The sequence below is a fragment of the Clavelina lepadiformis genome, chromosome 5 (genome assembly GCF_947623445.1).
Source record: "Clavelina lepadiformis chromosome 5, kaClaLepa1.1, whole genome shotgun sequence".
Classification (NCBI taxonomy): Eukaryota; Metazoa; Chordata; class Ascidiacea; order Aplousobranchia; family Clavelinidae; genus Clavelina; species Clavelina lepadiformis.
The window spans coordinates 1,763,656-1,875,901 of record NC_135244.1 but is presented as its reverse complement, the minus strand read 5'-3'; the positions used below and the strand labels follow the sequence as shown (position 1 = coordinate 1,875,901).

At 37.7% G+C, this 112,246-nt stretch overlaps 16 protein-coding genes and 2 long non-coding RNA genes across 24 annotated transcripts; 11 read left to right on the top strand and 7 right to left on the bottom strand.

Annotated features, from left to right (window-relative positions):
• The first annotated feature begins 1,446 nt into the window (after positions 1–1,446).
• On the top strand, positions 1,447–4,599 carry LOC143460853 (vesicular integral-membrane protein VIP36-like). Its single transcript, XM_076958508.1, has 7 exons — positions 1,447–1,661; positions 2,256–2,371; positions 2,496–2,687; positions 2,801–2,962; positions 3,130–3,244; positions 3,419–3,535; positions 3,862–4,599. The coding sequence occupies exons 1-7, from the start codon at positions 1,532–1,534 to the stop codon at positions 4,026–4,028; spliced, it is 999 nt and encodes a 332-aa protein (XP_076814623.1). The 5' UTR covers positions 1,447–1,531; the 3' UTR covers positions 4,029–4,599.
• Positions 4,600–4,888: 289 nt separating this feature from the next.
• Positions 4,889–8,512, top strand: LOC143460740 (uncharacterized). Of its 4 annotated transcripts, none has more exons than XR_013117950.1 (9): positions 4,889–5,027; positions 5,345–5,475; positions 6,177–6,295; positions 6,387–6,537; positions 6,668–6,820; positions 6,961–7,083; positions 7,176–7,329; positions 7,920–8,102; positions 8,373–8,512. XR_013117950.1 is itself a non-coding variant. In XM_076958353.1 (9 exons), the coding sequence occupies exons 1-8, from the start codon at positions 4,976–4,978 to the stop codon at positions 8,045–8,047; spliced, it is 1,011 nt and encodes a 336-aa protein (XP_076814468.1). In that variant the 5' UTR covers positions 4,889–4,975; the 3' UTR covers positions 8,048–8,067; positions 8,373–8,510. The 4 variants fall into 4 exon arrangements, 3 of the variants coding, with proteins under 3 accessions (XP_076814468.1, XP_076814469.1, XP_076814467.1); XM_076958353.1 differs by having other exon boundaries at positions 7,920–8,067; positions 8,373–8,510; XM_076958354.1 differs by lacking the exon at positions 8,373–8,512 and having other exon boundaries at positions 6,683–6,820; positions 7,920–8,281.
• On the top strand, positions 8,449–9,689 carry LOC143460741 (uncharacterized). The gene is made up of 2 exons (XR_013117951.1): positions 8,449–8,632; positions 8,829–9,689. It is a non-coding gene; the product is annotated as an uncharacterized LOC143460741 (long non-coding RNA).
• A 2,819-nt stretch (positions 9,690–12,508) lies between these two features.
• LOC143461033 (uncharacterized) lies at positions 12,509–15,435 on the bottom strand. Its single transcript, XM_076958774.1, has 7 exons — positions 15,311–15,435; positions 14,120–14,607; positions 13,573–13,871; positions 13,400–13,496; positions 13,237–13,333; positions 12,898–13,029; positions 12,509–12,792 (listed from the first exon to the last, which is right to left on the bottom strand). Exons 2-7 carry the CDS (start codon positions 14,385–14,387, stop codon positions 12,600–12,602), a joined length of 1,086 nt encoding a protein of 361 aa, XP_076814889.1. The 5' UTR covers positions 14,388–14,607; positions 15,311–15,435; the 3' UTR covers positions 12,509–12,599.
• A 4,442-nt stretch (positions 15,436–19,877) lies between these two features.
• On the bottom strand, positions 19,878–29,006 carry LOC143459693 (uncharacterized). Its single transcript, XM_076956931.1, has 7 exons — positions 28,803–29,006; positions 28,580–28,669; positions 27,861–28,364; positions 27,523–27,672; positions 27,194–27,349; positions 22,364–26,939; positions 19,878–20,095 (listed from the first exon to the last, which is right to left on the bottom strand). Exons 2-6 carry the CDS (start codon positions 28,653–28,655, stop codon positions 24,382–24,384), a joined length of 3,444 nt encoding a protein of 1,147 aa, XP_076813046.1. The 5' UTR covers positions 28,656–28,669; positions 28,803–29,006; the 3' UTR covers positions 19,878–20,095; positions 22,364–24,381.
• LOC143459694 (P-selectin-like) lies at positions 22,022–23,824 on the top strand. Its single transcript, XM_076956932.1, has 6 exons — positions 22,022–22,175; positions 22,391–22,561; positions 22,659–22,844; positions 23,046–23,237; positions 23,444–23,621; positions 23,705–23,824. The coding sequence occupies exons 1-6, from the start codon at positions 22,097–22,099 to the stop codon at positions 23,727–23,729; spliced, it is 831 nt and encodes a 276-aa protein (XP_076813047.1). The 5' UTR covers positions 22,022–22,096; the 3' UTR covers positions 23,730–23,824.
• Positions 29,007–33,646: 4,640 nt separating the features above from the next.
• LOC143459888 (synaptic vesicular amine transporter-like) lies at positions 33,647–38,293 on the top strand. Its single transcript, XM_076957201.1, has 9 exons — positions 33,647–33,930; positions 34,382–34,717; positions 34,845–35,021; positions 35,136–35,272; positions 35,381–35,537; positions 36,328–36,475; positions 36,725–36,891; positions 37,145–37,281; positions 37,703–38,293. Exons 1-9 carry the CDS (start codon positions 33,822–33,824, stop codon positions 37,793–37,795), a joined length of 1,461 nt encoding a protein of 486 aa, XP_076813316.1. The 5' UTR covers positions 33,647–33,821; the 3' UTR covers positions 37,796–38,293.
• Positions 38,294–38,835: 542 nt separating this feature from the next.
• Positions 38,836–40,539, top strand: LOC143459435 (uncharacterized). Its single transcript, XM_076956598.1, has 2 exons — positions 38,836–39,012; positions 39,241–40,539. Exons 1-2 carry the CDS (start codon positions 38,946–38,948, stop codon positions 40,386–40,388), a joined length of 1,215 nt encoding a protein of 404 aa, XP_076812713.1. The 5' UTR covers positions 38,836–38,945; the 3' UTR covers positions 40,389–40,539.
• On the bottom strand, positions 40,468–46,080 carry LOC143459433 (uncharacterized). Of its 4 annotated transcripts, none has more exons than XM_076956594.1 (3): positions 44,592–46,080; positions 43,452–43,556; positions 40,468–42,567 (listed from the first exon to the last, which is right to left on the bottom strand). In XM_076956594.1, exons 1-3 carry the CDS (start codon positions 44,668–44,670, stop codon positions 40,802–40,804), a joined length of 1,950 nt encoding a protein of 649 aa, XP_076812709.1. In that variant the 5' UTR covers positions 44,671–46,080; the 3' UTR covers positions 40,468–40,801. The 4 variants fall into 4 exon arrangements, with proteins under 4 accessions (XP_076812709.1, XP_076812711.1, XP_076812712.1 ...); XM_076956596.1 differs by lacking the exon at positions 44,592–46,080 and adding an exon at positions 43,644–43,953; XM_076956597.1 differs by lacking the exon at positions 44,592–46,080 and adding an exon at positions 43,805–43,932.
• Positions 46,081–49,684: 3,604 nt separating this feature from the next.
• On the top strand, positions 49,685–53,072 carry LOC143460033 (riboflavin-binding protein-like). The gene is made up of 8 exons (XM_076957387.1): positions 49,685–49,881; positions 50,076–50,239; positions 50,912–51,050; positions 51,212–51,334; positions 51,451–51,616; positions 51,993–52,103; positions 52,249–52,302; positions 52,391–53,072. The coding sequence occupies exons 1-8, from the start codon at positions 49,750–49,752 to the stop codon at positions 52,465–52,467; spliced, it is 966 nt and encodes a 321-aa protein (XP_076813502.1). The 5' UTR covers positions 49,685–49,749; the 3' UTR covers positions 52,468–53,072.
• A 251-nt stretch (positions 53,073–53,323) lies between these two features.
• On the bottom strand, positions 53,324–57,565 carry LOC143460034 (ADP-ribosylation factor-like protein 5A). Its single transcript, XM_076957388.1, has 6 exons — positions 56,721–57,565; positions 56,342–56,402; positions 55,852–55,999; positions 55,215–55,298; positions 54,935–55,086; positions 53,324–54,653 (listed from the first exon to the last, which is right to left on the bottom strand). Exons 1-6 carry the CDS (start codon positions 56,764–56,766, stop codon positions 54,608–54,610), a joined length of 537 nt encoding a protein of 178 aa, XP_076813503.1. The 5' UTR covers positions 56,767–57,565; the 3' UTR covers positions 53,324–54,607.
• A 2,595-nt stretch (positions 57,566–60,160) lies between these two features.
• LOC143459009 (SWI/SNF-related matrix-associated actin-dependent regulator of chromatin subfamily A member 4-like) lies at positions 60,161–75,419 on the bottom strand. Its single transcript, XM_076955950.1, has 36 exons — positions 75,195–75,419; positions 73,080–73,315; positions 72,775–72,879; positions 72,420–72,489; positions 71,977–72,112; positions 71,465–71,607; positions 71,145–71,239; positions 70,873–71,009; positions 70,500–70,612; positions 70,149–70,252; positions 69,747–69,899; positions 69,499–69,603; positions 69,263–69,433; positions 68,932–69,057; positions 68,700–68,747; positions 68,245–68,316; positions 67,892–68,023; positions 67,554–67,717; positions 67,106–67,283; positions 66,851–66,979; positions 66,604–66,717; positions 66,414–66,527; positions 66,013–66,112; positions 65,707–65,848; positions 65,126–65,268; positions 64,661–64,848; positions 64,100–64,209; positions 63,562–63,679; positions 62,950–63,096; positions 62,450–62,599; positions 61,971–62,070; positions 61,769–61,889; positions 61,413–61,620; positions 61,144–61,339; positions 60,761–60,885; positions 60,161–60,454 (listed from the first exon to the last, which is right to left on the bottom strand). Exons 1-36 carry the CDS (start codon positions 75,343–75,345, stop codon positions 60,431–60,433), a joined length of 4,668 nt encoding a protein of 1,555 aa, XP_076812065.1. The 5' UTR covers positions 75,346–75,419; the 3' UTR covers positions 60,161–60,430.
• Positions 75,420–78,247: 2,828 nt separating this feature from the next.
• LOC143458782 (sulfotransferase 1C2-like) lies at positions 78,248–78,974 on the bottom strand. Its single transcript, XM_076955643.1, has 4 exons — positions 78,884–78,974; positions 78,679–78,794; positions 78,452–78,554; positions 78,248–78,357 (listed from the first exon to the last, which is right to left on the bottom strand). The coding sequence occupies exons 1-4, from the start codon at positions 78,972–78,974 to the stop codon at positions 78,248–78,250; spliced, it is 420 nt and encodes a 139-aa protein (XP_076811758.1).
• Positions 78,975–83,077: 4,103 nt separating this feature from the next.
• On the top strand, positions 83,078–85,926 carry LOC143459010 (cytosolic sulfotransferase 3-like). The gene is made up of 7 exons (XM_076955951.1): positions 83,078–83,625; positions 83,920–84,033; positions 84,098–84,207; positions 84,861–84,993; positions 85,074–85,189; positions 85,305–85,452; positions 85,630–85,926. Exons 1-7 carry the CDS (start codon positions 83,556–83,558, stop codon positions 85,737–85,739), a joined length of 801 nt encoding a protein of 266 aa, XP_076812066.1. The 5' UTR covers positions 83,078–83,555; the 3' UTR covers positions 85,740–85,926.
• Positions 85,927–88,008: 2,082 nt separating this feature from the next.
• Positions 88,009–90,779, bottom strand: LOC143459713 (cytosolic sulfotransferase 3-like). Its single transcript, XM_076956961.1, has 8 exons — positions 90,606–90,779; positions 90,234–90,522; positions 89,645–89,758; positions 89,452–89,561; positions 89,171–89,303; positions 88,672–88,787; positions 88,394–88,538; positions 88,009–88,212 (listed from the first exon to the last, which is right to left on the bottom strand). Exons 2-8 carry the CDS (start codon positions 90,499–90,501, stop codon positions 88,100–88,102), a joined length of 999 nt encoding a protein of 332 aa, XP_076813076.1. The 5' UTR covers positions 90,502–90,522; positions 90,606–90,779; the 3' UTR covers positions 88,009–88,099.
• A 5,957-nt stretch (positions 90,780–96,736) lies between these two features.
• On the top strand, positions 96,737–99,110 carry LOC143459812 (ficolin-1-like). The gene is made up of 6 exons (XM_076957095.1): positions 96,737–97,166; positions 97,238–97,386; positions 97,467–97,563; positions 97,860–97,956; positions 98,163–98,300; positions 98,481–99,110. The coding sequence occupies exons 1-6, from the start codon at positions 97,049–97,051 to the stop codon at positions 98,665–98,667; spliced, it is 786 nt and encodes a 261-aa protein (XP_076813210.1). The 5' UTR covers positions 96,737–97,048; the 3' UTR covers positions 98,668–99,110.
• Positions 99,111–100,762: 1,652 nt separating this feature from the next.
• On the top strand, positions 100,763–101,825 carry LOC143460412 (uncharacterized). The gene is made up of 3 exons (XR_013117876.1): positions 100,763–100,847; positions 101,029–101,103; positions 101,292–101,825. It is a non-coding gene; the product is annotated as an uncharacterized LOC143460412 (long non-coding RNA).
• A 6,852-nt stretch (positions 101,826–108,677) lies between these two features.
• Positions 108,678–111,109, top strand: LOC143458640 (uncharacterized). The gene is made up of 2 exons (XM_076955470.1): positions 108,678–108,928; positions 109,985–111,109. Exons 1-2 carry the CDS (start codon positions 108,761–108,763, stop codon positions 110,864–110,866), a joined length of 1,050 nt encoding a protein of 349 aa, XP_076811585.1. The 5' UTR covers positions 108,678–108,760; the 3' UTR covers positions 110,867–111,109.
• The last annotated feature ends 1,137 nt before the right edge of the window (positions 111,110–112,246 follow it).

The window sequence follows — 112,246 nt, the reverse complement described above, 5'->3', positions numbered from 1 at the left end:
CATTTGTATATGTTTTATGACACAATGGTTAGCATTTTATTTTTCGTTCCCCCGCAGTCAATGACGAAAAATAAACAAGATAATATTTGTACCGTCATGCTTCATTGCATTCTATGACAGTCGTGGCAAAAAGGTGTAGGCCGGCAAAATCGGTCGCGCTGTTGCTTCGAGACTTTTCTGACAGATCAAGGTTTTCTGTAGACAAATGAGTTAGCAGGCTTTAGGACCGCTCAACTTACACTAGATACAGTACGTTGGTCAAAAGCGAAATCATTTCTGGGATACGAAACGTATTATTTAGGCCTGCTGAAACAAAAAATTTCAGTCTTCAACACAATGCAAATGAGCCTAGCGTATGCACACTTTTTCACTTCGGCTGAAAGCAAGGTTGCGCAACGAATTCCAATGCAATAACCTAGTAAAGACCAAGAGCCAGCAAAATTAACATAGCAAAGTAGGACCTATCCAAGTAACTGCAATTGCAAACATATGATACATGGGTTGTAAGACCAACAATGGTTTATTTTGATTTGTATTGTTTCCAAGCTTTTTGTTTAGTTAGATTATGAAACCAATCTCATTTATAACATACGATACTGGAAAGCATGGCAATTTTTAATGAGATTTTGGTGGATCTGGATAACCAAAACTAGGGTGATCTGGTGCGGATGGTTAAAATTGGGGTGCACCAGGTGCATATTACAGTCTGGTAGGCAAAACGCAGAGCCTGTGATCTCCCTCTCGAGATGTAAATGTGGAACGTTCGGGTGCAGCAAGCGCAGTCTTTGAAAATCTCGAGGGTGCGGTTTCCCTGCTTTCACCAACTGAAAAGTAGGGCAGTTTTCGACGACAAATCATGCGTATAAAAGATGCAAATTTTGGCGTGATGACGTTCACAGAAGCATCAATTCTTTGCTTACTTATTATAGAATGGCGTTCAAACGACCAGCCTTTTCATGTTTGTTCATTATAAAATGGCATGAAAATAAAAACATTCGGCGTGCATGTTGGTGAATCTCATGCGTGCAACTGCCACACTTTCCATTATGAATGCTTTTCAGTCTCCACAATGTGTAACAAGACAACTGTTCACAGTGAATTGGGATAATATTGTTCAGATCGATTTGTTAGCCTAAACATCTTATATATCTAGTCTCTACTACCCACATATAAATTTGATGATTTGCATTGAAAAGAAATTTAAATGATTGACCAAAAAATGATTTTTATAAACAAAATTTTATGATTAAACTGGTTGATAGGCCTATATAGACTTTGTTCAAATTTATACGTATTGATGATATGAGATTCTTTGATTAGAAAGTTTGAAAAACTGTGCTCAAATTATGCATATAGCCTACATACCAGTACATATTAACAAGTTGCCCAGTCTAAATAACTAATCTAAAATAATCAAGACTATTGTGTTTTTAGTATTAAAATATTTAATTATTTTCTAGATATGATCTTTTTATAGCAGTAGCACTTTTTTAAATAAGACAGATTTGTCTTCAAATTTCTAACATACAGGATGGGAAAAGCAGCATATTACTTTGTGATTTCTGTTCTTGCAAGAGCGATTTTTTGTCAAGAAAGCTCACAAGTGCCCCCTGAAGGAGGATTTTTGAAGCGAGAATACAGTCTGAGCAAGCCGTATTCAGGTATGTTTGTGTATGCCGATTGTGAAGAAGCAGTTTGTAATTTTATGTGTATAAATATGAAAAGTTTTCTTGAAAAAATTAAAATACTCATTAATAGAAACAGAACCTTTTTTGCTTTTCACTCTTCTGTTAAAAACAACAGGTTTTGGGTTTTTTGTCTTGAAGTTTTTCCAATGATGTAAATGCAACATTATTCAACTCCATTATTTGTGATGATAAAATTATAATAGTTTTATAAAGATTTTAGACACACTGCAGTTTTATGCAAAAAACGCAAAAATGAAAAAAATTCAGCTGAGGTGATAGTAAGCATTATGATTCTAGGTTGATTCAACCCACAGACAATTCAACTAAGAACAGATTAAACTCAGGATGACCGACATCTGTAGGTTGAATAGTTCCTGATTAAATTGTCCTGAGTTTAATCGTAAGTTGGTTGGATTGTGTTGGGCTTGCTCATCATGGATTGAATCATCTGTGAGTTAAATTAAACCACAAACAAGAATTGTCTAAACTGCTCTATTCCCATGCAAAAATTGTATACCATATATATAAAATAAGTTAATCTTATCACTGTATATACTTTTACTATAGGGAATGGAATGACAATCCCATTTTGGGATTTTCGCGACAACGCTATGATTACAAACAACTTTATTAGTTTAACTACCAATCATCAAGGTCAGCTGGGTTCGGTATGGAGCAAAATTGTAAGTTTCTTCAATGTTCTCATCATATTGTTTCAAACTATAACATAGTTATCAATTCAAATTATCATGTATGCATAACAGTATGAAATTTGATAATAATAATGAAACCATGTTACTTTGCCAGCCTTGCCATTTGAGGGATTGGGAAATTCATATGCAATTCAAAATTTTTGGTGGCGGCCGCACTCTAGCTGCGGATGGCTTAGCAATTTGGTACACGTATTCTCGGCTGACACCAGGACCAGTGTTTGGGAGCCGCGATGAATTTGAAGGTCTCGGAATATTCTTGGACACTTACAAAAATGGAGACCAACCCGTACGTGACTTCACATTGCAACATTTTTCCGTAGACATATAAATTTATTGTTCTTAATCACCAGTTAACCTTGAAAACGATTATTATTTGATGTGATGATCATCTTTTCTCAGGTAACATTTCCACAAATCTCTGCCATGGTTGGTAATGGGTCAACGAAGTACGACCATATGAGTGATGGACAACTAAACTCTATTGGCTCGTGTTTGGGTTCTTTTCGAAATAAGGATTATGATACAACAATTGCCATTCGATATGTGAGACAAAGACTAACAGTAAGCGACTTTTTAATGCTTTACCATAAATTACTATTATTTTAGAACTTAGACTGTTTAATAACCATTTTCAATGTTTCGATGTTGTCACATCGATTGTATCCAAAATCACGATTGCAAGTTTAACTTTTTTGCTTAACAGGACAGTTTATGTGATAATTTTCCAGATAAAAGTGGATATAGATGGACAAGACACTTGGAGAGAATGCATAGACGTACCAGGGGTGCAGCTGCCGACTGGATATTTTTTTGGCGTATCTGCCGCTACAGGGGATTTAGCAGGTAAGACAGATGTACTGATGCACACCTTATAGTGAAATGTCAAACGCTGTTGCGCATATTTCTCATGCCCCGCAACGACATACGAACCGACCGTGACTTGGGACCAAATGTTCGACTAAATATTGCATTGAACTTGATGCAAAACTAAAACTAAACATGTCTCGATATCTCCAGATAATCATCATTTGATTGGGTTCAAATTCTATGAGTTGGATATTACAAGGACCGCAGAGGAAGAGGCTGAAGATTGGTCGACGATCAAACCGGGTGTCTTCGGAAAGCCGCCAATAGGCAAGTTGTTAATTTACTGTATGGTGTAATTACTGTGCAAACGTACAACTGGCATGGCTGTGTTTTATTTGGGTCATATGGTGAGTGAAGGTGTGGTTTGAGCATTATCTGTAATTTGTGGTAGTCATGTGTCTGTTGGGTAATTATGTAGCTGCAACATTGTGTTAGGCCTGCACTTAATAGAAATCAGTTCTGCATACAGTGCATTGTAAGGCATTTATGCATTTAATAATACTGGAAATGTTTGTCAAATATCTTCAAGTATGTGGTTTTTTTTCCTTGAAGAAGCAGAAATTAATTATCATTTAATGTTTTATGTTTTGCAGACAATCGTGATGATTCCGGTACAGGGGATTACCGCAACACATCCATCTCTGGGTTTAAACTCTTTCTTATAATTGTTTGCGCATTACTCGGCGTCGGTGTCTGCATCGTTGTTGGGGTCGTTGTGTTTCAAAAGCGCCAAGAAAAAAACCGAAAACGCTTCTACTGACTTCGCAACAAGCGGCGTTTCAGAATGCCAACATATAAACTTATTTTCGTACAACTTCGAACAATAGGATGTTCGAATTTTTTATGTGGTTCTTGACATATGCTTAAAGTGTTGCTTCAATACGATGGACTTTTTTCAAATTTTCGAGACGAAGCAACACAATTTAAATTTGAGAAAGTGAGATTATGCAACAAGCGACATTGAATGGAAGGAACCCAGGAAACACTTTCTTGCAGGTCTTTGAAGCAAAAAACGAATGATGAAATTTATAATCACTTTTTCTTCGACAAATGAACTCAGAATGAATTCCCTAAGCCTTTGTGGACAAATCTAACTGAATCTGTGCAATATCAGCTTCCACAGCAAGGCCTGCTATTTAACTCGTTGCTTTTGCCCTTGTACTTAAAACTCTTGTCATTGTGGCAAGACCACTTGTTACGTTTCTGGCTATAAAAGATTGTAGTTTACGTGTATTTGATTTTAGTATTTTCATGTTCATTTACACGAGTGCCTTGAAATGCAGTTTGCCGAAGACTAAAGTCGGTTTAAATAAATTTCTAATAATATGGTCCCCAGGTTTGTCTACCGCTCGCCTTTGATTAGCGGCTAAAATTCGGAAGTTCATTTACCGCCAGTGGTCGCCGGTAAGTCATCATACCTTATTACTGTGTAGTTTCAATTCAGCCAAGTTTCGAAAACACGACAAGTTCCGCTTTTCGTTACAGTTTACCCTGAGCAAGCTACAACAAAACACATTTTATGAAAGGAAGATTAAATGGCAGTTGTGATTTATTTTGCGGTATAATTTATGGAAAATGTTGTTGAACTGAAAAAGGCCGATGTTAATCGTGTGATTATGAATATGAGTATTAGGATAGAAATGTACTTTTGCTAATACTGTAGTTTTCTTTAATGAATTTATATTGCTGCCATCGAGAGCTTGAAAAATGGACAAACACACGACTAAAGATCATGCAAGTGGCGAAGAAATAGTTCAAAGTATGAACAACTGGTGAATAGTTTTAGTATGGTGTTTAATTAAGGTCGGCGAGACCGAGTAATCAAACAAAGCAGTAGAAAATAGTAGTTTGACGTACAAGGACATCGAGCGATTACATTGTAAAAAACAAATGTGACGTCTCTAATACAGGCGATGTGTCTGGCTGATATGTTTGAACTCTGTTAGCTGTGTCAGTGTTAATGCTTTCTCGAACGAAATTGTGTCAAAACTTAAACCAATCCCAGAGAACGGTTGCTTTCCGCTGAAGCAAAAGCAATACACTAAACGACAGTAATATTTTTTTTGTATTTTGCAGACAATCCCCAGCAGTCAACTATTACGGAATATTTGGACAAGCTCGAGTCGTATTTAAATCAACTGATAGATACGTCCAGTCTAAATCCAGACCTGAAGCCTATATTAAAAACATTTGTCCAGCTCACAAACGTGAGTAAGACGTTTCGCCCATCGTGAAATGTTGCATTAAAATACGTATAAGACGGGGCAATCGCTTATTATTATAAACTTAGGCTGCTTAGTTAGTTTTCAGCGCCACAGAAGCTATTAATTAGCACTGTAATTACAAACGATACAATGTAAACGCAACAGTTTTGCAGCATCTTGCACGGTTGACTGGTCACAGATTGAGCAATGGCAATCTGCTGATGGCTGGGCACAATCTGCTGACCACTGAGCACCCGGAGTGTTGTCTGGTGTAGAAATGTATCTTGTGGTTGTGCACTTCTGCACTAGACCGAACTTTTTCTATATATGTGTATTAACTTTGTACAGAGACCACGTTTACTTTATAAAAACCTTTGAAAATCTACAAATTTCATAAATTAAAAAACAAACAATCGTAATAAAATAAATAACCTAACCAGGATAGATGAGCACGTGCTTAGCATGCGAGTTGCCAACTTGCTAGCATAAAATATAGGATAGTCTAATATGAGATTGGGTTTTCATAATTAATAAACTAATAGAAATAGGAGGGGGAAATGTTACATTTGCTGGCAGTTTTGCCCGATATTAACAACTGCTATTGTTTCTATGACATTTTACAATCATTTTTAAATACAAAAAGCTTACATTGACTTAATTTCATTGTGGCTCAGACTCATTCAAACTGCTGCCTTTTCTTTTAGCTCGAATCTGAAGAGTCTTTGAGTGTTTCGAATCTAATCGCAGATGCTGGAGGCGTGAAAACACTTTATGGATATCTGGAAGTTCTTGGCTATAAAGATGGAAACTATCCAACAGAAGAGTAAATAATTTCATGTGATAGATTAAATACAAAAATGATTAAAGATTTCTATTTGTTAGAAGTTCTTCCCTTTTTATTGTATTATATACAGCTGTGAGATTTTTGAAGCAGTGAGAGATGTTTTATGGGGAGGAACTGACAAAAGTGAAACGTTTTGTGATGAATGCAGAAAATGTGGCGTGCTTGATTTTCTTGTTAAAGATTTAAAATACTTTAAAGATTCATTTAACCAAGATAGGAATGTAAGTAAACGCGCTGTAAGTTTATTTACGTAAACCATATTTTAACTAACTTTTGTGGTTTTAATTTGAGTAGCCAGTATGCTGTGCAGATGACTGAATTATGTTTTTGTGTTTTACAAACAATTATTAGTTGACTTCAATACAGAGCAATGGATTTATCGTTTTTCAAGCCATGGTCATTCTATACAACTGCGCCAAATTTCAAGACAACCTGAACTATCTGATTCATCTTGACATTGTTGAACTACTCAAGCATTATTCCCGCAATGCGACCAATGTTAAGGTTGCTTGAAACTAACACTTAAACGTTTTTAAAATATACTTAGTTATTTACTAATTCAATCAGAAAAGACCAAGTGTTCTCTGCAATTTGCATTATAGCATTTCCACATCAATAATTACCCAATATGTTTATGGTCGTAGATACGCAACTGGTCTTGCCTGGATGTGATAAGCTCTGTGTTGTTGGCCTCAATCGTAAACGAGGAAGAGCAACAAAGTGATTTTATGGTTGTTGACGATCACATTTTGAAGCATCTTGTCGAAGTAAGTTTTATCGTATTTCCATCCATTTTTCATGAGATCTACGTTGTAGCATTAAAATGAAATTTATAATTATGTTAATTGTTCTGTCATAGAACTTGCAACTCTCAGTGGATGCAGAAAAACACAGGTGGAATGGAATGAATACAAAAGAAATGTTGACTAATCTTTTACTATTAACTAAATCTGCACACACAATCCACACAATCTGCAAAGAAGGCTACAGAAATATCGCTGTTTTGGGAAAAGGTGGGATGTATTTCTTTCAAAGCTGACAAAAAGCTTTTTTCGCAAGCTGCCGTAAATCAATGTGCCTTTGTTCTCCTTGAAGCTCTATGGAAATTTTCGTTGTAGCTATGCAACCGTAACCGCCCATCACTGACGTGTGTCGACGTCTCCGTAGAATGATCATGTCGACGATCGACTGAACTTCAATGAAAGCTAGGCCACAGGAAAATACGAGTGACGCGATCAGACGTAGTATGGCTAAGGTCGACCTCGTGCGTTGTAAACTTACACACAAAGACTAGTATGATGAGTTGTAGTGAATATTGAGCAGTTGTTGGGAAATGTACGACTTTATACTTTATAATGATTACGGTTTTTGAAACTTTAAAGTACGTTATTCGTCGGTTGCGAATGTTTAAAGTAACGAAAAACGGCTTTGTCGAAACCTTTATCGCTTCCTGTACTGACGTAGCACGTGAGGACTAGCAATGGCGATTGAGATTTAGCAACAAGATTACAGTAAAAGCTTGTGAAAGTTTCTTGGTGCGTTGCAATTAATTAAGCCTTTTGCAATTTTGGCTTGAAGTTCGAATCTGGAATTTCTGTCTTAGGTTCGACGTTGTCACTGATTACGTTAAGAGGAAAATGTTCACAAAGCAACTGTATCATGTCTGCTACCTCAATCCAAACACATCCAACGATCCCGTTCTTGTGTGGGAGCTCAAAGATGACGTCATGACTGACGACAGCAAGCTTCAGGTCGGAGAAGCCTTTAAAGAAAACTTCAAATTTTTGTAAGATAAGAAATAAGTATCGGCAGATTTCATCTGAAATTATATGTTGTTTATGATGATTTCATATTGAAAAGCTTTTGCACGTCCCCAGGTATTCTTAAACCAATGAACATACTGTAAGTTAAGAGTTACTCCTGGTTAGTTGATGGTCCTAGCTTTCAGAACGCCAAATCAGTTTTCCATTAAAGCTGATGCTCTTCCAACTGAGAATGATTTTATTTAAACACGTTTTCAACCCTTTGCTTTGATTAGTTTTTTTTGTAATTTAAGCTGGAAAGATGGCGATGACACTGTTACGATAAGCATCAGAAGCTCGAATGCTTTAATCGAGCCGGCGTCAAAGGAAATGAGCATCAGTCAGCTCTTTGAGCAAGGCACAAGGTGTATGTCCCTCTTCCGCGTGAGAAACCGTCGCGAGGACTTGGGTTTGGAAGAGGCAGACTTTACTTACGAAATAAAGTTCAAAGACTCGATGGAAATTATCAAATCGAATAACTTTTTCTTCCCGTCACCTCCAGAACAACCACAAAGTAAATGCTCTTAGTAAAGGATGTTTTTCTTTGCAATCTTGTTCGCTAATTACGCATGTAGTCGGGGTCGTTATACAATCACCACAACATTGTGTTGTTACTGTTTTAAACAAAGATCTAAGTGATAATTATGAGTAAACGAATTACCATGGCTTATTTTCCTTTTAGATTTGCCGTGTTTTTGTTTGTTTTTCAGGTCCCGTCTATAATATCAACAACAGCCAAGTACAGATCGATTAATGAGATTTGCTTAACATCTTCTGGATAAACCAAACAAAGTTTTTATATATGACTCTTCATTTCAAAATGAATTGTTTTTTATCTCCAATGTTCAAATGATTAGTTTTTATTTTTAGTGGTCTAACAAGTGTTTGCGTTGAATTAAATTAGTTTTATTGTAAAATACATTGTATTATTTTGCACTCAATGTTCTCGTATGTGTTTTGATTGTAGATGCATACTTTGAAGAAACATCATTTGTTAAAATGTGGGTACGTTAACCACATTGTTGTTACCTGTTTTGCGGTAACCTACTAATAACCTGATAGTTGATAGCATATTTAGTGTATAACGTATGCATATGTTGGACAGAGATTTGTTCATTTTTTTAATTTTGCCTGAACAAAAATTGAGTAGCCATGTTTTGTTACAATCTTTGTTTCCTGCGCTATTCATTAATTGTTGGTCATGAATTGTGTTCCTCGGATGACTGCGATATTGTTCTTTAGTTTTGTGATATAATTAAGCAATCTGTTTCTTCAGTAATGTTTTTTCTTCACCAATTTACTTTTAAAAGCAGAGTGGTAAACAATTTGGGATACTTGCTGAATTAATCTTCCTTTAACTTTGGACAAATCGTTTGGAAAATCAAGGTGATACGTTGGTAGTTTTAACAAGTATTATTATGAGCTGTTGCAGGCATAAAGATGTTGGCATGTTATGGTGTTCAATGAACTCACAACAACAGAATTTTTGTTACCATTTTCACAAACAAATTACCAGCTACCGTTTTAAAAAAAGGCTTTTCGTAATAAAATTTCTTACTTTGCTCAATGAACTGGTGTAATCCGATCTTCCTTTTATCTTAAACAAATCGTTTTGAAAATCTCAACACAACATAGAAAACAGAGGTTGGAAAAATCATTCAAGTATTTTTGGAAACGGTTACGCGGTCGAAGATATCAGCAAATTCTCTTGAAAATCACTGCTTTGCCGAATGACTACGACCTGGGGTAATAAAAAACTTTATGAACTTGTCAGTCGATTTTAACTTCACAATTTAGTCAAAATTAACAGTGGTTTATATTTAATCACCAACGTTAAAATATGATATTAACAAGTAGGCTTATAATATTTTAATATCTTTCAAGAAGCTTTCATGTTAAGTATCAACACGTTTAATGCTCGGTTTAGCTCACCGAAGGTATTCCATAACTTGACAACATTCTCTTGCAAAACAACTTCACATTTTAAATAGCCTAATAAAAAAAGTTTACTCAAGCAAAAATAGCTTTGGACGTTATAATTATAACTCTTTCAAACATTTTATAAAGATAGCAATTGTCACGTTCCAAAGATCATTTTTCAGCCAAGATTAAATCTGTTGAAGCATGTTGCTGTCGGATTATGTCTATTCGTTCCTCCTCGCAATCTTTTTTTTCGATATTCTCCTGAGAAGAAGTGAGTTTTAGTCATTTAGTAAGAAATCTTATGTTATGGTATAAGACGTAAGCCTAATAATGACACTGTGATAATTATTGATTCCGACATAGAACATAATTTTACGCTTAGGCCTACCGATAAAAATGTGACAAAGCAGTGAGCACAATTGCGCAATTGCAAGCAACATTAAGTATATACAGAAGGTAGAAATAACACAATCCGAAATTTATGCCGGATTAAGAACTTCTAAATTTTTATTGCATAAATCGCAGTACAGCCCCAGCTATAAGCTATTGCCTATATTGGTGCCCAGCTGATTTTTAAAATCAATAAATTTATAGTGTTACTCCATGATCTGTGAATTTCTAATCATCATGCAGGGTGCACCGGGTTCCCCACGCTGCCCACGATTGGTACGACAAGATAGATTTGGAAATTTTGTTAAACTTGCAAACTTTGCTAAAAAATAGACAAAGTTAAATTTTTTCCATATGTCCTTTGCATTTTTACAATTTATCTGAATCCATGAATTTATCAAGTGGCGGCCATTTGTGAAAATAATTTGACAAAGAAGGTTGCCGAGTTTCGAAAAAATTGCAAAAAAGTGTGCGACGTACGGACAAGTTCGGTTTACAATTTAACAAAGTTTGCAGGTTTAACTAAAACGCGTAATTTTAGCATAAGCAGGAATTTTTTTTAAGCCTAATTTCAAATTTTTTCGTAAATCATAGTTTTTTTGCAATTTGAACCAGGTCAAACAATATTATGCATGTAGTATCTACAGTAGGACGTATACGCAATTTTATTATGAATAAACACAGAACTGGAAGCTCTATGTATTTACTGATTGCGACATTGTAAGCGACTACAGCAATACCACAATAAATTGCCGATAAGCAAATATAATCAGCTTTTAATTAGGCTACTGTGTTTTTTTTCTCCACAAGTGAAGAAGCTGTTAGCATCTTCCAAGGAATTCATAACGAATATAAAACCTATGACCTTGTAAACGTGCAAGTATAAACATATAACAGACACTATAAATAGCAAATAAAAGCTATAAAGTTATATATTTGTTTTATATTATTTATATATATAAACTACAAAAGAGTGTATAATAAAAATGAACGCAACCAACGGTTGTGAAACAGGGGAAGACCCGTGCGATGAACGACCATGCGATGACAACGCTCATTGCACGAGTTTGGGGTCTGGCAGGTACATTTGCCCGTACAAGATCATTCTTCAGTCGTTCCAAGGATTGTGGATGCAACATAAGAACAAGCAATAGCAACACAAGGGGATGTGAAAGAAGGTGGAACCATTATTGCTGCTTCAACTGGATAAGGTAGCAGCCAGCAAGTATTTAGGCTACCTATATAGCAGCTTTTATTCAGTGTAGATTAACTGTATTTATAATACTGTAGTTTGCAACATTACTAGAACATCACTGCATTGAAAATGGTTTATTTACGTATTTAAGAATAAAAATGTTTTAGAATTACTGTGTTTATCAAACTAAGATCAACCATTTTGTCAAAGAATATGCAAGGAGCCATTTAAATGGGACAACGCCGACTACAGACCCAAGAAAGATATTTATGAGCAATATGACAGAATCTGAACTATACAAAACTAAGTTTGAACAGCTGTCAAGGACTGAGTTTACTTATCAAATTGTTTCAGAAAAGTTTTAAGAGTGTGTTCAAACCTCTCCCAGCATAGTTGATATCTTTTCCCAATAACAGAATATCGCCTGTGTAAAATTTTTGAAGTTTCGTCATTTTTTTAAGTAGTTCACCCAATTACTTGAGTGGTTATGACATGATTAAATTTGTTTTACGTCATAAATTACACCGAAGTTGGAATAGGTTTCTGCTTTTATCAATAACAGCACTTCTACCTGTTTAGAGTGAAAAGATGTTACCAAATTCCCGAAAAATTTCTCAAAGCAATTGTTATCAGTTACTTCTCAGTATATGTTGTCCCTAGCAACACTGCGATAATTTCTTTAAGTCTACATGACGAACACGCAACGCTGGTTATGACGTCATTTATACTCTGGTACAGCGACGTGTTCTGCTTTTCGTCGACGCGCAACTTAAAACTTTAAACCTTATTTGATCTGTAAGATGTCTTTTTCGATTTCTGTTCAAGTAAGAACCTAAACACTGGATAAAATTAACTGCCATTAAACAAATCACATCGACAAAGTGATGCTGAGAAGTGGTTTATGTATCAGAATGTTTTCAGTTAAAGACAACCCATGCAGTCATAAAAGTTATCAGATGAGCTTTGGCTGGAATCAATCGCAACGAACTTTCATTGTAGTTGCTTGGAGTGCGTGACGTGGACCTTTCCAATCTTGCCACACGATGTTGTGGTAGCTGCCCTCAGAACGCCCCCACGCGGCGTTCAATGCGCAGTGGTAACAACTACCATGGAACCACCAACCGCCCTGACCACGCCCCTTGAGCGTTGCGCAATTTGCACCAGAGCTAAGATATATGAAAAAGCATATTAATAAGTTTTATTATAAATGAGTCCAAACAGAATATTTGACTGTGGTCATGGCAAAACTTGAAAAGCTTAAATTGACATACTAAGGGTCGTTGTCTCGATCGAAAGTCGAGAAAACGTGGTAGTCGTGATGCCTCAAATCGTCATCTGCAGACCCGCTGTAACCACTGACTCGAATACGAAATAAATCGTCTTCGTTAGCAACAGAAAATGACCTGAAACCAAATTGTCAACCAATGAGTAAAATTCAACCGACATTTTGGCGGTGCGTCAAAGAGCCATTGAAACTCACAAAGAGCTTTCTTAATTCACAACGTTTCATACCGTTGATATCATGAAAAGCATTTAAATTGTTTCCATTTCAATATCAGTTTAAACTGCTGGTTGCCTCCTCAGCTGAAAGAGACGCATGAAGCAAGTACCTGTATTCGGCGTAGGCCTGGTTGCCCTCAAAATCCTTGAGATCTACTCTCAGTCTGCAGCCTTCTACCTCGGTCAGTTGATGGATTTTTCGCAGACCTGATAATTATGTGATTGAATACTATTTGTAAATAAGTCTTTAATGCAATCGTTACCTTCACTAACCGAGCCAGAACTCGCCACTCTTGTTTCCAAACCCATTGACGTAAGCATCCCAGCCGACTTGGAAGTCGACGCTTCCGTCAAATCGTCGCTGAAATACCTGAACAAAACATTTACCAGAGAAATATTCAGTGAAAAACTTTTAATTAAGTGAAAACTTGTCAAGTCTAGAATACCGTCCATCCGTCCTCGCAGTAAACTTCATCCCCGTTTGACAATCTTTGCTTGCCGTTGCTTGATGACGTAGTACATGACGCATTTGGCAAAGGAGTGGTTGTTAATGGAACGCTGGTAGTTGGCAAAGGAGTGGTTGTTAATGGAACGCTGGTAGTTGGCAAAGGAGTGGTGGTTAATGGAACGTTGGTAGTTGGCAAAGGAGTGGTGGTTAATGGAACGCTGTTAGTTGGCACAGAAGTGGTGGTTGATGGAACGCTGCTAGTTGGCGCAAGTGTATTGTTTAGCATTTTCTGCAGTTCTGTTGAAACAGGAAATGAAATAAACTATAAGTATTTTTCCTTCTACTGCTAGTTAATTGTTTCTGCAAGTAAATATCTTGGCAAGCAACAGCATAAACTATGTCATGCTGTTTATGTTTCCAAAGTAAACGTTTACAAGCATACATAGAATACGTGCACTGCTATATAAAAACCATGGTAGCGATAAAATCATCGTTAAATGATTTCTATTTATAATTTTCAATCAAGTTTGATTTGTTCAACTCACCTTCGAGTTTCCTCATGATGTCGCCACCTAGCGATCCCAAATCGCACGATTTTCCCTTCCGCCCGACTCTACCAGGATCTCCTTTAGATCCTTTCATCCCTGCTCTTCCTGCTTTACCTGGTAATCCGACCTCACCTTTCTCCCCCTTCTCACTCCTCGACGTCATTCCATCGTCATCACACACTGTCATCATCACCTGACGACACTCTTGTGAATACGTCACTATGACGTAACAAGTAAACGATAAGAAAAGAAAAGCTAATTTCATGATAAATGCCTCAGATAAAGATGCTGAATTTCTGACGATTATTCGTTGTATAAAATTGCTTTAAAACTTGCTCGTTGAAAGTTTCTTTGGTTCCAAATCAAATTTGCTAATTCTGCTGCTTCCAAGTCAAGACTCAAGAGGTTTCTGCAAAATGCTGCTTGTGGAATTTTCCATTCGTTTTGCTGCGGTCTCAAGGGAAAATTTTGCTTAAGCCGCCAGCCTGTGGATGAAAATGAGTCATAAATCGCAAGCAAGAATCCTTTTATCAAAACGATTGAGTTTCGTGGCTCGAATGTATAAACTTACACTAACATATCTTCAACTGCTGTTGGTGCCAGACATCAGATAACACACAATTATAGAGAAATTTTCCGCAATATAGGCCTACTTTCACTTTTCTAAAAATGTGTTGCCGCCGTCATGTAAAGCTATTTTAACTTTCAAAAAGGAGCTCTTATTAAAACAACACATTACAACAAAGTTACACGTACAGTATAGACTATAAATATAGAATATATATACACAATAAACGAACTGTAGGCAAATTTGGAAAACCTAAGTAAGATAGGTTTTTTGTAAAACAAGAAAGACAACTTAGGTGGAATAATTGACGTCAATTCACATTATAACTACAAAGCGTCGTTTACAAAACTAAGTTTGAACAACTGTCAAGGACTGAATTTACTCGTCAAATTGTTTCAGAAAAGTTTCAAGAGTGTGTTCAAGCCTCTTCCAGTACACTTGATATCTTTTCCCAATAACAGAATATCGCCCGCTGTAAAATTTTTGAAGTTCCGTCATTTGTTTAAGTAGTTCACCCAATTACTTGAGTGGTTATGACGACATGATTAATTTTGTTTTACGTCATAAATTACACCAAAGTTGGAACAGGTTTGTGCTTTTATCAATAATAACACTTCTACCTGTTTAGAGTGAAAAGATGATACAAAATTCCAATAAAATTTCTCAAAGCAATTGTGATCCGTTAGTGGAATTTTCAATTCGCTTTGCTGCGGTCTCGAGGGAAAACCTTGGTCAAGCCGCCAGTCTGTGGATGAAAATGAGTCATAAATCACCAGCAAGAATCCTTTTATCAAAACGATTGAATTTCTTGGCTCAAATGTATAAACTTACACTCACATATCTTCAACTTCTGTTGGTGCCAGGCATCAGATAACACACAATTATAGAGAACTTTTCCTCAATATACTTTGCTAAACAAGTGTTGCTGCCATGTTGTGTGTGTTGTTGTCGTTATATAGTTATACCCACAAAAATGGTCCGATTAAGCGTGATCGACCTGTAATTTGTTTCTGTGTGTTCTCAGCCGTCGTTGCCAATGTATTTGTCACGTTGGCAGTGTCGTAGCAGCCATCTGGATATCCTGGATTTATCCAGGGGCGACAGGTTTTGAAAGGTCGACAAAACTTAAAAATCAAAGCATTATAACATTGAAATCATACAGTATCCGTTACATTTTCCTTACAGTCAAACTTTCGTTTCTTTATTTAGATTTTCTTTTCATTTAATGTTTTTTTTATCTGTAATTGATTTTCTACTCTCAAGTTATATTAGTGTCCTCTCCATAACCTATAAAACACATGTACAGGCTAATAGGTGGGTATAGGGCAGGGGTGGGCAACATACGGCCCGCGGGCCGGATCCGGCCCGCGACGGGATTTTGAGCGGCCCGCAGACAGTTTCCGGTCTTACATGATAATATGGCCTGCGGCCACATTCTGCCGCAATCCCTGTATTGCGTCACTGAATAAGTCCAAGTTTGCCAACCTGAGAAAGATGGCCATAAATCTACTTGTTCTGTTCGGGTCTACATACATTTATGAGCAAACATTTTCGACCATGAACATTAATAAGACAAAGCTGCGTTCCAATCTATTCAGGAATCCGGCCCGCCAAGTACTTCATTTTCTCATATCAGGCCCGCCGACCGAAGAAGTTGCCCGCCCCTGGTATAGGGCCTTTCAAAACTGTCAAGTGAAATGAACCAAGTGGAGGGTCTAAATTTATAAATATGGAGCACAGAATCCTTTTTTGTCAACTTATAAGTTTTTTGTAGCACCAAAGTTCTATCCAAAATAAATATGCTGAATGCATATCTATGACTGCAGGAGTTTTGGACAATGGTGACGGGACTAACGACAACGAATATTTAAAATCAACCTCATCTGGCAGCTGGTAGCATATAATGGAGTTTCTCGAGGATTGCTTCTTTCGGGTTTAAATAGTTTGCTTTATAAGGTACTAGTTGTTCATGTAGACCCATCGTACTTCTGACCTCATTTAAACCTAAGACTTCAAACCAATTCATAAAATTTTGTTAAACCACAATAATTTTGAAAGGCAAGGTTGTTTGGTATTATAAGCCCAAACTTTGTTTAAAACTGTTTATCTTCATTTTAAACATTTGACCCTTTCAAGCTACAAAAATTTTTCATAAACTACCATTTTAACGATGTTAGTTGACATTTATGTGTAGCAGGCAGCCATTACGTATATGTATATGCTATTATATACACAGCTGTACATCCATACATAGCTATGCCAACATTTTTACTTTTTTGCTATTTGATGTTCTTTTGTATACACAAAATGATACGACTTGACCATAAATATTATACAGAAGACAAAACGCTTTGCAGAGGGAAGAGAAATCAACAACAGCCTGGCCGACAAGAGATCCAAGTTGACCACGTTATACGTGCGTATGAGGATTCCCATCAAAATGTCTTTTATTCTATCATCATTATTATGTTTATGTCTATGGTTTAAACCAGGGGTGGGCAAACTACGGCCCGCGGGCCGCATGCGGCCCGCGGTCCCATTTTATGCGGCCCGCCGGCACTTGCAGAAACTCCTACTCATCACTTATTGTTTTAATTAAACAGGTTACATGACAAAATATTACCCTTTACGAGTGTGTTTTTCTCTTCACTTTCAATGCGTAAACACACACACGTCAGTCGCGCATGTATTGCAACATGCTTTTAGCAACTAGCCGTACATTTCTCACGCATTGTTTGATTCAATTGTTTGATCATAAAATTCAAATACGGTAGCGGCTACCGTAGGCCTTTGTGATGAAGATTGCGTAGCTTTAAACGTAACTGAGTGTGAAATGCAAAAATTGTGTTTAATATGAATATGCGTTTATTTACACACCGGGTAAATTTGCCTACTTTGTAATGAGAGTGTGCGGCCCGCCGGCTGCAACATTTTTTCTAATGCGGCCCGCAGTACGAAAAGTTTGCCCACCCCTGGTTTAAACGTTACATGATGACGTTGGCAGCTCTTTATTCGACGTTGTGAGTGTGGTTAGGAAAGTGTGAAGGTTTTTGTCTGACGTGGTGAAAAAAAGTAAACACAAATAAAAGATTTGGATCATGCGGCGGTGGGTAATTTTCATCGACTTTAGGTGTAAAAACTGAAGCTGTTTAAGCTCATCTACCAATTCCAAGTCGGCAGGAACTTCAAAAACAAAAATTAACAAATTACAAAAATGTTTTTTAAACTTTACTTGGCCCAGACTCTAACAGACTTGGCCCAACTAAATATCTGATCATATCACGAACTATTCACGTCATTTCATCACGCCAAGATCAGTAGGCATCGGAACTTATTAACACTAGAAGGACGGGGCGCGTCAATTGACGCATTTTCAACCTAAGTGCATCTATAACTTTTAAGCGGTGCATCGCAAAACCGTGATATTTCCTGACTTTTCCTACATTAGTGTTAGGTAACTAACCCATGAATATGAAGTTTTTATTTTACCGGTAGAGATAATTAACGTGGTCACTACCTAGAAGGACGGGGTGCGTCAATTGACGCATTGTTACTTCACAGTACAAAAACCAGTTCTCGCGATAGAGAGCATTGTTTTCTTTCTGCTGATAATTACAGGTTTATCGAATTAGGTCACAGCTGCTAACACAGAGGTGTGACAAACGTGTCGACAAACTATGCAAGTCGACTTTTCCGCAAAACAGAGTAGTTTCGTCACAAGCGCAGCCTAATTTCGGAATTTTTGAAGTTTATCGAAGTGTAAGTGTAGTAAGAGTTTCTTAGTTAGATAAATTCGTCGGCTTGGTGGTTGCTCGTGGCGTGATAGGAGGGCGCAACTTCCCTGTGAAGAGTTTGTGGGGGAGGTCGTGGGGATGTCCGATGTTTTCCCAAACCATGGCAAGAGACAGGTTTCTGGAGCTCATACGATTCCTTCGCTTCGACCTGAAGACGGAAAGGCGTAGGAATCTATTGCATGATAAATTTGCACTCGCTTCACAACTTTGGAACAGTTTTATATCAAACTGCCAAAAAGTATTCATTCCACAGTGGAAGATAACTGTGGATGAGCAACTATTGCCGTGTAAGGCACGCTGCAAGTTCATCCAATATATGGCCAATAAACCAGACAAGTTTGGTTTAAAGTTCTGGCTGGCAGTTGACGTTGAAAACAAATATTTATTCAACGGTTTTCCTTACGTTGGAAAAGATGACGCAAGGAGCCCCCACGTGAGTGTGCCCACCGATGTTGTACTGAAACTCATGGCTCCGCTTTTTCAAGGAGGTTACAACGTCACTTGCGATAATTTTTTCACCTCACTTGACCTGGCGTTGCGACTTGCGGAAAAGAAGTGCAGCCTCGTAGGGACAATGCGCCACAACAGGAGAGAAGTCCCGGAAGAGTGCAAGAAGAAAAAGGAGTTCCGTGAAACAGAAGTGTTTAGGCACGAGTGCTTGTATTTTCAATGCGATTGCTTTTGTTAATTAAAATGCACAAAGCGGACATGCGATAGAAGTAGTTTTTTCGGAGCAACAGCACAGTTTTCTCAACAAAAAACGTTAGATTTGCGCCGTTTTGACCTTTTGCGTCAATTGACGCACTCCGTCCTTCTAGGTATACGAAAATTGCCGTCCTTCTAGTGTTAATTACACACAAACCAGGGAAATACCCAGGGGAGCCCAAACATACTCTCTTGTTGTCCATTCGCTCTGTTTAAACCTTTCATTTGAAAACTTCTCAATGAATCTGAATGCACAATTAGAACAGAGGTTCGCCAGGAATCAATTTTGAGATTAGCTGTTGTTTCTAATTCATGTAAATGACCTAAAGTTTAAAATTCTGTGACTCAATGTTGTACATGCCGATGACACATATCTTTTCGTGTCAAGTAAAAACTTGAATAACGTACCAGCTCAACCAAATAAAAATCCAAGGAACACAGATCCAACCAACTTTCAGCTAATGGATTATCTTTGAAACAATTTATTAAACAAAATATATAAACTTTTCGAACTTTAGAAAAAGCTCTTGTCATAATTTTATCAAACTAAATATCAAATGATTTGCAGCTCTCCAGTTCAAATGTATCGAGATCAAATGGAATGATCCAAGAAATAAATCTTAGTGAAAATCTATCACGGAACTCACATGTGGACTAATTCCTGTGTGAGCTAAAACTGACCAGGAAAATTAAACTTTATTTGAATAAAGCATCACATGAAATAAATCAAATGAAGCGTGAAATGAACATCACAATCACCATCATGCGCAAAGTTAAACGTTAATTCCTGACTTTGTTGCACTGAGTCTTTTTCAAAGCAAGTTCATCCAGGTATATGCGAGTTCACCGAGAAATCAAATTTTTTCCTTCTCTTCTCCATCTGCAATTAAACAAGACAACAGCAATCTGTGTAAACAAAACAAGAAGCGCTGAAAATGAATAACACGTCCCACAGTATTTCAAAGTAACTTGAAAGGTTGGGTAATCCCCGTCCCCGGAGACACTTGGCAAGTCAAGAAAGGTTTGATTGTAATGAGCAAGGTCAAGTTATTGCCAGATTTCTTTATCTTATTGAAATATTAGAACATTCTTCATAAAAGTCATACTTGCTTTAATTAGAGCCGCAATGCTTAAGCGCGTTAAATGTAAAAAGATTTCAGCGATTTTTGATCTGTTATTACTGGTTTGAGTAAAGTTAAACAAATGCGTTCTCTTTTCAAAGGACTTCGCTCAAAATTAAACATGATTAAGGAGAAAATCAAGTTTTTTGCACGTCACATGCAACGACGTCATAAATCGCCGAGTTATTGAGAACTTTTTATGAAACATTGAAATACGTAGGAACGAAACTCAGCCCGAAAGTGACAAAAAATCCCCGCTCTTAAATTAGCAACAATCGACATCAAGGTCTTGTTTTTCCTTCATGATTGATAATATCACGTCCGCAACTGCTTGTTCATGACAAAATAGAAAGAACGATGTCTGGTCAGAGGTCAAAATACCCCCGGGCACTGCTTGAAAGTTCCTCTGAAATACTGGTGTTGAGAAAGATACTGCCCTTAACACCACAAAGTATATTATAATACAACAATTATATTGTAATATCAAAAGGTAAATCAGGCAAAAGCAATGCAACACACTTTATAAATTATAATTATGTTTTCGAAATGGAAACAAGTTTTCAGCAAAGGTGTTAGGCAAATGTTCATCAAACACGCCAAGATCTTTTTGCGAGCTTACAAGCGTAAATGACACGCGCCTTCCGTAGAGAAAAGAATACTCGCTCATAAAAACATGAAGTGTTTGCCTAACATAGCAACGACGAAGATCGATACTTTAAGTCGTTCTACTGTACACATACATGTTTACGACGGTCATGAGAGGTTGAGGTTTTGCTCAATATGTCGTTTTTGCGACGATAGAATCCAGAGTTGACACAAGCAGAGCCATCTTTTCTTAACTCCAGCTTTTTCGTATGATTTCAAGAAATGCCGCACTTTTTAACCTTTCATAAATCACTGAATTAATTGAGTAAACCCTGGGCAGGTCATAGGCACGAAGAAAACAGACACGTACGTTGCCTGCTAACAGAATGCGTACATTTCACGGTTGGTAGAGCAGGTATGTTGCGAAACAAACTGGGGTCAACGACCTATGTTGTTGAGACTTTCTACAGTGACGCATAGAGTACAATGTATGACGTCAGTACGGTAATTTATGTATTTCCGTGGGATTTAGAATAAACTTAACAACGGAAGATATCTTAGTATTTATTTAGAAAATATTAAAGTGTAAAGTTCAGCAACTGGTACAAAATCTTCTGAGCTTGAGTAAAAGATCAATCAAGAAATACTAAAGTTTAAAAAGAGGTAACAGCTATATAATATATTTGTTTTTCACCTTAAATGAGTTTCTCCTGATCATAAGTTGTTAAATTATACTTTTCACAACTATTGGAGCGCATGATATAAAACAACTACATAACCACGCTATATGATATGATTAAAAACATTGGAAAACGTCATCAGTTGAAATGATTTAAGGTTTTTGTGGACACATTACGTCATATTGTTGTTGACGATCGTCCAACATGACGTCATGTAATATGTCTACTGTCGACAAGCTGTTTACCGCTACTTGATGGTTGCTCAATCTTAATGTTGGGAAATGTCGTCGCTTTGTTACAAAACAATGAGTTTCACTTGAAAGCCGCTGCAAAAATGAAAACGTGACAAACCGGTCCGATGACTAAGCACTTTGTGCAAAACAGATCGCTCAAAAGACATTTTTGGCAAGAAGTTTTTCCGACCGCAATAATCCCCCCAAGCGGCGTGTTTTTCGCCTTTTCCAGTATAAAAGCCGCGATTGTCCCGAAAAATTCGTTTTTGCTCTTCAAAGATTTTCAAAATGTTGAAAATAGTTTTCTTCGGGTTGTTCGTCGTCTCTACGTCTGCGCAATCATTTTTGGATATTTTAACCCGAAATCGTAAGTTTTTAGAACAATAGAAGAAACTGCCGTTACCTTATTTCCTTGATTAGGTCGCCTATGATCACAAGCCGCATAAAATGCTTTCACAAAATAGTTACTGTGGCTTTCACATCAAAATAAATACGATAATTCTATAAAAACTGGTACCTATATAGTAGGCTACAGTTTATGTAAAAATAAATTACTTTTTAAACTTTTTGATTTCTATGTAGAATGCTTTGGTCTGCCTCCAAGACCAATCAACGGCCGCTACAAACTCCTCGGGTCGTCCTACGCGAGAACAGCCTCCTATGAATGCAACGATTGCTTCAAGATGACTCGCGGTTTGCCCTACAACACCTGTTCTAACAGAAGATGGGTCAACCCGGCACCGATTTGTGAACGTGAGTGCTGCGTTGTACGCTCTCTTTGTCTTATATAAGCACGAATGCTGGCTTTATGCGATACCAAATAAAATTATTCTTTTATTTCTCACGTTAGGGGAAGACCCCTGCCAAAACAGGAGACGTCCATGTGATTACACTGCTGAATGCATTAGTTTAGGTTTGGGCAGGTACACTTGCCAATGCAAGTCTGGTTACTCCGGGGATGGCAAGAGATCTTACTTTCGCGATAGCTGCTCTACTTACGTCAGAAGTGGCACCAGCAGGAAAAGTGGCTGCAAAAGTGAGTAAAAATTTATCTCGATTAACTTTTAAAGTGTCGTTGTCAACTACATCCGGATTTAGCTCAAATTCGTTGCCTTGTTATCCAGTATGGACAAACAAAGATTAAAGAATGTAAAATGATTTTTGTCTGTTTCTTTGGTCATTTTGTTTGGTTCTAGTGTCCAACTTACGAGGGCAACAACAATGTGCTTTCTTACAGGGGCATGCAAGCGACCATTTCAATGGAGCAACGCCGACTACACACCGCGCCAAGACAGCTACGAAGAGTTTGAGAGAATTTACTGGACTTGCATTTCTCCTTATAAGCAGCGGAGCACATCCGGCAGCACCGCTCCGGTGTCTCAGTTTTGTTACTTCGGGCATTGGTCAGGAACCTCTCCCACCTGTCTGCGTGAGTAACACGTCTGATTTAGATCGTTGTATTCAGTATTTCGTTGATACCTGTTGGTCGTTATCCGATTCTTAAGTTGGCAACATCTTGCTGTTAATGTCAGTCACTTTGAGACGTGAAATAAGGAATGAATTTTAACTAAGTTTCGATCATCGCTTCACATTTTTTCTCCAAAAAAATGTCAATTAATTTGTTCTTGCTTTTAGTGTCCCTATGTGACGACCCGGTTGCCCCAGGCAACGGTACAATTCGTCCATCAAAGCGACTGACGTGGAATAAAGGCAATGCCGTCACTTACGGTTGCAATGAGGGCTTCGAGTTGGTCGGTAACGCAACTGTGACGTGTGAGGCGGCAAGCTCTTTCGCGAATCCTCCAACATGCGCGTAAGTATTTACTTCAAACTTAACTGTGAGCTTAAAAAACAAGGATCGTAACACGTAGTAAAGCAATAAAAATATTGGAACAGGCCCGTCGCAGAAGGCAGCGGATGAGGGAAGAACAATCAAGATCTGTCAAAACCATGAATAAAATAAACTGTATTTCTGTTTATCGCGTTTGTTGAAATAAAATCTTCGTGCTGGTCTTATTTCCCGAACGATTTTTTTATACGTGACAATGATAATAATGTAAGTTTATTACAAAGCTTCTTCGGAATCTGAACCTGCCAGTTTCGTAAAAATCTCTAACGTTTTAAAATAGAACGCACAACAACAAGCTGTCCGCGGTGTTCAACCAATCAGAAATGAAACGTGAAAGTTGAAAATTACGTCAATAAATGACAATCAACAGAGCGTGTTGTCTCACGTGAGAGGTTTCGCGCTCAAAGTCAAAGTATTTTGCTTTAAAAGCCGTAAAACGCATAAATGGAGTTATCTGCATATGATTTTTTTCTGGCAAGGTGGTTAAAATACTGTAGGTTAATATCTAGGCTATAACGATCACAAGCCAATATGTTGAATATTTGCAAATTATGTAACGTTCTGTTTACAAACAACGTAATCAGTTATAAGACTGAATACTCACGAGTACAATGAACCATGCAACGACTAACGATAATTTAGCAGAAAAAATGCAAGAATGTTTGTGCAGAAAAAAAAGATACAAATTGAGGCAAAGCCAACGTCACAAACGCTACCTTTGCTCTCATTGGCCACCAGGTGTGGTGGCGGTGTGCATCGAGATGTTGTCGGTGGTGACGGACTTGGTGCGTCTGCTTCGCTCCTTCACTCTTCTCGTCAAGGTTTCGAAAAAACTCTCGACGAATGGGGAGTAGAGGATGGGATTCAGCGCGCTATTTATGGGGAGGAGCAAGCCCGCCGTTATGATGTCAGCTTCAGGAGAGACCTTCACCCCACCGAAGTTGAGATAAACCAAGATGCAGATCGGCATCCAGCAGCAGAAATCGGTCACGATGAGACGCGCGATGCGGTTCTGTGTCTTGCGGATCTGGTTCAAAGCCGGGTCTTGGGTGGTCGGTCGCTTAGTTGTCCGTCTCCAGATCGTCGCGTAACCAGCAAGTACAAAGAGGAAAGCCAACAAATCAATTGTGATGATCGTCATAGAAAAACCCGAGTATCTGTCTTTAGCTGTGACGTAGAAGCTCGGCAAGCACACACTCGTGGTGCCGTAGTAGCCGATGTCGCCCGGCGTCGGTAACTGTGACGATTGTTCGGCCAAAACCCGATTTGCATATTCCCACCTATTCCCGGAAGCCGGAACCGTTGAATTAGTGAGGCCTGCCACACGGCAAGCAAAATCGATGACGTATTCATCGGAGACGTGATCAACGTCGGAGAAGAGCGTAGGAAAGAGGACGATCGGTTTGAAGTAGCGCAGAGTGTTCGATAAGATGACGAGCATTAGAGAGACGACCCAAGCGCACACGGCGACAATCTTCCACGCCCTGGTCGAAGCCTGCTGGGCGTGAAACGGTCGGAGGAGAGAGAAGAGACGAAAGGCCGTAAGGATGGCCATCATGAAGACAGAAGTCTGACTTGAAATCAAGCTAAGACTCCCAGCAGCTGCGCAAAGAGCTCCACTCCTCCACGAATAATCGTAAGCTGAGTAAACTCCTGAAAACTCGGCCGTTTTCGAGACGACGATTATGAGGTAGACGCCCATGAGGAAATCGGAGAGTGCGAGATGTAAAATCAACACGTGGTTGCATTTCAAGCCGTGGTTCATTTCATTCTTACGTAATTGAAGCGCTGTCAAAATTATGACGTAAATGTTTCCGCTTAACGTCACAATGGCAACGATCCAAAACCAAACGTAGAGGCCGATGTTGCCAATGAGGTTATAGCGCGAGGAAAAAATTCCTGGACGGAATTCATCAGATCCGTCCCTGCAATCGCGTTTTCCGTCAAGCACGAATTTCTGCGGAATGGAAATTTTTCCGCCCACCTCCGTATCGCAGTAATGTCGAGTTGGACACCTCTCCTCATCCTCGTCGGTGCCGTCGTCGCAATCTCGAACACCGTCGCACACCTGCATAGAATCTATACTGATTTGGTCCTTTGAAGGGCACCGGAATCTCTGCGGACAATTTTCTTCGTCGAACCCGCGGGGACAGTTAGAGTCGTTGATATAAAACCAGGCTTGGTCGACGTACCCATCACAATATCGATCGCCGAGTGAGTAAAAGCTGTGGCAACTGTCGTTACAGAAGGCAGGAGGGTTCGGACATCCCACGCACTCGTCGCTGAAGTCCATGCATTCCGGTCTTCCGTCGCAATGTTTCGCAAAAACTTTTCCGAATTTGGTCTCACACAGGGTCGAAGGCTCGCCTAAAGCGCAGTTGCTCTCGTCGATGTTCCCCACGCACTGACTGACGTCATTGCATATTGCGTCAGAAAGCTGCAATGACGTAATACCGGTGAAACACGCCGATTCATTTTTTCGGCACTGGAGAGTGGAGGAATCGACTTGTGCCAACACAGTGGAACAGATTGTCAGGTCGGTATTCGCGCACAGACACTCGTCCGACAGATCGTAGCAATCAATGACGTCATCACAGACCTGTGACGCGGACACGATGAGACGCTTGTCGAGGCACTGGAAGCAGTGGAAGGAACCATCCTCCCCGAAACAGAGGTCGGATTGGTCCTGGCACTGGGCCACGTCGTCGTAGAGATTCCACTGGGGAAGAACACAGACGTTGGGCGATACGTTCGACGAACATTTAAAGCCGGGGCGGTCGATTCTTTCGTCACTTCCGTCGCCGCATTCCACTTTTCCGTTGCAAAATCTATGACTCAGTAACAAACTTTGATCTTGACATTGGAAAAACTTTGTGCAATTTTGACCCCTGTCTGTAATTTCCTTGCTACCTACACCCGATGACGTACAAAGCACGTCATACGTGACGCAATCCGGGAGATCGCACCCAAACGCGAGGGCCCTGCTGCATGTGGCGATGTTGCAGAAGTCGGGGGAGCAGAAGGCCGCGTCGTCGAATCGAAAGAGCTCGATCCGGACCCCATCACACTGATCGATGTGCAGCGATTTCACGAAATCTTCGTCTTCCTTGTCCGGACAATCAAACATCCCGTCGTTGACGCGATTTATTGGGATGCAGCCAACATTCCTCGTGCAAGAGGGGTCGGTTTCTGTGAAGCAGTTGCAGGTAAAATGATCTTGAGGGCAGACACAGTCCTTCTCATCTGTACCGTCGGTGCACTCCGAGTATTGGTCGCAGGTTTCTGTGAAGAACATTTCGATGCTTATTGTAAATGCGTTGATGCATGACAAAGTCTCAGACCCATTTTTAAGGCCACATTTTTCTTAAGTGGAAGAATCTGATAATCTGGCTACGCCACAATTAAATGTTATTACAAACCGGTCAGTGTGCGTGTCAGTGTCACTGCGCTATTCCTTGATTACTCAAAATTAGTTCAATGTTAAAATATGAATTCAACATTTCACCGATTTGCTTTTCTTACACAACCATAAATACCTGCGCTTTGTGAATAGCAGATTTTCTCGGCGCCCTCTTTTCTGCAGGTGTAGTTTCCGGGTTGATTACAGTCGCATGGTGTCGCTCTTTCTTCAGGGCACGAGCAGTTGAACTCGTCAGAAGAGTCAACGCAATCCAAATTTCCGTCGCACCGATCTGACGTCATCAACAAAAATTTGGTGTAATTACGTTTAATGCATGAATGACGTCGGCTATTGTATTATTTTAAGTGAATATGTCATTAGTAGTAGGATGCAACTTGTCAAACAGGATAAGGACAGGAAAGCCTCAAAAGGCGAGCAAGCAACTAACAAACATGGGGGAATTACCTCGACTGAAATTGTAACAAACTACGCCGACTGTCTCGCAAGTGTAATTGCCGATCTGGTGACAATCGCAATGCGTCAGGTTGTTAGCTGCACAGTCACAATCCCGTTCATCTGTTCCGTCTTCGCAGTTAGCGACTCCATCGCATCGTTCTGTTTCGTGAAACAATGTCGTCATTATAGGTGCAGATAAATAACTATTTGTAGTCGTGTCAATGCGTTTGCGTCCAGGTTATTTTAACGTACTTTTACACACTTTACTTTCCCGAAGTGAAATGCAGTGATTTTTACCTCAATAAAATCAAACGATCCATCTTCCATGGTCGCTAAACAATACTTACCGTAAATCGCATAGCACGGGTTTAGTTTGCAATTATTCCCATCTTCACTGAAACAATCACATCGATTCTCGAAGGGGCCACAAGCGGGAGGACAATCTCTTTCGTCACTTCCGTCTCCGCATATTTCTATTCCGTTGCACCTAAAAGCGGAGTCTATATAACCCCCATTGGTGCAAGTTTCTCCGGTTTGGTTCGGGCACTGGACGTCGTATTCGTCTCGGAGACTCGCGCAATCGGGTTTCCCGTCACAGACCTTGTCCGACCCTATGCACTGGTATAGATGGGGACACGTCCCTCCCGCTTCATCACAACCACACTGGAATTCTCCTGGCTGACAAATGCAGCCCCATTCGTCTGACCCATCTGGACAGTCGTTCTGGCCGTCGCATACCCACGTACGGGAGATACACGCTGGTGGAAGTTCAAATGAGTTTTCTTTCTCGCAATTGCAATTAAATTCATCATCGGGACAGGTCGTCAAGAAGTCGTGGTAATGGCAATAAGCTGAACAAAAACGGTTTTAGGCATGGGCTTCATGGAAAGCTAGTCGTATTAACATGTTTGGAAAAATAGCACAAAAATCATATGTTGATACAGGGTATAAATGTTTTTTCTAAAATTGAATTCGAGCAAGCGATGAAACCAAAAATATCACTTCATAAGCATGTGTTATAACGGCCATTTTAAATACTTAATAAAGTATGCGAAGTTTTGCTTACAGGAATCCAGCTGTCTTTGTGGCCTTTGACTACTAACCAGCATTAACATACACAAGCCTACGACGATACTTTTCATTTCTGCGATTGGTGCTGAAAGAAAATTCTCAACAGTTAAACATTGTTCTGGAAAAATTTTCCTTTCTCCTTTCAATTTTTCCTTTCTTAAGTTTATATGCACGACTTATCATAAACACTTAAAGCAGGTATTTTACGTCAAGTGTACTTTAATTTTGCTCAGCTGTGAAAGATGATCCACGATAACTTTAAGCTCGTTAAAATCTTTTTGTTCTTCTTAATCTTCGACTGTACTCTGAATTAATAACCCAGTTGTAAAAGTTGCAGATGTTTAATTGTCGCCATTGATCAAACCACTAAAACGAAAAGGTGACGTCATTATGGGATTTTACATGCTGTGAAGCGCAACAGCAATTACGTCATTGGCGAAAAAAAAAATCCCGTTTGAGATGGCAATCTGCGAATATGCTGACATCATGCTGACACAGCATCTTTCAGCAAAGGCAATGAACGGAAGTAGAGCGTCAGAGGTGAAAACATTTAAAGTGCAAATTTATACAGTTTGTTTGTAACTAATGTGTTACGCGTGTTTCTCACAACAAATAACCACAACTTAAAGCTCAACTTTGTTCCCGTCAAAACTTATAAGAATGCGGTGAAGCGCTTAACCGCCAAAATGCGTTTTTACGACAATCACGCGCTTTGCTCACAATCACACGCTTTGCTCACCAGTAGAGCTTAGTCCAGCTTGCCGTTTGGTTTCTATTATAATAGTTGGCAAACGCCCACATCATGCGTCGTTTCCGTAATGTTAACGATGAGAAAATTTCCAGCAATTACTATGTCACGAGAAGTATTTTTATATCCGTCACGTTTTATTCGTTTTTATTCGCATCATCACGTTGTTCGCATTTTCACCGTCACGTTTTATACATCGATTTATCCGCGTTGTATTGTCTCTTTGTACATGTTCACGTGCTGCTGTGTTTTACTTGTTCATGGGTCCACATGTTTTTATTCTATCTCTTGTGACGTTACCCCGAGGGCCCAATCAGTACTGTGTTTAGCGTCCCACGCTGATTCTATGATTGCGTGGAATTTGTTTTGGTATGGTGTTTCGCTCGGGTATAGAGTGGTGTTTCAGTAACGTTTGGGTGAGATAACAGAAGGACGTATGTTTTTACCTAAGAGATATGCCATTAAATGTGAATAAAGAAGACAGAGCTAATTGACTAGCCGTTAAGCGGGAAGATTCCTGGTCAAAGAAAGTTTGGTTACAACTATAGTGACGAATGACACGCGATTTTGCAAACCAATTGTAATATCAGATAGCTTTATCATTTTCACTGGCAAACTACAGCATTTTCTCAGTTATGTTAAAATACTGTAGTTGAAGAATAACTTTTTCTTTTCCGAAATAAACTACTTTGCCTGACCACTACAGGTAGGGTCCATACAACAAACAACCATTTACTCAATGCAGGAAAACCCCATATCTTCGGGTTGTCCGAACTTGATCAAATTTATCAAGATCTTGCAGCATTCTGTCGGAACCAGCAAAGTCACCCAAAATTTTGGTTCGAGGTTTAATTGAGTTGAGGTCAAGGAGCATACGCTGGGTGTTTCTAACGCGGTATTTATTAGCTTGCTAGACAATTATTAAGACTTTATCCACACTTTTCAACCTTTGAAGTACTATCTTCATTTCAGCCTAAGTTACACATAACGCCGCTGTTACTGATGCGTAAGACGATAGTTATTGCCTTGAAACGTAAACCTTCCTGTCTGCAGCAAGTACAATGAATGAAGCCACATAACTCTTGCCTCCGCTTATAACGCTCGTTCTCTTTATAACTGTTACTGCTGCCCTGGCCTCAGGCTCCTTGTTTTTAAACTAAATTGGGTTTGGAAAGTTTTGCTTACGCGATGGTCCTCAAGTACCACGTGCTTCTAATAATCGTTATTTTTGTAAAGGCGATATTAAACGCAAATAAATTCTTGCGTCTAAAAATAAAGGTTTCAGGTCTAGGTCCGCATCAGCAGTATGAGAGACATTTCCTGCTCGAGGAGGTTTTGGCAACTTGATCAACGCACAAATATTTTTACCAAAACAATATTTCTATGAGTGAAAATATCTCCTCAACAGTTTATAACAAGTACATGTAAAGCTGCTTCCGTTTGTAAAAGTTTCTTTGCACACAAACGTAAAATACAATATTTAAAACTTTTTAAATGACCGAGAAAATATATTGTTCAATCGTAAAAATCCTTCAGCTAGTAAAATTGAAAAATATTTGCATATACTGCTTAAAATACCGGTGGTAGATTTCATAATTTACCAAAGCATGTACACGGCGTCGTTATTCGACATATTAAGATTATTTGCAAAACGACCTAATTGCGAAAGTCTGTGTAAGCTGCACGATAATTTACTCAGAGCGTCAATTAACAAACTGTAATTTCAAACGTAATTGTCTATCTATGTTGCTGCTTAATTATGAAACATAAACATAACTCTAAGTTGCACTGTGCTTAACATGCACAGTCCTGACTGCGTTGGTATTTTCTTCCACTTCTAACACAGCACCGACTCAGAAGATGCAATTTTTCGTCAATAGATTAAAAGAATAACAATTCACTGCACGCTTATAACGAAAAGCATCACTAAACTCAGTAGTCTCTTTCAGTCAGGGCCGGAAGTTTTGAAAACTTCGTGCGGTTATTTTGCAAACGACGCCATATTCGTCGATTGACTAAGACGCTTTGCAGGTTATTTCGCGCTTTTCACAATAGCAGTGTTTTAGTAAACAAGCATTATCCAATCACAATGCTCTCAGTAATGTGTGCATCATTGCTAGATCTTCGGGCTTGGAACAAATATTTTTAGTTGAATAAATAATTAATTGATAAACGGTTGAACAAGTTCATAAATCCAGCCCTCTTTAAGCCAGAAATTGTCAATCAAGCAATACGTGCTACCAACAGTACTTCTGAAAAATAAATTAAATTGATCATAGAGCAGGTCTGTAGTGATTCATGCGCTTAGGGCGTCTGGCCGACTTTCAACGTTGCCCACGTCTTTTGTAAAATATCTCATCAATAATAAAATTTCGCTGTGGCGATGCCAATAAAACTTCCGTGTCTTTGTAAGTTGTAATTGTAAAACTGAAGGCCTTTGTTTACGTCAGAATATCTTTACAAACTATTTCATGGGATTGAACGCTATCACTTCCTTATCACGAGACAGTGATGATGGCCGAAACCAACTTTGTTATGAAAACCGCAGCCTCAGAAAAGACATTTTAAAACTAATTTGGCTTTAGATCGGAGCAAAGTGTTGGCACAGTGTCGGGATCTTTTTCTCTTCATAATCGCGGTTATAATCTGTGTCTCCAACCTTCATTCTGCAACGCGATGTCATTTGTTTTCTCAATATTTCGCGTTTTACCTCGACAAACAACAACATGGAGGATTTCCTCTTCACACTTGGGTGACGTCACGACTGACGCAAGGGTAAATCTATTGGCAATGTGCATTGAGTTCAAATATTTTTTCAAGAGACGGCGCTTTGCTGAAAAGTGGGAAAATCTTTAATGGTTTGGCTAAAATTGAGGTTTTATGAAATAATCTCAATATTTGTCTATTAGGTACACAGAATGGCTCCTCCCACTGCTTCCAGTGCCTCGACCTTCAGAACACTATGGCGGGTATATACACACGTAATACGCACACGGCATACCTGTGAGTGAGCAAGGTGGCCAACAGACAACAGCAAAGTGCTTGGGGTGTTACATGCAAGGCGACCGTCGAATTGGGAACAAAAATTCAGTACGAAAAATTTGATTTCCCTACCAAAATGAAACAAAAATTGTGATCAAAGTTTTAACTAATTAGCACCAATCGACTTGCTGGGCTAAATTAGATCGTGTAGGCTAAGATAAGTCGAGGTAGCCTTAAGGCAGCTGTATACGTAACCGGATTTTGACGTGCCATACCCAGACATACCCACAATTTTGTTAAAAATTTTGAGAGCATTAGAAAAACGATCGTTTCTTTCCCTTAGCACAAATTACTCACAAGCAATGTGGGTTATCACCAGCAAATATTTCAGTTAGATCTTGTTATCGACCAAGAAGCCAAAGTAGTTATTCTTGCTCTACATGAAATAAGAGATCAGTGGAAATACTAACGTTTGTAACAATTATTGTTGTTCATGTTTTGAACATGTTGTCAACTTGCCATTATATTTGCGTTTGAAAGTTATATAAAATGACAAGTACGGCAGTTTTTGTAAAGCTATATCTGTACGTTTGTGAATATGATGAAATTGTATGAAATTTAATCTCGTGAAAATAGGGAGTTATAACCCTATATGTAGACCTGTCATGAGCTCTTATGACTGAGTTGCAAGCGTTTGTGACTGCTTGAAGTTTTTAACAGGACATTATAAAACTGATGCCAAAAAGCTTCATTTTAAAGAGTTGTGCCTACAGATATCTCGTATTGTTTGTGATTTTTTTCCTTATCTGTCGTTTGATCGGCTATTGTGACGTCATATTATCGTATGAAGTAAAATGAGTGGCGCGAATACCAGATGCTCGGTTATTGATTTTTAATTAAAGTATGTAAAATAGGAAAATAGATATATAGTAGGTAGCGCGGAAGACGGGTGCCATATCCGCCGTTTACAAAACATTCAGCGGAAAGGCTGAAGAATTTTTATATGTATTCGAATTTATTAGAAAAGTTGGACATTTTAGAGATGCTTTTTTGAAACATAAAAATGACCTCAGACTTGCAACTTTCTCGATTTGTTGCAGTCACTTTGTCAATATTCTGTGAAGTATAATCTACTGTATACAGCGTTTAGTGGATTTGAGCAACATTGTTAAAGTTTTCATCACAAACATAGGTGTAGAGGAAACAGTCCCGGTGTTTGTTGAGGTGTTATGTTCTAGTATCTATACAGCTAAGTTCCTTCAGCATTGCACGGAGAACGTTAAATAACACGAGACGGCAAGCATGTGATTTGAATAGCAACGCAAGAACTAGCAGAGATTAAGCTTGTTAATGCTGCAATAACCACCGGGTTTGAGCAAATGCCATACACACTTTGAACACTCAGCTGCATTTATATTTCTATAAGAAGGCGTTAAAAAGGTTACATAGACATCGAAAATGTGGAGATAATTGCGCGGTCTCTTGAAGAACTACAGCACATATCAAAATGGGTTTTGTGAAGGAACGCTTGGAACGCCTCCGTGCGTCCAACGGAATGGCAATGGCGATTGTTTACGCCACACTAATGCTCGATAACATGCTTCTAACTGCGGTTGGTAAGTCTTGGTTGTTAATTAGGGTAATTCCCAACTAAAAAAGTTTTCATCAGTTAAGATTAATTTGTGCAGAACCATTGCACTCTTCATTAGTACAGCTAGGGCTTTAACGGATATGATGTATGACTTAAAATTCTGTCTCATAATACTATCTTCATGATACGGTAATCCAGCTAAACTACTGTATACTAACAGAACGTGTTGGAGTGATTTTTTATAAGTACAGTATAGCCGGTACATACATATTTTAGCTCGCTTCATACATCCAGTGTAAACAGTAACGTTTGAAGATGCCTGACTTTACCACCAAATTCGGGGGTTATCTTTAACTACCCCGATAAGAGCGAAAATGCATGGACAGAGAACACAACAATAAATTGTGTTAGCGTAGCGTTAAATTTTGTATTTCCCTTTGAATCTTTGCTTAAACTTCGAAATTTATTTCTTCCAGTTCCGGTTCTACCCGAATACTTCTTTAGACAACATCTCGCGGAGGCACCTTCCAACATGTCGTCCCTTCGACACGACCCGAACACGACCGAAACTCCCCCTATTCCGTCAACGACGTCATCAACAGCAAACGTTACGATTGAACCAGACAGTGATTGTAACATGAATCAAGAGCTGGCTTTCCTGTCAGACGAGAACTTGTACATCGGGATTCTATTTGCATCGAAGCCGATTGTTCAAATTGTCGCCAATGCCGCGGTCGGTCCTATATCTGACTACATTGGTTTCGATGTCCCAATGTTTACTGGTTACGTCATAATGTGTTTCTCGGCTGTGTGTAAGTACAGTACTAAGGCTGCGTTAAAAACATAAAATAATTTGTTTGTAATTCATTTGTCGCGTAACAATTAGCCTTGTGACTCCGAATAAGCAATTTTTGTTGAAACAATAACCTTCTTCCTCAGTGTTTGCCTTTGGGAAGAACTATTCGATGTTGTTGGTGGCTCGGGCCATCCAGGGAATTGGATCCGCCTGTGCCTCAACCGCAGGGATGGGAATGTTGGCGGATCGTTACAGCGATGAAGAAAAACGCGGAAGAGCTTTAGGGATCGCTCTTGGCGGACTGGCGATGGGAATTTTAAGTATAAGAAAAATTATACTCCTCCTATTCTGCTTCTGCGCAACATCGACATAAAATAAACAAATGATGTAGTTTTTGCTTAGGGTAATACCCAAAACTAGTCCATTGTTTTCAGTTGGTCCTGTTTTCGGAAGCGTGGTATATGAGCTTGCTGGGAAAGAGTGGGTTTTCCTCGTACTGGCCATAATGGCTTTGTTTCTGGCAGTCACCCAGCTCTCCATATATCGACTGAACGTCGAACGACGGCAGCCCGTAAGTTTAAAACATTTTTGATTTTTTATGATAAGTTAAAACTTATTGCGGAATCTTATCAATTATTTCCAAGCCATTTTGTGAGCCATGACGTCAATGTCTTTATAGGGTGAAGAAGGGACTTCCCTTGCTACCTTACTACGTGATCCGTACATAGTGATCTGCGCCTGCGCGATAATGCTGGGTAACATGTGCATTGGAGTGTTGGAGACGGGCCAACCAATCTGGATGATGATCAACATGTGCGCGCCGAAATGGGCGTTGGGTGGGTAGTTTAGGATATAAATAAAGACAGCAGCAAGATACATACAACCATGTCATACCTGCAAGTAGGGACGTGAACGCGTTTGGTCGTGTGCTCATGGGTTTATATTTCAATAGGAACAAGTGCTGTTAATTAGACTGTGTGCACTAAAAAGTGATGTTGCAAGTTATTTTCTTTAAATTTTAGTTTTCTTTTGCTCGGAAAGGAATTAGCAATTTCAACTTTTGCGGCATCAGCCATCAGTATATTATAACTCACCAGGACGACTTCTGTTTTTGTTCAAACAGAATACACGCTGACAAAGTTGTTAAGAATAGAAAAGCGTTTTCTTCTATTATTAACTTATCAAACCTTAATTTTAATGTTAACATTAACCTTAGCAAATCCTTCATGACAGCATTGTATCGATTTTGCGGCTGGATTTTGGCACAACGCCTTGTACTGGTTTCCTATGCATAGACATTCCCGGCGTCATGTGTGATAAAAGCTGTATGAGAAGACTTAATTTTTATCGACCCATCCGAAGAGGTTTCTCCTACTCCAATTGCTTTGATATCTAACAATTATCGAGGCTTTTGTCTCAGTCGTTATCAGGTCACAAGTCAAGTGGCGCCACAACATTCATAACGGCAACGTCACTCATTTTATGCAGCGTTGGATCTTATTTTACTGAAAATAGATTTACGTCATATACGTTTTTGAATCAACGAACAATGAAAGTGTTTTAAGGCAGTTGCAAGCAGATGCGTCCATAGAAATCGATGCTCATTGGAATATCTGTCATCCTTAGGTGTCGCCTTTCTGCCCGAAAGTGTCTCCTACATGCTGATGACCTACGTGGTGGCGCTGTTGTGCCAATCCTACCCTCGTTGGTTGATTTGCGTCATCGGACTTTATTTCATCACAGCTGGATGTGTAGGGCTGCCCTTTGCAACAAAGTTAGTGCTGAAACAAACTGCTAACTAAACATAGGTCACGTGTCCGGGCATTTTTTTGAAAAGTTTCATCCAGTAACGCAACATGCAAGCTTAATTACTAACAATGATTAATTAATTATTATCACCATTAAGTTATTACTTAGTATGATTATTAGTTAATATTAATAAGAACAAGGCCATGAATTAGAGAAAAACTCAAATCTTTAACAGGTCAGAATGTTTTTATGCAAAGATTAATAAACTTCCCAGGTTACCGGAACTAATTGTTCCTGGCTTGGTGATTGGTTCAGCGGTTGGTTTGGTGGACACCAGCATGTTCCCAGTGATGGCGACCTTGGTCGACCAAAGACACAAACCGGTTTATGGGAGCGTATATGCGATCGCGGACGTCGCGTTCTGTGTTGCGTTTATAGTGGGTGAGTTAAACGAAAAGCTACGTTGAAGGGAAAAGTTAGTGCCCTTGCTATTGCAAAGCGAGTTGCAATCACAGAGCAATTCAAATGTTGTGGTGGTTTAAAAAACTAATTAAAAGCAGCGTAATACAATGTGACCTTACTGCAAGTGATTTAAAAAAAAAATAGTCTGGTGCTATATTACCTTTATTTTAGGCGATGCAATTTGCCGATGAAGTAACCGCTTTCTTAAACGCATCTTTTCATCGATATTTAGGTCCACTATGTGCCGGCCTGGTTGTCAGCACAATCGGATTCGAATGGCTGATGTGGATCGTTGCCATGGTGACCTTTCTTTTCACTCCATTGGTTTTCTTTCTCAGGAAGCCGACGTCACAATCTGAGGAAAAAATTGTGAGTATGTTGCGACATCTAGCGGTGGCTAATCAAAACCCATGACGTCTGGGACGGTATAGTGTAATATACAGTACAATCAACTTTGCAAAAGAAACAATTTATAGAAATCGTAAAGCTCACATATCTGCATCCTGTTTTATTGCTTGTTAACAATTTCCTTTGCGAAAGATATAAAAATTTTATCTGCATGTTATGTTATGTTAAGAAGATATCGGGTTTTATCGCCAGCCATGCAACCAGGGTATTTGTTCGTGTCCAACAAAACAAATTGTTTTGTGGAAAAACCCTTTATGTGACAATTTATCAATGATGGAAACTACCGACTATTGATTAAGCTCATCTGCACCCAGTGTTGTTGCATTTTGCTTCGTCAACAACTTGTTTTTGACTTATATTTAGACAATGTTTTTTGTTTCAGCCGATCCTGTATCACGCTAAGAACAGTGATTGTGAAAACGGCGACGACGTCTTCCACGAAGCAAAGAACGGAAGCATGGTCCATAGCGATTAGATGTTCGATGCGAAACAAAGTAAAAAAGCGAAAAATTGATCATGAAATCATAAATATATTTTCTGTCGTATTTTGTTGACTTTTTAGTTGATTGTTGTAATCTGTGCTCACTTAAAACAAGCGACAATGGTTCGATTGTGAAGTAAAACAAGCAGTGCCTCATATAGTCGACAGCACGCTCTCTATCTTATAGGCTACATTTGGCTGTACTTGTTTGATTGCCGTACACTTAACTCGCCTAAGAGAGAGCTTTGGGAGAGATTATTCTCACTAAAATCTGGTCAAGCTAGCAAATTCAAAACAGCCCAACGTATAACAGCGGGATAAAAAATTGTAATTTATCAGTTATAAGTTTTAAAACGAAGGTTGCCAACATGTTTCACCGATACGAAACTAAGTCGTACATTTTGTAGTTGCTTTAAATTGTGCCGTACTGATCCCAATTCTACGGTAGCCTGTAAAGGCCACAACAATTATAATTTGGGTTCCGCAAAAAATTTATGATCACCACAAAAATATTTCACGTTAGCACAAAATATTTATGATCACCACAAAATATATATTTTTCTCAGCAAAATATTTTAGAAATTTACAATATATATTTTGTCTCCCTCTAAAATTATTTTGTGCTTTCAAATTATTTTGTGCCTTGAAAAAATATTGCGACTTCGAAATATTTTGCGAAGTCGAAATATATTTCGCTGTGAAACTTCCACTACCGCAACAAATATAAATTCGCCGCACAATATTTTAGAATCGCCGCACAATATTTTAGAATCGCCGCACAATATTTTAGAATCTCATCGCAACATTTCAAAATGTGTGCTTACCGCATGGTAGGCGTAGTTGATGAGGTCTTCGGGAAAGGAATAAGGTTACCGGTCACAGCCACAAATAGTGAGAGATAGTAAGCTTTTGCAAGCCTTAACAAGCTTAGGTCTAGGCTACATTGTAAGGTCTTTTGCAAGTTCAGTATGCTAACAAACTTTCTAGGGCTTGGCTGTATAGGTTAGGCCTATAGGCTATGTTGTTTTTTTTGTCTCGAAGACCAAAGCTGTTCATAACAGCATAAATTTTAACTGACTTTTTCAGAAATTTGTTTTATAAAATGAAGTGTACCTTCTTAGTGTGAAAACTGATCTTCATTGCAATGAATTGTGTTGAGTGCCATAATGAAATACCTGACATTTTTGTGATATGTTCACACTGTGGTCACGGTGAGTAGCGTACCTTTCAAGTGAAGATATAAATATTTTAATGAAAATTTGGCTGTAGACTAACATATTTTTTGTTTTCTTTTTTACACCAACAAGAAATGTTTTACCTAAATCGACTGTGTGTCTGTGTATTATTATTAATAACGAATTATTATTTAGTAAAAAATATATCATACAACGTGCCAAGTCATGTCTCAAAAGTCCACATGTTGTTTTTATGTTTTGCAGCTACTACTTTGGATCAAGATCAAATAATATCTGAATATTTCCATTCAGGATATGAGTATGGAGAAATTTTACAATTGCTACACAGTCGTCATAACTACGCAATCAGTATGAGAACTTTAAAGAGACGATTGCACAAAATTGGACTGCGAAGAAAATGTGGCTGGAAAAAAGACATCACCGTTTTATTTCAGGCAGAAAAACGTATCGAGGAGTTGTTAGATGGACCCTCTTCTTTTGGTGGATATCGGTCAGTTTGGCACACATTACAAATGGAAGGTTTAAGAGTACCAAGGTTGTATGTAGCTGATGTACTACGTAATATTGATCCGAAAGGGTGCGAGGCTCGAAGAGCTCACCGTTTAAGGCGAAGAGAGTATCACAACCCTGGGCCAAATTATGCATGGCACACAGATGGTTACGACAAGCTGAAACCATTCGGATTTTCTATACATGGTGCAATTGATGGATTTAGTCGAAAAGTGCTGTGGCTTAATGTTACACGATCAAACAAATGTCCACATGTTGTCGCTAATATGTATATTAAAGCTGTCACTCACTTCCAAGGCTGTCCGATTGAAGTAGTATCAGATTTGGGTACAGAAAATGGATTGTTGGCAGCAGCGCAGTGCTTTTTTCGAGATAACATTAACTCGCATCGTTATGTACCATCACCCCGAAATCAGCGGATAGAAAGCTGGTGGTCAATATTCTCCAGGTTTCGTGCCTGTTGGTGGCGCAACTTTTTTAGTGACCTTGAGTTTCGAGGTATTGTGGATTTCTCCCAAACACTCAGCAAAGAATGCTTGTGGTATTGCTTTTCATGTTTAATTCAAAATGACTTAGATTTTTTCAAGGACCACTGGAATACTCACCGAATAAGAAAATCTCGACATAATGTAATTGCAGGACGGCCAGATTTACTATATTCCATGCCAGAAAGATATGGAGGAATTTCTGGCTTATTAAAAAACGTTGCACCACACAACATTAGTTTGGTATTGGCTGAAATATCACAACCAACTGAAACTGAAGACTATCAAGAATATTTTGATTATGCTACATCTGAACTTGGACAAGGAGTGCCATCTTGTTGCACTGAAGCCTTAGATCTGTATAAAATGCTTATGAATGTAGCCAGAGACCGATAAACGGAACTATTTATTTCTGTGTGAGCAAGTAATGTAAAGTTTATTGCCTATCATTTTAAGTCTATCAACATAAATGTCGTGTTTTGTATTACTTTTGTATTGCATTCATCATAAGCACGATTCTATTACACTGAAAAACTATGTATCGAAATTTTAGCAGATACACTTGAAGAAATACAACTGTAGCTCACAGAAACATTACACTTGAAAAGAATACTGAAAATCTCACAGAAATATATCTACTGTACCACAACAAGCATGCAACATAAATACTGCTAAACACACAAAAAATTACTAATTACAGGAAAAACTCAGTTTGGCAAGCTTTGTTTATAAACATTAAACAGTGGTCATTACACATTGAAGGCAAGTGAAATAGGTTCAACAACTAAACTAATGTAAAATATAAAATTTTAATGCAGTCCAAATGCTTGAGCATTACATATTGCCGTTAAAAAGATAGACCTAAAATCGTTTTCTTTCTCCATGTGCTTTGCTGGTAGTGTAACAACCCTGCCGCATGCTCCAACTACAGGGTAGCAAATACTGTGTTTTGGATTATTTTCCAAACAGTAGTGATCGAACTGCACCGAAATTTGAAGGTCGTTCCCAAATATAGGCCTGTGTTTCTGGCCTGTTAGCCAACCCAACACACCTGCAGGTGTCAAGTCAGGAGGAGTACATGAAATTAAATGACAATCATTCTCGTCGTTAGCCAAGATTTCATGTCCAGTTACATTTACCTTATTGTCCTCTAAATGCATTAAAAAATCCACAAAGTTATCCATTATTTTTTCTTCCACAATTCTTTTCGAGGAATTTTCATCAGAGTGATTGGGAATTAACAGACTTGCAACATAATTTGCATCAACAGCACGCTCAGACGATGTGATAAAAAGAGGTTCAAAAAGCAATGGATTCCTTTGTAATGCTTCAAATATTCCAAACAATTCCAATCCAGATAAAAATTCTTTAAGATAACACAACCGCCTGTTAGTGATGCTGACCATGAGTGTGCGAGTTATGTCAGTAGTATGATCAGCAGACACTAAACCAGTGTACCCATGTTCTAGAATAGTGTCACTATAAGATGGATTTGACGGATCATCTGAAATACGTTGTATAAGTTGCTTTTCGGATTCTGTGAAGTGAATGTGAAGATCAAGCTTTCTAATGTCAATAGAGTTTATTGCTGTTAACATTTTGAACACATTGGAGTGAAAACAAAATGGAGCGGGCCCACCTTGCACTAAACTTGCAGCAATTATTTCACCGCATGCTTTAAAATAACCATTCTGCACATAAAGCATGGAATCAACTGGACTACCATCAGGACAAAAATGTTCACGAATTAAGCGAACTACAATGGCGAAGAATTCTTTTGCCATTGCACCTGAATCGATACCATTTTCACCTTGAAATTTAACAACCACTCTTTTATTTGCCGAACCTTTAGTGTTCACCTCCCTTTGCCAAAGGGCAAGGTATCTCGCAACAGGTGCACTTCTTCTCACAATAATGTACAGTTGTTCTGCATCATCAATGTTTTTGTTCAAATCAGACAGGACTTCACTTATGTTTTCATATTTTTTAATTTGAGACTCATTCTTTTGTGAACTGTCACATTCTTTATTAGCAGTCTTTTGAAGTTCATCGATGCTAAAGCAATCAATAAAATTATGTGGGTCACTAAAAAGTGTGGTCAAGGGAAAATCGGGAAGCAAGTCATCTTCCTGATGTTCTGCTGCATCTTCTTTTTCTTCTTTAACAAGATACAGGAAAATTCTACTGTAATCTTTTCCAATGTTTTCTTTGTACTTAATTATGGTAAATGGTTCATCAGTTCCCGGCAATAGATCAATAATACGACCATCTCTGAATGCAAGATAATAACTTGCCCCATCATCATGACTTTTTGGATAAAATTGTAAGTATTTTTTAACTGCTTTTTCCAAAATTGAGTCAACAGATTCTGTTTTGCCAATGTTTAGTAAAATTGTTTGGTTTCTAATAGGCTTTAATTCAAAATCTTTTCCACCTCTTTCCAGCATTCCTATTTGAACTCCTACTTCATTTGGTTTTGACTTTTTTGTTACCCTTTCTTTCCATTGAGATCCCTTCACAGCTTTGTATTGTCCGAATGACATGACATCACTTTTTCGCTTCAAAGAATGTGTATCTGTCAATATAAATTAGTATTTATTACTATCATGCTATCATACGGAACTTTGATTTGTTGCATTTTAGTAATTTGGCTTTATAAAAAAATAAACAAAGAAATTCGGCCTTTTTGCAAGCATAAATGGCGCCTTAAAACACTTGCTTAACAATTTTGTATATTTTGCTGTTCAAAGTTTTTTTTTAATAAACTCTTCAGTTATATGTTGCATCAATTAGCATTATGACCAGATAAACAATTTCTCATTGTCCCAAAAAGATGCTGCATATGTAAGTTATTTCAAATAGAAATAGACAAAACTGCAAAAAAGAAAAAAATTTGCACTGGTAAGCACTGTAACAAAACATATGTAAAGGGCTACATTTTCTTGAAGATGAAGTGCTTTTAACCTCTAACAAATCGTTACAATACCACTATAGCAGTGGTTCCCAAACTATGGTACACGTACCACTTGTGGTACGCCAGCAACTTATCAAGTTTACACCAAACGGATCGCAAATGATCTTTTATTATGGTCGGCAATATTTTAATTCACATAAATTAGGTAGAGTATGAGCAAATTTCATGCTTTATTCCCTACTGAATACTAATTCCTTAAGGTATTGACACATTGGATCATGAAACAAGCGTTTCTTTGTGACGAAATAGAACGTCATTTATTACTAGGTAATAAATCCTTGAAGTTAGTTTTTATAGTCCTGCAATGTAGGTGGTACAAGAACGCTGCATAAACCAAAAAAATGGTACGCGAGTAGATGAAGTTTGGGAACCACTGCACTATAGACTGTCTGTAACTTCCACCCGATTTCGCTATCAACTTATACCCAATTAGAAATCTAATGTAAAATAATTACACACAATTAAATAACTTTAAACTTTCAAACCATTTGATTTGTTGTCCATCAAGTTGTCATGGCAGTTACTTCTGTTTTCCTTTGAACTAGTCTCATCACAGAAGTTCTGTGTCTCAATACTGGAATGAGGTTTCTCTAAAAAAAGCCATAACTGAAACAAAACCAGAAACATGCACAGCAACATTTTTTAGTTCTAAACTTTGCAACAGGGCTAATCAATACCGTATCTTAAACTGGTAGATTGCAAATGTTCTGCGCAAGTAAATCCCACATTCTTCAAAAATTGGTAAGGTGTTTATCTTTAGCGTTTCTCAAATTAACAAAATGTAAATTAAATTAAGTAAATTTCCCCAGCATTTGTTCAAACCTGCCAAAAACCTTACCTGTCAAAAATGTATAATTACATATGTATTAAATTAATTGATATACAAAAATGTCACTAATTTATTAACTTTGAATCATTACCAGATGACTGATGTTAAAATAAAGCATTATGTCACGGGATTATTTTTATGCACCTGTTTTGTAGACACCACATTATACACCGTCTTTTCTTTGCATTGTGTTGTTTTCATGCATGTTCACTGTCTGCCATATTTTACTTGTTTATGTTCTATTACTTGTTCTTGTACACCTGTTTTTATCAAATTTCTTGTGACGTCTGACGTAGTTACCCCAAAGGCCTAATTAGTATCGTGTTTTACATTCCACATTGATTCCTTTATCGCGTGGAATTTGTTTGGTGTAGTGCTGTGCTCGGCTGGGCGACGGTTGTCGGTAGTTACGTTTTGGTTTTAGAGTAAGGTGGATGTTTTTATGAAATAAAATGCCATTAAACGCTAACAAGGCAAAACCGGCTGAGTGACTAGCCGTTAAGGCGGGAAGATTCCTGGCTAAGGAAAATTTTGGTTGCAATTATACCCTTAGTTTCCAATTATCTGAACGAGCCAATTTGACTGGCATCTTTTACTTTAATAGTGACAATCAAACATGCGTTCAGAAACCTTTTTATGGTAATATGATTCACAGCTTACAGTTTAATTGAATCATCCAATCAATCAATAATTCTGTTTATCATAAGTAATATGTTACAAAAAACTTTATACTTATTCCATGTATTGCATAGACCTGTCACATGGTATAATGTATCTAAGATTAAACTGAACTTACCTTGCCCACAAAAGCCGCAAAATAAATGTGTTGAAGAGAGTACTATTTCACAGTTTGTGCAATACATTGTGCAGATCATTAAATATTCTAATGTACTGGAATCTGACAATTTGTCAACAAGTGAAACTGACTATGAGCACTTTTTTATATAAGTAAACTGACGATTATAGTGTAACTATAGTTAAATAATGAACAAACGGGTAACGTCACTAAATACACAAACAAACATCTACTTCATCATAATTATTGTGATGTATCATTGTAATTACTGCTGTGTAGCAGCTGGACTTATCGCTACAATTGCATTGTTTATTTTTCGCCAATAGTTGTGCTGTGCCATAGTTACGATGCTAACTATTACAGTTATAGCACAATAAAACACAATGGTCACTAACATTTAATGAGCAGGAAAAAGTGTCAAACTTTGAGAGCTTAAAACATGCATGATAGCAATAATAGTATTTGTGAAATAACGTGGAAAGTTAACATAGTTCTTCATATTTAGGTCATCTTTAAATAGTTCAAGTCAAAAATACGAAATTAGGGGTTCTTAAACTCTTAGAAATGGTGCCAAAAAACTTGTGTCTCTATCCTATTGCAAAATAAAACAAAACAACAAGTTATGTGCGTGTAACTTTCATCATTGGACTGCAATTTGGAAAACAAACCATTGCCAACCGACAGCAATTGAACTTGGTTGTGAAATAATCAACCCAGTAGCGAAACCATCCAGTGAAAAAAATCCAGCTGTCGTCGTCATAGCTCAAAGAGAATTTTTCGTGCCACCTTAAGAACCTTACGTGCACTCCAATTTCATAACCACTGGACTAAATAGCTTATACTGGCTACAAATTATACGCAAGTACAATCCTGTTTTATAACTAAGGATATAACCACCTGGTGGATCAATGTAAGGGACATGGGGGCCCAATTACAAAAGTAGAAGAGCTCCGAGCTCTGCCAACAGCATCATCATCCACGCTGAAAAATCGTCCGCATGGAGATCCAGTACCAAGGGATGATTCATCCACACGACAGCCAGGCAAATCCTAGCCTCTACAAAGTAAACAGCTTGAATGTAGATACCATGCTGGTGAACCTAGCTGTGATTCTTGGAACTGAGGATGAGGATGTTGGGACCATCTTCCCAACAGAAGATGAGGTATATGCCATCTTAACCTCTGCTGCTGCAGCTTCCTCTGGTGACACAGATCAATCAGTGAAAATGTGTATTGCGGCAGCAATTCCTGAACTCCATGAAGAATACCCTATAGGAACGAATGTGGCTGTGGTGTGGGACGGAGAAAACAATCAACGTCAGTAGTTTTTGGCAAGGGTCTGCCATTTAAACAATGATGGCACTGTACAATGTGACCAATACCAGCGGGTTAACGATAACAACAATACCATGTGGAGGAGACCAAAAAGAGATGGCATTCAGGATGTTATTCCTGTTCAAATCGCCCCTGTCACAGTAGAGACTGAATGGGTGTTCCAAGGTGTGACGACCATTGTGTCGTTACTAAAGTGTATAAATGTTTCTCAAATCTCTAGTGTATTTCATGACATTTTATGTGAATTTCATATACCGGTAACAAGTTATTTGTATATAGTGTTGAAATTGTCATCATTATTCTTGGATGCGACCAGTAATCTCAAGTTGCACCAACAAAAATGAAAAAACTATGAAAAATAATGACCAAAATATAATAGTTTCAATGTTTTAGGGAACTTTCAAGCATACTGGGCTTTTTGTTGCTGTTTTAAAGTAACAGGCTCAATTTTCTTCTTCTTTTGACACCAAAATCAGCCCAAAAGCTTGACTGGAAGTAAATTTATTGCAGATTCGTCAATTTGTATGGCGGCCATCTTGAATTTTTCATATAAAGTCCGGGCTCCATCCGGAATTTGAACAAAATCAAAAAAATTTTTTTGCACGTTCCTAGGTATGTCCATAGGCACCTTTTAAACTCCAGTTCTGTTGTGTTACTTGAAAAAAGTCAAAATCACCCCAGTATAGCCCACTGCTATTTTAAGGATGTTTGCTGATGTCACATTTGCAAGAATATTTAACAAAACATGTTCAAAAAACTTGATAAAAATACTCAATCGTGTCGAAGAGATATAAGAAGAAGCTGGGAAAGGGAAGCTGAGCACACAGCTATTTTGGAGAATTGGTGACAGAAATTACACAACTGCACTTAAAAAAAGTGACAATCATATATTATGTGGGTTTAGTATATATGTGCACAGCCACATGATGCCTTTGTAAAATGAAACCCAACTACTCAAACTATGTCGTCAACTGCAAGGTTGTATACTACACCCTTATTAATTTGGGAAGGCTACAATATTTTTAACTTTTGGTTGAAACGTGTCTATAGCGTTTGGTCCTGTTCCAGGTAACTTTTTATAATGTTCCACCCAGCTTTGGCCTATATACCTAATAGTAATCAAGACAAAAGCCTTCAACATTTTCTTTACAAGTTTGTTAGCATACTGAACTTGCAAAAGACCTTACAATGTAGCCTAGACCTAAGCTTGTTAAGGCTTGCAAAAGCTTACTATCTCTCACTATTTGTGGCTGTGACCGGTAACCTTATTCCTTTCCCGAAGACCTCATCAACTACGCCTACCATGCGGTAAGCACACATTTTGAAATGTTGCGATGAGATTCTAAAATATTGTGCGGCGATTCTAAAATATTGTGCGGCGATTCTAAAATATTGTGCGGCGAATTTATATTTGTTGCGGTAGTGGAAGTTTCACAGCGAAATATATTTCGACTTCGCAAAATATTTCGAAGTCGCAATATTTTTTCAAGGCACAAAATAATTTGAAAGCACAAAATAATTTTAGAGGGAGACAAAATATATATTGTGAATTTCTAAAATATTTTGCTGAGAAAAATATATATTTTGTGGTGATCATAAATATTTTGCGCTAACGTGAAATATTTTTGTGGTGATCATAAATATTTTGCGGAACCCAAATTATAATTGTTGTGGCCTTTACAGGCTACCGTTGTTAAGGTTGTTCCCACACATTTAATGAGCACAGCGCGTGAGGAGAAACTCAGTCTGTTTGCCAATATAGCAAGCGTGTAAGAGATAAACTGGAGACGCTTTTTAAGTACAAGCACGTTGCGTGGGTTCAGGCTATTTACAATGGGGTTAATTTTTAACTTCAGTTGATGGCAAACATGTTTGCCGCCTTTTTTTATACCATCTTTGTATATGATGTCATATTTCAGAAAAGATTCGAGGAACGGGCGTGTCTGGCAAGACCTGAAACTGTAACACAGTTAAGAGAAGATCATCCTACATTTGTGAAACCTACAGTACAAGGCCGTGAAATAGATTGACGGTTTGATTGATAGTAGTGCAGAGTTAGTAGTTACAGTTAGTTAATTTCGTAATAAACAACAGGCATAATGCAATTGGGAAGCATTTTCCAGGACCAGGAAGCAATAATTTTAACAACAAAAACTTTAAGAAAATTAGCCTTATAGATTTACTTGAATCACTATTGGACTAAGTTAATTTTCTGATTTAATGCCATCGCATGTTGTTCATCACAAGGCAAAACAAACGCTTTATAGCTAGCCAACACATTAGCGTCAAATTTTGTTTGCTAATATCCAGTCAAAGTATAGGGCTGGTAAATACATTTTATTGGACGTGTAACATTAGTACTTTGAAGGTTACAATACGTCGTATTAAGTCATATTCAACAATATGATACGGGAACTTTTTCAAAGCTTTTTTGGTAGTATTACCGATGAAGTCTTTCTACTGCTTATAACAAACTTGATTAATGACGGCACGACAGCATTGATTCTTCTTATGCAAGCGATAAGATATCTTTTATTAGCACTGTCTGCTTGGTTCACATTTGAGGTCGAAGCGGGTCTGTTAAAATTCAAACACGTCATCGTGTTCCCCCCCAATCAAGTTTACTGTGTCGTTGCTTAAACCAACATTCAACCGTCGTTGTCCGCGTCGCGCCTTTAGCATATCCGATAAATGATTAACGTAATTAATCAACTCGAAACGATGTCAGAACATCACCAGGCTACAAACGTCGGGTGAAAACACGGTACCTTCGTTGTCTGGTAAGTAATCGTTAGAAAGTGTGGACGTATTGACTAATTTTTTTCGTTTGTTCGAACTGAATGGTGGTTTGGCAAAAAAAAATTTCCGAAAGTGTTAGTTTCATTTGCTCGTTCCTAAAAACCGGGCCGAACATCCTTGTAAAACGTTGTTGAGTCAGATTCAAATAGTCGGCGAACTTTTGTCAACTCTTCCTAATTCAAACTTCGTAAACGCGTCTAAGACTCTGATAACATTTAGCAAAGACGGCGAGAGAACGTGCGGTTCAGGACCAAAACAACGAGGAACTTTGATAATTTTTAGACCCTTTGATGCGCTGAAATCGAAGGTTGCAGGGAAAATTGGTCTACATGTAGACTACGACTAATTAGTGGATTGAAACGGGTGTCAAAACCTTGAAGAGTCAGGATCAAATTCGAACCATTAATGTTTTAAACATTTGTAGACTGAAAAACAGTTTACACTGGAAGCAGTTATGTGCATGTGCTGGGGACACCAACTGTTTTGAAACCAACTGAAAATTTATAGCAATGTTTTGTCATCAATGGGTAAATATCGATAGCTGAGTTAACGATTCTTGGTAAAAACTTTTCATGAACTTAGTAAGCTACAGTTGTTTCTATCTACCGGGCAAGCATTCATCTTTCTCGAGAAAAAGGCCAAATCAAAAGTTCTTCTTATAGCAGCTCGCCACTCCGACAAAAATGACGTAGGCGGAACATTTTAACATGCAGTAACTCTCTCATTTGATTAAGTTTCTGACCTGATTGAAATGACGAGCACTTTACTCTTTCGTGTATGGGGTCACCAGATTAGCAAAAGCTACGAACATGTCATGAAAGTTCCGTTTAAGATTGTACCAACAATTTGGAGCGAAAGTTCATACAATATGCATCTGAGCGAAGTTTTGATGAGAATATTCTTCTACAGAGTGGTTAAAGAATTTTATTTGACTTGAACGGACGAGACCTAAGAACGAAATTAAACTATTGTTTAGTCTCTCATTAGGTGGCATCGATAACTGAAGTATTATATAACTGTAAACAATGGGGAAAAGTTTAAGTTTCTTTGTCGTATTTCTGTCATTTTGTTGGCTGGTGAATACCCAGTCCCGTTTTACGACGCCGACAGCCGATCGGTACACGAGCCCCACCTGCCCTAAAACCAACTACGGCAAGGTAAGCTTACGGAAATAGTTTGCCCGATCCTACAGTTCCATTACATTGTTGATAACTTTACCGTCAAGCTCCAAGCTATACGTGGTGAATAGGCAACTTGGTTTGCTGCTTCATTAGCTGCAATTATGTTTCCACTTGTTCGGCAAGTAGCACGCTGTGTATTACGTAATAAAGCGGTATTGTTTTCCGCGCAGGACGAGCCATCGAAAGAAGAGAATCTTTACGCCTGTAAACAGTACCAATGTCAAAGTTGCTGTGGAGAAAACATTACCATGGAACTAGCCCAGGTCCCCCTACAGCAAATCGGTAACGTCAACATGGATCAATGCTCGGAGAAGCACCACCCCCTCAGTGGAGCGTAAGTCGAGTGTGAAATACGTGACAGCCTTGACAGCTTGTGATAGGATAACGTTAAGTTTATCCATTGAATGATGGGACACTATTAGGCCTATACCAGGGTTGTCCATGGCGCTCTTTTTGTGGAATAAAAGTTTGTAACCGCATCATCCCAGCCTAGCACAGAATTTCCCACCTTATCGATGGGAATTTTTAATCACATCAGGCTTATAGCCTATAAAGATTCATGACCATGATTCAAATCCCATGACGTATGCACACATAATGATTAAACTCTCGAAATATTCCCACTTTTTGATGTTAGAGCTACTTAGTTTCTTTCATGAAACAATAATAATTCTTATTCATGTAAGGCAAAAAGGACAAAGGAATCATAACAACTTTTCCGACCAAAATGTTGTATTATATTTCATTTTATTGGAAGTGGGAGAAATTTCAGGTCCATTGAGACAAATCTTATTCGAATCTCATTCACATGGGCGACCCTGTCTTATAATTATAACTTATATACAGCTATTTTATGCATTTACGAGCAGTTTTCTAGTCTATAAGCTTTGGCCTATATTTTAACTACTGTATTGATGCAGAGCTTTCAAATAAACAATTTAAGCACTTTCAAGAGTTTCACTTTGCAAAAGTGTCCAGAAAATAACAAATTCTTTATAATCATCAGATGTTCAGATGAATGGACTTACATCGAATGCTTTTACCAATGTTCGCCAAACTTGTTCCCATGGATTGGACCCTTAAAAAAATTACACAACATCCCAATCTGCGCTAAATTCTGTGACAACTGGTTCAACCTATGCGCGGTAAATGCCCGATGAACAACTGTTGAAGATACACTTATAGGCCTATATGTTTAACTAGCGCTATTTGTTTGAGTTTACACTTTGTACTGCTTGCTTTTACTCACATACCTTAAAGATTTAATGTAAAGTTTTACAAAAAATTTTGTGGTTTTCATTTGCAGGCCGACTACACCTGCGTTGCAGGTGAGGGAAACTGGTTAACTGGATTAGATAAAGGTTTTAATGAAGACGGGACTGCAAAAAATCCATGCAAAGGAGGTGTGTCTTGCCGAAACTATACTCAGGTATGGATTGCATTGTTAAGCGGAAATGATAAGCATGGATTGATTGTTATGATAACAACCTTAAGATGGTTATGATTGGATTTGAACGAATGTCAAAGTTAATTTTTCAACCTCAGGTCTACGGAAGCGGAGAAAAACTATGCAACACAGTATGGGGCGATCTCTTCAAATACACCACCGACGAAGAACACTGTGTCGACCCATCAGACATAAAACATAATCTGGATTTTGTAAAAAGCCTGAACCCAAGCTACGAAGTCAATGATTGCACCGTGACACCAGGTAAAAGATAGAAAACGCTGTGCGCTTGTACGTTCATAGACATCTTGAATAATAGCCACAGAGAAAATTTAAGATAACACAAATTATTTCTTACTGGCACACAAACAGTTTCACGTTAAAACCAGATAATCTACGAACCTGATAAAATGCATTTCATGTCTATCCACGAAACGTTATGGTGTCATGGCCAAAAATCTGCAGCTGCAGCTTATTTTAAAACTGGTATAATTTTTAACGGCAAATAGATATCTATTTCCAATGCACTTCACCAATAATAATGATGAACGTTAGCACAAGGCATAACGTCCAAAGCACATGATTTCACATAGACATCAAAATATCAGTCATGCATAAACACCACAATTATGTTTTATAGTCTCATACACTGATGCTGGCGTGATCGTTGGAATAGTGTTTGGTGTGTTGGCTGGCCTATTCCTCATCGCAGCAGGGGTTTATTATTTCATGCAAAGGAAAAAAGCCAATGGTAAGTGGGATGATGTGTGAATTCCTGCACCGAAACAAGTCAATTGCGATTAAGTCAACTCAAAGTCAACTATAGGTTAAACGAATCCGATTTAACTCATTCGTTGTTTTTTAGAGTCAAAGTTTCTAACCGTTCTATAATTTAGATCAACCTTCCAAGAAGGATCAACCGAAGACGGAGGAAATGACAACGCTAAGGAGTAAGTCAACCTATAAATCCGTGCTTGTGTAAAGAAAATTTGTCGGCCTGGTTGTTATCCTTGTAAATATTATGTTATTTCTATGTAGCCACCAGCCAACCAACGAGAGAAAACCCGGACACCCCTCCGAACACACGTGACCAAAGTGACGTAGAAGAAGCTTGAATTTTCCCCGCCAAGTTTTCACGAACCGTTGTGATCATTTTAATGCAGTTTTTGTATTGCACAATACTGCATGACTGTAACGCCAAACAGCCTGATAATTCCCGCTTTTTGATTTAGAACCCATTGCAAATGGCGTCAGAATTATAACTTACGGTGCTGATGATATTACAACAGGAATTAACATATGGGCCTACAAGAAAGGCTTTATTCTGGCCATCATTATTGCGCCGGAATAAATCTTACAGAAATCAAGTTTTTGTAAATTATACCCATTTTTCTAACCAAACCGCCTATTTTTACGAATGGTCTGCATGACGTACTAAAGTTTTACCGAATATCTCTGAATCTTAAATCCAGAATTAGAGCTCATATTTTAGTCCGCAGTGGAAAGTTATTGATTTTTTCTCGTGTGTAAGCCTATAGCTGCTGTTTTACGAATTTGTTGCCGTAGGGCGTTGTACATTCACTGCGTTTTGTGTCTTGGCGTCCTTCCCACCGTGATGCGTTAATTCAGTCCGAGGTTTGTACGAATCACTCTTTCAATTTATGAAAATGTTTTGCGTTTGAAAAGTGTGTAACCATTAGAAATATTTTTTGCCAAGCCCTGATTCTTATTTCTTACATCAATGTCTTATAATAATAGCATCAAACTCCAAGTTTGGAAGTCTAGGTGTCAATGTAGTTTAAATAGAGTCACTAGATCCACTAAGACGCGTCACTATGGGTCCCATTGTCGACGGAGACAGCCCAATAAGCCTGTCATCGCCATAATACGAAAAAAAATTATCGATAAAAAGTTTGCCCAACTAAACAAACGAAGAAAAGTTACTGACCAGACACAGCACACATTATGACGTAACTATACACACTTTATGAACTTCTTTAGAGGGTTTGCTGGCAGAGGCGGCGTGGGTGGGAATTTACAAACCGGACAAAATCAAATAATGTAGAGTAAACTGCATCTACGCAAAAGTAAAAGATCTTCTAGACTTAATGACGAGTCATCCATAACACAATATAGGTAACATAGGTATTGCGCAATCAATAACGTACGAAAAGCGGCGAACAAATATGTCGAACCGTATAGTATCACACAATACTGAGACGTGACGCTAGCAAAGCAAACTTCAAGACACACCAGAACTAGTATAATTCGTGTTACTTCGCAGTCTGAATCAAAAGTTGCCACACACATAGGCCAGGGCACACGACATTTCCAACGTGAAACATGATAGATATGTAACACACAGTAGTTATCCAATGTTGAACAATGATTTGCTATTTCTTTAATATTTAAGTGGTATAAAGACACAAACCTCAAGGAAGGAAGATATATTTTGATTTTATGTCAAATTAGTGGCCTGGGTTGGAAGCATCTTAGCATAGATATTCATCAACTTACTTGGGATACCCATGCTATACAACACACAAATAAATTGACAATTGCACACCCTACAGTCCTACACATTTGCAATTCAATTTCTTGATGGGAATGTATCACAGAATACCTGGATGTGGAAGATGTATCATTCGTTTTAATAACAAAAATATGGCTGTTTTCTGGCAAGAATCAAAGGCGTATTTGTTTCTCGGCCAATTAAATCCAACGTTTTGTAGGAAAGTCATTTAAATACATGTTTTTGTTCTAACGCAATAACCAAACGCATGTGAATTGCTGAATATATAAAGTCTAAAACCACAATAAATAAAAATAGTGGAAATCCACGAAAGTTAATTGTTTTTGTTAATTTTTAATTAATGTAATCTTAATCAAAATAGTAATGGACCAGGAATTTCTGATCACTAAAAGTGGATCTGGCAGAAATATTCCTACAACTTAGTTACAAGCGAAAGAACAACGCTCATAACAACATGCAGATGCAAAGAACATGATGTTTATATAGGAGACAACATCAATTCAAATGAAAAAGTGAACAATGACAGTACTTAGCTACAGTTGGTCATATACACCACGCATCAGTAGATTGTGCCCGTATTGCTTTGCACTTGTGACCACTTAACTTCGTTCATTGCAAACAACAGAAGAACTCTTGATGCACTTGAAGCAATTTTTGACGAAGGCAGTGAGAAGCGCTCGTAACTATACCAACATGCCCGGGTGCGACACTGAGGCCATTTGCTATCTTCCAGTCTGAGATATCAACCATTCCAGGCCTTGCTGGAGTCTGATAGCAAAAAAATATTAAAAGTAATGGACAACTTGTTGAAGTAAAAAACAACTGCTTTTTGCTCGTACAAGTTTTCACTATTATGGGTCGTAGGCTATATATATATGTGTGTGTGTTATAATATATACAATACGTTGCCTATTTAATGGAAAAGAATATATGTACTTGATTGCATGACATATACCAGAATTAAATAACAACAAATTTGAGGACGCCTACCCCATTTCTAACTATTCAAATCTGTTTTACCACTGACAAGACTGAGAGTATGCACTCACCCTTCTCCAGTGAGTGCACAGCATGCTTGGATCTGCCATGTGTGATCTTTAAGCGAGGTAAGTTTCAATTGCTCCGATATCTCCGCTGCGGACATTCTGCCTTTCACATCTTGTTTGTTGGCAAATACAAGTAATTTAGCTCTCTTCAGATCCTGCAAAACAGTCTTTCATGTTGAGTGCCGGCGTGCGAAGTAAGAATTACACACTTAGAGTTGCACGCAACTGTAACACTTGCATTATTATGTATAGGAGACATATAAGCTTAAAATACAAGACCTACTTCATGCTGCAGCATTGTGTATAATTCCTCTTTTGAAATGTGAAGTCTTTCTCTGTCTGTGCTATCCACAACAAGAATGACGAACTGAAATAATAAAAACATTTAAGTCAGAAATTTGTCCAAATACCAACAGGTTTTGGGAACGTGCCAAGACTGTTCAACAACAACAACAAAATTGTTTGGATCAAATTTACAAAAATGTCAAGACTCCCGACACAAACCCGAATCTTTTAGTGTTAGTGCCAATTGCATTGCAAAGGTGTATTAGACACCAGCTTAGTGTCACATGAAAGTACAGTATATCATCAACATGTTAGTCTAAAAGGATTGCAACATAACATAATCGCTTAATAATTTGTTTTCTTAAGAAACATACACTCTCATGTTGAAAAATGACTTCTTTTGATGAATCACCTTTAGTGAAAAACAGTTCGTTCCTAATCATATTTTTTCTGTTAAACGATAAATAGATACACCACTTTTTGCCAAATTCAGTTATTTTATAGGTTTAGGCTTAAGAAACGATTGATCATGCTTGTTGCGATTTGAGATTATCTAAATCTCACAATACCATTTAGCAAAATTAATTTAGAATTTTGGTTTGCAGTATGCCATAATATTGGAAACTAAACCGTACATCTGAGTTTGCATAATAAGTGGCCCACGAGGACCGTAACGATTCTTGACCTCCAATATCCCACATTACAAAGCGAGATTTCTTGCAAACAATCTCTTCAACATTGCTGCCAATTGTTGGCGATGTGTGGACGACTTCATCCATTAAACTTGTAAAAGCATTTAAAAATAGAAATGAACTAAAAGCTAAACTATTTGAACATTGTACATGTCTTAAGTGAATAATAGTAGAGAATTATTTAGAATGATAAGTTATTATGAAACTGAGGACAGCTGCCTACATTTATAATGAAAGTAATATGGTAAGCAAATAAAAAATTTAAGTGGTCTTCATACAGATTTATAAAATTTTTACCCAAATACAGGTATTCAGTCTAAGTAGCTTAATTATGATGCAAATGGCTACAAAGCTAAGAAGCAAAACTAAATGCAATGAATGTCCGATTAAATTAATTATTTAACAAAACTTCTCGCCAACAAATGTATCTTACAACTGATATAAAATGGTTGTCTTCCCAGCATTATCAAGTCCGACAATGATCACCTTGTGCTCTGCAACAAAGACAGCAACAAACTGTTGATTTAAGCTTGAAATTATGTAACCCAAAATAAACTAAATATGACGGTTTGGTGACACTTAATCACTTGGACATTTAATCAGGCGACACATAATCACTTACTAACCTAACCCTAACATTTCCCATGTGTAAACTTGCAAATTTCGATACTGTAAATGTGTGATTAACTGTCCAAGTGATAATGTGTCGGTGATTAAGTGTCGCGTGATTAAATGTTGCGTGATTAAGGGTCTGTACACCAAATATGACAGACAAAGAAAAATTTCTGTTTATAAAAAGCGAGTTCACACACCTGCATTGCTGAACAGTCGCATCAGCTTTGAAAACAACACCCCCATAACAAGTATGTAGAGCTGGCAAAGCAGCCGTGACCACCACTTTGCAGTGGTTGGCTCTTGAGTACCAAGCAAACTGGTACAAACTAGGATGGTAATAAGCTACTTTTACCCCAGTGTTTGATCAGCTCTGAAACCCAGCTTTGTTTATAGTTGGTGTATGGTTAACGAATAATAAATCAATCGTTTTCCAATAGATTCATAGCTCTGTAAAAATACCAACAACAAATCAAGTTTAAAAATTGTACAGATTCTTTTTTAAAACAACCAGATTTGATCAAACACATCCTGATTATATCAGTAGTAAGGGGAACGAGTTTAGCTTGGTGGATGCTCCTGACATCGCTACTGAAAAATGGGAGTTTTTGAAGAGAAATCAAGTGCGCAAAGATGCTCAAACTTTGGCGAATTGTGGCACTTAATCCACAATTTTTTGTTTATTCATTATAAATTGATGTTTAAACAATCAGCTTGTTTGTTTACTATAGCCTATGCTAATACGGCTTGAAGATATATAAGTTTGGCATGCATGTTGACAAATCTTCTGCGTGCAGGTACCACACTTTTCACTGTGGCTTGGCATACATTTTCAGCCCGGCTTCTTAAACTATTTTGGTCCGTGACGTTCTTTCCGTTGTGAAAACTTTATTCGAGCGATCCAAGAGTGAATACAGGAATAACCTCTCAATGACAATGAGTATACTATAAGTTATAACCTATAGGATTTTTTGATAAGTCACATCTGATTTGTAATAAATGCACCAGAGTGATTATTCCACAATATGTGTGTCACGCAGTGTGTTGAGATAGACGGTTAGGTTAAGAGAAGCACTAGGCAAAAGTTGGTTTTAGCTAATGAAGGTTCTATTGGAGTTAGATTTAGGTTACTATGTTATAAAATTCAAGTTAGGTTAACAAGGAACTGTGAAAAATTGCTTTAAACGTACCGGTACTTATTTCCAGTGAAATAGTGGCTGCCTAAATGCAATGTAGGCTGTTCTAGGCAGGAAGTAATACACTAAAATACTGTCAATGTCTCAATGATTAGTGAGCATGGGTAACCGGTGATTCAGCGTCACCCGCGCATATACGCTACCAAGTGACTAGCCTATTTCCCTGAAAGTGTAGGTCACCCTGCCCGTTGTTAAAGATATGCGGTTAGACGAATTGGTACCTATAGGCTAAGGCTTTGATGCAAAAAGTCGATTTAATATATTTAAGGTTTAATTGAAGTTAGATTTAGATTAGAAGGTATTTTAAGGTTAGGTTACTTTGTTAAAATACTTAAGTTGGAGTTGGATTAACAACTAACTGTAAAAATAGCTCAGAACCAATCGAACGTACGATTTTTTTCAGATGAAAAAGCGGCAGCCTATAGCAGTATACGCTATGGGTACTGGCCCATAGGCTACATACGCAGACATACAGTAATAGTATGATTTTGAATTTACAACCTCTAGAATGGTGTAGCCTAGAATGCATCTAAAACTAACAAAATTACACTCATAAATAGTGAAGTTGTCAACTATTTTTCTCAGTAACTAAAATTATTGAAAACATAAATGCTTTATTATTATGTCTATGGTTTTAAGTGTTGGTGTTCAGATATAGAAATCCAAAAACAAGATTAGTACTTGTTTTTATTATTATTAGTACGAGTTATTAAAGTAACACTAGTTATTAGTAGGTATTCTATCATCAGTCTATAGTTCAACAAAAGAACAACACAAAATGCAAAGAGAAAGAAGTACTTTAATTTTACATTTTGAAGCCCTTAAGGCTTAGACATTAATTAACGTTTGTTTATAACTTTACATGATTTACCAAACGAAAGTAAATTGCTGTAGATTTTTTCCGAAATTTAAACGGCTTATGCAAAATTTTGACAAATTTTGACTTTGTCGTTTTGCAAGTCATACTGTTGTAGGTGATGCAGTGTTTTTCAACCGATGCAGTGTGTGTGTGTGTGTCCATTGAAACTTCCACCACGAGAAGCTCTATAACCAATGCTTGGACAGCAAGAAATCATTGCCGAGCTTATAACTTGCAAGAAATAACAGCAACATCTCAAATAAAGTCTATTTTCTAACATTTTCTTCACAAAACGTTCTACGAATTTCTGGGAGACATTTGGTAACCGACCCATAGACACTCGCATATAATCTATTTTTCCCTACCATGCCACATAGGCTATGTTTTCCAAAACAATCTATGCATACTTTATAGACACTTAACTACCCTATGAACAACTTCCATTAGACACATGTTTTGCCATTTCCTAGACGCCCGGGCTCCATTCCCAAAGCTGAGGTCTGTTTTGTTATTTTTTACACGGGTTTTAGCCTATATGCAGGTGCGTGAACATAAAGAAACAAATAAATGTTTTGCTGGATATAAAAATTATAAATTACTCGCAGAAAATAGTGTAGGCTAATAAAAGCGTGATTAGATTGCGATGTTTGCTGTTAGCCAATGAGGATAAAGTCTTCGTTCAAAAACTTGCTCATTGATTGTTAAATTTAAGACGTTGTTTCTAAATTCAGAATCAGATTGTCTTATGCAATCGCTATTTAAATGTTACAAAATAAGGTCATAAAATCATTTAGGTTTAATACCTTTTTATGGCAGAGCGATGCATCAAAGTACCGGTAGCCTACGCTTGCAAAACAAGGTTAAGGTCTGTGCAATAAAACCACAAATCAAGTCTGACGTCATTTCCATGGTAGACGTGAAACAGGCGTTATCAGAATATAACAGAAAGGTTCTTTTGGTGATAAAAATTGGTAAATGTTGGAATTGCTGCAACCAGCGATTTGCCGGCAAGCACTTACAATGCACGTTTGTGACGTTACCAGGCTTGGCAAGCATGTATTAATTTTAGACTTTGCAGCAGTAAAGCTAAAAGCGGCTTAGCCCACAAGCCGAGGAGGGTATTGTACACAAACAGAAGACGTCACAATTTGAGAAGCTGGGGCCTGGCATACAAAGGCATCCTGTAATTGCGCACTTGTATACTAGACTCGCTGAGGACTAGGTCACCCCATGAAGAAAATGCCACATTCATTCTTCCTACTACGCTTAAGCAGGAACAAAAACCACAAGCAGCAACTAGCAACACGACCAAGCACAGACCTAAACACGTCATAAACTTATCTGTAAATATCTATTTGTTCTCTGTATGTGTGATGCGTTAATAGGTGAAACGTATATCACGCACCCAAGCAAAAACGAAGAAACACGCCTTCTGGTGTATTGACGGATCCTACTTCAATGACGAAATAGAGCTGTTAGTTGCAGATTCGGTCTACGTTCCAGAATGATACTTACGCCATTCCGAAGTTATGTTAATCAAAATAATTTACCCTGTTCAACGTAAAATAGATAACTAACGACGCACTGACCAGTACATACTTTATTGACAAAGACAAACATGCAGATTGATGCTGTCACTCAAATATGAGTTTACGCAAATCCAAACTAGATAGAGGTTAGAAGCCGGTAGTGACGTAGCATTATAATAAATGGCGCTATCCTCGTGCAAAGCACAATATCCCAGACTGCATACAATTGAAAGAGACATTTGTACAATGTTTTATGACGCACAACGTTGACAAGCAGCAAAGCGGTTTGTTTGAAATATCTTAAGAAGTTGGCAAGTGTTCAACGATCAATCGTCATCTTCTGAAGCAATCTGAAATAAGTTGGATAATTATTTTTTTGGCTAAATATATGCCGCGGACGGTTTTGACACAGCTACAGTAGCAAAAATGAAGCTTTCTTGAATGCATGCCGGCTCAGTGACCAAAGCGATGTAAGTGTCCTTCTATTTATCAAAACTCAGAAAAAATTTGACAAGTATGTAAAGCGACAGTTAAAAACAATCCGGTCATGTAATGATACAGGGTAGTGGTGCTATGACTGATTGTATCGATCTCAAAACCACCGTTCGACCAGCAGCCAGATTCGAGTTGGCACACACGATGACGAAAGCACTTACGTCATCCTTGGAATCGTAGTCGACCTCGTCGTCTGAGATGACTTTACGACGACCAGATCCGGTCTTTCTGCGGAAAGACTTCGGCGTGGGAGGGTCCTTCGATAGTCGAATCTTAACCCGCAGTGCTGACCATCATAAACACAATCGTGTTAATATAATGACGTCATCTACACTCGTTAAATTGCGGAATTTTTTTACAATCACTTTTCACCTCACACTGACATCAGTTACAATGACAAATAACTTCATCTATTAGTGACACCTTAATTTGTAAAACATTATCAGGAAAGACTAACTGCTCACTGCCCCAGCTAAAAGCCAAGTACGACATTTTACCCTTATCCTGTTATGACGTCATAATCAAAGTCATTATGAAAACTCACGTTCGTCATCAGAGTCCTTTTCCTCGTCATTACTTGCAACTGCGGTATGTGGAGAAGAAGCGGATGTGGTTGTCATGACGCTGTCCTCATCTTGGAGCAGCTCCTCATCGTGCAGCGGAGGAAGACGACCTGTCTTCTCCAAGGTTTCGCGAGCGTAAGTGAAGACCGTGTTGAGCTTGATCGAATCTTCGAAGATCTGTCAAAGATCAAATCCCCGACTTGATGATCTGAACAAGCTAAATAAGCGCTCTTCCCACCACTGCACTCACCAGCGAGCCTTCGACGTTGTACGATTGTGTGTTCTTACACATGACCACGAAATCGCGTTCCAGATCGTCAAAGCTCCGGTATCTGTGCATTTTGATCCGATCTCTGATCTTCTTGATGTCCACCGGGTGCTTTATCATCTCGTAGTAATCCGGGAGCTCCTTGCGAGCTGGAAGCTGGAGGAATGGATCGCTCAAGCGGCGTCCGGTGCTGCATGGTGACAGATAATTAGAAAGCTTACCTCAGTTCAACTGCAACAAGCATTTACGCAGTAATTATGTTTTGAAAACACTTCAGCATCATGATTGTTTGCTTGTGATTTTGTGGCGGAAATGATTCTGCTTTTGTGCACTTTTACCTGTCTGTGTATTTTATCACGTGCTCGATAATCTTTGTCATCTGTTTGGTCAGTTTTGGAGGATTCGGTGTTGGTTTCTCCACTGGAGGGCGGCCGCGACGTTTCTTCACAACCGAGGTTGCTGTGAGAAGAGAAGGAAAGTTACTACATTGAGCTAAATTTGAAGAGAATTATGAGATACAGTATCTGTAACAAAATAAACCTGGTTTGTCGTCGTCTCCATCAAGCCGCTTCCTCTTTCTCTGCTTCTTGCTCCTCTTCTTGTCCTCCAATTCCTCAACATCAATGCCGTCCTCCACTGCCTGCACAGGATAATGAGTCGTTATCCTAAACCTCTCATGCACATGACAGCACGGCCACCATGAATAAGATAGATATCCTGTGTTTGTGATGGACTAGACAGCTGAATTTCATTGACATATCGGTGGCAGATATTTCATGTTATTTTTAGCAAATTATTCTATTTATTGTCTAAATAGAACGCACACGGCAACCCTCTGTAAGATATAATGCTCTGTGTTCACATTAGTTAGACTGGATTTTGTTGAAATATCAGATAATCCATGCTTTTAACCAGATCATTCTATTTATTGTAACACATCCCATTCCAGTTGCAAATAATTCCCCGCATGGAAGGGGCTATAAAGATCATTTATGGAAGAAGCACGATGAACAACTTACTCTCATCCACTCCTTGTCGGTGAGCGACTCGCTGTAGTCCACCTCTTTGCGAGTTCGAGATCCTCTTCCGAAGAGCTTGTCCGCTTCCTCCTCATTGGTCAGTCGAACGAGGTCCTCTGCTGAGGTCAGCAACCAAGGAGGCAACTCGTCCTGTCAATCACAATCCCATTGTTACGTCACAGTTATGATATTTATTAATGCTTTGCAAGGAAAGGATTTATTTTTATCAACTTGGCTTATACAAGTCGTCAGAAATATGATGTCTGAAACATTCCTCGTCAATGCAACAAACTTACAGAATATGGGAGATACTTGGCACCTTAAATATCAGTTTAATAAATTATAAGTTGCTAAATTCACACAGAAAATTCAAATACACAACTTTGACAACAACCAGTATTCAGCACTAAAATTTGAACACTCCAAACGTTTCAAGACAAATAATTCTACTCAATAATCTCTAATAACAAAATTTCGGCAAAAACATCAACTTAATCCACCTCCTCCATGAGTCGGGGTTTCCGATTCGGATCTCGGGCTTCCGCGCGTCGACGATCGATGTCTATCTGCTGGAACTGCTCAAACTCAGCTTCGGTTCGAGCAATCATCTGATTGGTTGTTTCATCATCATGAACCTCGTCCTCATCCTGAGTCAGATCGAGACATAGTCATACTGAGTCACAATCATATAGTCATACTGAGCCACAGTCATGTAGTCATACTGAGCCACAGTCATATAGTCATACTGAGTCAAAGTCATATAGTCATACTAACACAAGTGTTTATTGTCATGATCAGATTTTTTAAGGCGACCGATAAGAAAGTTTGAAGACTGCAACTTTTAAAGACAAATTGCTGATTTTCTTCTGTAGTTGCAGAAATATAAATTTTGCCCATTTCACTCCTCAAAAACACTGTTTCTGATTACACCAAATAACAATGCACGGATGGGAGTGATGGTGCAATGAGTAGACATATGGCTGGCAGGGTTCAGAAGCTTTCATCACTTTCTCAAACATGACCACAAATGAACGTTTAAAATAAATTAAGTCGTAGTAAGGGGGCTTGGTAACATCAGTGTTTTATGCCTCTAAGCGTTGCAGTGATCTCACCTCGTCTTGGTTGTTTCGGAGAAGAATTTCACTGAGAAATGCCCTTCGCTGACTCCCGGTGGACTTCTGGTCGAACATCCCGGCTTGGATAACCTTCTCATCGACATTGAGTTTGAATCTGATCGTTCATGTTATAATATTTTTATGTTGGGCTTTGTAACTAACAACCATACTAACCATTATTCATGTTTATCTTGATTGTTAAATCGTGTACCGGTATTTTGAAAACCAAAAACTGTTGCAGCTTTAATCCTTTATCTGATTATTGTTTGTTTATGAAGCATTTCTATCCTGTTATTATGGTCAGCATTTTTACATTTGTTCAGCCTACTTTACAGGTAATATAAAGAAGTAAGGTATATGGTATAAGCAATATAATAAGCATACACGAAATAATCTTTTAATCTAACAACACAAAATGTTGTACAACTAGACATGATTATAGCTTAAGCCCCTCCAACCAATGGACAAACATAATGTGAACTATAAATAGTACTTGGATAAACCATAGAAATTGCGGAAAGTCACGTTGAACTACCTGGCTGCAGCGAGAATCTTCTCTTCAACAGAGTTGACCGTCATGAACCGAAGAACACGAACTTCGTTTGTTTGTCCGATGCGATGAGCGCGATCCTGTGCTTGGATGTCCTGTAAAGCGGATGTGAGAAGTTATAGAGATAATCACGTCAAATAATAATCCACAGTCACATTGTGGCAATAAACCGGACAAAATCCTTTATTATGTGAGATGTTGTAATGACAAATGATGGGTTTTAACAATGAAAAGAACCCGACGTTGAAGTAAAACTGACGGAGGTTCATCATTGATTTGTTATAACCACAACAACATGCACTCAAGTAGAATAAACACCTACTTAAATAAACTACTCAACAGGCTCAATCAATTAGCCTGTATGTTGATTTCTAACGTTTTCACGGCTTTCGTTATTGACATCACATTGGATTGTCTCACCAATCACATGTTTTATGTTTATGACATCACAATGGATTGTCTCATCAATCACATGTTTCATGTTTATGATATCACAATAGATTGTCTCACGAATTGCATGTTTATGACAGAAACCCTATCATTTACCTGATGTGGATTCCAATCGCTGTCGTAGATGATGACGGTGTCGGCAGTCTGGAGGTTGAGTCCGAGTCCTCCTGCTCTTGTTGAGAGGAGGAAGATGAAGATCTCGGAAGAAGCCGCGTTGAACTTGAACAACATCTCTCCACGATCATCAGCCTTTGTAGATCCATCCAACCTCAGATATTTGTGTCCTTCAAAGCAAATATTCAAATACTTCATTCAGGGTGGTTGTGTTGAAAAGCATTTTTTAAGCTAAAGTGGTTTTTTATGAAACACTGATGGCAAGTTCAACTACAACAGGCACAATTACTAGGTTCTCTTGTTGTGATAAAAAAAGAAGCATAAATTTTCAAAGTATAACCGTTTGTTGCTGACACGGTTTGGGAAAACAGTGCAACTGTTTAAGCACTGGAGAGTAATGAAAACGATATCATGCCAGCAACCCATCAAAAGTGAAAAGCACCGTACCTCGGTACGCAAAGTAATCCTCCAGTATGGTCATGGTTGACGTCATCTGGCAAAACAAGAGGACACGATGGCTGCTTATCTTCAACTTTGGCAAAAGTCGGTCGAGTAATTCAAACTTTCCACAGGTGCGATACAAGTCAGGCCTGTGAAGTAGGAAATGTTCTGTTTTAACGTTTATTCGGTGGACACAATCTGTGTCCATACATTGGCACTTTCTGCCTCTACTAGTTGCAGCGAGCATCAAACAAAAATATTATGAAATTTCTTCTATGGTCGGCAAATCAATTTAAGATCTCTTCATTTTAACTAGTAATCTTCTACACATTGAATAGAGCATAAATCTCTTAGTAATACTCTCTCATTTCTTTGATACTTGTGGGGTTGATAAGAATTTCCATGAATTGCTGCTTAATCGAATGAAGTGGGCAACTAACTTCCTAAAAAGGCCACAACTAACCCACTGTACTGGAAACAAATTCACCAAATTAGATATCATGTTAAAAATAAATCCATAAACAATGTCTGGTCGGCTGGTTCAAAGGTTAAAATCATCACTTCTGGCAAAATAAACTTTGACCTACCCAGTGACAATCCCTCCAGCAATCCCAAAGTGCTCAGCCATGGATTCTTCGATGTGTCTGAACATGAACGGGTGGTTACAAATCTTCCGAAGTTGCATGATGGTGTTCATCAACGTCTTTGCTCCTCCTTTGCCCTGCTTTCCTGCATTGAGATGTTTCGTTTATTGGGATAACTTTAGAGTTTCTTTAGTTGGAAATGCCCAAAAAACACTGAATTTTTTACTATTTGAAAACTTACGGCTCATACTAACGTGTTTTTACGAGTATAAAGTAAAACATGCATCTAGCGAGGGGCGTAGGTCTTACCTTTTTCAGAGCCATCTGTAAGCACAAGACTGTGTGCGTGCATGTGGCAGTACAACAATCGCTGCAAAGCAGACATGTCAACCTTGACCAGATACTCAACCTGGGATATAGAAAACAAATTCCATTAAAAAAGTGTATCCTTCTATGAAGTTGAGCATAAGCTTCAAATACCGGATTAAAAATCAAAAATATTATGAGACTAAGGGAAAGCGGATGCCACTAAAAGTTTTGTATACGCTGATGAAGATAAGGGACGCTATGCTCCTTAAATGCAGAGTAAAATGTTCATGAACTGCTGCTTGCCTTGCAGGAGGTATCACTTATATCAGCAATCACTGCCGGGAAAATTTTCTCAGCACAAATAAAAAAAAATTTCAAATGGATGGAGCACAAAGTTTCACCTTTTCAGGGAGTTGATTCTCAACTTCCTTCTTCAATCTTCTCAAGAGGAAAGGACGAAGCACTTTGTGGAGACGACGAATGATCAAAAACGTCTCTTCCTCGTTTAAATCAACCTGATTTAGTGAAACGTTTAATTAATTGCTAAACATTAGTGTCCATGCGTGGATGAATATTTTGTTTTATACAGACCTTCTCCCCGGTGAGAGCAAAGGGCGCGTTAAACCATTGCTCGAACGTGGAACAACACTGGAATATGGACGGCAGGAGAAAATTAAGGAGGGCCCACAATTCCGGCAATTTATTCTATGACAAGAAATTGTATGGTAGAAAAGAACTTTTTTAATATCACCTGCTTAATAATCAAGCAAATTAAATGTCTTATCCATCTATGATGATATGCAGTAGATGCGCAGTCTAAGCAATGCGAGCGTGAAACCTGCAGAGGTGTGCCCGTAAGGAGTAATCTATGTGGGCTGAGATAGTGTGTGTTCAGGACTTGTGTTAACTTGCAGTGATGGTTCTTCATGCGATGACCCTCGTCAACTATCTGATATTTCCACCGAATCTGGAGATAAAATATGCAAGTATCATGCGATCTTACCCCGTAATATCAACTTCAACCAACTATCTGTTGTTATGATGAACTCATTGCTGCTTTGAACTCAAGCTAACAGTAGATAAAACTTTTTACCTTTGAGAGAACATGCTTGTCCTTAATCACGTACTCGTACGTAGAGATGACGACGTGAAACTTTCCCGCCCTCAAGTTGTAGGAGAGAGTCTTGCGGACTTGGGGCGACCCCTTATAAGCGACCTTTATCACAGATGGGGCCCATTTGTCGAACTCCAGAACCCAGTTTGAGAGAGTTCTAAAACGAAAATTTAATACAGAACATGTAAGTGTAATAATATGTAACATGTACGACGTACATATTACATCCATATTCTTTAATACATCTGAAACCAAGATTTTCGATCAAGTTTTCATTTAAAGAATTTCAATAAAAGAATACTTTCAATATAAAAACATGGATAACTAAAAACATCACCATAAAACATAAATAGGTATGTATTTAAAAGTTGTATGACCTTTTAGCAAACTAAAATGGCTAAGTTGCTTTCATACAATTGAAACTCACGAGAGCGGAACGATGATCAAGAAAGGCCCATTGTCGTGTTTCTTCTCCATGAGGTGAGTCACCAGTGCTATGGTTTGTATCGTCTTCCCCAGCCCCATCTCGTCGGCCAAGATTCCATTCAAGTTGTTGTTGTACAGTGAAACCAACCATTCCAGACCTTTGATCTGTTTGATAATATAGAAATGAGATGAGTAGACCTGAAATACCTTCCACGACAACATGCAGCATATTATTAGCAACTTTCTTTCTAACACTCAAATTTATATACTGGCTTCCCATTTTAAACACAATCATACTTATTACATCACAATGACAATCGATGATGTCACAAAAGCAACCTGGTATTCTTTCAAGGTCCCATTGACCAACATTTTTGGTTGTTCTGATATTTTCTCGTTGATGTTGTGAGCGACGGCGTAATACGTATTCGAGTCGTACGTTGTGTACTCGTCGTCTAACTCGGCATTTGCCTGAACAGTGCAAACGTTGTCCAGTAGAAAATTTTTAGTTGTTTGCCAGAGGGAAAAACCAAAACCTCTCAAAGACTTGAGTTATTCAATGACTTGAGTTATTACAAAATACCGAAACTCATGCATTAGATACAGATATTTATCACAATAAACAAGAACGAACGACATCAAAGTGAATGTTTTTAAACTAAAAACAGTGCAACATCCAAGCGAAGTCATACAATATCATCCAAATTATCTTCTTTCTTTTCATTTTCCTCCTTCTGTTCTGACTTCTCCGGCTGCGATTGTTCCTAAATCACAACGACAGAGTCAGGTACCATCACTACCATGTTACTGCTTAGCCTTCTATACTTGTTAATAATAACCAAAGTGATAATCAAAAGACATGAAGAGAAGGTTTGGTTAGTTAGGAAGATTCAAACCAGCAAGTTACTTTCAAACACTTGTAGGACATTGAACGTAAAAGTTCCTTTTCAACACAAGTGCATCAATAAGTTAAACAATAAAATAAATAAGTTAAATAAGTAAAAAAAAGATAAAGTTAAATAAACAATAAATGGAGAGTAACAATTTACTCAAAAATATGAAGCGACTAAGTTAATCTATGAGCGAATGGAGATGTGCATGCCAAGATGAGAAGCATCTGAGAAAGATGATCCCAAAATAATCTCACCTCTCCTTCGTCCTCTTCTTCCTCGTCACTTTCCTCCCGAGGAGCAACCTGAGCAGCAATTATAAAAGTTTGATCTTTAGATCTCCATAGTAAAATAAATTTCGTCTTTAAATCGAACAAATTATTATATCAATACAAGCTTCAACTCATATCATAGAACTAAAAAACACCGGCCGTATTACAATGCCTGATATGATGTAGTTTCATAACGAAATCTTCCGCTGCAACTCACCTGGAAGTTGGGATGCATTTCTAACCAAGCATCGAGATTGGATGCTTTCGGAGCAGTCTCACCGTGCAATATCTCCCCTGTTTCGATGTTCTTTACAGCAACGTGACGATCTTGGTCTTCCTCATCCTGAGACATAAATTTGACAAGTCAGACAAGACCATTTAACTTACTTAAATGCTGGAAGTGGAAGGATAGAGCACTTGTGGTAACGGTAACTTCCACTTCATACCATTTATGTTTACAAATACACTCATCAATTCCAATCACAGACAAAGTATCTTGATTGTGACGATTTCAACTGTTAAACTATGAGAAAGAAGCTCTTCAATACCTCAGATTTCTTCTTCTTCCTTTTGCCTTTCTTCTTTGCCAACGCAAGTTTATGTTCCTTAACTAGTTTGACAATGTTTCGAATATACTCGTCCGTTTGACCGAGGAGATAAGCGAGACGTCGATCCTTCTTTGCGTCGATCAACTTCCTGTAGCCTTCTTCATCCTCCGCCTGGATCAAGGAAGATGTAAGTTTAGGATCAAGGAATAGAGGAGGATAACACACTTAATGCTAACCATTAAACGTCGCATTCTCTCTTTTTCAATTCTCTCCTCTTCTTTGCGTTGTTCTCTCTCTGTGTTGGCATGATACATCTGCACCGCTTTCGTCAGTTTTGCAATCTGAAAATAAAGCAACAAAAAATCCACTAACATTTCAACACTGTTGTGCGCGGCGCTGAAAAACTATAAAAACTGCAAAAAGAACCCAGGGATGAGATAATCGCAACTGCATCAACGGCAGATTTGTTGCAAAATGGCCGCACCTTGCCGCTGATGCTTCGATGAAATTCTCTGAACTCCTTCGCATGATGCATGACGCTCTGGAGGAAGTCATTGTGCTTCTGTTTACGGCGCTTCTCTGCTTCCAACTTTTGAGCTTTCTCCAACTTCTCCGTGAGCCGAGCTTCACGAAGATTCTGTGAAAGTCAAAACAAACACATCGTTAGTGAGTAGTGACATCATCAAGTTATAATTTAACATCCACATCTGATATCTAATATCCATGTCCACACAGTGAATTTATGTCATATACTGCTCCTTGGTCACATCAAGTTTTTCTACTAAAAAATTAAAACTACCAATTCCGATTCAAAGGGAATGTATCAGAAAATCTCTCTTAACTGCTTATAAATTACTTGAAAGTAGATCGAGTATGTGGACGGTACCTGTCTCTTCATTCTCTTGTACGCTTTAGCATTGAGGGCAGTTTCAAGGGTGGTGTCTCTTCTCATGGCTGTCATCACCTCGCCTCGAAGTTGCTTCTGAAAACCTGACATGTAGGGGTTGTTATAAGAAACGTGCATAACTAAATCTTGTAGTTTTATTGTCAATTGGTCACTAAGCATTAGCAAAAGTAGGCGCAAGGAAACATTGAAATCAGGTGAATGCAGCAAATGCTTCATAAACAATGTTACAACACAGAGCGGGTGTGTTGGATCCAAACCACTTACACTGCTTTATAAACACGTCTGGTTAAGCTAGAAATTTATAGGTTTAGCAACATATAAGAGTTTAACCTAATAACCGAAGAGCTTTGAGTTCAATGGTAGCCTTAATACGAAGATCATCGGCGATATTTGCTGGAATGTTCTCCAGTTCCACGATACGTTGAGCAATTCGAGCTTCAATTCTGTAAACAAAGTTATTAATAGTCAGCATCTATGCACTGACACCACTAACTTGGCTTCTTATGATAGACGTATTATGCCTGTTACGTAGCTTGGACGTAACCACAAGTCTCACGTTCTAACGAGAATCAACATAACCTGTCCAGTCCATCTCATCCAAATTACCCATATTTAACCGCACCTTATACCAGCAACAACGCTGGTATTATGATCCCAAACGATAAATTTTAAACTATTAGCAACTAGTTTAGCCGTATCTTACCTGTTCTCACGCTCCTGCAAGATGATGTTGGGATCTATGCCTTCTGGTTTCTTCATAGGAGCAAGCCTGCTTGTCTTCGGTGGTATTTGGAGCAAGGTTGCGAGATCTTGTGGAGGAGCTGGGGAAGACGGAGCAGACTGAAAGAATAATTTCAATTTCATCAAAATTATAGTAAGACTTTTAAGAACGATAAAAATACACACAAGACTAAGAAATTTCTACAAAGTTTGATTTTATACGTAAACAATTTGATAATAAAGTTCAAAGTGGACCTGGTTGTTCTCCGTTGATGGTTTTAACGGAGTTGCAGGTTTTTCCGCTTCTTGTAAACTGCTGGTGGTTGATCCTGGTGCAGGCGATGCTGCAGCTTTAAGCATAATGTTTTTATGTGAATCATACGGGTAACGTTTCGCTATTACCTTGACAATTCAAACCTGACAATTGTAGGGTTAGGGTTTGAATTGTTAAAAGGGAGAGGGTTAAAATTGTCGGGTTTGAATTGTTGCATTACTCTTTTGCCAGCACTGTGCATGAAAGTTAGCAATTAAACGAAGCATTTGATCAGCTTACATCACTTGCAACACATTCTCACCATTAGCTTGGTTAGCTGCCCGTTTCCCATGAGTTGCTTGCATCAGTTGATCCGGGACTACTTGTTGCCGTGCCAACATTTTATAAGCTAATATCTGCGCTCTCAGCTGGAACAACTGCAGGCTGGAGAACGACGTTGGTTCTCTGGAAATGTCAAAAAAACCATCAGGATAAATCTGCATTAAAGCAGATGGAAGAAGCTCAAAGTGACTAATTAAAGTATTACAACTATTTTATATAATACAACAGAATTTTATTGAATACTATTAATCTTATTCCATGAAATAAACATATCATTAACTCTCCAAAACAGCTCAAAATAATAAAAGTATTAACAGCTGAATTTTGGTAACGCTTTGCCTTGCACGATTATTCTCGTTTCCTGGGTAGGAACATGTATTCAAAGCATTTAAAAAAGATAGTATATACAAGAGAGTAAAATAATTTCTAAATCCAGAAAGTCTACAATCAGCATAAAATTAGTAAGGATATTTTGAAAAACAACCAATTTACTTGGTCGAGCTTCCGGCTTCCGATGTAGGTTGTCCTGCGGCAGGAGTGACATTGGTGGACGTCGGAAGAGAGGTTGGCTCACTCATCGGGGGTTGACTTGTGTTTGGGGCTGGAGCTCCACTTGAATATGGAGTTGCTTGAAATCAAGTACAAGTTCATGGTCAGCGATGCTTCGAGCTTTATGCAAACAGCGTTTATGGCGAAAACTTTACGCTTTTTGTTGTTCTTAAGCAACAAGCTGTCGTGACAAAGTTCATAATTAAATTTCTCTCTTATTATATACTCAACCAATTTGAAAAAGACAATCGTATTTGTTTTCAATAGAAAGTAAAATTACTGTAAGCAAAAAATTTCAGGGCATTAACACATTAACAGCATTTGGACCATTACTAATCAATGCATAGGACAACTATTGATTAGTATCCATAACAACATCTATATACTTTGAGCAGAAGGTTGGAATTGCACCATTTGTTGCTGATCTCCAGAGCTTGCCGTTACATAGGGATGTGCCTAAAAATATGCTCGTTAAATTTATGAGAAATTTGTAAAATAAATAATTATACCTTGCAATGTAAAATGGAAAGTCTTTAGACTGTTAATTTGAAAAGTGCATGAATCATCATGCTACGTAGACTGCTCTGAACTCGAAAGTTCGACAAAACAAAAGCACCAACTGATCATTATGCAATAATATTCAATTAATTTTATATATACATTCATAATACATGGAACCGATTTTCAAAAAAATGTAGAAAGAAATATTGGCATTAGACATCACTATAAAAGTCATCGAACCTGTGGAGCATGTTGTTGTTTTTCCTCAGCCTGGCGTACAAGATACGAAAGCTGTTGATACCTGGGATCATTTGTGAGGCCTTTCGCTTGCATTGATTCCATTGCCTGAAAAAAATGAGCCATCAACTGCTACTGGTCAACTACCGTGAGATGACACAAAGTGTATGATACATGAAATCTACATCGAACAGCAGCACCATTATAACAGGAAAGCTGAAATTGCATAATAATACACAATATATATATTAAATCTGTTTTAGCAGAGAACCTGCACAAAAAATAACAAAGCAGAAAATGGAGCAAACCTTTTTCATGGACGTGACACTTTCAGTCGAGTAATTCTCCGACGATGGAAATTGTCCTGACGAAGTTGGGGGGTGGGGAGCACTGTATGAGGGTAATTGCTGGGGCTGTGTTGGGTGTTCTACATTTGCCGATGCAGTGTTCATGGGTGGGGCACCAGTAAGAGGGGGCTGCTGATACATGGGACCCATGTGTGGGAGTGATGGGGCTGGGTACATGTTGGAAGGTTGACCTTGGCCTAAAAAAGTTGAGAAATGTCAAATTTAAAAATAAAACAGATTCGATTGTAAGAGTTCAGCCTTTTACAAACAGTACATTTATAAATTTATCACCAGGCCTATAAATGTCATTTGTTTATCTTGGTAAGTACACCACAGAATGTTTTGCACTACTTTTTGTCAGTATAATTTTAATTGACTAGAAATTTTTAATCAAGTAAAATTAATAAAAATATGTTTTACTTTATGTTTTAGTTCAAGAATGTATCACATAGAAATTCATTGAAACTATGCTTCGTGGAATCAAGGCATAGGACAAATATGATATCGATGCATGATGGTACTATGACACTTTATCGAACGACAGTTAATCGAACCGACAGATGATCGAACGACACTTTATCGAACGACAGGTAATCGAACCGACAGTTGATCGAACGACACTTTATCGAACCGACAGTTGATCAAACGACAAACTTTGAGAATAGCTTCAAGCAAGATTTTTGCGTGTTTCTCAAACATTGAGACAATAAGCCATTGTGATGTGCGGTCTTTGTAATGGTGTACATTAATGAATTGTGATGTATATATCATAAAGTTGACGATTTATATTTTATATCTATATTTTATATTTGTATCATAAAGTTGACGATTTCGCATGGCGGCCGGCCCGCCATGCGAAATCATCCGGCCCGAAACATATTAATAAGTTATCACAAGAATACGCACGAGAATCACTAAGTACGAGATTGTCTGTACAGTAGACTAGACTAGTCGTTATAGATACAAAGAGTAAGAAATTGAAGGCAAAATTTCATAGCAAGGGGCATATCGCTGCCTGACTTTTACACAAAGTAGCTTCTTGAAAGTGGTCTTTATCCCAGCTTGACCGAAAGCGCAAAAGAAATGGCATCGATGCTTGGTAGCACGTACACATGAAATTTTTCTGGTGATGTGGAAAAATTAGGTGTACAGCATCATCTGGCTTCCTGTATACATCATAATTGTAAAACTAAAGAAAGTGAATTTAGTGTAAATTAGGTATTTCTAAAAGTGACACATTTCTAGAAATTCTTCTTGTTACGCCACGCCCCCGCTGTGAGAAGAGAACGAAAGAGAATAGTTAGTCAAGTTATTGGTGCGTAAATGAGTAATACGCTTCAATGCGGAGAGAGAGCAAAATTATATAAATATCACAATATCTCAAAAATTACAAAATCCAACTTTATCAAACAAACATGGACAGATAGCTGAACATTTTTTATGAAAAGTCACCAAATTTCAATTTTCTACAGCAAACAATGCAACTGTACGCCACGTTTTGCTATGACTGTGTGCGGGAGAAGCAACAGTCGATTCGATCAACTGTCGGTTTGATCAGCTGTCGGTTCGATAAAGTGTCGTTTGATCAACTGTCGGTTCGATAAAGTGTCGTTCGATCAACTGTCGGTTCGATCATCTGTCGTTTCGATCAAGTGTCGTTCGATAAAGTGTCGTTCGATAAACTATCTTTCGATTACGTGTCGCGTCACGATGCATGATAGCAACAAAAATTCTGACTCCCACAAAAAACATTAGACTGTAGAGTATAGCAGCTTTTCACAAAAAGTCTTGTGTGCAAAAACTCAAATTTTGAAATGAGGACGTGTACCGATACCTTAATTCCTTCTTCATTTAATATAAATTGCCATACAAACGTTGCAATTCACTTTACCTATATTTACTATAACAATACATGTGTATATACACTATACAAGTACGAAAGTTATAGCAAGTGACAGGAGAAAACGCCGCAAAAGCGTGCACCACACTATCCAGTATGGAGTATACTTCAGTGCTACACACCTCAACAATTCCTGATTTACCAATACACAGGCAAGTCTGTTACTGTGTAAATACCTTGGGGTTGAAGATACGGTCGTTGCCCTTGTGGTGGAGGGTAAGGCTGTGAATTATCTGGAACAGGCATGTTTGGATTCGATAAAGGAGGCTGAGTGTTAGTTCCTGTGGCTGGGGCTTGACCAGCTTGGCCTAGAATCGGATTAGACATGCCAGGCCACAGCAGTCAGTCGATGCAAAGTATTCCGAAACCACTTGCTTATTCTAAAGACTCATAAATGACCTAGTAACCTACAAACGGTAACAAAACAACAACTACTAAAAAACTCCATTGGCAGTAACTGGGGTTAGATTGATTTTGATTCATGAAAAGGAATTTCTAAACTGTCAAAATAAGCACCTGGACTTGCATAAGCTATCGAGTTACGCTTTGAAATGATTGCACTGTCATTTGCCCTGGTGGTGTGCGAACATGTCAGCTTAAATTCGCGCTCCAGGTCGTTGGTATCCACTGCTTGTAGTGAATGCATATTTCCTATAAAACGATTTTTTCTATTTGTAGAGTGTATGTTATATATATGTGTGCTATCTATTCTTACATGTTTAGTGACTTTCCACCACTTGCTTTTTTCAAAGCAGAATAAAAATTAATCGTAACCAACATTAAGTGTCAACAAGGCACCTGACTGGAATGTTTTTGATGAGAACTCGTGCGTACAAATAAGCAACTTTTGGTGTGATGAACTGAAGCCTCAGTTTTTGGTTTATTTATAATAAATTTGCGTTCAAGCAACCAAGTTTTCTTTGTTATCATAAATCCTCTGGCAACAAAGAATTCTTACCATTTATTTACATTAAAAGTTAACGTTTTGATGAATTTGGGGGAGAAGGTTATGATGGTGATAACACTGAAAATTGGTGAGGTAAGTGTGCAGCAACAGCACATTCTTGCCAGAGGCAGCCTGATTATCAACAACAGTTACGACCTCGAGCCACATAGGCTACTTATGCACCAGTGGCGCATAGCCTCATAAAGTTTCATGTATGCCTGCAATCTAACAGGTTTTGTTTTATTAAGCGACTTTGCTTCTGCAACCCCAAGATTTTAATGAAAACTATCATACTTTGCAGTCTGGACAGCTGCAGAAACAGTTTATGCCAACAGCCTCGACTGCAGAGTTTGGCATAGCACAGGCACACTCAATCTGTCAATACTGTTTTCCATAAGCAGCATAACTTTGCACCTAATAACTTGAACAGAACTTTTGCACTCTGAAGTTTTCATTGATTTAGAGATTTAATTGGTCAAACTGTGTAATTGTACCTAACTAAGCACTTCCATTGCATCTGAGCATCTTTGTGCACCAGCACTTGTTATATTAATTGGTTTGGCGCAAATAAGATCTTGCTTAAAACGGCCACACTCCCTTATTGGCCTCAATGGAAAGGAGCTTCACAAGAAATCGTGCACGCAAAGACGCAGAGCTTGACGTGATGGTGTGCACTACAGGCTTAATTCTTTGTTTCTTTATTATAAATTTGGTTCAAACAACCAGTTTATTATTGTTTATTTAGTATAAATCGGCATGGAAATAAAGAACTTTTGGCGTACACGTTGTCGTTGATAAACCTTGTGCGTGCAGGTGCCACACTTTCCACTATATGGCCTATTGAAAAGTTTAGTTTCAATACGGCCAATAAATGCAAAGCCAAATATGGCATTACGCCAACAAAATACTTACAATATAGGCCTACAACCTAGGTCGAAAACTGGGTCGAAACACACACAACACTTATCATTTTACAGCGAACTTGACACAACTCATGTCGACTTATAGCCTAATACATGTGACAAAATGATTATTTCATTGGCGTACGTATACCGAAGTTGAAAAAATTTGTAAAACGGTAACAGGCATTTATCTGGCGCACTCAAACGTCCGAAAGCAAACTTTCCAATAGCCCAGTTCACAGGAGACACGAAAATCATGAAAAAGCTGAAAGGGCTTAAAGGCTGAAATCAAAAAATGTGTTTCCCTAAGATTCTCTTAAATTGGCAACAATCAAGATTGGAAGTTGGAAGGGATCTTTATCTTCGGACTGAGGAAAATCTTAGAACACTAACAGTTTCTTAAAACCGGCGATGAATTCTCATCGATCAAACCCTGCATACCGAGCTAACTTTTGTGCAAGTTCGGATTGTCAGACATTTTTATTAGTTTTTTTAATCGTATTGCCCGAAAAGGCCTTTTCTGGATTACGGTCTAAGTGGTAACGATTTTTCGATCGACTATTCTTAACAAATTGTTGCCCCACTTTGACTCTTTTTAAAATTGCAAGCGTTCCGGGCATTGGATTGTAAGGATTTCGCTTAGGTAGGTAGCAGATGAATTCCTTTTGCTTTTAATTAAAATTTCAAGTGAATTTTTTTTAAAAATCTGCTTTGACATACATATAGGCCTACCGTAAATGTACACATACAGCAAACATACTGCACACAAACACAGTAAAATATACAAACAACATACATAAGTAAATATACACAGAAAAAACTGCTTTGACATATATACACAGTATACTGTCAACATACTAAACGTCTTACGACAAATTTTAATTCGTTTGTGCATTACTCGTGTGAAGTATTACACAACAAACTCATCTGTCATAAAGACCGCGTACACTGGCGGTAATTGTTAGAATATGAGTGAGGACGATTGATGGTTGATAACTTGTTTTACTTCTGCATCGATGATATGAGTTCTCATTCCTCAAACGGCGTGACTATGCAGTTAGTTGTTTGAATTCTGTCTATGTATATTACTAAATATTAAAGTTTCCATTTTTATTTATTATCAGACACGAAGGTTTACACCTTCGGGCAAAGCTTACTGAATGTTACATTTCGCTTAGTAACAAGTGAAATCAATCACGTAAAAAACGAAAGATTGCAAACATTACATCGGTATATATATGTGACACACCAGTTCAAGCGAGGAAATTATCTGACGTCATTAAGGAGAATTCAAGTCCGGTCAACAACTGCATTGCGAGATCTCAAAATAAAATTCAAGCATTGAAAAACAACTCATGACTCGTGACGTAACCGTCACAGTCTATTTGTATGAAAACTTAATGTCGATGCCGGAGAGCTTCTCGTTAAACTTTTCATCTATGAGCTCAGACTGAGCTACAGTGAAGTGGTTTTTCCAATCTGCAATTTGCCCTGATACGAAAAATGTTCAAATGATTAGCGTTAGCTACTGGCTACCATTAAAGGGGCTATGTCAATTATGATGTAATTTTAAGATCTGACATACCTTTCCGGAAAAAGTTGACGTTCGACAATAATTGAACCCCTTTCTTCTTCATGTTTTCAAACGAAGTAGCTTCCGCAATTTGATTAATCTCCTCATCACTTCTCTGAACTCCAAGAAAGTCGGCATTTGTTTTAATCTTTTTTGTCGCATGCTGCTTGATTCCATATAATTAAGATCTTAACTAGGTTATAGCCATCAGCGGCAAGATGGGTTACGGTTAAACTCACCTTCTTGATCTCTTCGTACATGAGAAACAAGACGTTGTCATCATTGCGGTAAGGATACCAGGATAAGATATGATCGGGATACCATTCGCCTTCTTTTAAATGCACCGGTTGTTTTCCTGATTAACAACAATGGATTGGTAGTTTAAGGCAGTTAAACGACAAGTCATTGCTCTATACTTTATAGCAATGCAACTTCACCACCTACCGCTGATAGATAATTTACAAAATATGTTCCAATCCTTGGGATAGTATTCAGCCATCGGCTCCATTAGGTTGACTGGTAATTTGGTGCTCATATTGTATTATGAAACAAGTTGATCTTTAGGATTTCTCATGACGTAGATCAGCGTGGTCCAACTACAGGCCCGCGGCCCGCGAGCTTTCACAGTATTGATTTAATTTATTTCAATTAGAACAAGTATAGCATTTGGATAAAAAGTGTCAAAAATTTAATTCAAAGTTGTAGACCGCAGAGTTTATACTGTTTCAACCTATCAGGTCTCGTCAGTACAACTGGGCTTCTTAAAGGCTGATATGTACCTAGTGTTCCAGACGTTTTTGTTTCCTTTAAATATTCCACAGTTTTCATGTTATGTATCTTTTAAATTGGAACCCTAATACTGGCTATTGCGCAACACTCAGAAATTTGGCATAATCCAATAATTGTGACAGCATCATTGCATCGCATCATCCATTTGTCTGTTACGTCATAATAGTGGGCATTATAGATGTGAATGAATAAAGTGGCCCGCAAGTTGTCACGTTTTTGTAAAGTGGCCCGTAAGTCAAAGTAGTTGGACCACGCTGACGTAGATGATCTGTTGTCATCATTGCACAGGACAGACTTCCATTAACTTACACTTGCAAAATTACTGCTGGTTCGCGTCGAATAGACGGATTCTCACTTTGCATCCATTCTTTTTAAGTCGCTCCATGTTGATGAGAGGAGCCGGAAGATGAGTTCTCCGAATCTTCCTCTTCCATGGAAGCTTTAGCATGATCTCGTAGTTCTTTGCTGAAGTAGCGAGTTCATAACAAGGCTTGCTATGGGATGGTTATTAACATGCTACAGGACTTCTTAACAAATCAACGTTAAAATTACGATAACTGACACAAAGCCGAGTTAACGCAACGTACGAGTTCCCATATCCAAATACGAATGATGTGATGTAACAGTTTTAGTTAGTTCCATCATTTTCTCATCATCTCTGTAAATGACATTCTTTACGATCTGAGTTGTCCAAGTTGTTCCTGAAAGTAAAGTTTCAGACCATACCCGTCGTGCTTCTGCGGTCTACACCGCCCCCCCTGTCTGTTATTTAGTTCTATCTTTTAAGATATTTTTGTTCATTTGCAGTAATTATGACGTAATTGGTATGCGCTTCGATTGGGGTACCAGCATAAGAAACTACTCTGGTTATCACGTGATCAAAAGCTTCTTGTGAAGCCTGGGTGGAGACGACTTTCAAGGAGTCAGAGGTCATATCGGGGGTAATCCCCTTATAATTGCCACAGTCAGCCTGCAGCATTTTACGCGTACGTAAGCATCCAATCCGATAGTCAGAAGTACAGCGTAAGTGTGTGCATCATAAATTTGGACAATAGGCGATTGTGGTGTTATATATGCATTACACAAATGCTGGGATTTACGTGCTCGCAAAAATAACCAATACGCATCTTAACAAGAATTATTCTGTACTGGAATTCCATATATTTTACCTGTTTTGGGAAAAGCTGCTACAAGTACGTCGTTGCCAGTAGGATTCCAGTTGTCGTATTGCCATTCAACTATCTCAGCGGAAAAGGGCGGTATAATTCTATAGCCTTTGCATTCAATTATTTTTGGATTTAAGAGTTGTTGAATTCTTTTCTGAATGAGTTTAGTAACATGAGGTCGCTGGTCTTCTGGGATAAACTCATACAGCAAGTCATTTTGCATCTTGGTAAACTTTTCCACCAGAACTTGTTTGTCAGTAGCCATGCTGGGTTTTTGCTGTTTAGTATCTGGAGCCCTGCAATAAAATCAAACCTAGATTTATCTCATGTTTTCTTGTGAGTTCGTATATGTATAGTTGTTTGCCATACTTCATGATACTCATTTTAGTTAACAAACAACCGATTGACTTACTTATCTAGAGTTAATTACTCAGTTCAACTTTCAGCAATTCTTCTTGCAACTGTAATAAGCTACAACCGAACCTATCAAGTTGTGGCTTTAAATCCTGCTGCAGTAAAACGGCTGAGCTCCGTTTTATAGCTTGCAGTATATCTTTGCAAAGATGTCCTAGATTATATTTAACTTACTTGCATGTGGCAACACAGGAGTTCCGCATTCCTTGGTTACGAAGTGTCCCTTAATACCCCGCTTTAATTACAAAGTTCGTCTTTGCTGTTGCTCCTACTAGTGTTCATTGGTTACTTCATTTTATCAACTTAAGTGTTCTAGCCAAGTTCTGTGCAGTGTTGTCTTATATGCTAATTTAGTTTAGTCCGACTGTTGTGTTCTTTGTTAGGTTGTGCGCAGCAAATTAAGTTTATTAAAGCAGTCGGGAACAGAGTATTGCTTAAACAGTGTAGGCCTACTGCTTTATATGAATACATGAAATATACAGATGTTTTAGATTTAGATTTGTAGTGAATATATGGTTATGGTTAAATAATACCGTGAGTTGTATCCTGTATATAATATAAAAGCACTACTTGGGTCAGAACACGTAATTTACATTGCAAAGATCACGAAGCTGAAGTTTCGTTCGGGCGTTTTTGGGAAAACATTTTGCATGAGTCACGTAATGCACGGAAGAATGCGGCATTTTGGCAAACTATTCTGTCAGAGAACTTTCTCTAGTGACTAAGAATGCATAGATTGTTCCTCAGAAGAGTCAATTGTTAGTTTTTCTCTGTTTCTTATAATACGTTAAAAACATAATTGATGACGTAAATTTTAAGCCAGGTTGCAGTATTCATCGTCAAACTTATAATGTCAGGATGGTTGTTTCTATCTTTCTAGGCAGTAGTTTCTATAAGCTGGAACAATTTCAGGAATGTTTGTGTATGATGACATTATGATGTATTCTGAGGTTAAATCGAGGAAAAGTTAAGTGACTTCAACGTTTGGAAAATTTAGCTGTGGGTACTTCTTTTGCTATTTGCAGGGTTGTGTTAGGGTCAGGGTAACCCTTTCTGTTAATATTTGGGTCAGGCTGTCAAAATTTATAATTGCTGCTACCTTCCCCGAGAGAACATTTTCTATTCATCGCAGTTCATTTAAAAGACTATTTTTTACTCTGGTGCTTGTCAGTTGTCTGCCGCCCCCTCGCGGTCATTTACTTTCTCGCTTTCCTGACCCAGATTTCATGCCGCGCGTATTATGCATGAAATGCAAACCAGCGGGAGCGCGACAAATCAAAGGAATAAAAGAAAAACTGGATCTGGGTCATAAGTTTGGTGTTTTTCACAAGTTTGCTTTCCACAACATTAGTGTCAGGCTACGACCCAGAAGCCAAAGAATTTCTTGTTTAACTCGTGAAAACCCGGTTGTTCTACGACGTTTAGTTTTCGAGTAATATTCAGTAAATTGTGACCAGGAGTGCGTCGCTGCAAAACACTTGGTCCTTCGGCCGACATGGTGAGCATAGTAGAAACCACGTGATAGCAAGTGGAATTACTGACTTGCGGAATGTAATCTCAAAAGTGAATTTTGCCGAAACGTTTTTATGACTGATTAGGCGATCTATTGGACGATTTTTTGCGGATTAAATCTCTTTCCTGGTTATTTTTTCAATGCAAGCTCACAGCTTCTACTGCACACATAACAAAGCAGCATTAAACGATACAGTAGGTTCACTTTGAAATATTATGCTTGCTTTTTTCGTTTGGGCGTTGGAGAAGTCGTGTGTTTGAATGTGTTTGATTGCTGGTTAGGATATAATTATGAATATCACCATTATGGTTGTTTATGTAAAATCCCTTTATTTGATGAATGACAGCAAATTAGCACTAAAATGATGTTTTTTTTGTGGGAAAAGTTGACATGTTTTTTCAAGTGTAGCCTTCTTGCAGATAATCCTGGATTTTGGCAGCAATGGGTCTATATTTTTTTGTCAAGCGCTTTCTCATTACCTGACAATATCTGCACGAAAAGATGTCCTAAATGTAGCTTTGCCTTTGTTTATCCATAGTTTTTATGGCGTATAGACCAATGGCAGAAGAAGCGCATAACTTCACTTAATTTGATAATATTAAATGAGCCCACAGTCAACCATACTGTTCGCTAGGATTAAATCATGTCTCACGGGCTAACACGTGAGGCAGAAATCCGTTGTTATGGCTTTAGCATTATCCTGTGGAAAATCATAACTTCCTCTATGATCACAGCCTTTAACCAACACCAAGTCAGTCTGGTCGCTGATGCAACTTTTAAAAATCCTTCCATATTTCTATATTTAATCCCGGTTAAAGTTTTCCACAGCATAGCAGTCGTGACAGCGAGAGGTGGTTGGTCATGTATCTAAAACTTCTTGCCGCGCTTATGTTTTAAGCTTTATTTTAAAGATCGTCTCCATTAAAGACAGAACATTTTAAGCTTTAAAATCTAATTCATTTAAAAACCCTTTGGCGAATAGTTTTGACGTAGAAACATTTTTTTGATACGTTCGCCACATTTTTAGACATAAAACTCGGAAAAGGCCAGCTAATACCCATGGAGCTCGGGTTATTTCAAAAAGTGCTAGAATATTTTCCTGAAGATAAACGCCCGGATATTACCCCCTTAATAGCTGATCGCATGTCTATTTACGAAAACCCCGTGGGTAAGGAATACAAGAACTATCGCTTTTGGCCAGGATCAAACACCATGGAATGGCAATACGTACACCATGGAATGGCAATACGACAACTGGAATCCCACCAACGACGATGTTTTGGTTGCTTCTTACCCTAAAACAGGTTAAAATTTTCACCAAGACAATAAGAATATTTAATGTATACTTTGAGAGTAATAGATCACTCTGTTGTCTATAAACACGTAGTTAATACACATCAATTGCAAATACGTTAATAGTTTCCAGTTGATTTAAGGTCAACTTGTTGTTAGGCTTGTTCTTCACTTTAATGTTATATAATATTGCACATCAGAAAGAAAAATAGTTTAACTGAATGTAAATCTCTCTTTGGATTAGTATAGCAATTCCGTTAGTTTAAGATTACGGACTTTCTTGCACTAATGCCTTTTGTATACAGGCACTACTTGGATGACGGCCATAGTTAAAAACATAATCTACCGTGATAGTGCAGAAAAGCTGGAAATGACGAAGTCTATCTCGTTTCTTTACTCATACCTCGAACAGGGGATACGTAAGCGTGGATGTGAATGAACTTCCCTCTGAGTAACGCTACTAATCGATTTATGTACACTTAGCGCTAAAATATGAAGTTATGGAAAAACTCCCTTGGAAGAGGAAGATCTGGGGAACTCATCTTCCTGCTCCTCTCGTCAACATGGAGAAGTTGAAGAAGAACGGATGCAAGGTGTCTGTAATGCGTGTGCTGCACTTTCCTAATTTGTTATATTTTAGAAAAAGATAGGTTAATTTTAATTGCAAAGTAACCGCGATTATTTTAGCAATTATATAGACTCACATATAATTAACAGAGCGTTGACTTGCGATCTGAAAAACTTACTGTGGTTCAGAGTAACGTTAACACGAAAGCAATCCACACAACTAAGCATTTGACATGACATGATGAAATTGTGATACATGATATTGTGGTACCAACTGATACAAAATTGTACTATGTCACAGTAACAAAGTTAATTGAACGTTACACCGTATGTGCGTTGCAGTTGCTGGCACACTGATCCTGTCAATCAGTATATTCACGTTCAAACAGTGGCCACGTTTTCTCGAATCACCTTTGTTGATATGACAACGTTTTCATACTTGCAACAGACGTCCTTAGAAAGGTAGGCTAATTTGTTAATACGGAAGCAGGCTAAACGCGTCGGGGCAATAAAAGGAAACAATTATCCCACCACAAACAACAGACGGACGTTCAGAATTGCCATAACCGACAACAAACGAACTCATAACATAAGCTAACACATAAGCTCTGTAAAAGAATAATGTTATGAAAATGTGGAGTGCTCTCAGACATATTTGACATGCTCAAAACGTTAACAGATTATCTACATGGTGAGAAACCCAAAGGACCAAGCAGTATCCTGGTTTCACTTTTGTCAAAAGGATCCGTTCATAAAATCTATGGAAGGATATTCAGAAAACTGGGACGAATTCTTTAATGGGTATATCTCAGGTTAATAGCAACCAATCAATTAATTATCGACAAACTAAGATGTCGTTTTCAATGAATTATTACGTAACAAAACTTGACAGGAAAGCAAGCCAATTGTGCAAAAGAAGGCGAATGGTATCCAGATCACATTCTGTCCTGGTATCCTTACCGCAATGACGACAACGTCATGTTTATGGCGTATGAGGATCTTAAGAAGGTTGCAAGACATAACTTCCTACATAGTTGGACCGACACTGTCATCCGTGATATATACGAACGAAATATAATGAGTGGGTGATGTATAATGCGCATAACTTCTTCTTTCAATCCAGAATACTGCGGTTGAAGTTAAAAAACTTTGCGACTTCCTCAATGTTAAGAGAAGCCACGACGAAATATTGTCGATTGTAAAAGAAACTTCTTTCGATCAAATGCAAACTGAAGCCTATGGACTGAACAAATCATACTTCTTTCGCAAAGGTATTCTTGGGCATGCCGCTTGGTTTAAGTTACCTGATGTACATTGAAATGCTACACCGTAAAACGAAAAACTTGAAAGAGGAGAAAGCTTTTAAAGTTCAATGATCATTTTTCTTGCTTCTTGCATTTTTGTTATCGTTGTTTATCATTATTAGCAAATAATTTCTTCCGTGATAGGCAGAGTTGGAGAGTGGAAACGTCGCTTCACTGTGCTCCAATCTGAACAGATGGACGAAAAAATTGAAGAAAAATTTTCGGGCACCGACATTAAATTTACCTATGTCTGATAAAGCAAATCTAGCTATATATAGAAATCTATGGAAATCTAATATATATGGAAATCTGCTTTCAGCAAATACGACATGCATTTGCTTATTACTTGTTAATGTAGATAACAAATAAATGTAGATTGTTTGGCTGAAATACCGTAACACGCGTATGTATATTCGAGAAATAAACGTATTTGGACTTGTACGATGCAGCAGTGTCTTCAACAGTTGGGCGATATATGACTTGAAAAAAACTTTACCCGCACGCGTAGTTTACACAGATTTACGATCTGCATTTAACCTACTTTATGCTGTAAATGTTGACTTGACATCTGCTACAAGCATCATCGACTTAACATCATTCACTTAAGCGTAAAACTGCCGTTTGAAACTTATCAGAAGGTTTTGGCTGATCAGGACTTAGCTGAATTGTATACATGTAAACTTATATAAATCTATGTAACTTCCGCTAGATTTCAAACATGTACTTGATAAAAACAACAAATAAGCGGTACTTTGTTTAATTACATTCAGTAATCAATATACAGCAATTATAACATAATAAACGCAAACAATTGTCACAAAGGCGAGCATATTGCCGGAAGTAATGCATTTTTTAAACTTCCAAACGTGATGAAAGGGATAATTGTTTTCCTGGAAGTATATCAAGTCAAGATATACTTATGACAGGCTGAATAGTATTAAAAATAAGCATTTTAAAGCATGTTGACCTGTCTCCTTTCAAAACTGAAGGGAAACTTAATATCGCCAAACATAGCGGGAATGCTCGCAACTCTTCATTAACTTAAGGTGAGTTACATGCCATGGTTAACTATTTGTGAACCACAAATGCGTACACAATCCAAAGGTTTTTAGACACCAACTACATTTAAGCAATGAAGCTTTCCAAAGCTATCAAAGGACTAGTATTGAATCCACTGTGAACAGCAGTATTAGAAAAACGGTTATTCAAAGATCTCATCATCACCCTCGAAAGCTTCAACAACCAGTGCAAGAATAAGCTTAGACTTAGGTTCTCCAATGTCGTTTGGTGCGTCGACTAACAACAAGATCTCTTCATCGATTTCGATTAGCAGCAATTTTTGCGTCTCTTACCGTTGTTAAAAGATCGTTAAAACATCTTCCCGAAAGGTGGTTTTTCATGTCTTTTTCGGTCTTTCGCGAGAGTGTTCTCCGTCATCTGACTTCTATTCGGTCACTAAATTTGTCGGACGTAGCACGTGATCTACAAATCGTGATGAAAATAGTGAAAAAATTTAACTGACCACCAAGGTTCTTGAAAAGCAACAGACATATATTCCCACAATGGCATAGCAGCATGAAGTGTTTATAAAAGTGCAAAGTCAGGTTTATGCTTGTTCGGACAAAAACCTTTCAGCAACAAACGTTTGAGCTATAAATATAATTTGCAAATGAGCTTTTGTCAGTCACTCGCCAACCAGTTTGTAACAACCAATAAACGAAAAGTCCAATTCCCGATTGACTGTTCCAACCATCAGCGTAAAAAAGAATGAAATCCTGCAGCAGTCTGTAACCCTCATTGCAAACCCTCATATTTCCAAGTGCGCGATTTCCTGCACTTGCCAGCGATGAAAATATTTCCTGTCTGGACTGTGGGTTGATCAACATTCTTGACTTTACTGATCCCAGCAAGAGTTCAGTCCGGCTATCTTCTGTTTCATATAGTAGGGGCTGTCGCAGCGAGTCTTCCTCAGCAGAAATATTACCATCAAAGCTAAAGTCAGTGTCTACAATGTCATCTGCATCTAACTCTACTGTACTGTGGGAAACGTGCCTCCTGTGCCAACGACAAGTCTGTTTGTTGAACCACTTCCACACCTAACAGTCTCATACACATTATTGGCCTACGCTAATGAGACAGAGTGTCAAACGTAGAAATAAGTCGAGGTGCTGGATGTTTAAACTTTGGAAGAAATCCTTGCTTGGCGACAACTTATGTTGAATCGGCCACATCATACGCATGTTTCCAAATCAGCTTTCACGTCGTTTGATGCTTAGAAAACTTGCTGATGGAAAACTTGCGGCCTTTGGCTTAAATGCGTAGATGCCTTATTTGTCAAATTTCCGGGCGGCGGTTTATACAAAATTTGGGTATTAACGCCTCGTCATTATCACACAGCACTTTCTGGTACGTACGGGGCCTACCGCTCAATGAAAATGCTCATAACAGAAGTAACCTACTCCACAGTAGTTTGAGGCAAATATTTTTGGCCTAAGCCATGAAAAAAAGTTGTAAACTACAAACTCAGGCAACCGTATGCTGTACTTTTCACGCATCGACAACAAAACAAACCGGGAAACATTTTCTGCTGTCACTTCAACATACATTGATCGATCTAGTTTTCAAAGACAAATTTGATGTCTGTGTGTGAAAGTTTGTTTCTTATCTTCTCATCCATGAGTTCAGATTGTGCGACTGTGAAGTGATTTTTCCAGTCTCCAATTTCACCTTTAAAAAAAATTTCGTGTAAATGACTTTACAATTCTAACCGAAAGTCAACACGACAACGGTAGCAGCATCTTTTATCTTGTTTGATGTGACGTTTTTTCATTCTAATAACATTTTATTTCCAAATATTTGCCAAGACCAATGGACATGAATGACGACTTTGCGAGTATTGAAGAATTACCTTTCCGATAAAACATTGTTTGCGTTCCATACGTTGCATTTTTCATGTGATCAAAAGAAGTGTTTTTGATGATGGACGATATTTCCTCATCGCTCCGTTTTACACCGAGAAAGTCACAGATCTGTTTAAGTTCAGTTGATGTATTCTGAATGATATGATGAATATAAGTTAATAACATTAGTTTTTCCCACTTCGATATAATTTGTTATAAATTTATCAACCACATTCAATTGATGACAGTTTCACTTTCTTTGCAATTAAATTAATGTTATAGTCACCTGCTTTATATCTTCATACGTCACAAACAAGACGTTGTCATCATAGCGGTAAGGATACCAGGATAAGATGTGATCAGGATACCATTCGCCTTCTTTTGAAAACACCGGTTGCTTTCCTGTAAGGTTCTTAGATGAAAATTTAATCTTATATCTCAGCTAAGTTTTTTGGAGGCAGCCAGAAAAAAAACTTCTATAAAAAAACGTGATTTAATTATTGAGCATTGTATCAATATTTAGAATAAATTGTCTACACACATTGGTGGGATTCAGCAAGTTCGCATCGGTTCTTGGAATTTTATTAACGTTTGCGAACCGGTTGTTAACAAGCGTATGTATAGGTTTATATATATTGACCTCGGGTCAATATGGCATGCTGCTAGTGAGAGAACAGGATGTTAAAATATTTGAATCCCACCACTGTCTACACACTTTCAAAAATTTCTCTCTTGACAACTCAATTCATGTAGACATTGTCGGCTTTGATTTCAATGATAGTTACCTGCGATAAATGCTTCATAAAATTCCTCCCATTTCCCCGAAACTCCATCCATGCGCTTTAGAATAGGAACCTTTTGACAAAACTTAAACCAGGATACCACTTGGTCCTTTGGATTTCTCGTAATGTAGATAATCTGTGAAATAGCGTTTAGTATTTAGTTTGTCTTGTTAAATTCTCATCTGGCTCTCAGCTTTATCAAATGTTATGCGCTCTTTGCCCCGCTATCTTAATCCAGGTTTCATGAGACTGTTACTTAAGATCTTTTTAACAGGTTTCAGCACCTTGCATCCATTCTTTTTAAGTTGCTCCATGTTGATGAGAGGAGCCGGCAGATGAGTTCCCCAAATTTTTCTCTTCCAAGGAAGCTTTTCCATGATTTCAAATTTTAAGGCTACGCAATAATGTGGTAAAACGTCTTTTTTTAATATGACGTCATTTAATGCGTCAGTAGAAATGACGTTACGCATTACTTACGCAGTCCTCTTTCCAGGTACGAATACAGAAACGTAATAGATTTCGTCAATTTCATCATTTCAACGTCGTCATTGTAAATGAGATTTTTAACTATTGCTGTCAGCCAAGTTGTGCCTAGAAACAAGATAATCTTCAAGTGTCAAACAAACTTCTGAAAAAAAACTAAGACAAGCTTATCTTCTTAGCTAGTACGGTACACAGCACACAAAGTAGGCCTAGTACACGCTTATGGCAAACACTTTAAATTAAAATATAATTTATAGTGTTTGCCATAAGTTTTCACAAATATCCCGTTTGGTATTAAGCAGAGTCGTAATCAACTCATTCACAGTTTAAGACTCAAGTCGAGTCGTTTGACAAATAAAACTTGTTAATAAGTTTCAAGGATTCGGTAAACGAGGCAGGCCTTACATAATACATATACTTGAACTTCTCATGATGTCTTTTTCGCTGTAGTAGGCTACATACAGTATAACAGTAAAAAGCTTTTCATGCATGATTACCTAACGAATGATCTTTTTACGGTTGATTTTTTGAACATATGTTACGTCACTTATAGTTAGCTCATTGTCTGCAGACGATAACTTACCTGTCTTCGGGAAAGACGCAATCAAAACGTCATCTTTGGATGGGTTCCAATTGTCGTGTTGCCACTTAATGACGTCAACATTGCAGGGCGTTGGAATACGATAGCCACCCAGCTTCGTGACTCTTGGATTATCATAACGAGATTTTCTCTCTTGTAATAGGGTCGCGATGTCGGGGCGCTCATCGTTTGGTAAAAATTCAACAACTCTTTGAAAAGATTCTGTATCCATGGCAAAGTTAGACCCTCCAGATTTTGTGAGGTTAGACATTTCAAGTGTTAGCTGTGATTGCTGTATGACAGTAATAAGAAGACTTAAAGTCGAATGCAAAATCCAAGAAACATGCTAGCTTTTATGTAATAGAATGTATGTACCTGCTTTTATGGCGCTTATTGCAACGACGTGGTATGTATAACGCAGCTCAAATCTACGTTAAAATTCGATAAGTGCTGTACAACATAATAAAATACTGAATCCGCCCATACACTAACAAACGTTCACAAACGGTGTTTCCTTCCTGGTAAAATACATAACTAACGACATTGTAATGTATTCATCAAGCAACTAGTTGCAGCGAATTTATTCTTCGTTTTTGTCATTTTCGCTGCCCCACAGACAATGACGAAAAATAAACAATGCGATGCATTCCTGCGCGGTAGGCCTATTAAACCTATACTATATGCGGTTGTGTACATACTATCAGTGTTTAAACTACTGTACAAGGTACAGGGTAAGCCAGTTCTCCAACTTTTCTTTATTATTTCGTGCGTCACGCATCAATGTAAATGTGCAACAATGCTCTGGCAAATGGTTTTGCCTTTTGGTTGTGACCTTGCTACCTTGTATTCATTGACCTAAATATTGATCACGATTTACCGTAGCTGTAGGTTTTAGGAACCTTAATTTCAAAATCGATAAAATATTTGCACTTCAAACGATTTTTTATAATATGCTGTTGATTATCATGATTCTGGTGCGAAGAAGTTGTACTTATGACTTAGGGCTTAGGCGACCGCAAGCTTGATAGCGCATGAAGAACTAGCCTACACTCAATGCGCATTCAGTCGAGTTGCGTTTTAGATTGGCTGGCACGTTTGGCTCAGACAACCACTCAGACAATTGATTTTGTCACGCTTGATTAGTCATGAAGACAACAACCAGGTAGGTATTAAAAACACAGATTATAACCACAGGAAAGAACTGTACTGACAAGCACATTGTAGCATAGTAAATTGCACATAATTGTCGAAAAAATTAATGATATTAAATTATAGGCACGTTCACGGTTTTGCTTAATAAATGCGGTTGTAATAAAGCACATTAGTGTGTTGTTCGGCACGGTGAGAGTGAAACGTTCGTAGAGTAACCTGCAGAACAACACGTCTAGTGTTCAAGGGCAAATTACCCTTCAACTTTTTAATTAAGTTACATTTGGCATGTGTTTTTATGCTCGCTGCAATATAATATTATGTTTATGATTATCACTGACTGGTTTTCATATTATCCTTATCACATTTGCGTTTTCAACACTGATAAGCATTGATGCTGTTGATCTGTCATTTCTTCCTATCACTATGATGCAGCAACCAGATCCAGATTAGCGTTGTAGCAAGTGTGACAGTTGCCACAGGGGACGGACTTTAATATCAGACTCGCGATGTGGCCAACAAGGATATTGCCCTACGTCAATATCAGCTGAAAAACTTTTCATTTTAAGTTGTTCCCTTAAGTAATCTTTTATAAATCGAAACAAATCTTTTTGATGCAATACAGACTGTTGATGTGAGTTGTAGCCTAGTTGCTTTATTTAACCGGTGGTTTCACAGAACAATTTGTACACATTCACATTTTTGAAGGCATTTCGGATTAGTTTAAACTCCAGAAAGAAAACACCGCCTATTTAGCTTGTTTCTTGCAACGAAGCCGGGACCATGCAAGCATTCACTGTTGCTGATTCAATCCACGTCAGATGTAACAGTAATGATGTAACAATAATAATTTGATTTGACGGGAAATGTAAAATAGCCTATAACTGTGAAAGAATATGATATTTTTGTCTGATTGCGCAAAAATATTGTGGAAATCTAAGAAATCGATAAAGAATTAATTGTACGATATAAGGTAAGCTATAAAGGAAATCATGCCATCATATGTTAAGGAGGATAATTAAGGTGAAATTTACAAAATTCAATGTCAAAGTTAGAATGTAGAATATGTTTCTAAATGATATCTTAATTAAAATGGTTTAATTAAGGAGGTGTCAAACACCAAAAATTTCCATAATATCTTTGTTTGTTTTATTATAGCCTACAGTAAATTTACTAAAAGACTGATTACTCGAAAAATCTTCCATGGGGCTCTGAAATTTTGCATGTCAATTTAGTATGCCTTGAACTACCATTCCATAAAACGCCATCAAAAAACCATGGTTCAAACTTTTTTGACAGAGGCGCAAAATAAACACTAGAATTTTTGGTCTAAAAAACCCAATTTTAGCTACTTTCATGCTAATTTTTAGCCTAATTTTGCATACGACCTGGGACATTGAAGCGCGCCAACTGCTAGGGTAATTCCCAGGCTAGTAAACAACACCAACAGTGCTGCCAAAAGCAGTTCGGTAATTTTCATGCAAAAGATGCTGCTGCAAATGCAATATTTGCAGCCATTATGCCATCGATAAACGTTACTCCAGATCAAAACATATGTGACGTTACCCGTTCGCAATTTTGCTTGACATTTCTAGATTAAAAAAGATCAACATATGCTAAAATTGGTATTAAGGATTAATTAAAAATGTGTTTTTGAACACGTATTTGTTAAAATTTTGAGCTAATCGCGTGAACAGTGCCGAGTACCGGGACTGACTGAAATTTCTTGAAAAATGTAATTCGATATTTTTTTCCGGAAGTACCGCCCACTTTAGTCCTAATTTGTAATTTGCTTAATTCGCTTTTTAAGGAGGCGTCAAACACCAAAAAATGCCATAAAATCTGCACGCGACCTTGGACATTGAAGCGCGCCAACTGCTAGGGTAGGCCTAATTCCCAGGCTAAGAAACAACACCAACAGTGCTGCTTTCTGATTGGTGTAACTAGGTTTTTTAAACTCCTACGTAGGACGTCCAAGAAATTCATAAAGATCTTAGTTTTAGATGTGACGCCTCCTTAAGTCATTGTTTTGTGAGACGCTTTAAGGTAAACATAGCTATTTTAACAATGGATGTTATGAGACGTTTGCTGTTTTGAAGTAGCCTAGTTGTCCTGACAGTCGCTGTTATGCTGCCCGTCCAGAATTTCTACATTTTTCAAAACTTTTTGTTCGTTGTAAGCATGTTTTGTAGTAAAATCGATTTTACACGAAGAGGTGGATAACTTTTAAATCAATTGGTAAAATCGCTTTAAACAAACAAATTTGAGAAAAATTAACTTTGTCAAGTCTTTGGAAATATTTTTGTTGTTCGAGTGACAACCTGCTTAGTACACCAAGTATAAACTTAGTACACTTATTACTTACGAGCTTAACTAAACTGTTATCACAACACTTTTAATTACGTAGTTTCACCAACTTTCTATCGCAAACTAGTAGTGAAGAATTGTCATGGCTTGATAATTTTTTTGTGCAAAATCAAGAAAAAATGCTCATAGGTATGAAAATACCTGTTTTCAATAGATCTATTGCATTGACCAAGATTTATAGGTGGAAGACTAAGTGATAACCATTTTGTTTGTTTTTTTGTTTTTAAGCGTTCCATGCGATTTCTCAAATTTGGTAGCGATTAATAAAGTGATTATTAACAAGCGAATTAAAAGAACAAAAATTTCCTTTACATTTTTCCTTATACATTTGTCACGACGGTAAGATTTACACTTTCAGCTAATTTCTCTCAAACAAATTTATCACTTTACAATTTATTCATTACAAATCTTCGGACACAATAACCATGGTTCACCACAAATATTTTCCTTTTCAGCTACGAAGAAGATGATTGTGTAAATATGCGGCCGTTGGGAGAGGAGGTCTGGCTGAACAAGTCCATTGAAATTACTACGGCTAAGTTCCAGTCCGTTGTGACGTATCTTAAGGTTGGCAATGTCAAGTAGTGTTACGTCATTAAACTTGTCGATAGGTCAATATAAGCAGCAAGTTAAAGTTATATTTTAAGTAGGTGATGGAATACTGACCTATTAATCCAAACTGCTTTAAAACTTAGTCTTAAAACAGTACGTAGATTTTCCTTTTGTAAACTACAGTACGTTGACACTGTTATTATAAACAGGGTCAAAATAAGATATAGAACTTCTATGGTCAGACGATGTGTATATGTTACATAATGTATTTTTATCTAAATCCAGTAGCAATAAATGTTGTGGTTTTATTACAGATACGTTAAAAGTTTAAGGTATACTGGTGTGTTGATTTAATTACAAATCCTTTTCTTGCAATTATTTCTTACATTGCCAAATGCCAATATAAATGATACAAAAAGCGATGCCCCACCGTCGCAACTACCACCACCATTCGACACCCTACCATCGGTTTGTCTTTGCTATAATATGAAAAAAATTTTCACTTGTTTCGGCTGGGTTTTCAAGCTTTTAACAAGGTTGTGTTTGGTAAAGAAATGTCGCCAAATTTTCCAACGTATCAGAAACTGGCGGCAAACTAACTATAAAATTCAATCACATTTAAGTTGAAAAGTCTTTTTCCATAATAGCACCTTCAAAAACCTCTGTTGTTGTTGCAATGACATTGACCTTTGACCAATTGTTAGTTAATCATCAAATCCATCATTTATCGTTTAGCTTGCTATCGTGTGTAGAAACGTTGACCAGCCTATGTTAGGTCGCAAGATTCAGGTCATCAGATCTAGCTCTATCATGACCAAATGGTCCGTTGACGTAAGTGTAAACAAAAACAGATTCATTGAATAATTTAAATTCGTAACTTAGACTATATTCTAAAAAACCTAAAAACCATTGTTTTTTTCCTATCCACGAAATAACTTTGTTTAATAATTTAGCTTTCATTTCGGGGTCAACACAAACTCGTGACACACGAGGGCCCTTAAAGTGGTTTCAAACGCGAGTAAAATTTTATTGTTTTTCATTGTGGATTACTTTAGTTATTGAAGTAAAATCTCAAAGTATTTCTTTCATACTGCAAAAAATGATCGTCAACTTATACAAACAATAGTAAGACATAATTAATAAGTGACCCTGCTAAATATTTTATGCTTTCATGTTTGCTCTTTGAGCATTTCTGACTTGTTTTCACCTGAATCGCTACTCGCAGACTTGACTGCTAAGAAAAGTCAATGAATCTAATTTTGTGCTTTAATATTTAATATTTCAGACCACCTTTCGACTTATCAGAATTGGTATTCACGCTTCGGCGAAGATAAGCATGCGGAGGCTTATTAGTGAAATGTCACCATAACTCTGCTATGGGTATACTAGAAGGTAAAATACAAGTATATAAACATAAACAATGCGAAGTGAAACAAATTAAAGTAAAAGAGAATCCGTTCTAGTGCTTTGATTGAAAAATATTGAATCTTTCAAACAAAAATCTTTTCAGTGAGTCAAGAAAGCGTGACTTGACGCACATTGTTTCTGTTATTAAATTAAAATCACAACAAACCGACAGCCGGCCAGTTGTGGAGTTATGATCAGTCGTAAATCAGTGTCTGACTATAGGAAATGTTCATAGAAGTGTTAAAGATCTTTATAAGTAGAAATTTCGTGCATCAAGAAGAGAATGTTTATAGAAGTTGCTGGTATTTGAGCTAATTAAAAATTTAAAAGCTATTACACTGCAAAAAATAATATTAAAGTTACTCATATTCTTATGATATATTACATAAGAATGTGACATGTCATACAATATTTTCACGGTGTGAGTGATGATATTGCCAGATAGAGCAAAGGCAGAACAAATCTTGAGCATAAATTTAGATAGACTGAAACCGGCCCTCAAATGTTTTAATACTAAATACAAGTTTTTTGAATTCTTTCTGAGCTAAAGATTACGTAAGAAAACTTGCACTTTACCCACGAAATCGCATCCATATACTGTATTCCAAACTATGCTATAGGTTGTATAACACCTTTTACTAGCATATTAAAAATGGGGCATAACCAATACAAAAACAAGTTTGTTGAAAATTTAAACTTAAGAAAACTATAAACTCATCTACAGAGTTTCGCAATATGATGTGTGCTGAACCTCCCTTAGAACGAGTTTAAAATAAAGAGAAAAATGCCAAACAAAACCAAAGGAAAGTTCCCACTTTATCCGACCCAAAATCGTTCATGGGTCGTCTCGCAAAATATTGAAAAGATTCCTGTAAAACACTGGCGATATGTGAGCTGGTTAGTGCGTTACATAAGTCACAGGATGTTGTTCAGAAAAATGAAAAACAGGTGGCCAACTCCTTCATTGAAATGCATGAGCAAGAATAAGGCTACGTTTAAATTGAAGTAAAAACATTTATAAACGAACAGACAGCAAAGTAGACAGGAGAAGTAGTGTAAGTAGATCACAAACCAAGAACCTACACTGCTTATTACAATCACAGACGAAAGCAAGCAGTAAATATAAATAGTTAATGCAGGTTGAGCGAAAGTTTGCACTTAATGAATTAAACAGGATGCTTCAATGATGCGTCATCATAATGAAAACAAATCTGTTCCGTTAGCAAGAAATTTCAATAATATACGATCTATAAGAGCGATGTTTAAAAATCTAACTTTGTAAAACCATGCAAGCAATTTAATTATCTCATAGTATAGACAGAATATCAGAATTAAGTAAAATCATGAAACGTGTAATTAAATTTCTTCTCTTGATCTTTTACGTCACTATGACGAATACACAACAATGTCGTCAAGTGACAACCACCGTGTGTGATGACGTCATCATGAAACGGTTGCAAGGTACTTTTCGCTATTATTTATTTCATCATCATTTTTTTGACATCTTTCTGTTTCCATCCTATTTACCATAGACTTGGAAGATTTGATGAATCGCTTGCTTACGTCATTCACCGCAACACCAGAATCTCCAGAGCTTCCTACTTCATGTTCTACGTCATCAGTCAATGGAAAGCAGCTTTTAAAGTCCGGTGAAGAAGTGGTTTGCGAAGATGGGTGGACGGCAAGTGCCCAGTTTTTATTTCAATAAAAAATTTTCGACGATGATTACATAGCCTAATCGCGTTATCATAACATTTCCAGGTTTTCCAACGAAGATTTGACGGGAGTGTCAACTTCCAGGTGGGATGGGACGATTACGTGCAAGGGTTCGGAGATAAAAATGGTGAATTTTGGCTCGGTAAGATCCTATAAAGTGTGGATAGTAAGGTGACTTATGTGTAACGGTTTAGTTATATTTCTGGGCTGGTTCTTGTGATAGTTGACGGGTTGCCAGATACCCGAGTTGACCACTCAACTCAGACATACAAACGGATTGTATTCGTACATTAAGAAGGTAAAAAAAGAACAAGTCAAGTTCATTGCTTTCCAACCGCACCGGTAACTGGAATGACCTTAATACGAACAACTTAGTTGAAAAGACGTGCTAGCATCACACGAGGCGCTAGTGATTTTTGTTACATAACATGTTTGCAGGACTTCGAAAGATTTATGATATGACTCGGTGCGGCGGATGCGAACTCCGCATACAACTGACTTCCTTCGATAATGAGACTGCTCACGCAGATTACTCGTAAGTAATAAAGTAACTTAATCATTTCATAAACTTTTTTCTGACATGAGAAAACGTGCTGAAGACGTGACGTGCTAGTTTGAAGCATTGTTCAGCATTTTCATTAGTTTTGGGCTACATAGCTTGTATAGCCTTTCAGCAGCTTTGAACTTTATAGCGATGATCAATCAATACGTCAATACGGAGACTTATTGTTTATGTTTTAGTTCGTTTTCCATTCAAGGCCCCAAGTACGATTTCATTCTCAAGTTAAGAGGTTACTCCGGAACAGCGGGGGACAGTTTGACGATTTCACACAACTATTTGCCGTTCTCGACCTTCGACGCTGACCACGATTCAAACGGGCAAGTACACAATGTCAAACGAGGAGTTTTGTATTCCACATCTATGTAACCACACCGAGCTTAAAAGTTTAGAAGTGGGAGTGGGAATAATTCAGTTTAGTCCATTGTTAGTTTTTAACTGTATAAAATACGTTTATTACCTGTTTAAGTCTAACAAAGGATAATTGAGGTTTGCTTAAGGAGGGTGAATTGCGCTACACTCTTCGGAAGAGGAAGTGGAGGCTGGTGGTTTCACACATGTGGCAGCTCAGCACTCAATGCGGCTTGGGGTCCCTCGGAGGGGTTTCTGCATAACATAATCTGGAAATCCTGGAAAGGATCTAATGAAGCGCTTAAAGGCACGAAGATGATGCTGCGATGTGATTAACATCGATGTGTCGTATTTGTGACATTATTTGGATTATGACGTATATATGATATTAATGAAATCTCGATTTGTTTATTCCAGTTGTGAGTTGTGACACCATTTTTTGCACGGCATCCTATCTTTGTAAAACCTTTCTCGTTGTTCTATTTGAATAGATTAAAACCGTATCAATTGGTATATATTGGTATAAGAAATAGAAGTTCAAGTTATATATAACTATTTAGTGAACGTTTCTGAAAGAATGATTTCTCCGCAGGAAATATCGGGTAAAAATAATTGCAAACACGTAACATTATGCTAAAGATTTGCATGAAGTTTTAGGCCTAGGCCGTTAACATATGAGCTGATCATGTTGATGCTCACTGGTTTATGCAGTATAACCATTTTGAGATGTCTTACGCGAGCCTAACAAGTAACATCAATAAAAATATCTGGCATATGTAGTTTGTCATTGTTGGACCTACATTGAATGAGTTAAGTGATTTGAAGTTGTCACTTTGCTGAGCTAGTCTGTTTGTTTTTCAAATGTTAGTGTCTGGCATGGGAAGGCTGATACACTAACAAAGTTAAGCTATACTAAAATACGCTCAAAGCCTAAAAAATATCATGAATAAGCATAAGTAATGCCAACCAATGGCGACGTTGGACAATCCAGCAACGCTGAATAGCAAGCCGGTTGACAGCTGAGAGTGATTTGTTAGGGATTTATTGAGATTTAATTAACCGCAAAACTGACGTTAAACCGATGCGAGTGAGCAATCTTTTTCCGTATTGAAAACTTTTGTTTGTTGTTAAAGTTCAACACTTTAAACTCTAAACAATCTTGAGTTATCTATGAAATACAACAAGAGCCACAGCTTTTCTAAGAAAACAGCGCGTCCGCGCGAAATGTTACACATACAAGTGTTAGTCAAGTAGTGGCGTCAGCGAGCTTATTGTACGGATTATCTTACAAGGTTGTGTGGTACTGCGGAAAAAGCGCCCGATCAACGCATTAACATTTGATAAAATCGTCAAATGAAATTCCGCTATGAAAGAAAATATGACTTTAACATGTCGGTTTCATGTTTTATCGTCGTGTAAATGTCGTCACAGGCGAAATTTTCTCACTTGCACTCATAATATAAGTGTCTAAAGTCTGATCACGTTTGGCACATAAGTTTTGCAAACTTCCAGGATTTGTTAGCGCTTTTGCATTTACTAAGCAGCAGTTTGAATATATGTCACGTATATACATTTTGATCCTTTTATTATCATTTGACTCAAAGGTTTATAGCTTTAGTGGGCAGCCAATAATTATCAGCAAAAGTAGGCTGCCAGTTAAAACGACTGACAAGCACTGTATCAACTGACATACGGTCTGTTTCATACAGTGAAACTATTTTTAGGTAAAGCACTTCCAGCGTCAATCTCTTTGCGGCTGAAGTCAATAAAGCTCAGGTAGAAATCACAAAACACTTACTTTAAGAATTCCACAAAACCAAACATAACGTGGGATTACGGATGTGGTCAAATGAGTCCATCAATTAGGTCCACTCATGGTAGAGTCTATTGTTTTTAAGGCAACAAATAGGTTTTTATAAGCCCTGTCAGCTCGCGGCATTCCATGGGGCTTGTCTACGCACTAAAATGCGACCAAATAAACAATTGATTCGCGAAGTGACGACAGAATGAGCGTTGTACGGAGAAGCGAAACCGAATAAAGGCGAGAAAAAATCTTTTGTTTGGACTTCATTCGTCATTTATAGCGTTTATTGCCCTTCGTCCAATAATAGGGTTTTATTCCTCCGACCAGTTATGGATATATTTTGCATAGAATTGCACTGTTTGACGTATCTCGCAAACAAGTGAGCTTACAGCAAAATGGCAGATCAACAGATGAATATAAGAAAGTCAACTAGAAAAATAAACAAAAAATCATAACTTATTTAAAGTGTAGTCCTATGCAAGTATATATAATAAAGCACGAAGAGCAAGAAAACTTTCTGTTTAAGATGATTTAAGCTACATTTTTTAGTGATCTGCTTTCATATGAATGCAGCTATTTCCGTACAATATTTCTTCACGGTTTTAAAGGCATGTATTTTGTTTTTTAAAGGTGTATCATCTTTTATTTCTCTTTGTAAATTAAAAAGGAAAAATCAAAGTTCACTTCGATATGTCCTGACGCATTGTTGAAGGTTGGTTTCAATGAATTTTATTTTTTTGTAATTTTCAATTATTTTTCATGAAGAATTCAGTTATTTTGAAATGTTTAATGCTTTGCGTTCTATTGTGGGTTTAAATAATTGCATCACATGTCCAGTAAATCAATGCTTTCAAAATTAAGGTCATGTTACATTTTTCTATCTATTTCTATAGCTGTTGTCCGTCTTTGTAAATACTTGGGATGCTGTACAAATCCAGAGCCGGATAATGAAGCGCCACCCGGATTCGGTAAGCACCACTAGATTTTTTTTGAACCGAACAGCGTCTAATGCCGAAGGTGTACTGGGGGCTACTTGTAATTAGCTAATGGAGATTTTTAATTTAAATTTGTTTCTTAAAGTAACCTTATTATTTGGCTCATATGCTAACTTATAAAAAAGTAATCCCAGTAAAACTGAAAAAATGTCTCGATTTAGGGGAATGGAGAACCAGACGAAGATCTACTGTGAACCCATACGCAGACATTTGGTATATTAACGACGCTAAATCAAATCGATTTAACCCAACTTTTGTTTCAAGTGGAACTGGAAAATGAGGCTAAAACTTCTTTAACGAACATTGAAGCTTAAGCTTAAATTAATAAAAAAATAACTTCTCATCGATTTTTAAAGCACTGGTTTAGAGTTATATCATTGGCGCAAAACGATTATTAAATTGAGAAAAAATAAATAATAAGTTATAAGAAAACATGATAAAGTGTTATAACCTCTACATATTGCAATATATTAAACATTAGTTTTCTGCAATCACAAAAAATTTCTTTCTTGTGTTAAGCATTCAGCGTCATTTATGATCGCCCGGTTTTAAACTCCTGACGGAAAAAAATCGGATTTGAAAAGTTGACTTTGATATGCTTTCGCTCTTTTAAAGTTCTTACTAGCTTCGTCATATTTTTGTAAACAAAATTCATTCGTTATAACTATTCGAAATAAATCAAACAAAAAGATCGACTTTTGTTTTGATTGGCATGGTATAGTATATAATACATGGTATTTATCCGTTCAGATTAAGGCTAAGGTCTTTCAAGGTAAATTCCATCTCCCAATGAACAACAATGTGTCATCAATTTTTCAAAAACACAATTTGTCAGTGTGCAATTCAGCTATAGGCAGGCTTGTCCATGGGAATGGGATTCCCACGGGAATCCCATGAGAAATGTCCCATGGGATGGGATGGGATGGGACAGCACGAATTGCAATTCCCATGTCATTGAAAATTTGCTAAATGAGCACAGTGACTCGGAATATGAGTACCAATGATAATAAATTGTCATAGATAGACAACTTTTCTGAACTTTAAAGTTAACAAAGTCAATAAATTTTGTCGTTTTGTATCTCTCTTTGTACATGTAGTCAATTCTAATAGACATTAGACTTAAATTTCCATAAATTTAATAACATTTATTGAATTGTATTTTGATGGAATGGCATGGGATGGGATGGGATGGGACAGGCATAAATTGCTATGGGATGGGATGGGATGGGACAGAAAAAAATGTCCCATGGACAAGCCTGGCTATAGGCCTACAGTCTAAGGTATGTTACCAAAATCTAACATAACTGCTATTGCTGCCAGAAATTAGGCTTTTGCTTGGGACGGAGTTTTTTATGATGTTTTTTGATGGCGGCTACCTACCACGTTGAAATCGTTTTGTCAACAACCTATTGCTAAAACACACAACGTGCTCGTCTGCATAACATGGTTTTAAATGTGAAACGAGGGCTAAAACGTGTATTACGGACCAATATGAGAGAGCAAAAAAATTGTTAGTGTCAGCACGGCTACCAAGCCCAAATTAAAAAACACGCAATTAAAACACATTTAATATAAAACAGAAGTTACGCTGATAGTTTGGCGGGACATAAGCGTTGTGTCACCGTCAAGATGGAGCCGACCTGTCTTTCCTTTGAAGAATCTTTTACACGGGTCGTTTGTCAGAGGAAGATGGTCAGCTTGTTTGAATATGCGTCAATCGACAGTGATGTAAGTGCCAGGAGGAGATGAAAGTATTTAATGCCCGGTTGGATCCTGGAGCAAGCGATCTTGAAATCCATTTTTCATGGTTGGGTATTTTTTTGCCCGGGGTGTGAATGAGTCACTTTTCAATCCAAAGTCTTTCTGTTTGTGTTCTGAAAAACGTTATTTACAACGCAGGAGAGATTTCTGGACTTTGATTTTATAGCAGCGGTTATTTAGAGAATAATGGACAAAAAGAAAAAATAAGCTTAGATGTAGAATGACATATGATGCAACTGCAAGAGAGAGAGAGCAATAATACTAATTTTGATAGAAACTGCAAACGAGGTAGTGTGGGTGTGTAAAGTAGGCTAGCACTTACACAAATGCAATTAGGCCTATGTCATAATTTCACATAGTGCAATAGACAGCAAAAATATTTGTGTAAAAAAGCACACTCACAGCAATGTGATCAAAAGGGAGAAAAAAAGTGCAAGTTAATAAACTTCTGAGAATGTGAATGTAAATAAGTGTTTATAAGTAAGATCTGATTATCGTGATTACAAAAAATGGTAAAATTAAAAAGGTGTATAAGTGCACATGAATACGATTTGATTACAGTGATTTAAAAATAAGAGTAAATTTAAAAGTGCATAAACACGAAGATAAAGGTAAGTTAGTCGAGTAGCTGGCAAGAGGGTAAATTTCGTTGCTTAAATTTATGGATCAAAGTACACATGTTTAGGCTAAACAAACTCTCAATTGACAACAGTATACTAATCTACCTGCTTCCTGTCAAATTTTATACAGTATAGAGTTTTTGTAACTTGTTCATTAAAGATTTCTGACCATGCTTCCGCACATGTATGCAATATCGAGTGTAACTTTCCATTGAAGAGTGGTTAGGTTGTCTTTGTTTAAATAGGGTTTTATTTTTCTGACTATGCTGGGATTCATTCGTAGTTTTTGCAGCAGGGTGTTCATGTGGATTTCCAAGAAAGATTTTCTTGCAAATGCAAACCTAAGAAATTAGTGTTTTTTTACGCCCTCAAAGTGTTTTCCTTCCTAGTGGAGTTTAGTAGAGTCAGATTCATAGCTAGGTTTGGTTTCAAAGATCATGAAATTGGTTTTGGCCAAATTCAGAGATAGCTTATTGCTAATAAACCATTTTTGGACGGCAACAAATTCCTCTTCAACTTCTTTTGCTCATTTAATGATACCTTTGCTTTGTTTAACTAGATCAGTGTCATCAGCAAACATAATTGCATCGGTTTTGTCAGACAATTTTTAAAGTTTTTTACAAAAATAAGGAAAAGTAAAGGTCCAAGAATCGATCCTTGTTGAACTCCATGTTGCTTTTTGCTAGTTGAGTTAGATGAGGATCCATTAAAATCTATTACTTGGTTACAATCAGAAAGATAGCTTTTAAACCAATTATAAACTATTTTCGATTTTTCTAATCCTGCAGTGATATAATTTCATAATATCATGGTTAATTGTGTCAAATGCTTTGGAAATGTCCAAGAACACTCCCACCACTGAGTTGCCGTTTTTAAAAGCATCTTTGATTTTCATACTTAATAAAGAGGCTGCATGGCAAGTGGTATGGCCTTTGCGGAACCCAAATTGGTTTTCAAAGAAAAGAATTGCTTCTGTTTAGAAAACTAAGTACCCTTGTATTCATTAAGCTCTCCAGAATTTTCGAGAATGGAGATAAGAGACTTATTGGTCTATAATTGCTGCATTGGTGTGAGTTCATCTTTTTATGTACAGAAATTATTTTTTTTGAGGGACTCAAGGAATATTCCCGTGGACAAGGACAAATTAAACACGTGAGATAATTTAAATAAAATAATATCAGGGGTGTTTTTTAGTACTTTTGCTGGTATTCCATCAATCCGGCAGTTTAGTTTTCGGGCCATTTTATTAATTATTTTTGATTTCTTGTGGGGTAGTATTTCAGTGTTTGATTCAGAATCTTGCTTTGGGGCCCTGCATGGGGTGCCAAATGTTACTGTTTGACAATTTATTTTAATGTCGATCAAGAGTGACTCCGACTCATTAACCTTTTCATGCATGAGGGTTAGGTCATGCCTTGTTAGATAAAAGACCACGTTTTTTGATATATAGGCTCACAGCACCACCAATAGAATCAATTCTGGGATTTGAATCGAAAACATAATCATCAAGACTTTGGAGTTCTCTAGTTTGTTTTTTGGTAAGCCAAATTGCATTTACTGATGTTATAGGCTACTAGGTGGTATGCTGGAATTTCCTACAAGTGCTTCTAAATTTTTAAAGTGGTCTGGGTTTGCCAGTGATCTTATATTAATAATTATAGTTGTGAAAATGTTACTGGTACCAGTAGTTTTTACCAGACCATTTATGTTACGGAAAAGAATGTATTGATCATCATTTGATTCAGTACACCATTTTCGAAATCAAAAATTTGGTCTAATTCAGGTAAATAGTACAAACCAAGCAGTGAAAGCTGTTACTTTTCCTTGGCATGGGAAAATAAAAATAAACAATAAGAAAAATAATAACAACTACAAGACTTGTCTACATTATAAAACTACTGTTGCCTTCGCTGTGTGTTAATCAGAAGTTAGCCATTGAAAAGAAAATTTACTCATTGCTCTTACAACGTAGACTTCAGTCTATTGACATCTCCTAACCTAAAATATGAAATGATTTAATAATTTTCCGATTTAAAAGTATTTTTTCATTTAGGTAAACTTTTATATCTACAATAAATTGATATATTATGTAGGTATTTTATGACTCAAACCCTTTCCCTTTTAACGTTTTCACATATTTCAGATGTCTATGCTGAAAAGAAACATAATCTAGAATGAATGAGCATAAGCGGCAAAAAAGCAGGTGCAGTGACCAAAAAACCCTGAAGTGACTGTTAAAGTTTTTACAACAACTTTCTTGTGCATCTTTCTAGCGGCTTACTTTTAATGGAATATGGGTTTTGTTGCTGCTTGGGTTATGATCGGTACCATTTCGAGATTTCATTGTCAAAACTCCATAGGCTGATGCGATTTATTTTGTTATTAAGTCAGTTTTTTCCAACAGAAAGAAACCAAAGATAAGCTGATGATCATGGTTGTGAAGTGTGAACCAACCCAGTAATGCTGCAGTTATGGCCGTGTTAGTCGAGTTAAGAAATAGATATGGGATCACATTCTTTTGTCCTTGGACCATGAGAAAATTTTTTGCATAACTTAAACTTGGCGATAATTTCTCATCTCTATTTGCTGCTAGCCCTGGCCTATCACCTCGATTAGCGAATGCGAAAGCACGGTAGCTTTCGGCGACTTGACGAGAAATACTGCGTGCAAAGACGCAAACGTTGGTGTGATGGCATGAACTGAAACCTAACTTTTTTGTTTATTTATTATGAATTGGCATGTCGATAAAGAATTTTGGTGTGCACTTTGATAAATCCCGTGCGTCTAGATGCCTCACTTTCCACTAGGGTCGGCCAGTCTGCCAGTGTACGAAAGTAACCAGTGTCCAAATTTGACCTAAAAATCGCTATTTTAATTTCGATTTTTTGGTGCAATTTTATGGATTTTTTTCAGGTAGTAAGCACGATTCTTGTAACTGTATAGGGTCTATCGGCGGTATTGCGGCCACATTTTTTCTTTGCGATTTAAATCTCATGTTAAATACGTTTGCCTGGGGCTAGCGAAAAAATTTTTTCACCATATTGTGCAGAATTTAATCTACTTTTTTACTATAATTTTATATTATTTTCTGTTGATGCAAAAACGGAGCAAAACGATTTCTTCCAAGACTACTTTTTCCGGGTAATTGCGGACACTCCTTGCAAATGCGGCCACACATCTCCATAAATGCGTCAGCATTTCCCTGCTTTTGCGGACGTATTTTTATGAAGAATTTAGCCTTTTACAGTATTGCTGTTTGTTGTGTGCAAGACTGAAGAAGAACATTGGACTTACAAGCAGTGCAAAATAATTTGTTTTTATTCATTGATTCATCGAATAACTGTATAATAAATATATGTATGTATAAATATTGTAAGAATAAGGGAGAAGAATATTCAGGTAACTTGGTTGGTGTAAAACGATGCACAACCACTACGATTCGATTTTACTTTTGCGTTTATATAATGGACGGGCCAAGTTTTAAACGTTTTTAGTATACCTCGCATATCCTATAAGCGTAACTTAACCGTAACGATTATCGTATGTTTACAGTGTAATGCAAAATAAAAAGTGAGTCATTACGCTTAGCCTGCATCGAGTACAAGAAAAATTCCAAAGGAATAAGGCGGCAAGCTTATACTCGTGTAGCCTACATATTAAAACTTTATGGTACAACATGTTTTCTGATAATGTATTTGTTTATTTCATGCGACAAGAAACAATTCAAGAAAATACCACTTGAGAGTCGATGCTAATGAAAAAAGAACCGAAAAATTTTATCAGCACCATTTTCACACAAACATATCACAATACCACTGCACGTTTTCAATTTCATTAACCTCGATATTGAGGTTGGTGCATTTGGTATGGTCCCAGAAATCACAAGCTACCCATGACGGTTCAACCGGACCTCTTTTCCACTTTAGCAAATAGCTGAAAGAGCTGCATTTAGCGTTACTTGATCGTAAGAGTTCCTTGATTTCTTACTTGGTAACTCCATATTGCGCAAGTAGACCAAAGTAAGCAAATAATCACGTGCAAACAAAGCATTTGATAAACTAGAATGATCACGTTATGCTGTCCACATTTAGGGGGTTGTTTTGTAATTGTGATGAAACACAGAAAAATAAAAAAAAAAAAATTGAAAAAATACACATAGACACCTAAAATTTTGTACATACACAGAAGAAGGATACAGTTACTCGTGTGCGAAAAAAGAATGAAAAAAGAGCAACATTTTTGGGAGAAACAGCAGTTTAGTCTGCAGAGTGAAAAAAAATTTTTTGCTGTTTTTCATATCGTTCTGGTCTTAGTTTGAGATAGTCACGTTCTAAGGGTAATAACAAACGTTTTACTTGGAGTAACTCCCTGAAATTTGCTGGAGTTGTTTATTAGGAATATTAGATGAGGCTAATTAAAAAAAAAATTATTTTCGTTGTAAAATTTTTCGGTAATTTCAGAAACAATTTTACCGGCCGCAAAAGCGCTGTGGCCGCAATAGCGCCGATTGACCCTATCACATTTCAAGTCTCTACGTAAAGACGTACAATAGACCCTTTCCGAATTACTGGGGCCATATTTTTGGGTGTCAAGATCTTAACGATCGCCGATACTTAACAATGGAAATTGTCCACCCACTTTGATTCTTTTTTAAATGCGTTCTGCGCATAAGATTGTAATGATTTTGCTCAGGTAAGTAGCCTAGCATATGAATTCCTTTACGCAATAATAAAAAAATTTGAAACTATGTTTCGAAGTTAACAGTTACAAACAGGGAATTATTAAAGAAAAGGTTGTTGTTCGCATTTGGCTTGAGACTAAATAACACTAATTGGTAATACGAATGAGTTTGCATGCATTATGATTGTTGAAACTTGACAATTTAACAGTATATACTCACTGACCTTGCAACTTCGCACTTGCGTTGAACACTGGCCTTATAATACTGGTTAATTTTTTTATTTGCTTTTTACCTATGGTATTTAGGTTCCTGTTTTCATTGGCTTTTACAGCAAACTGAGACGTTTGCAATTTGAGCAGTTAAGGCTGAGTGTTAAATAACTTTTTAAAAATTGCACTGATGGTGGAATGGTTGTTACTCACTGCTTCAACTGAAAGGATGTGGCTTTAGCTATGTTCCAACTTGAGATGTTTGCCATTAACACATTTATGTTTTGCAAATATTTTTAGCTCTTATGTTGGTTTAAGTTAATATCTTATTGAAAGTGTAATTACATTAGATATAAGTAATGGGCCGAAAAAAGAAAAGACCGATTAAGCCGTGGTGTTGGTATTGCAACCGGATATTTGATGATGAAAAAATTCTCATTCAACATCAGAAAGCGAAACACTTCAAGTGCCATGTTTGTCACAAAAAGCTTTTCACAGGCCCGGGTTTGGCCATTCATTGTATGCAGGTAAGTGCTATTATATTCTGTTTCTAAGTATTTGGCAGTAACATACTATTTGCCTACCATTATTATTGTGCTTCACCATCCTTTATATGGTGTATTTATCTTGTATCGGGTGTACGAAAACATTGTAATACATTTTGCGGGAATTACTACAGAAAGCAGAGTTAAAACAAGGTTAGCAATATTCTTGCCTTGCATAACGCTGTATTTGTTTGTTTGACAGCATACTATCTCTATGTATATTATAAATACAGCTCGTTATGTCATTCATTTGGCATTATTTACATTGTCTATTTATCTTTTGTATTTAATTTCGAAATCAGCTTCAAAAGTTATATGTGAATAGTTAAGATTTTTATTGTCAATTGCTAATTTCTGTCAGATGTTGGTGTCTCACAGGATATTCACCTGCTAATCAGGTCAGGCTAATCATACTGTATCATTTCTAAACAAGTTTAGAAAGTAGAACAAGTACATACGCTGTTGAATATGTTAACTCTGTAGTCTCTATATATGTGTATTTTGGCTGGTAAAAAAAATCTCATCTAAAGAAGACGTATTTTGGCGTTGCATAGTGTTTGGACTGTGTAAGATATTTATTTTTTCTTATTTGCAATTTCCAAAAATCTCTTCACAATCTGCTATAAATTGTCTTCGCCTCAAGTAAGGTAAGGCTAAGATCGTTATCAAAAGGTTATTATGTTTTTTTCTAACAAAAGGTATATCTTGTAGTATCAGATCCCATTAGTCCATAGACATGATATGGTTTGTTTTAAAGCTGGTCCATTAATTCATACATTATCAATATTTATTCTAGATTTATTTGTTGTAGTAAATTTAGAGGATGTTACGTTGACATAAAGACAGCGAAATCGAGTTCGTCACAGGTTTGTACCGTCAAGGTACAGTACCATGTAATTCCTAAGAGCAAAAAGCTGGCGTTCACTTTACTTTAATGCATTGTGTTGTCACACTCAGATGATTTTGGATCTATTATAGATATAGTTATATAACAAACATTTTTCAATTGACATTGTCTAACACACTTCTCTCTTTTAGGTCCACAAGGAGAATATAGGAGCTGTGCCAAACTCAATCCAAGGTCGCACCGATGTTGAAATCGAGATATATGGCATGGAGGGGATTCCCCAGAAGGATCAAGAGGAACATGCGAAAAAAATGAGGGACGGTGGGCCAAAGAGTAAGCGTTCGAAAAATGACGAGAGCAGTGACGAGAGTAGCGACGATGATAACAGCACCACAAGTAACATGCCAGGACCTATGGGTTTTATGGGCGGGCCTATGGGATTTCCTGGAATGGGCATGCCGGGTCCAATGGGCATGATGGGTATGCCCATGGGTCCTATGGGTGGTATGAACATGCCAATGGGCCACATGGGGATGGGAAACCCCAATATGAGGTGGCCGATGCCAAATCAGCAAATGATGGGAGGTATGATGGGACCAGGTGGTCCCATGGGTCCTGGCCCAATGGGCCCAGGTCCGATGGGCCAAGGTCCGGGCTCTATGGGTTCCGGTCAGATGCACCCAGGAGGGGCAGGCCCTAGCAACAACATGGATGGTAGCAACGTGAATCCCAATGGTTCATTCAACGATAAAACAGAAGGAGGCAGCGTGGCTCAGAAAGATGCGGAAACAGCTCCATCAGAAAGTGGCATGCCGAAGCCACTTTTTCCAGCTGCGTCAAATATCGCACAGAGCCGATCTAGCCCCGCCGATCGGGGAGACGGAAAGTCAACGGCTGGTTCGGGGCCAAAGTCTCTCTCTGCTAATAGCAAGCTTATGCATCCAGATGATGAAGAAACTTCTTTGGAGGAGATACGAGCTCGGATGTTAAAATACAGGAGCCCAGCGATTTCAGCCCCTCCCATGCATAAACAACCACGAAGCACCTATCAAAACCTTCCAACCGTCTATTGATGAAATTGCAGTTACCATTTCTGACTGAACTTGTGGAATACCCGTGTTTGATCATCTCTTTACACTGCCTAATTGCAACATTGTTTTTCTTGTTAAGCATTGGCGTATCATAGACAATGGACTTCCCCGGGGTTGGAACAGTTTTAATGTGGGCATCGAACAAGTGTTGCTTGTTAATTCGTGGTTTGGTTCTCTATGTTGCCCCCTGCTGTTTTGTATAAAAATATAAGGAATGAATTGTTATTGTCGCGATAGATTTGCACTCAAGTGGTTTAAGACGTAGATGGAATAAATCGTCTTTTCAAACCAGCGCCAGGAAGATTCACGGTGTTTTTCTTTTAGTTAAAATATAGCGACCGTTTGAACGTTTGTTAAAATAAACGCGTTCCACGTTAATCATAAGTGTAGGAACATTGCGTCATTTCCGCATAACTCCCCACGCAGCGATCTTCGATCCGGTATGAATTCTGTCAGCCATGTCATTTCTAAAAGATTATTGTCAAAGTTTAAATAGAGACATTACATGCAGTAGCGCCATTTAGCTGAAGTAAGGAAAACGGTTGCAATGTGAACACAACGAAATTGCCAGAGAGGTGATCACAGACAGAGAGCAAACATCCTCATCACCGTTGCTGAATTAAGCAATGTCTCGCTTGTGGAAAAGAAAGCTCTGAAAGCCTCTTTTTCGCTTGAATAAATGAGTAAAATTTTGATGACTATAAAACGTACTAAACACGTTTGGATACGATCAAGCTTGACTGCAGAAAACTAAGTTCCAGCTGAAGTGCCGGAGACAAGGTGTGATGAAATTGTTTTATTATTTTTCATTAGAGTTTGATGTTGTATTGTTTATTTTTCGCCATTATATGTGCGGCGCAAAAGTTACGATGCTAACCGTTGTAGTTACAGCATAATAAAACACAGGTTCACGAAGAATTAACGAGCAAGAAAAAGTGGCAACGCCCAAGCGCTTAAAACATGCAAGATAGCAATAGTAGAATTTTGCTATAAGATGGTAAGTTAGCATGGCCCCCAAACCCACGATGAGAGAATAAATAAAAAAAATATAGCTTCAGATTGCACCGTCAAATTGAAACCCATTTACAAATGGTTTTGTCTACTTCCTACATGGGGATTTTCTTGTGCAAACCTTTACAAGGACCGCAAAGTTACAATAGGAGCGGTAACCACAATATGCCAGCTAGCAGATGTATACCTAGCTGGTAAAGCAGTTAGCAGTAGCTGATATGCCAGCTACTGCTATCATAAATAGGCCTACATCATGAACATGAGGGGATTACCATGGGTTTTTGCTCGTAAACTATGAAGTACATAGACCAGTGGTTCTGAAATTTTTTTCACATTCCTCCCTTGCAGACC

What these genes read in the sequence shown, in the direction of transcription:
- LOC143460853 (XM_076958508.1), top strand. Translation starts at nt 1,532, where the DNA reads ATGGGAAAAGCAGCATATTACTTTGTGATTTCTGTTCTTGCAAGAGCG. An exon ending in TCTGAGCAAGCCGTATTCAG is followed by an intron (nt 1,662 to 2,255) that starts GTATGTTTGTGT and finishes CTTTTACTATAG; the next exon opens with GGAATGGAATGACAATCCCA. An exon ending in CTTCGGAAAGCCGCCAATAG is followed by an intron (nt 3,536 to 3,861) that starts GCAAGTTGTTAA and finishes TATGTTTTGCAG; the next exon opens with ACAATCGTGATGATTCCGGT.
- LOC143460740 (XM_076958353.1), top strand. Translation starts at nt 4,976, where the DNA reads ATGGACAAACACACGACTAAAGATCATGCAAGTGGCGAAGAAATAGTT. An exon ending in TGGCGAAGAAATAGTTCAAA is followed by an intron (nt 5,028 to 5,344) that starts GTATGAACAACT and finishes TGTATTTTGCAG; the next exon opens with ACAATCCCCAGCAGTCAACT. An exon ending in CATTTAACCAAGATAGGAAT is followed by an intron (nt 6,538 to 6,667) that starts GTAAGTAAACGC and finishes AACAATTATTAG; the next exon opens with TTGACTTCAATACAGAGCAA.
- LOC143461033 (XM_076958774.1), bottom strand. Translation starts at nt 14,387, where the DNA reads ATGAAATTAGCTTTTCTTTTCTTATCGTTTACTTGTTACGTCATAGTG. An exon ending in CATCATGAGGAAACTCGAAG is followed by an intron (nt 13,872 to 14,119) that starts GTGAGTTGAACA and finishes CTGTTTCAACAG; the next exon opens with AACTGCAGAAAATGCTAAAC. An exon ending in GATCGAGACAACGACCCTTA is followed by an intron (nt 12,793 to 12,897) that starts GTATGTCAATTT and finishes CATATATCTTAG; the next exon opens with CTCTGGTGCAAATTGCGCAA.
- LOC143459694 (XM_076956932.1), top strand. Translation starts at nt 22,097, where the DNA reads ATGTTGAAAATAGTTTTCTTCGGGTTGTTCGTCGTCTCTACGTCTGCG. An exon ending in GGATATTTTAACCCGAAATC is followed by an intron (nt 22,176 to 22,390) that starts GTAAGTTTTTAG and finishes ATTTCTATGTAG; the next exon opens with AATGCTTTGGTCTGCCTCCA. An exon ending in CCCGGCACCGATTTGTGAAC is followed by an intron (nt 22,562 to 22,658) that starts GTGAGTGCTGCG and finishes TTCTCACGTTAG; the next exon opens with GGGAAGACCCCTGCCAAAAC.
- LOC143459693 (XM_076956931.1), bottom strand. Translation starts at nt 28,655, where the DNA reads ATGAAAAGTATCGTCGTAGGCTTGTGTATGTTAATGCTGGTTAGTAGT. An exon ending in TTGTTACAATTTCAGTCGAG is followed by an intron (nt 27,350 to 27,522) that starts GTAATTCCCCCA and finishes TGATGACGTCAG; the next exon opens with ATCGGTGCGACGGAAATTTG. An exon ending in CTGCTATTCACAAAGCGCAG is followed by an intron (nt 26,940 to 27,193) that starts GTATTTATGGTT and finishes TGTTCTTCACAG; the next exon opens with AAACCTGCGACCAATACTCG.
- LOC143459888 (XM_076957201.1), top strand. Translation starts at nt 33,822, where the DNA reads ATGGGTTTTGTGAAGGAACGCTTGGAACGCCTCCGTGCGTCCAACGGA. An exon ending in CTGTGTTGCGTTTATAGTGG is followed by an intron (nt 36,892 to 37,144) that starts GTGAGTTAAACG and finishes ATCGATATTTAG; the next exon opens with GTCCACTATGTGCCGGCCTG. An exon ending in CACAATCTGAGGAAAAAATT is followed by an intron (nt 37,282 to 37,702) that starts GTGAGTATGTTG and finishes TTTTTGTTTCAG; the next exon opens with CCGATCCTGTATCACGCTAA.
- LOC143459435 (XM_076956598.1), top strand. Translation starts at nt 38,946, where the DNA reads ATGAATTGTGTTGAGTGCCATAATGAAATACCTGACATTTTTGTGATA. An exon ending in ATGTTCACACTGTGGTCACG is followed by an intron (nt 39,013 to 39,240) that starts GTGAGTAGCGTA and finishes TATGTTTTGCAG; the next exon opens with CTACTACTTTGGATCAAGAT.
- LOC143459433 (XM_076956594.1), bottom strand. Translation starts at nt 44,670, where the DNA reads ATGATCTGCACAATGTATTGCACAAACTGTGAAATAGTACTCTCTTCA. An exon ending in TTGCGGCTTTTGTGGGCAAG is followed by an intron (nt 43,557 to 44,591) that starts GTAAGTTCAGTT and finishes GGCTTTTTTTAG; the next exon opens with AGAAACCTCATTCCAGTATT. An exon ending in GATGGACAACAAATCAAATG is followed by an intron (nt 42,568 to 43,451) that starts GTTTGAAAGTTT and finishes TTATATTGACAG; the next exon opens with ATACACATTCTTTGAAGCGA.
- LOC143460033 (XM_076957387.1), top strand. Translation starts at nt 49,750, where the DNA reads ATGGGGAAAAGTTTAAGTTTCTTTGTCGTATTTCTGTCATTTTGTTGG. An exon ending in CTAAAACCAACTACGGCAAG is followed by an intron (nt 49,882 to 50,075) that starts GTAAGCTTACGG and finishes TTTTCCGCGCAG; the next exon opens with GACGAGCCATCGAAAGAAGA. An exon ending in CTTGCCGAAACTATACTCAG is followed by an intron (nt 51,335 to 51,450) that starts GTATGGATTGCA and finishes TTTCAACCTCAG; the next exon opens with GTCTACGGAAGCGGAGAAAA.
- LOC143460034 (XM_076957388.1), bottom strand. Translation starts at nt 56,766, where the DNA reads ATGGGGGTGTTGTTTTCAAAGCTGATGCGACTGTTCAGCAATGCAG. An exon ending in GCGACTGTTCAGCAATGCAG is followed by an intron (nt 56,403 to 56,720) that starts GTGTGTGAACTC and finishes TCTTTGTTGCAG; the next exon opens with AGCACAAGGTGATCATTGTC. An exon ending in ACAACCATTTTATATCAGTT is followed by an intron (nt 56,000 to 56,341) that starts GTAAGATACATT and finishes TGCTTTTACAAG; the next exon opens with TTTAATGGATGAAGTCGTCC.
- LOC143459009 (XM_076955950.1), bottom strand. Translation starts at nt 75,345, where the DNA reads ATGTCTAATCCGATTCTAGGCCAAGCTGGTCAAGCCCCAGCCACAGGA. An exon ending in GGCAGCTAACCAAGCTAATG is followed by an intron (nt 71,240 to 71,464) that starts GTGAGAATGTGT and finishes TTATGCTTAAAG; the next exon opens with CTGCAGCATCGCCTGCACCA. An exon ending in TCCGAAACAACCAAGACGAG is followed by an intron (nt 63,097 to 63,561) that starts GTGAGATCACTG and finishes GATCTGACTCAG; the next exon opens with GATGAGGACGAGGTTCATGA.
- LOC143458782 (XM_076955643.1), bottom strand. Translation starts at nt 78,974, where the DNA reads ATGAGCACCAAATTACCAGTCAACCTAATGGAGCCGATGGCTGAATAC. An exon ending in TGTACGAAGAGATCAAGAAG is followed by an intron (nt 78,555 to 78,678) that starts GTGAGTTTAACC and finishes CTTGGAGTTCAG; the next exon opens with AGAAGTGATGAGGAGATTAA. An exon ending in CGTCAACTTTTTCCGGAAAG is followed by an intron (nt 78,358 to 78,451) that starts GTATGTCAGATC and finishes TTTTCGTATCAG; the next exon opens with GGCAAATTGCAGATTGGAAA.
- LOC143459010 (XM_076955951.1), top strand. Translation starts at nt 83,556, where the DNA reads ATGGAATGGCAATACGACAACTGGAATCCCACCAACGACGATGTTTTG. An exon ending in TGCTTCTTACCCTAAAACAG is followed by an intron (nt 83,626 to 83,919) that starts GTTAAAATTTTC and finishes TTTTGTATACAG; the next exon opens with GCACTACTTGGATGACGGCC. An exon ending in ATCATACTTCTTTCGCAAAG is followed by an intron (nt 85,453 to 85,629) that starts GTATTCTTGGGC and finishes CTTCCGTGATAG; the next exon opens with GCAGAGTTGGAGAGTGGAAA.
- LOC143459713 (XM_076956961.1), bottom strand. Translation starts at nt 90,501, where the DNA reads ATGTCTAACCTCACAAAATCTGGAGGGTCTAACTTTGCCATGGATACA. An exon ending in TTAAAAAGAATGGATGCAAG is followed by an intron (nt 89,304 to 89,451) that starts GTGCTGAAACCT and finishes GCTATTTCACAG; the next exon opens with ATTATCTACATTACGAGAAA. An exon ending in TTATGAAGCATTTATCGCAG is followed by an intron (nt 88,788 to 89,170) that starts GTAACTATCATT and finishes AGAACCTTACAG; the next exon opens with GAAAGCAACCGGTGTTTTCA.
- LOC143459812 (XM_076957095.1), top strand. Translation starts at nt 97,049, where the DNA reads ATGAAACGTGTAATTAAATTTCTTCTCTTGATCTTTTACGTCACTATG. An exon ending in TTTGCGAAGATGGGTGGACG is followed by an intron (nt 97,387 to 97,466) that starts GCAAGTGCCCAG and finishes TAACATTTCCAG; the next exon opens with GTTTTCCAACGAAGATTTGA. An exon ending in ACTGCTCACGCAGATTACTC is followed by an intron (nt 97,957 to 98,162) that starts GTAAGTAATAAA and finishes TTTATGTTTTAG; the next exon opens with TTCGTTTTCCATTCAAGGCC.
- LOC143458640 (XM_076955470.1), top strand. Translation starts at nt 108,761, where the DNA reads ATGGGCCGAAAAAAGAAAAGACCGATTAAGCCGTGGTGTTGGTATTGC. An exon ending in TGGCCATTCATTGTATGCAG is followed by an intron (nt 108,929 to 109,984) that starts GTAAGTGCTATT and finishes TCTCTCTTTTAG; the next exon opens with GTCCACAAGGAGAATATAGG.